Genomic DNA, 144,179 nt, shown 5'->3' with positions numbered 1-144,179 from the left:
ATACGTTTTGTAGTAAATATTCTCAGTTAATTCCAAGTGAAGCCAAAGCATGATAATTAGATAGCAGTAAAACACATACTGAGATATTGCAAGGAAAAATCCACCACTTCCTAAAATATGATAGGAGGAATGATGTCCACTTGATTGGATATACATATTCTGACTGGGGAGGAAATGAGCACGTGTTTCACAACATTTTGTCATTGTCCATGTACTCCCTGTTCCTTAATCCTAGAGGACCTCTACCGTGAACCCCACATGCTTTGTCTTCATGAAGAAACTCCCATTGTGTCCCTCTTCATGAGCAGATCAGTTCCCTTTTGCACCATTTCCCCTGAAACTTCTGTTTTTCCCAGTTTACAAGACCGATGCTAATGACCTTTGTCTCCCCCACATCGATGTGCAGAGATTAGCACTGTCCCTTGCACCAACCGGAGCGACTGAGTTGCATTCTAGTCACACCGGTCCTGTTATGGAAAGTTTTTTAAATTAGGAGCCGAAGCTTCCAGCTCTAGAAGCTTCGTAATAGAAGGCAGGTAAACGGTTTGGCCGAATGGGGTCGAGGATGTCAGTTTGGGCTCCTTTCCCCTATAATGATGGAACTACCTTAAGGGATAAGCCCTTCTCCCATGAGAAGAGGATCCATCTCCCATCCATTCATCCTATATAAACCTCTGTTTTTCCCAAACACAAGCTAGTGTTAGTGTTGGAGTGTTGATGTTAGTGTGCTTATGCTATTTTGGTTTGGAGTAGACAACAAGCTATTACTAGTTGTAGCTATCTAGTTGTGTGAGGGAGAAGTGTGATTTGGTTTGGAGTGAAGCCTAAAGGGAAGAGCCTTAAAACTATTGTTGCTTGAGGCCATCATGGAATGCTAGCAGAAGTGTGTGGGAACTTGGTCTTGTCAAAGGAGGACTGCAACGTCAAGACAAATGGTTGTAATCTCTCTTTGATATTAATATATGCAACTATCGATTGATTTCCTACATGTTTTGTTATATTATACATTCATGGCTTAATGTTTCTTGACTTGTTAAGTAGGTTGAATTGCAATTTTTCTATTGTCACGTTTTTTGTTTGCTGTTGTTTACTTGTTTCAGGTGCTTGAAGAAGGAAGCGAGAGATAGTTGGAGCGAGCAAGCAAGGACATCATCAAATAGGACAAGAAGACTAAGAGGTAGGCCCTCTTATTTGGTTCTAACCTAAGGAAATCTTCCATAGAATGTATCTATTATGGCTAGACCCATCATCGGGCTAGAGTAATTCATTCGTGTCTGCACTGATAATTTTACTTCACCACAAATTGGTGACTCCGCTGGGGAGATCCCATCCTTTTGTTTGTCATGGATTTCATGATTTCGTGAGAACTTTTCTAGTTCCACGTTTTCCCTTTGGTTCTATTTCTTTTCTCCTGCTTACTGGTCTGAGTCTAAAATTCATAGTAGCAGATCTAATCCCTGTTTCAATTTTATTTTTATGTTTCCTTTGCTCCCTCTATGAGCACGCTTAATTCGCTAACAGTTGCAGCAACCAGCGCGAGTTGCTGAGAAACAGTCGTGCCGACCAGTCTCTGGCACTTGTTGTCAGTTAGGCAGTTGCGTCGATGCCTGTAAGTGGAGATTAGGGCTTGACCCCAATCTTGGCCAGTGTGTTATGCTCTTATAGTTTGGACCCTGTAAGCCTTTTGGACAATTTTCTCCCTGATTAGAAAGCTACTTTTCATTTGGTTTTGTTTGCTTGTTGGCTTGTCATCTTTCTGCTTGATTGATTAAGTCATTGAGTGGCCAGCAACACTAGGGCATCTAGTTAGTCATCCATTCAACAGTTTGCGAACTCAGTAAGTCGGGTTGTAGGAGTACTTACTCTTTGCATTTCGTTTTTTGGTCCTTTTACGACTTTGACCTCTTTTACACAAGTTTGAAAATTTTCGTTTGCTTGCCTAAAAGTTTCTTTTCCACCATGGATTACATTGTTTGCCTTGTGATTGTTAAAGTTGATGTTTCATTAGTCTGAGTGAGCTTCTCTTTTCACGTGTTTATTTGCTTGAAGAGCTTATTGTCTCGAGAACTTTTTCACTGAAAGATTGTATGCAAAAAGTTTGTTTCGTCGTTTCATGAAAAAGTATGAAATTCGAGCTTGTTACAACATTATGTTACGATAACTTGCATCATTAAAAGACTAGAATTGCATTGGCATTTGAAAAAGGAAGAGAACTTATTTGCTTTTGAAAGGACTAATAGACGAGTTGTTATCAGGAAATTAGGAATTGGAATGCATTTTTCATTGGTTTATTTTTTGAAAAAGTAAGGTAGTGAAAGATCATTTCATTTTCAATTGTTTGATTTTTTGCATTTGATTGAGTAGTTTCTACCCTCTCTAGTGTAGGCATTTCATCGAATTGAAAGGGTCTTGTATCATTTAGTTTCATCTAAGGTTTTTCGAGTAGCATCGCTAAGACCTGAAAACTGAAACATAACTCAAGATCAACTTTAAAATGAATTCAATTAACATAAGGTGCATTTGACATTAACGATCATATCTAGAAGGTCTAGGCTAGAGATGTGTTCCGACGTATTTAAACCTAGCAGTTGTCGTTAGCTTCGACATTAGATAGCGCTAGTATAGATTTGTGCTCCCCGTACTGTCGAGTATATAACGGGAGACCCCACTAGGCTACAATCATTTTATCCTTAGGAAGCCGAGTCTGCCGCCTTGCAAACGTGATACATCGAACACAGCATTCGGGGAGATTTCCTGCTCATACTTCTTGGTTCGCCAGGAGGTATTATGCAGTTCACAGTTGCCTAGTAATCTTGTTTACCTAGATCATCCAGAGCAGTGATTTGATCTTTTTGACTAATTAAACTTAAAAGATCATTCGAGCACTTGTCCTTTCGAGCTCGTTTTCAATCGAAAGCAATAGAGTCATCTTTGTTTCTTTCTCGACTCTTAGAAATGAAAGAGCACCAGTCTTTTATACGTCTTAATAATTGATTGCCCATGATCCAAAACACCCCGTTAGTCTTTTTCTGAGACCAAATCATGAGTTTCCTTAAAAGAACATTTTAAATCCTTGAATTTATTTGTTTCGTTGACTAAGATAAGGTCATCATGGTTGAACCATCTGGTTCACCCAATTCCTCTTCCTCTCCTCCGTCTGAAATATTGTCTGAGGAGTCATTTCCTGAGTTACCAGAGTCACTTGAGGACCAAGATGTTGAACTCATGATTGTTTTGAGTATTCAACCATTTTCATCTCATCCTCTGCCTACTTTTGATACTGGGTCATCTGCTGATCTTGGCCCGGAATCTCCGAACAACCCCGTTCAAACTCCAGAGAACTCGCCGACCACTGATGATCATCTTGGACTGGTTATCTACCCTTCGAACCCTCTGTCTAACCCTGTTGTGATATCACAACAACATCCTTACAGTTTGTACAACGAGCCGGGTGTTCCTTTAGAACTATCCCTTCGTACTCGTTCGGTCATTCTTCGTCGTTTGTTTTCAGACATGGAAACTGAAGACAATGCTCCAGTCACATCTCCGGATGAGTCTAAAGTTTCTACTCCACACACTGTTGAGGGGGAAGAATTGCAATTGCAGTTTCCTCTCGAGGGTTTCCCTTTTTCAGAAGGTATTCCCACCAGTTTGCCACCCAACTATGTGTCTTTGGCGCAGTTGGTTTCAGGTACACCTAGTGCCTCATCACTTTACCATAATCCTGTATGGGCATCAGGCGCCAAGCCTACTTCAGGTCCGTTCATTACGAACACGACTTCCCAACAGGCTGTTACTTTAGTCCCGGTGCAACCCACTATTCTGAATACCCTTGTATCATCAATCCCAGTTACCTGTCAGGCACAACCAGCAATTTCAAAGATTGTCTTTGTCAGTTCCTCCGTCCCACTAGTCAGTGGCCAGGTTGTGCCACCGCCTTAGGGGAAGAACTTGAATGTTTCTGTGGTGTCAAGTGCCACTAATGTGAGCAGCTCGCAAGCTCACATGCTTGGTATAAACCATCCTTCTTTTGGTATTATTTATAACCTTGTTGATCCTACTGGATCAACCAATATCCAGTACCAACAGGTTCAGAATCCCGTTGGTCCATCTGGATCGAGCAATGTTCATTGTCAAAAGCCCTATGGGGCTCAGGTCCAATACCAAAATCCTTACGTTCTATATGGTTCTCAAGGAATGGTTAATCAACCTTACACCCTCCAATCTGGGCATTACATCCAGCCTAGCTATGGCCAGATTCAGTTCGGCAATTTCCCGAGCACTGTTCAAGTACCCTTGCAACAACAAGGACAACCTCTACAACAACAAGGGAAACCTTTGTTACCGCTAGGGCAACCTTTGTTACCGCAAGGGAAACCTTTGTTGCAGTAAGGGCTCTCCACGCAACAGCAAGGAAAAATTATCCCACAGCAAGGTCAACTGCAACAACCACAAGGTCAATCCTTGAAACAGTTGCAGCAAGCCACGCAACAGCATATGTAATATGCTCTGCACACCTCTCAACCCATGTCCTTGCAGGGCCAACCTTTGCAGCCCCAGGGACAAGTTTTGCACCCGCAAGGTCAACCCTTGCAACACCAAAACCAACCAGGGCAACAACAACCCTTGTACATATATCAACAAGGTCAACCCTTGTAGGGGCAAGGTCAAGGTCAAGTCCTGCAGCAGCAGGCTCAAAATCCTCATGTCTTAGGTCAACAGGTTTAGAATCCTGCCAGCGAAGGGCATCAGGTACAAAATCCCTATGTCTAAGGGCGACAAGTGTATCAACCTTATGCCCAAGGACTGTAGGTCCAAAACCCTCTTGTTCAGGGACAACAAGTTCATTAGTCATATGTTCAAGGACAACAGGTCCCATATCCATATGTCCAAGGTCAACAGACTCAACAGCCTTTTAACCCATACGTTTCTTATCATCAACCTATGCCTGGACAGTTCCAAGGTATTTAGGGTCAAAATCCTCCCTATGGTCAAGGTAACCCACTTGGGGGCAGCCTTAGATGCCATATGGCCAAAATCCTTACCAGCAGGGATGGGCTCCTTCCTATGGGCCCGCTTATCAATTTAACACCCAATTACCCTTCTTGGCTACACTTGAGTTGCCAGATGTATCTTTCCTTACGAATGATCCGATCCTTCATTCGTCGTACTGGCCTCTGGTGCCATCCAAGATACCAAGTGATTGCCCAAAGTTTGATGGGAAAGCTAAAGAAGATCCTCAGGCCCATGTGATGACATATCACCTCTGGTGCTCGTCGAACTCGTACGTGGACGATTCCATTCGTCTCTGTCTTTTCCAATGAACCCTCATGGGAGCTGCAACAAAATGGTACATCAAGCTACCTTGAGGTACTCACCATGACTTTAACTCCTTAGACATGTCTTTCCTCACGCATTTTCAGTTGCCTGTTCGCTATGAAACTAGCACCTATTTGCTCACATCGCTTAAGCAATATGCTGCAACACACATCTCTGATCCCATCCATGAATGGAGACGTAGACGTCGCCTGAGAAAATTCGAGATTGTTGATCAGTTGCTCACTGAATGGTTTACCAAATCATTCGTAGCCCCAATTGCTCGTGATATAGCTATGGGTGGACACGTCACTGAAGAGCAGGCCATCGCTCGTGCCTAGTACTTGAATATAGTTTACTCGTAGTTTGGCACTTTGTATGAGTTATTACCTAATGCTCTGTGGCCATCATCCGATCCCGCAGCATCAAAGTCACCAGTTGTTCCTCCCGTCAATGGAGTTATTGGTTTAGTATCCCATACCCCTGCTAAAACTTCTTCTAAACAGAAGTCAGTCTTAAATACTGTTCCTAATAGTTCATCTCAGAATCCACCTGGCCCTGGTAAAACCTTAGAGGTCCACACTGTCCAGTCTACCACAACGGAAAAATCCTTGAAAGTAAAGAAGAAAGGCAAAGGCAAAGCTAAAACCGATGCCCCAAAACAGGGTCCTCCCAAATCATCTGTTGGTGAATCTTCGCAACGGAAACCTAAGTACCCTTGCCTCATTTGCGAGGAATATCACTACACTCAGGATTGTTCCCGATGATTTGAAGTTAGTTGCCTGCTCAAAGGGACCGTTGCGGTCCTCAAAGAGTCGTTTTCGTCTCAACAGGCCCAAATGGTAGACCAACCCCAACCTGCTTCCTCTGGATCTCAAGTGTTCATGATGAGTACGCCTATTAATGTGGCTACTAGATCGAAAGACTATCAAACTCTTGCTTCGGTAGCTGGGAAAGAGAAAGAAGTTGCACCTTTTTCTTCTACCCCGAGTTCTGACCCTCTGCATATTGAGTGCCTTAACCCTGATTCCACCATGCGGCCACCCTCTCGCGATGTACTGCGGAAATCCTCGTATAATCCCAATGCCTGAGCTGCTCAGCACTATTATATTGTTGAGGATCTGGCTCAGGCACCGTTAGCCATGTCAGCTCTTGAGGTACTCCAAAGCTGCAGTGGAAATCTTTGCTTTCAGGTATCAGGGGCATGGATCCCACCGATTCCAATTTGATATGTTTTGATCTAGAGAACCATGTTCCACGACTCTCTCATTAAATTGTCTTTCTTATTCAGGTAATCATCAACGAGAAGACCATCCACCGAACTGTCATCGATGAAGGTGCTTCCACGTGCATCATGTCAACCGCATGTTGGAAGGCTATTGGATCCCCTGCACTGAACCAATCTTTGAACACTTTGGAAGTTTTCAATGGGCATGATTCACAACGCTTCGGTGTCATACCTAATCTTGCCATCACCCTGGAAGGCAAGACAGTGCAAGTCGAAGTAGAAATTGTTGACGCCAATCTCAATTATAATCTTCTACTCGGCCGAAGTTGGACTCATTCCATGCATGTCGTGGCCTCCTATTTATTTTGCGTGATTTGTTTTTCCATCAAGAAAAGATTATCACCGTTAACCAGCTGTCTTTCTTTGCCTCTTCCTCCTCGGATGGAAATGTTTCATACGTCAAGCACACTGGTGCTCCCTATGAGAGTGTGGGGGCAAGTCTCTTCAAAGATTCTGCCTTAATGGGAATTTTTCCACTCCCACCTCCTCATGTTGCCTCTGTCAACATGATCTTGGTCAAATCTGATCCTTGGGTCATACCTGCACCAGATCTTGTTGATACTTGGGGCGAGGTTATGCCGCTTAGTCCCGCCAAAATCAATTATGTGGAAATTGTTTCGGCTTCGAGTTCTGCATCCTCTGATTCTTTTATTTCGAAGACCTCTCTCGATACATACTCTCAATCCCCGTGGCTTGGCACTTTGGAATCGCCTGATCCCTTAGCCGAGACCTTCCTTGCTGATGAAGGTATCATGGAAATCATGTCTCTCGAGGAACCACCTTGGATCGATACTCATCATCGCTCCTCGTTCTTGCCTCATTCGACGGTCATGTCTATGTGTCTTGAGAAGTTTTCTTCTCAGCTGCTTATTGACGTGTCAGTTTATCCTGACATGGTCAAGATCTTTCAACTAAGGGCTCCTTTATCCCTTCATGGATTCAGGATTTTTCACCCTCCCCGAGTTTTCACCGATTGTCCTCTGACTCGTAACCCTCCCTCGCCCAGGGGGCATGGGGGCAAAGCCTTATATGAGTTCTACTCTATTATTTGGCTAAGTCGATGCTTACTCGTCATGTCAATGGTAAAACTCTAGTGTTCATCCGTGTTGATTGAATACCCGAGTCCCAGCATGGACTCTCTCAAGAAGTACTATGCTTAGGTCATCTTGCATGGTTACTTATGTACATTAGTGTGTGATTCATTCTTGTACATCATGGTTTTGTGTGATAGTTTTCAAACAACTTTCTTGTTTACTATGCTTTTCTTGCTTTGCAGATGTTTGTGATTCCCCAAGTTGGTTTTGCTGATGGTGCTTATCGTAATATCGGAGCCTATCATCCATGGCATGGGCTCTTTATGACCCTAATGGTGAGTTGATTGACCTTCAAGGTATCTGTCTAGGTCGCACAACCAACAACATTGTTGAATACAATGTGGTCATCGAACTATTGTAAGAAGCCATCGTTCTAGGCATCAGAGAATTGGTTGTCAACCTGGATTCACAGCTTGTCGTCCTTCAACTCAACGAGCAATATTCTGTCAGGAACCCTCAAATATCAAGAATGTATCTCCATATCCGTCTATTGGAAAGGCATTTTGATTATATTACATATCATCATATTCCTAGACGCAATACATTGACAGATGCATTAGATAATTACGTGTTGGATAGACATTTATGAAACATGTAAAAGATAAAACAAACCATTTGTACCATAATAGACCGGAAAATAAAACATATATATATATGGTGAGAATGTTTGATACATCAAAACCCCAAAAACTAATATGTGTGTCTAACATAACATCGGCAGCTTGCAGGCCTCATACATCTCTGGCACGCAGGCCTAAAAAAATATGTAAGTGCTCGACCTAGGAACTAATCAACATGGTGATCATGATAGCACCATACGGCTCGTGCAACACGAGTCAGCAATCAACGGATCCAATCTAAGACTTTCACAGTGTGTGTCTCTAGTACTGACGGGGAATGTCTCCTACCCGAGCATACTCCGGGATACCACGAGTTAACCCCTCAAGGTTCCTCGCGATCTCCTCCTAGTTGTCACTCCCTTCCTAATAAGGGGCAACAACATCGATAGGGCAGGGAACGTGCCTGGCTATCGAGGACATCCCAACTGGCCGCTCTGGTTCAACGTCTGCATTAACAAGAGAAATATTATAAGCACATATATATCAAAAACAATTAAAAAAAATCTCAAATTTTTTTATTTTTTACGTTCATCATCGAAGTCCTTTCCATCTCGTAAGGGCATGTTTGGATCTCCATGAAAATCAGTGCCGTTGTATGGCCAGTCATCCACAACGATCTTTTGTCGTCGTAGCCATGAAAAGAATGCAGGTCAGTATGACATATGTTGACCCCTAGTGATCCCAGGCATCAAACGGCTCCAGCGGGCCATCTGCGGATCGCGTGGCATAGGAGGATCTACCTCAGTCAGTTGATACTGGAATAGCGGTACTCGTTCCAGGAAGGTCACAAGTATAGATCCGAAGCAAAATTGCTTCAAATTCCCTGCCTTGGCTTTGGACAACTAGCGCTTGATGTTCATCTTCATGGCCTCTGCCCAATTGAAGATCGTAGGAGTTGTGCAGTCAATAGCATAAAGGAACTTCGACTTGTTAGTCTCATGTTCCGCTTGGGACCCCACCACTCTATTGATAGTCAATAGAAGCACCCTCAGTGTCAAATCCCGCACACTGGAAATATCTATCTTCCCACTCTTGGATTTCAAGGCCTCAGGGCAGTGTTCGGCAAGCAAGGAAGATATGCTTGCCCCAATCGGACGTGACCCATACAAGTTCACCAGCTCCCCTTTGCGAGACAATCCAGTGATGAAGTATATATCTGAAGTTTCCAACTCCAACTCCTGGTCGCTAATGACAAAAATCTCTCGATTAATGTCCCAAAGACTAATCAGGTACCAAAGTAACTCGGGCTGGGCCCGCATCCCTGGCGTAAGAAAGAATTTGAGGAGCCCGCAAGCCCTCAAAGCCTCCAGGCAATTTGGGTCATTCATTGCCTAGGTGTCAACATCTTCATGTTCCCGTTCTTTCCAGTCCACCATTTTCAGCAATTCTCTCCTGCAAAAGCCATTAATTTGAGTCAATAATCATCCTTGGCACATAAAATTCAAATTTAAACAGTCAATTTTTGAGAAAATAGGGTTTTTCCCTATCCACGGCATCGGCACGCCTGTTTTAAAAATAGTTACACGGATCAGCACAGATGACTTTGTTAATCACCCTTGGTCAGCACGGTTCTATGCCCGGAAATCGCGCTGACCGAGGGCGAAAAAGATTTTCAAAAACCTCCTCAAAAATCTAAAACATTGGCTAAAAGCATAAATGAAGAACATAAAAATGGAGCTCAGGGCTTCAGCTATTACCGAGAACTAGTGCCTCGTCGATTGACCTCTCGGATCTCCCGCAATCTGCTCCGAAACAATTAGGGCAAAAGTGAGTAAAAAGTCTTCACAGCAAAGGTAAAATGGTAAATGGTGAAAATATATTTACTTTCCCCCCTTTTTATTGATTTTTTAATGAAAATATCAGGTTTTTGTAAATATTTTAACCTATTTTGCCTCAAGGAATTGATAATACACTTTGTTTTACTTATGCAGTGACAGGTGACGGATGTTCGACGATGATGATGAGTCACGTTTCAACTATTTTCTTGACTCGTTAAAATCATATGAAAATATTGCCAAGTATTTTTTTCCCTTTTTGACTCATTAAAGAGAATAAAAACAGGGGGTCCGCTTTCAGCTCTTTTCTGACCCTTCAAAAGCGAAAAGATGGTCGAGTCCTTGTTGTTTCGAACTCGTTAACAAATGCGAAGCGTGTTAGGCCCCTATAATACTAGTGATTCCCCCATTACTATTGTCATTGTATCCCTTATTGTTATTTTTGTGCCCTTATGTTATTATTGTTATGTCGACTTGATTATATTGTGACCCCTTAGACACCTATATATAGAAGGGAGGTTTAGTCATTTGTATCATCCAAGAATTGTTCATTTGTGTAATGTAAAGGAGGTTACCCCGTCGAAGAGGTTGAATTCTAAGGTGCTAATCTATCTTTTCTATCTTTTTGTGAGCTGGTTTCCTAACATTTGGTATTAGAGCTTTGGATTCTATGGTTTCGCTGCAACAGGTCACCGTAGCATTTTCGCTATAACATTTTTTCTGCGACATTTCAGAAGCTACAAAAACAAACCCATTTGAGCCGAAATCATTCTAAAATTTGGGTTCGAATTTTAGAGCTTGTCTCACTATATTTGTGGAGATATGATGTGAGGAAATTAGGGTTTTTACATACTCCCGAATTACATTCCAAACAGGGGACCTATGGAAAATCGTCATAACTTTTGTTTTGGGCATCAGATTGAAATTTCGTAAGTAGTTTCAGAAAGTGGATGGACTTTGGTATTTTGTGTATCAGTTTCATGTACTAAGGTCGAAACAGTGACACATGGCACTTCGTACAAGTTCGCTCTACTGAACTAGCCTATAATCAGGTCACCATGGGAGATATGGCATAACTCTTCCTTGGAGAATCCAATCTTGATCAGACTTGCGAGGTTAGAAAGAGGACCCAAAGGGCTACCGCAAGATGAGATTTCAGATATTTGAGATCCGCAGTTACATAGAGACAACAGATTCAATATTGAGCTCTTACAAAGTTCAAAAAGGTGTGTAGTTTTTTTTTAATTTTGCATAAGATTGGTTTGAAAAATTAGTTTGAAGGAATTCAAAGGGAATAGTGAAGAATTATTAGCATTAACAAATGCCCCGAAGAACGAAAATGGAAACACCTAGTAAGCAACCTAAAAACTCTAGCATGACTCGTGAAGAAGAGGAAGAAATGCAACATGATGTATCAAAATTACAAGACCAAGTACAACAAATTTCACTCTCACTAAAGGTAAATGAAGCCAAGATGAATGGCATGGAAGCTAATATGAATGACATGCAAGTTAAGATGGATGGCGTGGAAGCTAAGATGGATGGCGTGGAAGCTAAGATGAATGGCATGGACGATAAGATGGAATAATTGAAGATAAATTTGAATAAGTAGCTACAAGAAATGGTCACTAATGGTGAAAGGGTAGCAAAGGAAACTCATGATGAGAACAAAATAAATGTTAATCATGATTTCATAGACTCTAATGTTGGATTGAAGACCCACCATGTTCCAAAAATCGATATGAGGAAGTTTGATGGCAAGGACCCCGGAACATGGATACTACAGATGGAGCAATTTTTCTATCTCCATAATGTGCAAAACACACAAAAGGTACGTATTGCAACTTTATATTTGGAACCAAATCAGTTTGTATGGTATCGATGGCTTTGCTCTTATAAACAAATTGTCACTTGGGCAATTTTTATGGAAGAAATGATAGCACATTATGAGGATACAAAAAGCAACACCTTTTTTAGCCAATTGATAAATCTCAAACAAAAGGGTTCAATGATGAAGCACATTGAGGGCTTCCAAAAATTGAACATAAGGGTAAAATATATTCTAGAGGAGCATAGGATTGATGTGTTCATAGGGACTTTAAAGGATAATATCCAACATGAGGTTCACCTTTGGGAACCTGATTCATTGGAGAAGGCATTCAAGTTAGCAAGAAAAATGGAAAGCAAAATTATGGCAACTAGGAAGCCTACCACTCACAACTATAAAGATGGAAGTGTTGTTGCCCCTAGCCTTCCACAACCTACAAGGTTGACACCACAACAATTGGAAGAAAAAATAACAAAAGGACTTTGTTACAGTTGTGATAGCAAATATAATAAAGGTCATAAGTGTGTTGAGAAGAAATTGTTCTACATAAATTGTGAAGAGGAGGAAGAAAATGAACAAGAAATGTCAAAAGAAGAGGATATACTCCAGGAAAAAACCCTAGATAAAGAAGAAATGAATCCGACCATATCTTGTAATACATTGGCTGGAATTAGCACTCCTCAAACTATCAAGATAGAAGGACATATCAAGAAGAAAAAGGTAATAGTGTTGATTGATTTGGGAAGTACCCATAATTTTATTCATTGTAAGATAGAAAAGGAATTGAATTACTTCCTATATCCAGCACTGGAGTGTCAAGTGATGGTTGCAAGTGGAGGAACCATAAATTGCTCTGGAAAGTGCCATAATATCAAGCTATCCATGGGAGGATATGTATTGAATAGCCAAATGCTTTCCATTCCAGTGGGTGGTGCTGATGTTGTACTAGGAGTCCAATGGATACAATCCTTGGGCACAATAGTTTTTAATTTTCAAGAACTTTTCATGAAAATTTGTGTGGAAGGAAAGGATGTGGAATTAAGGGCTATTATAGGGAATTGGGGAAAGATAATCAGCTCTAATGGTATGAAAAAGTTTTGAAAGAAGGAACAACGAGGTGTAATTGCACAATTATGTTCGCTAGAGGTTCCCACATTGAAATCATCTATTTCTCCATATCTCCAAAAAGCCCTGGACAATCATTCCAAGGTATTTGAGACTCCCAAAGGTCTCCCACCTATTCGTGATCATGATCATCCTATTCATTTGATTCCAGAAAGTGTTCCTCCAAACATCAGGCCATACAAATATCCCTATGCCCAAAAGAGTGAAATTGAACGTATGGTCGCAAAAATGCCAGAGGTTGGTATAATTCAACCTAGTCAAAGTTCTTTCTCTACTCCAGTAGTATTGGTGCACAAGAAGGATGGATCATGGTGCATGTGTCTAGATTATAAGGAGCTCAACAAGCTCACTATTAAAGATAAATTTCCCATTCCTGTCATTAATGAATTATTGGATGAATTGCATGGATCAATTTACTTCACCAAGTTGGATCTTTGTTCAGGATATCATCAAATCAGAATGAAGACTAAAAACATTCCGAAAACAACATTTAGAACTCATGAGGGTCATTATGAATTTTTGGTCATGTCTTTTGGCCTTACCAATGCACCTTCTACATTTCAAGGTTTGATGAATTCCATTTTCAAACTCTTAGAAAATTTGTGTTAGTATTTTTTGATGATATGCTAATATATAGCGAGTCTTGGAAGGATCATGTTGAACATGTTGACAAGGTGCTCAAACTATTGGAGGAGAAACAATTATATGCAAAAAGCTCCAAATGTTTCTTTGGAGTGCAAGAGGTGGAATATTTGGGTCATATTATATCTCATGTAGGTGTTAAGGTAGACCCTAGCAAAATTAAAGCCATTAAGGAATGGAAAATCCCCACATCCATAAAGCATCTGCAAGGATTTCTCGGGTTGACACGGTATTATTGCAAGTTTGTTAAGAATTATGGGAGAATAGCAGCACCTCTAACAACATTATAGAAGAAAGATGCATTTTCATGGTCTCCAGAAGCAACAAAGGCCTTCGAACATCTTAAAGAGGAAATGTGCCAAGCACCGGTCTTAGCTACGCTGAACTTCACAAAAAACTTTATTGTGGAATGTGATGCTTCAGGAAATGGAATTGGTGTTGTTTTAATGCAAGATGAAAGACCCGTTGCTTTCGAAAGTCGTCCAATCAAGGGAAAGTATTTACAAAAAGCTATTTATGAGAAGAAAATGTTGGCAATACTACATGCACTTAAGAAATGGTGACCCTACCTAGTGGGAAGACACTTCAAGGTAAAAACGGATCATGATAGTCTTAAATACTTTTTAGAACAAAGATTATCCTCTGAAGAGAAACAAAAATGGGTCACAAAGATTTTGGGTTATGACTTTGAAACCATATACAAAAAAACGGAAGCAAAATGTTGTGGTAGATGCACTCTCAAGAAAGGATGAGGATGTGGAACCCTTGTTGTGTGCCATTTCTATTATCCAACCAGATTAGATAAATGAAGCAAGGGAGGAATGGAAGAATGATGAAGAAGTGTGGGAACTCATTCGAAAGTTACAACAAGATCCCAGTACATCTGATACATTTAGCTGGAAAAATGATTCGTTATGGTACAAAGATCGCTTATACCCATGTAAGAATTCCCAACTCAAACAAAATATTCTTATGGAATTTCACACTTCTCCCTTAGGAGGGCACTCAGGATTTTTAAAAACTTACCACAGGGTTAAGAAGGAATTTTTTTGGGATGGCCTTAAATAAGATATTCAAAAGTTTGTGACGGAATGTTTGGTTTGCCAACAAAATAAAGTTGAAACAATTAAGACCCCGGGTCTATTACAACCTTTATCCATTCTAAGCCAACGTTGGGAGGAGGTTTCAATGGATTTTATCATAGATTTACCCAAGTCCGAAGGAAAGAGTGTCATCATGGTGGTAGTTGACAAACTTACCAAGTATGCACACTTTTGTGCATTATCACATCCATTTAAAGCGATTACAGTTTATACTACATTTATGGAAACAATTCAAAAGCTACATGGAAACCCAAAGATTATTGTAAGCGATAGAGATCCCATTTTCACTGGAAATTTTTGGACAAAATTATTTTCTTGTCTCGGTACTAAGTTAGCGCATAACTCATCTTATCATCCTCAATTTGATGGGAAAACTGATATAGTAAACAAATATTTGGAAGGATACCTTAGTTGCTTTGTATCTGATAAACAGACGCAATGGGTTCATTGGTTGCCTCTAGCTGAATGGTGGTATAACACTTCCTTCCATACTACTTCAAAAATGACCCCATTTATGGCACTATATGGATATCATCCACCATCCATCACATCATATTTAAGAGAAAATTCTAAGTTTCAAGCAGTGGAACATCTCATCGAGCATCAACAACAAGTTCTCCAACTCTTAAAGGATAACCTCACGTTGGTACAGAATAGAATGAAACAACAGGCAGATCAACATCGCAACGAAACAAGTTTTAATGTAGGTGATTGGGTATTCCTACAGCTACAACCATATAAACGAATGTCCCTCAAGCAAGCTAAGAAGGATAATAAATTATCACCAAAGTATTATGGTCCGTACAAGGTGTTGCAAAAGATTGGTACTATGGCATACAAATTGGAGCTTCCTGCAGCGTCCCGAGTGCACCCAGTTTTCCATGTTTCATGTTTAAAGAAGGTTATAGGTGACGAGCTCCCAGTTTAAACAATATTGGCAGAACTTGACGAGGAAGGAAAAATCATATTGGAACTAGAAGCAGTCAAATAAACAAGAACTCGACAGCTACGAAATCGATCAATTTCAGAGTATCTCATCAAGTGGAAGAACTTATCCACTAAAGATTCCACATGGGAGGATGAGAATTTTATACAAAAGTATCCAGAACTACTCAAGCATTGAGGACAACGCTTTTCGGAAGGAGAGGGGCATGTTAGGCCCCTATAATACTAGTGATTCCCCCATTACTATTGTCATTGTATCCCTTATTGTTATTATTGTGCCCCTATTGTCCCCATATTGTTATTAGTATGCCCCATAGAAACCAACTATTGTTATTTTTGTGCGCTTATGTTATTACTGATATGTCGGCTTGATTATATTGTGACCCCTTAGACTCCTATATATAGAAGGGAGGTTTAGTCATTTGTATCATCCAATAAATGTTCATTTGTGTAATGTAAAGGAGGTTTCCCCCTCGAAGAGGCTGAATTCTAAGGCGTTGATCTATCTTTTCTATCTTTTTGTGAGTTGGTTTCCTAACAAAGCGTTGTGTGCCCAGTATAAGTTTACCCCTTTTCCGGGCTGGGAGGCACTATTTACAAAAAAGGTACTCCTTGAATAAAATGGTCAAGCGATTCTCTCAAGTATTGTTTTCTACCTTTTAAGGCTCAAGAGACACAAATGTATGAAAAGGGACCATGTGGAGTTTTCATTTCCGTGTCTTTTTCAAACTCTCTAAACATGAAAAAGATACCGAGTTACTCGTTAAACTATTAAACGACATCGGATTCGTCACCATGACGAACATGAGCTTCTCCTTCCTAGGGCTCATTAAACTTACTAGGTCGGATCCATCTGAAAGATGAACTTACAGTGCAAGCATATGCTATCCCCTTCAATCTTGCGATTAAAAATAATTGGGGTACCTGCCAGAAATGGTGGGGGAAAATTTGGAAATCTATCAGTTGTGTTGGCAACTCACTCTTGAACATGACACTCCTTGCTTCGTGTTGGGTTCGGATATCCTCCTTTGTTTCGTTAACCTCCCTGGGTTTGGGCCGTTCATTTTTGCCTTCCATTTGATCTCTGCCATGTCATCATGACCACCGATCCCATGGATCCAAAAGTTGCCAAACTTCCAATTGTGTTGCTGATATGTTCAAGAGTTGTCCTTCTACAGTTACAGTTACCTCTAATTCTCTGTATCATCCAAAATCATTTTGCATCCTCTCGGCTCGCATCGATGATGTGGGATTCATTATGGCCCTCCTTCGACACAGTTGCTTTCCGTCGACTTCAACTCATTATCTGGGAAGTTGACCGAGAGACTCCTTTCCAGTACCTTAGAGCTTGCATGCCCTAATGGAAAGTTCTTTGCACTTGACGACAAGCTCACATCATTGGCTTTCGATCAAGTTATTTCACGGGTGTTCGACTTCAGTTCCTCTATCCACATTTCGTGGATTGTGCTGATTATACCTTGAGGACCATTGTCATTATTGGTGGTTCCTCTCACGCTTTTTAACAGTTTACATCATTGATTGGTAATCAAGCGACTTTCTAGCATGTTCGATGTCGACGCATCTATTCACATGTTAGAATTTGTACTTTGATCGAGTCATGTTGGAGCATAAGACCCTAGACTCAGATCACAAAAGTCTAGTTTGCGAAATGGTGTGACATGGTTATGGTGATATGCATGTCTCTTTCAGATGGCTGGTTGTGACCAGACCATGAGTTATCATATGTGATCCTTCTCATTATCGAATGGCTACAACCATACATTGGTTTCATTATGATCCTCTTTGATGGATGGTTGTGCCCATACCTGGATCCATTTACATGACCATTCTCTGGATGGCTGCATCCATGCCACGATTCATGCATCATTTGACAAAGATCCCAGTTTATGTATATGTATTTGTACTTTCTTGTAGGTTTTCCGACGGCATACCAATTCCCTACACTAATTTATAAAGCATTTGATCCCTCACTGCAACTCGGCCTTCACGCTTTAGGGGGCATCTGTTACACAAAATTTTGTCACTGTCCCTGTACTCCCCATTCCTTGATCCTGGAGGACCTCTATCGTGAACCCCACATGCTTTGCCTTCATGAAGAAACTCCCATTGTGTCCTTCTTCATGAGAAGATCAATACCCTTTTGCACAATTTCCCCTGAAACTTCTATTTTGCCCAGTTTACAAGACCAACGCTAATGACCTTTGTCTCCCCCGCACCAATGTGCAGAGATTAGCACTATCCCTCGCGCCAACCAGAGCGACTGAGCTATGTTCCAGTCGTGCCGGTCCTGTTATGGATTTTTTTTTAAATTAGGAGCCGAAGCTTCCAGCTCTAGAAGCTTCGTAACAGAAGTCTGGTAAATGGTTTGGCTGGATGGGGTCGAGGATGTCAGTTTGGGCTCCTTTCCCCTATAATGATGGAACTACCTCAAGGGATAAGCCCTTCTCCCATGAGAAGAGGATCCATCTCCCATCCATTCATCCTATATAAACCTCCATTTTTCCCAGACACAAGCTAGTGTTAGAGTTAGAGTGTTGATGTTAGTGTGCTTATGCTATTTTGGTTTGGAGTAGACAACAAGATATTACTAGTTGTAACTATCTAGTTGTGTGAGGGAGAAGTGTGATTTGTTTTGGAGTGAAGCCTAAAGGGAAGATCCTTAAAACTATTGTTGCTTGAGGCCATCATGGAATGCTAGCAGAAGTGTGTGGGAACCTGGTCTTGTCAGAGGAGGACTGCAATGTCAAGATAAATGGTTGTAATCTCTCTTTGATATTAATATATGAAACTATCGATTGATTTCCTACATGTTTTGTTATATTATAAATTCATGGTTTAATGTTTCTTGACTTGTTAAGTAGGTTGAATTGCAATTTGTCTATTGTCACGTTTGTTGTTTGTTGTTGTTTACTTGTTTCAGGTGCTTGAAGAAGGAAGTGAGAGATAGCTGGAGCGAGCAAGCAAGGAAATCATCAAATAGGACAAGCAGACTAAGAGGTAGGCCCTCTTATTTGGTTCTAACATAAGGAAATCTTCCATAGAATGTATCTGTTGTGGCTAGACCCATCATCAGGCTAGAGGAATTCGTTCGTGCCCGCACTTATAATTTTACTTCACCATAGTAGGATGGAAGAAGCATTATAGGAGTATGTTTTAGTTTTAGATCCTTGATGATCTCATGGATGAGCAAAAAGAGGGATACAGTTGCTTTGAGTAGTGTTGAGGCTGAGTACATTACATCCTATGAAGTAAGAAGAGAAGTTGTCTGGTAAAGGAAGTTGTTATTAGACATGTTTGAAGGACCAATGGACCCTACAATGCTACTTTGTGATAATACCAATTATATACGATTTTATGTCCCAGTATTTCATTGAAAGACAAAGCATATCAACAACAAGTATCACTACATTCAGAAGTAAGTACAAGATGATGTGTTGCAGCTACAATATATCTTCACCGATGAGTAGGTAGCTGACATATTGAAAAAATATCTTCCTAATAAGAAGCTTGTATATTTGAGAGACAAGCTTGGTTTGGTTGATGTATTCTCCCTATTTGAGAGGGAGAGATAGGCACATCATTCTTATCTTCACTTGGGAAGACAAAATGGAGGATTGGGTAAACATCTGGCATTCGATGCTCTTTGAGGATGTGGTAGGGCATCCAAGATAAGAGTAGTCGTGGATCGATATTCTTTGAGGAATAGTTGTCCAAGATAAGAATATTCCAAAGAAGGTCATACTCCGTGAACACCCGGCTCAGGTATGTACCTTGAGAGACAATGATAATGGTGTTTATAAATCATTGGTCTTTCCAACGTTGTGCTATGATCTTGTGGAGAGATAAAGTTGTTAGTTAAGGCCTTGCTATAAAACAATGTTGGTTGTTATGATTCTAAACATATGGGTTACCAATCTGACTCTTCTTATGAGATCTCTTCATATTGAGAATGTCCACGTACCATTTATGAATACCTCCCTAGTTAAGAGGGAGTGTTGAAAAATGTGTAACTAGGTTCAATCTTCATAAATATGAAATGTAATTTTAATTCTTGTAAATTTTAAAATGAAATAAAAATATTATTATAATTTTTGGAGCATGGGTTTCATGCTCAAGGTCTTTTATTTTATAGGTCAAGCACCCATTGAGTGCTTATAGGGTTGGTCCTAGGTCAAGAAGTGAAAAGAGTCATTGTCCTAAGTTGAAGACCCCATTGGGCACATTATAACTTGTAAAGAAAATTATTTTTGTCCCTAAAAGTGTCAAAATACCATTCAAGGCAAAGTCGGCCTGATAGCTGGCAAGTTAGCCTAATTTGAGGAGCCACACCCACCCTGAGAAGACTATATAAAGGAGGAAACTCAAACTCCTTAAAGCACATTCATCTCTCACTCATCCAAGCGAAGGAGGAACAAGAAGAAGGAAACGATGAAGGAAGAGGACAAAGGAGACTTGTTTTTGGGTTATTTCTCTCTCACAAGTGCGAAGGAAGGCTATGGTTTCTGCAGCAGATCTAGGGTTTTCTTCTACTAGTTCTATCTTGAAGAAGAGAAGGAAAGAAGGACAAAGAAAGGTCACAAGAAGCCATCCTCAAGCTCCAGAAGGAAGAGAAATCCAAGAGAAGGTATGAGGAAGCCTTAGAAGGATAAACGAAGCTCACATGTGTGGTAATAGCAATTGCAGGAGGGCCGAAAACTTTAGGTCTGCAATGGAGGCTGAAATTTTGCAACTGGGGGTTAAAGTTATGTTATTGGAAGAGATTTGACTAGGTTTGACTTGTTCAAGGAAAGAACATCATCCAAAAAGGTTGGACTTGGTATTATAGGGTAGTGGTCTTGGTTTAGAGGTCTTTGAATTCATCAATTGAAGAATCTATAAGGAAGATAAGAGATTTGCGAGTTTTCCTCTCAATTGGAGAGGTTTTGGCCCTAGCTTGCAACCTATATTCTATGTTTTTGTTCTTCTTGTTTTGGTAGTTGTTTGATGATATACAAACATAATAATAAGTAAAGAAGTTAATAAGTAAGAAAAAATTAAAAATACATCACAAGCAGTTATTAAAGAAAGAGAAATCACTCTAATCAGTGCCCTATAGATTTCTCAACACTAGTTCAAGACTTTGCCATGGTACATTTCATAATGATAACATATTGGCTTACCTTCTTGTATTGAGATTTCTTGTACAACATATCCATTTGCATCTATCTCTGCTTCAAAGGGATTTTATATACTAGGCAATGTGAGAATGGATGCTTGACCAATCTTTAGTTTAAACTTATTCATTCTTCCCCACTAAATTCTTTTCCACTGATTGGCATGGAAGAGTGCAATAATATCTAAACATTATGCTATAAAAATTTGAAGGTATTGTTTTTCTACCACAAAACTCCTAACTTAGTGACATTAGTAGGAGTTGGCCACAAAGTGATGACCTCCATATTCATAAGATAAATCTCGAGTTGCCCTCCAAAAATCACATACCCTGAGTACACCAAGGACTTCTAGGCATGTTCACAATTCTTAAGGTTTGCTAGTAGTTGATAATTTTTTAGGGTCTCTAATCCTTGCATAAGATGTGAGATATGGTCTTCCTGGGTAGAGTTACAAATCAATATAACATATAAGTACACTATTATAAATGAATCCATAAAGGGATGCAATACATCATTCCCGAAACACGTAGATGTAAGTGATGGATTTGCATAAACCAAAAGGCATATTGAACAATACATATAAATCTTGCCTCGTCTTAAAAGTGGTCTTCTAAGTGTCTTGTTCTTATAATTTTACCTTGTAGTATCTTGATTTGAGGTCCAACTTCATGAAGTACTTAGCATGTTGTAGCTAATCTAACAAGTCATTGATCTTAGGCATAAGGTATTGATTATTGATGGTGATATTATCTAGAGCTTTGTGGTAGATACAAGACCTCCAACTCCCATCCTTCTTAGACACCATGATGATAGGTGATCCATGAGGTGAGGTACTTGCTTGAATTACTCCATGCTCAAATAATTGTTGCAACTATTTCTTCACTTTATTCACTTTTGGTATGAATTGTTTATATAATCATATGTTTGACAATGAGGGATTAGGTGATAACTATATTGGATGTTCCACTTCCCTCTTAGGTGGAAACCCTTTAGAATCTTGGACTACTTCTCTATACACCTACAAAAGTGCCTAGAATTAGCGTTTATGCTCTTTAGTACATCCCTCGAAAGTTGCCTTTAATGATTCTTCTCCTTGCTGGTTTCATCTAAAGAAGAGAAATACAACCATGCTACTTGAGCTAATTAGTTTCTTAGCTTGGTTAGTACTAACCAAAGATGAAGGACATACCATCCTTGATCAAACAATATTGGTTTTATCTCCTTATGAAGATCCCATTTTGTGTACATGTAGGGGCTTCCAAATACTACACCACATGCATCAAGTGGTACTACATCTACCTCCATTTCATCAAGATAATTTTTACTTGTAGACAATTTGATCTTATACTATTTAGTGACCTTCAACTTTGTAACCTTATTTACTAATCCCAATGAGCATGGGTGAGGATGGTCATGAACTTCTAATCTAAACTTACTTACTGGAACATATGATACACGGTTGGCATATAAACCAGAACCAAATAAAGAATCAACCTTTTCCTTCTTGACCTAGATCTTGATATGGAAGAATTCAATGACCTCCTTCTCTTCCTTGAGATGTGGGTTACTCATGTTCAACTCTCCTTGCAATAATTTTTTTCATCCAAATCTAAGATGCTTTCTACATGGTTTGCTAAATCCACAACTAACATGTTTTGTCTTTACCTCCTTCTTTTGGTATAATGATTTCAACTTTGGATGTAGTTTCCAACGACAATACTTGCCATGACCATCACTACTATACTGGATATGGTGGTTACGTCGATCCTTGTAGTAATATTTAGTTATTGGTATCTTCTTGTCCTTTCTTGTTCACTTCTTCTTTCCCTTCTTGGAAGTGCCTTGGTGGTATTTTCGTTTGGAACTATTTAGTTATCTTTTTTCTCGCACATCTCTAAATAGTATGCTGACACACATGCCTTGTCAATGATCCTAGGATTCAAGAGCATCACTTTCCTCCTTAAATGATCGTGAATACCACCCAGATACTTGAGCAGTACATACGTGTTCTTGGAAGATATTCCCAACATAATTTATTGTTTTTGGAACTTAACATTGTACTCTAGTATGCTTTTGCCAAAAGTAATGCAAACAAGCCCATAAGTCCTCTCCATATCTAATAGAATATAACTATAATTTAATGAGGGTCTTGAACACCTCTCACTTAGTTACCAAGGGACCCCCTCTGGCCTAGGCAACTCTATGTGGCTGTCCCACTAAGTTAGGGCATGACCCTCTAATTTCAATGGGAACAATTGTATATTTTTCTCTTCTAAAATGTTGCGAGTATTGGAATAGGTTGTCAATTGTTGCAACCATTGATTCAACTTAACAACATCAATCTCGCCTTTGTATGGTCTACACCCAATTTTACTTCCACTTTGACTAGAGATTCAAATGTTGTGTTGTTGGTACTTGGCCTCTACTTTGGATTCTTTTAAGGTTCCTTCATGTCTCCATATTTTTTGCTTGAACCAACATTTGACTTAGAGCCACCGAACTACCCCACAAGGTCCAACTTACTCTTTAAAGTTGCAACTAGGACAACTATGTTGTGAGAGATGTTTGGGACTCGTGCTTCCATCTATGAAAATGTCTCCTTCAAGTCACTCGTTGGATTGTTACTAACTCATCTAATATAGCTTTGTTTTGATCATTTTTCTTTAAGATAATTTTTTGGATCCCATAGTTTCCCACAAAAACCACAAAGAAAATTGCTTTGGTGTCAATATGATTTATAAATTGTCATGGATGTCCCACCATAATAATTGGCCAGAAAAAAATTCTTACAAGTTATGGAAACTCTTTCTTATGTAAAGTTTTACTTACGATTAATATTTAACATTAGTAGCTTCGTGTACAACATACTAAAATAAGTTGAGAATGAAATAAAAAGAAAGCTAAAACAAATACCATACCATCCACACAATAAACACAAAATGTACCTTAGGAAATGCAATATGAATAACCAAACCAAAAGGCAAGGACTGCGCCTTTCTCTTTTCTTCTCAAATATGAAATGCAAATACAAAGAAAGATGAACTCATCATGGAACTATCATTAACATTATGGTATATATGGTTACTACATGGCCTTCTACATCCTTCTTTCTTGTCTAATTCCCAATCCCTTGCTATACTCAACAATGGAATTATAAATCAAGATAATAAGAATAGAACCCCTTCCTGTTATAGTGGCACAATATTTAACATTTCTTGTGCCTCTCATCAATGTTAGGGTGGGATTTTCACATACCTTAACTCTTGTTTAGGGTAGGGTTTTGGAATCTATAGAATCTTCATGAAAACCCATACAAGTATGGATCTAGACTTGGAGTAATGGAAGTTAATGTGGTATCTACTCAATGCCATGGTGGTCGAGAGCATAGGTTAACTTGAAAGAGGATAAATTCCCGATACAAACTTTGATTGTAGTAATTTTTGTATCATTGGAAAGCTCTTGATTTGTAGAACAACATCGAGGGGTCTCCAATGTATGCATAGTTTTGACTCCAAAAATAACCATTTAGTGCACAAAATAAGTTTAATTTTTTTTAGGACCCCAAATCACCAAAATAGTACCACCCTTAAAATAGGCCCCACGATTCAATAACTCTAATTTTTCCACTCACAAAGTACTAAAATAGATAAGAAATTATACAATGATCCATTATGAATCATTCTCCATACATCTCCTCTTCTAAAAGGGAGCTTTAAGTCCTTGCCTAGTATAACAATATGGCATCCTCTTCTCTTAAGATTCCCAGGTTAAAGAAATTTTGCAGAAGCCCTTTTTGTCCTTACAACGACCACACAAATTTATGATAGAAAATGACTTCTTTAATATCTTCGACCTCAATTCTGCTAGCAACCCTGCAATAAGAATAGAAGGATGTGTGAGATTAAAGGATGTGTTCCACCTTGTTAATAACCCTTTAGATCTCCCATTTGAATCTAAAGTGAAAAATATACAATCTTTAAGAAAAGAGGAGAAGGTTTATTTTGCTTTACCCCCTTCACATATGGCCCCTTGGATCAACATAACCTTTTTTTTTTTTGTATTAAAGAATAAATCTCTTATGAGTTTTTTATTTTTATTTTTTTGGGAGACCCTCACCCACTTCACACTAAAGGATAAAATTGTCATTATATAATCCTCATCGAGGCACCCCTTGCTCTATGGCCTCCCTTTAAAGCATTTTGTATTCCTTCTAAGATGTCCTTCTTTGTTTTTATCTTTGTAGTGATGAAATGATTTTCTACCCATGGTGCTAGGATGTCCCATGTATAAGGCCAAACACCCTTCAACTCTACAACTATCTAGGAGAGGATCACATTTTCCATGTCTCAATTATTCTCTAAAAGGTTTACTCCCCCGTTCATTTATAGAGGTTAAAAGAGGAGAATTGGAAGTATTGTTTCTTAGTTCATTTTCCTCTAATTCCCTTGACACTTCTACTGATTGAAGGGTCATTGGAATACTCAGGCAAGGGTTTCATTAGAGGGGTTGAGAGTTTCCTAAAGCTTGGTACTTTTTTGCAACTTAGGGATTTTCAATGCTTTAACCTTAGCAATTAATTGGTGTAATTAAGCTTCTTCTAAACCATGTTTTGAGCTATTATTAATAACATGAAGAGTTTAAGGTCAAGGGTGAAAAATTGACATACCTTTAACCCATGCTTTTGAGGCTTTATGTAGATCCTCTTTAACAATTTCCTAGTTTTGATTCTATTCATTATCCCATGCATCATATAACTCTTTAACCATCCCCTAGTGCTCCTTTAATCTCTCCCTCCCACCTTTTGGACTATCCCCTCAAAACTGTGTAAATATTCCTCCAATATCTCTGAGCTCCCACCTATTTCATTCGTAAGACCCTTATCTCCAAATTACCCAAGGTCACTCGAGGGCTTTCATTGAACACTTTTTTTTCCCTTAACTAACTATTTTGTCTTGAATTTGTAATTTTTTCAAGGCTTTCCTCCATTTCCATTTCCTTTTTAATTATAAGTAGTCCTCCATTAGATGCTCATGGACATGGCCTATCATACAATTAAACAAAATTCTCAAATAATTCAAAAGTTGACAATCTTTTAGCCACCCCATTTCAATCCTCATGGCCTTTATCTATCTCCACTAGTATCTTAGCACTATTATATTAATTTGGCAAAGGATCTTATACTATTGCCAATTGCCTTCAAAATCCCTTTGTTCCATAATCACAAGGGAAGAGTTATAACTTTAACCAAATTAGTTGTATGGATTTTTGTTCTAGTCATGGATCAAAACATGATGATCATCTCCTTAGGGATAGGATGGTAGATCTCAAGTACCATTTCCATTCTAGAATCTTCTATGTGTATGCCCCAATCTTATATTTTAAAGGCCAACCGACCCTTTGTTAAGACATGAAAAAAAGGCACATACCCTGAAAAAACTCTCCCTACCTTATTTATCCAAAATGATAAAGATTTCTTCCAAGGCTTCCACAAAACATACTTGTTAAGCCTTTTTTCCTTAACAAAAAAGCTATGTTCATTGCTACATCCTCTCTTATAATCGACTTCACCTTTTACTCATGCACTCACACATAATATTTTATTTTTATTTTAATCACCCTTGTCAGTATTTTCTCCACAAAATCCTGAATCAACTTATCTAGGCTTAGGTCTCCAATACCTCACCCTTCACTATTTTTAAACCTCCATTCACATCCTTCCTCTCCTTACTTAGCAATCAATATTGGATCCAATGAAGTTGCATTCCTTTGCAAACATAAACCCAATGTTTGAGAAAGTGTCACATTTCCAGAGGAGCCAAATGTGGATGAAAATGTAGCATAACTCCCTTTGAAACACCAATTGATGATGGTAGACACATAACCCCTCTGAAATTAATCCCCTAATATAGATTGGTTCGATTGACCTCAAGTTGGATACCTTGCCCAATAGAAATCTTCCTTTGTACTATGGTACTTGCTACTTCACAAAACCTCACTTTGACATCTCTTCTTGATTCCTTTGTCAATATATTTTCCCTTTCACTGGAAGTTTATGTGCATTGTTAACCTCCCACAACTCCTCGCCACACATATGGAACTCTTATCGAGACAAGACTTGTGGGAGGAACATATGACGAAGATTTTTTTTTCTTTATTAACACCTTGATCATAACCAAGACTTGGAACCCCAATAGACTTTCATTGTTCTAGAAGCTCATTCCTAGATCTGAACATTGATTTTAGAACTTCATAAAAATTAGAAACTAATCATATTACATTATATAAATAAACTTATTACAATTATTTTATTCAATATCTCATTAGTTTTAATCAGTTGTATTCATATTAGGAATTAATAATTAAATATTTATTTGACATAAAATTAAAATTAAAATAATTAAAACTAAAATAATTAAAATTAAATAATTCATATATGTAGGTTACTCTTTGAACTGGTCGACTTCTACTAAAAATTTATCATTATTTAGGTTTATATATACTTTGGTCGAAAGATTCTTCTATCAATAATATCATTCATAGTCTATCATTTTTGGTCCTGATGATGGACCCCCTTTGGGGTTCGAAACATCGACATAATGAACATAATACTATGGATAATCTAGATCATACTACTCTAATCTAAGAGTTCCTCCTCCATTTCTTCGATTCACCCCTTTTATAACCATTGAGAATGTGGTATATATATTTATATTTCTTTTGTTAGGTAACATATCTCGAGGAAAACCCCTAGGCACTTCTCCTCATGCCAAGGTAAACCCTAGATTCTTCAAGGCACGAGGCCAAGTCAACAATCAAACTTGAAGATGTTACATCAATATATTCAATATGAGCTCAACATGTCACTTACATGAATAGAAGCTATGTAGGGAGGATAACACTCCATCCCACAACCAACCAACAAACTTGATCTTGATATATATATATATATATATATATATATATATATATATATATATATATATATATATATATACCATTTATTACATGTGTAAAAACTGTAAATTGCAATATCCATATGAAGAGAAAATGATGAATAGTTTGTTATCTAACTTATAAATTTACAAATTCAATAATTTGCTTAACATCAGTGTTTATGGCCTCCTCTCCAAAATTACCCTTTTTTTGTAATCTTAATAGGACCTTTTCATTCATCATCTTCAAAAAACAGGTTACAACCAAAATTCAAGGAGTTCGGTGGCCTCAACCTACCTAGAGGGAAACCAAGTCTGTTGGCCACCAAACAACATTGTATGCCATCCAAAAAACTTAAAAGTTTGAGTATGTCTAACAATGCCTTATATGTCTGAATCTCTTGAAAACTTCTAATATCTAAGTAATTGAAACACAATAACCTATCCTGTAGCTTTATCATATAGAGTTAAAACAAAATTTGAAATCAAACAAAGCCAAGCATACTGCTATTCGCCAGAGGAACCCATTGAAGTTGGATCTTTCGCACTTGAACCCGGTAGTTCAGACTGGGGAAGATACGACATGTGTTTCTCGATGGGGCTGAGGCGGACATTCTGCTGCTGAATTTGGAACTGAATAAGTTGAAATTCCTTCTAGATTTCCTGAAGACCAAGGTCAGATTTAGAGGAGCTAGCTGGAGGGTTCATGATGCCCTTGGCCACAATGTTATTCATTAACCAATACAGGCGAGCAATTTGCTTATATTGAGAAGTGCAACCTTTGGAGTGGTCAGGGGGTCAGGGACCAGGTCTCTCTAATCTTCCAATTGAATCTTTGCTTTTGCTTATTGGTTAAGTTCTGTCTCCCAATTTGAAATAAGCTATCAGACCTGATATGGGGTGCATGTCTGGTAAGATTGGGTTGCATCTTGGATTAGCTGCGATGTTGACTTATGGCCCCTACCCCTCGATTGGCAGGTATGATATTCACTGTTGACGCTGTGACTTCCAACATTCCTTCCTCGACCTCGACTACCTTTCGCCGAAGAACCAAAACCAGAGGAGGGACGAACCATGATGCCTCTAGACAGAGCTGTGATGGAATAGACAACCTTGAAACAAACAACCCAAACCTCGAGCATGAAGCAACCAGGCAACTTCAAGTCCCGACAGTTACACTAATAATGAATACCTGGTAAATTGACACAACATAAAGACATTGAACACTGAACGTTAGGCCTAAACCCAACAATTGCCATGAAAATGAGATGTGTCTGTCGCCCAAGGTAGGGAACAACATACCTAGGCTCCCCGAGCCCACTTAAGACCAGAAACAAAGGTAAAATAAGAGAAACCAGACGCAGGAGATCCTGAATCTTCCACGCTTTCAAAGACATCGAATGGAGCAAACAACAATCTCCAAAATTACCCTTTAAAAATATTCAAAATACACAAAAAAATACCCAATTTAAAACATAAAATTTTAACTCAAAATAATCCTTTAACATAATGGTTAATAACCAGATGAATATACATACATACTCAAAAATATATATATATATATATTTTTTTAAATGTTTTATATATATTTTTAAATATTAATAAAACATTATATTAATTATTTAATATATTTTTTTCATTTTTTTTTTTCACATTATTGATGGCAACTTCTTATTTTTTAATTTTCAAGAAAACCAGCTAATTTAAGGTGGGGTTTTGATATCATATTTTGATTATTTGAAAACATTTTGCGGAAAAATATTAAGCTTACTCAAAAGCTCAACACAAATGACGTGGCTTAAGTTAAAATTTAGATGTTTTTTAAGTTAAAAAAATCAAGATGTTGCACTCAAGGATATCTTGTATGAGCATATCATGGAAAATAAAAGGAAAAAGAAACATATACCTTACCCATGCAGTTTACACTTTTTTTTACCACAAGAGCCGAACAGATAATAATGACCTAATAAATTTATTATAGCGTGCCAATTTTTACCAGGCATATTATTTACTTAATGGAGAATACATTTTCCATTATATATTCTCACAATCTGGCAATCTTTTTTGTTTAAAACTTCATCATCTCCGATTTTCCTTCATTTCGGCTCTCAATTGAGAGCGTTGTTGGGCTTATGCGAGGCACGCGGGCGAATCAATCTTCTATCCCGAAGGTTAGTTTCTATCACTTGTATGCCTATGCTATGCTAGGGTTTTAACATTTCTCTTCTGCTGTGCTTCTACTGTTCATTTAAGAATGGAATCCACTACTGCGTTATGTTGTATAGTTATTCCTGAATTATTGAAGTGGGCTGCACTTAGCAGATATTTTCGATTGACATTGCTAATCTTATCCGATTAGGTTTTTGAGGGGTCACTTTGTTGGTCAGCGGTTTTGGGTTTTTGTTTCATTTGGCACTGAATTAGGGGTCACTGCTCCTTTTAAGATGTAGGCGAAGTAGATTTGCAGAGCTGTTTATGCATCAAATGTTCAATGCCACATTCATACAGATTTTTTTTTTTGACATTAAAAGTCAACCAGATTAATATACGTAATAATATGGTATTTCTTTGAGTCGACATTGCAATCCCATTGGGTTTTGGTTGAAGTCGGGGTTTCTGTTTGTCATGTTTTAAAGACGAAAAATAGTTGAAGTTTATAGAATATGTGGTTGATTAAGCTAAACTGAATGTACATGAATGGATGGTTTTCTGGGCAGGGCCGGTGCTCCTGTTCGCATGTCTTGTGAAGTAACAATCGGCGTAAGAATGAAAGCGAGATCCTTACAATGACAGAAGACATTTACTTGTGCATGAAGCTCAAAATATTTTTGCTGGGATTGCCTTTAACTCGGTTTTGCATTGGGCTTTTTGGCAATAGAAAGAGTTCAGACTAATTTTATAAGCCTTGACAATCGATAGGTTTCGGGCATCTACTTGTTAAAACGGGGGAACTTTGAAATTTTCTGCAGAAACTTCAATTTATTGACACTCCGTTGTACCGTGGAAAAAGTAAAATTAGAATGTATAGACCAGGAGGATATGCTCCGCAATACAGGCACGGTCCTCCAGGGGTTTCCATTCAGCAGTACCCTGCACCCGAGCCTAGACCTGTCTACCCTCCCATGATGCAAGGAGGAGGTCCTCAAACCATGCCACCTGCTTTTCCAGGTGGACAACAACAGAATTTCGGCTATGGGCCTCCTCCCGCAATGCTTCCACAGGTATCTCCTATGTCACCTGGTTTTCCTCCAGTTTCAATGCAATCTGTACCGAATCATGGAACTCAATCGTCTGCACCTCCATTTGGAATGCTTCCCTCTAGGCCACCTTTTGAACAACACCATTTCCAGGGGCCACCGCCTGGACCACCACTACCAGGCCCACCTCCTCAGCTTCCTATTCCTCGTGCTGCCAATTTTATTGGTACTCTTCCTCATGGTCCTCCTCCACCCCAACCTCCTTCATTTTCTCCATTATTTCCACCACAGCCTTCTCCAGGATTCGACTTTTCTCAACCAGCCCCTCCTTCATATTCATTACCTCAGCAATTGCCAATGCCACCTCCTCCTGCAGCGGAGGTTTCTCAATCAAGTTTATCTTCACAAACATTACATCAGAACCTGCCACCACCTCCACCGCCCCCTCCCGCACTGGATGCTAGTCAACTACCTCCACCCACACATTCACAGCCTCGTTATCCCCAACAGTATTTGCCACAACCTCCTGCACTGGAATTTGCTCAACCACCTCCACCTTCAACAGATGCCGTGGATCAACCTCCATCTTCACACACAACCACTTTACCTCCACCTCCACAGGTGCCAAATGATGAAGAAATGGTTCAGAATATTGAAATTCTTTCTGAATTTGTTGTTAAGAATGGGCCTGAATTTGAAAATATGGCTCGGGCTAAGCAAGCAGGTAATCCAAAGTTTTCATTTTTATTTGATGGAGCACCCAGCAGTGATGCGGCAGTTGGATATCAGTATTTTCAGTGGATGAAAAAAAAGTGGGAACTGCAAATAACTACAAGTGAGCAGGTGGAAAATCAGGGTCAATCTATTGAACCATCAGAGACACCTATGTATAGCCAACAATCAATAGATCCAAAGCTTTCAGTGGAACAGGTACCAACATCTCCTGCAGTGTCAGATATGGATATGGATGGTCAGTATTCCAGCCTTTTTTTTCTTTTAAACAAAACTTTGACTCTCGGTAGAAAAATCTGATCTATATCATATAATGTTCTTAGTTTTTAAATTATCATTAATAACTTTTACAATATTGATATAATGTTCTAGAATTTGGTGTATATCCATGTTATCACAGAAGATATGTTTTGCGTATAACCAAGCTTACCAATTGAAATAAGGATTACCTGAAGGATTGTGCATTTTGAATGGCATGCAAGCACCATATTCATGGGGTCATTTGTTTGTAAACATCATATAGATATGTGACTTATATAGTTTGGCGAACTTGTGAGTCATAGTCGGTGGTGGATACTTGGGCCAAAATTGATGAATTTGGGAAGCAGGTTGGGATTTTGGGGCTGTAACATTATGTTCTCATCAAGCATAATCAGGAAATGTTTTAAACCTTTGGCGAGCTTGGACATTCCCAAAAGAGGAATAGGAAACAAGTTGACTACCTCGATATTTATCTGAAATAGACTAAGAGTGGAAGATATTTGGAGGTGGACTTCGAAGCGACATGGTATGGTTGGATGGTTTAATCAAATTTCGATTAATGAAATTGTTGTGTAATAGGTGTATATGCCATCTATTTTCTTTGACAAGATTCTCAACTCGTTTGGAGCTTTCCGCTTCATTCTAATTGTTTAGAAGTATTCAGACTCCAGTTGCATCCGAGGGAAGTTGAAGGCTGGCAACATGTGTCCACTCAAGGTGGAGCTTCACATTTGGCTAAAGCCTAAGTTGCACAGATATGCATACGGGAACAAATATGGATATGACATATTTTTAGAAAATAGGATACAGCAAGTATATTTATATATATTATGTTACGTAGATATGCATAAGGGAATAGATATGGATATGCAGGTTTTTGGAAAACAGGATATGGTATGGCTAGGATATGATATTGAGTCGACATTTAAATGTTTACACTCTTTTACAGACACTACAACATCTACCCCATACGGGCTGTAAAGTGCCTCTCAGCACAATTATATACCAAAAAAACCGTGAGACAATATTTTTTCATAATAGTATTCATGAATTTCAAATTTGTAAATAAAGACAAAAAGAGAGCTATAATTGAGAGGAGGTCCAAGTCTTCTATATTAACTTGATTTGTAAGAAATTAGGGTTACCATTTTTTTTCACTTTTACTTTAGTTTTCTATGGATTGAAATGTTGGCAGAAGTGATGGATATACACTTGGCTTAGAGTCCAAAATGGTGGCTGAAATGGCCGATACAACATTTCAAAATCGAGAAACACTTCTGAAACATTTCAGTCTTGTTTAATACAAGGATCCTTTTCCAAAACGTAGAAACACATTTTTGGCACCTGGAGGGCAGTGTTTCTGGTGTCTTAGGTCAAAAGCACTGATTGGATGATGAACCAGGCTATATTAATTATGTATTGATTCTTTTGAGGTGGTGATTTTAGCATATTTACAGTTTTAAATATGATTTTGTACTTATATCTTAATAGTTTGGGACTATTTAAAAGCTTTATTTCTGATTCTTATCTTAAACTGAAATCTGGGTCTTTGGCCAATCCTATGCAAACTGGGGCTATCCTTGGAATTTTCCTGCAGCTACTTACTTTGGATTGGGTGGTCTTCTCATGCTGAAGTTTTGATGTTTAGCCAAATGTCTGCAACTGGGCTATGCTTGATTCTCTCCTGCATTTGTTCACTTTGTTTTGGCTCTCTATCTCTTATGTTTTTCCATTAGTACGTTATCTGTTTGTATAGTAATGCTATTTTCTCATCACCTTGTTGTTCATTTGCAAGCACTGCCAAGGTCTGCGGCATCATTTCTACAATTCAATCTTTAGCTGAAATAACTGCTCATTATATAGTTTGAGTGTGTTTGGGCTAGCTTGAGGTGATTGTATCATTCATTGAGCATTTTTTCAATCGATGAACTAGTTGTGGCTAGACTTAAGATTCTTTTTTGTTGGAGGACATAGATGACCTGGCCTAAGATTGGGAATCATTTAAAAGAGGTGGATGGATGGGTGGGAAGGAATCAAGCTAGGCAGTGTGAGGAAACTACAATGTGATTGCTACTGCTTGTCTTTTTCCCAATTTTCGCAAACTTATTTTAGTTTTGAATATTTGTAGACTTTTACCCTTCCGAACTTTTCCTTGCATGTTTTAAAAGTTATGATCATAATTTTGAGGAAAGATACATGTTATGATTAACATAAGCTATTACCAGTCACAGCTTTAAACCTTAAACATTTGCTATTACTGGTTGTCATCTTGAGGGCCTGCTTTCTCTCTGATTGTCAACATTTTGAACTAGTGACATATAAGTTGTGGGGATATGCAAAATTTCCATCCCACAGTAAGTTTTCTTTGACTCCCAATGTTAATTTCTAAGCACCAGTTTCAGATTTTTGTTTCTTTGCTTGTACTCTATCCACAGAAAGTATTTTACCCATCAAATTATTTTTCTGTAGTAAATAAATTCTGAAAACTACAAAACAGAAATACTCTGGTACTTTTAACTCAATAATCTTGCAGCAGAAATATTCAGAAATATACTCAGAAAAGTCAGACACAATCAGCAAAGATTTTATCATTTTGTCCTCCAAAATTTCCTTGATTAAATTATTCTCAGAAAAATTAAGGGCTCCTGTACTAGAGAAAACCTCCCTCTGAAATACACAGAAAAACAGTGAACAAAACCTGAAATTATTGTCAAAATTTCTGCACATATTTTTGGCCTCTGCTCCACATGTGCAGCCGTCAGAAGACACCTCTGCCCCCACACGTGCTGCTGGAAAAGGGCCCTCTTGGCTGTTCACATGTGCGGCCTGATTTGTATGACCATCACACATGCAGCAGATCTGGCTGCAGATAAACTCGGCTCAGCCTCCTGAATGCTCTCAGCCTCTCCCATGTGTAGTCACCTTCTCTTTGTGTGCTCAGAAAATTTCCCTTGTTGACTTTCTGATTCTTCAGCCTCTTCATAAATTTGCAAATTGCAATTAGCACATGCAAATCTGCCAGAATCTCTCCAAAATAAATTGTGGCTCCATCCTTGCCCTTAGGCCCATTTTCTAAGTCACATGACATGATGACATGAGACACGGAGGACAAAAAAATACAAGTGTCTGACATGAGGCATGGGGACCCCAAATCAGGACATGGAGGAGGATGTTACACACACACAAATTTGTTATATATATAAGAAATTAGTACATCACAAAAATGAAATATAGACAAAGATTCATTATTTTTTATAATTTAGAAACTAAAAACATTTAGAATTTATCATGATACAAATTCAATCATACAACTTTTTCTCTTTATCTTTTTGTCTTGCTAAAACCATAATATTCAGAACTGGTTGGGTGGAGTCGCTAACTGGTCAAATTGGCTAGTTCTTTATGCTCGGGGGTCATCTTGGCAAATTTCCCTTTAAATTTCATTCTCATCCCATGAAATGACTCAAGATGTTTGAGAGTCGTTTCGACTTCATTGGATTTCATATGGAGAAACTAAAATTTGAAATTTCACTCAAAATCTAGCATACTCAATGGTTTTTGCAATTTCAAGATTTGGGGGATTGCAATGTTTCCATTTGATTATGCCCTACGTGAGGGTATGAGATCGGCATTTGATCAAGAGCATGAAGCCCTTTAAGTACCTTGATGTTGGTGGCATTGATTGTTGCACTTTGTCGATGTTGGTGGTATTGATTGTTGAACTCCTCTACCTTTACCTTAACAAAAATGTACCCTTTACTCAAAGGAAAATAATTGGTTAGCCATGCTAAGCCTTTTCAACTACATTATAAGGTTGAAGAAATGAACCCTTCACTCAAACCAAAATCATTTGTTAGACATGTTAAACTTTTTCAAATGTTACAAACATTGGCATTAGGATAAAATTGTGTTAAATTTGGCAACTATGGCCAAACATCACTTTGGACAGCTCTTATGAGGCAACTGCTATTTTTCTTGGATTCCTCTTTCCGAGAGGTGTAGGATTGATCTAAAGATCATCCCATTTTGAAATGTACAAATGAAGTTATGAATTTAGTTTGATTATGGACAAATTGTCAAGGTCGGCCAGCCGTCAAATTAGCCTCCTCTAGCCTTCAACGTTTCATATAAATACAAGGTGCCTCCTCATTTTGGTATCACTCTCATTCATCTTTCTCTCTCTCATCTTGATTGGGTACAGATTTCTGGGCTTGTCTTTCTCTCCACACGTGCAAATGATTTTCTAGCTGCTGTGTTGACCAGATTTGATCGAAATTTCAGGAGGCTGAATTTGAACAATGTTGACCAATGTTGACTGCCCTAGTTCTGGTTGATGCGTTGATTTTAGTTGACCAGGTTTGACTGGTTAATTTCAGATTGTTTTGGGCCGCATTATCTTGCTGTTGGAGGCCGAGTTGACCAAGGTTGAGCTGTTTTGGAGGTCAATTTCAACCCTCTTGACCAACATTGACTTTCTGGTTAGGGCTTTTTGGTTCCGCTGTTTTGATTGATCAGTTTGGGCAAGTGGATATTGTAAATTGTACTCCCTCTCTCTGTTGAACTTGAAGAATTATAAGAAGAATTGAACAAGGGTTTCTCCACATTGGTGTTTGTCCCTAGCTGGTGCCATATCTTGTGTCCTCTTGTGTTGGCTTGTCTTCTACTGTTATTGTTTATGTTTATTTGCATTTTACTGTCATGTTGATGTGATTGCTAAATTGGATATGATATTGGGCTAATAAAGAGTTTGAAGTAAAATTGCTCTAAGCATAAAACATACCATTGTTATCCTAAAATTAACATGGTATCAGATCCGAGGTGAAGACAAAGCCCAAGCAAGAGTGAGAAGAGCAATCACCAAGAGGAGCAATCACTGATCAAAGACAAGATTCAATGGCTTCCACATCCTACTTCAACTCCGATGAAAAGCTTTATGATAAGTCTGATTATTATGTATGGAAGATGTCTCTTGATTTGACATTAGAAGAACAAGATGTGATGGATTATGTGCAGGGAAAGATTTGAGAACCTCCTTCTAATGCACCTGCTATTGCCAAAACCAAATACAAGGAGGGTGAAGTCAAAGTCAAGAAGATCATCAAGGATTCTATTCATAAGCATTTAGTTGCTTACATTTCCGATTCGAACACATCAAAGGAGATATATGATAGGTTGGTTGGTATGTTCAAATCTATCAATGCAAATCAAATTCTTTTCCTCAAGAACAAGCTGAAGGATATAAAGAAATGAAGAACTGAAGATATTCAATCCTACTTCATGAGGATTAAAAGATAAAAATGATCTTCTTTCGATTGGAGAAGCTATTGCTGGTAGGGAGCTTACCCTCATTGCCCTTGGAGGACTCCTTGTGAATGGCACTTGTTCAACACTACTATTCTTAATAACAACATGATTCCAGGTTTTGAAGAATTGTTGACTAGATGCTCTTAAGAAGAAACAAGGATGATGGAACTAGATACGCCTTCAAATAAGAATGATCCTATTGCATTCTCCGCTCATGCTAAAAAGAAGCAATGTCAAGGAAGGTCTGGTTTCAAAAATGGAAGGAAGGGAAGATGTTTCATTTGCAACAAGTTTGGTCACTATGCTAGGGAGTATCCAAATAGAAGGGACACATCTCATGATGATGATCACAATCATTCCAGGGGCAACAGCAACAATCAAAGGAATGGCAGGTTCAACAACAAAGAGAAAATGAATGCTTTCACTACTCAACTTGGAAATGATCGAGCTTCTAAAAGAACAAGAAACTCTAGGTATGATGAGTCTAATGTTGTAAATTCTAAGCAAAAGGAATTTTATCTTATATCCGCCCTCTCTACTGCCTCTCCTCTAGATACTTTGGGAAATTGGTTGACTGATAGTGGTGCCTCAAGGCACTTCACTGGGTATAAGGAAGCTCTTTCAAATATGATTGAAAGGGATACAAATTTAGAAATTATCCTTGGAGACAATGCCACCTATCCCGTAAAGGGAGTTGGGAATGTTACTCTTCAATTGAATCAGGGTAACACCATTCATCTACAAGAAGTACTATATGTACTTGATCTAAAGAAGAACCTGGTATCTATCTCGGCGATGGAGGACAAAGGATTCAAGGTGGCATTCATCGATGGAAAGGTACGTGTGTGGAATAAAAATTTCAAAGATGCATTTACACTTGGCTTCAGGGTTGATAGCCTATATCAAGTTGGAGGAAGCCCATTGGGAGCTATGTCTTGCGACACATCACTTCAATCTGAATTATGGCACTAGAGGGTTTCTTATCTACATTATAAGGCTCTACCCGATGTGAGGAAGATGGTGACAAGTATGCCTGAATTTAAAGTAGAACATGAAGGTGTTTGTCAGGGGTGTGCCGAAGGAAAGCATAAGGGGACCATTCCCCTCAAGTGATAGCAAAACTACTGACGTATTGCAGTTGATTCATTCTGATCTATCTGGTGCAATGTTCGTGAACTCATTGGGAGGATACTTATATTATGCAACCTTTATAGAAAATTTCTCTTGCAAGACTTGGATATATTTCTTGAAGAAGGACGAAGTATTCTCATGGTTCCATTCTTTCAAAGCTTTAGTTGAAAATCAAGCCGGGAAGAAGATCAAAATATTGAGGACCGATAATGGAACCGAATACGAATCAAATGAGTTCAAAGATTATTGTGGATAAGCTGGCATTAAGAGGAAGACTACTACTGCATATACTCCTGAGCAAAATGGTGTTGTTGAAAGGAAGAATCATTCCATTATAGAAGCCACTTGTGCCATGCTTCATGATCAAGGACTTCCAAAGTTCCTATGGGGAGAGGCTGCCAACATTGCTGTGTACGTTAAAAATTGATGCCCTCATCAAGCATTGGACTCCCAAACTCGTGAAGAAGTTTTCACCGGTAAGAAACTTGATGTTTCTCATTTTAGAATTTTTGGTGGTCCCATATACTTTCATGTGCCGAAAGAAAAGAGAAGTAAATTGGAGGCATCTAGGAAGAAGGAACTTTTGTGGGCTACAATGAAACTTCTAAGGGATATAGAATCTATGTTTCTGGTCAAAGAGAAGTAGAGTTGAGTAACGATGTCACATTCGACGAGGATGCTGCCCTAAGGAAGATTAGCAACCTTCCTCTTCCAAAGAAGGCCAAAGAAGTAGATTCCAGAAAGCAGGGAGAATCACAAGATGAGCAAATGTCCGATGCTGAAGGACCAATGGATCCCATTGATCCATCCCTCATGAGCCCTCCTTGAAAAGGAGACCCTCATGGCTTAGGGAGATTCTCGAAGATGTCGAAAGACATGTTGCACCTTGGGGGGACATTTCGTGAAAGCAAGAAGCTGAATAGGTGCCAAGGGTACTTAACTGCTATGAGCGCCATTGTTCAATCTGAGCCTTGCACATTCGAAGAAGCTGGCAAACACCAAGTTTGGAAGGATGCAATGAACGAAGAATATGAGTTGATTATGAAGAATGATGTCTGGGATGTGGTCCTTAGACCCAAGGACAAATCCGTTGTCACCTCAAAATGGCTCTACAAAATCAAGCATGGAGCTGATACAAGTGCTGAAAAGTTCAAGGCCAGATTCGTTGCCCGACGCTTCTCTCAAAAGGAAGGCGTAGATTATGATGAGATATTTGCACTGGTTACCCGCTACACCACCATCTGTTTGATTATAGCCCTTGCTACCTCGCAAGGATGGAATCTTCATCAGATGGATGTTAAGACTGCCTTCTTACATGGTTCACTTAAGGAGGAAGTCTATGTAGAACAACCTGAGGGGTTTGCAGTTCAAGATCGTTAGTCACATGTACGCAGGTTGAAGAAAGCCCTCTATGGGTTGAAGCAAGCACCCCAGGCTTGGTATGAGAGGATTGATAACTATCTAATGAAGTTGGGATTTACGAGAAGTGACGTTGATCCGACTCTTTATTTTAAGGTTGAGAATGATAAACCTCTCATCTTGTTACTCTATGTGGACGATCTCTTTCTGACAGGTGCAAACCCTTCTTCCGAATTCGAGATGAAGGACCGAGGACTGATGCATTACTTCCTAGGGTTGGAGGCCTGGCAAAAGCCAGGCAAGATTTTCCTTTCTCAAGGAAAATATATTGTGAAGATTCTTGAAAGATTTGAGATGGTGGACTATAAGTTCGTGACTACTCCGATGGAACTTAACTTCAAGAAGTTATGTGGAAGTGCTGGAGGGCCCGATTTGGGAAATCATTCAGAGTATCGTCAACTCGTGGGGGCCTTGATGTTCTTGGTGAACTCCTGTCCGGACATATGTTTTGCAGTGAATACATTGAGCCAGTTTATGATTGAGCCTCATCACATACATTGGATTACTACTAAGAATCTCTTGAGATATCTTCGAGGCACAATCACTTATGGACTGAGATACACTGTCGGGGATGTGAGGCTGCATGGTTACTTTGATGCAGACTGGGCTAGCAGTATGGTGGATCATAAAATCACATTTGGATGTTGCTTCTCTCTAGGTTTTGCTTCAATATCATGGATGAGCAAGAAGTAGAAGTCGGTTGCTTTAAGCACCGCTGAGGCTGAATACATTGTTGCTAGTTTGGCCTCTTGTGAAGTTGTCTGTTGAGGAAGCTCTTTAGTGAGCTGTTTGGACATGTGCTGGATACCACCGTGATCTTCTGCGACAATCAGAGTGGGATTTGTCTTTCGTACAATCCCGTGTTACATGACCGCTCCAAGCATATTAATATCAGGTACCACTTTATCAGGGATATGGCACAACGACGAGCAATAAGACTCCAACACATTGGGACTGATGATCAGGTCGTCGATATTCTTACGAAGCCCCTGGGAAAGGTCAAATTCTTGACCTTCCGTGAACGACTTGGAGTTGTAGAGACCCTCTTATGAGGGTCTCATATAAGATGGATGTTGAGATCTGGGAGCTTTGGGGGGCTTGGGGTACTTTTTGGAGCGATGAGCGACCATAGGGTGACCCACCCTCCCCTGGTGGTGCGCTATGTACAGGGTGAATGGTCCACCTTTCCTTGTGATACCCCATGGTGGCATATGCATACGCTGAGTGGCTCACCCTCACCTATGGCATATGAGCAGGATGAGTGGTTCACCTTCTCCTGTTAGTGCATCCTACCCATGCAATCCGTGACTCATGTGGAGTACCTCTCATTTGGCTAATGAGTAGGGAAATGAGGATAGGGACCATAGTACTACTGAAGGACGCATCGTGTAGTACCGTATACTCCCTATGCTAGGATGTTGATATTGACTTGGGATTAATGGAAACTGACTATGGGTCAATTAAGAGTGGTATGACATACTCTCTATTATTGGAGACTGACTTCGGGTTAGTGGAGAATGGTATGATACATTCTCAATCATTTCTTCTTTCTTCATGGTTCAGCGGAGCAGAGCAGTGACAGGGATGGTACAAATTGTCAGACAGTTTGGCAGGTGATGTTCTCCCTAGTTGAGATGGGACTGTTAAATTTGGCAACTAGGGCCAAACATCACTTTGGACAACTCTGATGAGGCAATTGATATTTTTATTGGATTCCTCTTTCTGAGAGGTGAGGATTGATCTAAAGATCATCCGATTCTGACATGTACAAATGTAGTTATGAATTTGTTTTGATTATGGACAAATTATCAAGGTCGGCCAACCATCAAATTAGCCTCCTCTAGCCTTCAATGTTGCATATAAATACAATGTGCCTCCTCATTTTGGTATCACTCTTATTCATCTTTCTCTCTTTCATCTTGATTGGGTACAAATTTCTGGGCTTCTCTCTCTCTCCACATGTGTGAAGGAAGGTCTGGTTTTCTAGTTGTCGTGTTGACCATATTTGATCGAAATTTCAGGAGGTTGACTTTGGTTTTGTGAGGGAGATTTCTGTTTGGGCATGCTGCAGTTTTGGGCACAAAAATAGAGGCAATTTGACCCATGCGTTGACCAATATTGACTGCCCTAGTTATGGTTGCTATGTTGACTTTATTTGACCAAGTTTGACTAGTTAATCTAAAACTGTTTTGGGCTGCATTATCTTGCTATTGGAGGTCGAGTTGACCAAGCTATTTTGGAGGTCAATTTCAACCCTCTTGACCAGCGTTGACTTTCTGGTTAGGGCTTTTTGTTTTTGTTGTTTTGACTGACCAATTTGGGCAAGTGAATATTGTAAATTGTACTCTCTCTCTCTCTGCTGAACTTGAAGAATTATAAGAAGAATTGATCAAGGGTTTCCCCACATTGGGGTTTGTCCCTGGCTGGTGCCATATCTTGTGTCCTCTTGTGTTGGCTTGTCTTTTACTGTTATTGTTTATGTTCTATTTGCATTTTACTATCATGTTGATGTGATTGCTAAACTGGATATGATATTGGGCTAATAAAGAATTTGAAGTAAAATTGCTCTAAGCATAGAACATACCATTGTTATCCTAAAATTAACAAATCGGCAAGGGTCCAAAAAACCAAAATATCATAAAAATTAGGAAAATATCGGTAACAATTGGCAAACATCGACAAAATTAATATACCACCAAAATATCGGTAAAATTGGCAAACATCGGCTAGACAAATTTCCCATGTGTAGTAGCGATGATGAGTTTGATCATGATGAGGAGTGATCATGTTGATAACTGATATGTAGACTTGTAGTAGGCTAGTGGCCCCATAGCTTGTAGCATTATTTTTGGACTCTAGGGGCCATTTAGAGCCTCATTGATTTTGTATTTTGTTGCTGATATGTATTGCACTTGGTGCCATTTTGATATATTCACCTTTGCATTGTACATAAATGAGCAAACTATGCATATTTTGTCTCTATTGGTTTGGAATCATGGTTTTAAATCTTAAGAAAAGTTTTTTCATTAAAAATTAATTATTTCATGCATTTTTTTAAAGACCGGCCCATTGAGATCTAACTAGTCTGACTTTTTTGGTTCTAGTTCAAAAATCAGTTTGATAGGTGGATTGGGTCGGTCATTGGTTCTGGTTTTATATACTATGGCTAAAACAATGGTTTTCAACATTCCAAGCTACTATTGCAACCCCACTTCGAATAGATGGAGCACTAGTAGACTTTGAAGAAAATGGGGAGGGGGGGACAACATTTTTGGGGGAAGTTCTCCCCTTCTTTGATTTTTTCTAGTTGGCCTTGATTATTGAACCACGATTTGTATGAAATGAGGAAGGCAATGGACTAGGAAAAAACTTGAAGATTGGTGGACAAATCCACTTGCGTGACTCTTGGAATCCCTTCTAACACGACACATTAACCCTCGACTGCTCTCTAAAACGTCTGTCACCTTCAACCGGTTGAGTGAAATGAGCTCAGATGAAAGGGAAAACATGTTTTTATGGGGTGCAAGCCTCTTTTATGGCGGACAAGGTGAGGACATGTGCTTGGCAGGTGTCTGTTGAGATTTTGAAACAATTACTTATTTCAAAAACCTCTTTCTGCTGCAATATTAGTTTAAGCAATTGTAGATAGAACATAAACCAAATGCACAATAGAAGACAACCAAGAATAAAATGAGACACTGAGAATTTAAGCCCAATGACCAGGTCAAAACCCACAAGGGGGAAAACCCAACCAAATACTTCTTTTATTAGATATCAATTGTTCAGTAGAAATACAAAGTACAATGAGAGATCAAGAGAATGAGTAAGTTCACCCAAATTTGAACAAGCTATAGCATGAAGATCACTAGTAGCAGTGGGAGATGCAAACACTGAATTAACCTTCCCTTCAACTAAATCAATATTGAAACACTGAATCAACCTTGACTCACCAAGTTTTGCTCTTACTCCTCCAAGTCCATCTCTCTCACAATATTCTTCAAGTCTCTCCAACTCTCTCTTTCAAGTTCAAATTCTTCATTCGCAATGCACAAGTAGTAGTGGTTAGGTGAGAAGACATGAGACATATACAGGAGGAGCAACGAATTCTTGTCATAAAGGAGGAGCAATACTCATGCCTTGAGGAAGAGTAACTGTTAATTTTAGGCAACAATGGTATGTTCTATGCTTTAGAGCAATTTTACTTCAATTTCTTTATGAGCCCAATATCAATTTCAGTTTAGCAATCACATAAACAAGTAAAACGTTGATAGAACATAAACATAAACAGTAGAAGAAAAGCCAAGACAAGAGGACACAAGATGTGGCACCAGCCAGGGACAAACCCCAATGTGGGGAAACCCTTGATCAAATCTTCTTTTAGTCTTCAATAGTTAAGTAGAGAGAGATAGTACAATTTACATAATTTATAATAGTAGCAAAAGAGCCCTAATCGGAAAAGTCAACATTGGTCAACATGGCAGATTTGACCTCCAAAACAGCTTGGTCAAATCCAGTCAACTTGGCCTCCATCAGTCCTTTGAATTAGCGCAAAACAGTGTTGAAAATCACAGTCAAACTTGGTCAACACAAAAGTCAAACCTACGGTCAATTCTCTGCAGTAAATGTCGGTCAAACAGTACGGAATGCCTCGATTTTTGTGCCCAGAAATGTGGCCTGATCAAACAGCAATTCCCTCACAAAAAATAGTCAAATAGGTCAACACTGGTCAAAACTCTTCATGAAATTTGGTTAACGCTGGTCAACGCCCAAAATAGAAAATGACTATCTTCTTCCTTGCACGTGTGGAGAGGGTGCCCAGAAATTTTTACCCAATCATGTGAGGAGAGAGAGATGTGTGAGGAGTGAAGTGTGTTCAAATGAGGAGGAGGCATCATGTATTTATAGGCAAACGTTGAGGATGAATAGACCTTGATAATTTGCCCATAATAAAAATAAATTCATAACTTCATTAGTACATGTCAGAATGGGATGATTTTTAGATCAATCCTACACCTCTCGGAGAGAGGAATCCAAGAAAAATATCAACTGTCATAAATCAGATGACCCATGTGGAGTTTGGCCCTAGTTGCCAATTTTAACACTCCCTCTCAACTAGGGAGAACTCCACCTGCTAATCCATCTGCCAATCTGTACCATCTCTGCCATCCATGCATTGCTTTGTTGAACTATGAAGAAGAAGAAGTGATCAAGAATGTATCATACCATTATCTACTGACCCGAAGTCAGTCCCAATCAAAAGAGAGTGTCTCATACCACTCTTACTGACCCAAAGTCAATTCCCATTGATCCTAGATCAATATCGAACATCCTAGCATAACGAGTACGATAATATACGATGCGTCCATCGGTAGTACTATGGTCACTATCCTCATTTCCCTACTCATTGGCCAAATGAGAGGTACTTCTTGTGAGTCCCAGACTGAATGCGTAGGATGTCTTGGCAAGAGAAGGATGAACCACTCGTCTTGCTCACATGTCGCGCAGGGGTATCACAGGGGAAGGATGAATTACGCACCCTGTACACAACAAATCACTAGGGGAAGGCTGAACCACTCACCCTATGGTTGCGCACCGCTTCAGGAAGTACCCCAAGCCCCTCGGAGCTCCCAGAGCTTGATGTCCATCTCATACAGGACCCTCATAAGAGGGTCTCTCCACGACTCCAAGTCGTTCTCGGAAGGCCAAGAATTTGACCTTCCTTAGGGGCTTTGTCAGAATATTGACGACTTGCTCATTAGTCCCAATGTGATGGAGTCTTATTGCTCCTCGTTGTACCATATCCGGGATAAAGTGGTACTTGATATCTATATGCTTGGATCAATCATGAAACACAAGATTCTTTGATAATCGGATCCCACTCTGGTTGTCATAGAAGATCACGGTGGTATCCAACACATCTCCAAACAACTCACTGAAGAGCTTCCTCAACCAGACAACTTTACAGGAGGCCATACTAGCAGCTATGTATTCGGCCTCAGTGGTGCTCAAGGCAACCAAGTTTTGCTTCCTGCTCATCCAGGATATTGAAGCAGAACCCAAAGAAAAACAACATCCAGAAGTGCTCTTGCGATCCACCACACTGCTAGCTCAATCAACATCAGAATAACCATGCAGCCTCACATTTCCGGCAGTGTATCTCAGTCCACGAGTGATTGTGCCTCGAAGATATCTTAGAAGATTCTTGGCGGCAATCCAATGTATATGATGAGGCTCAACCGCGTATTGGCTCAATGTGTTAATTGCAAAACATATGTCTGGACGGGAGTTCACCAAGAACATCAATGCTCCTATGAGTTGATGATACTTAGAAGCATTTCCCAATTCAGGTCCAACAACACTACCACATAACTTCTTAAAGTTAAGTTCCATCAGAGTAGTCACAGGGTTGCAGTCCACCATCCCAAATCTTTCCAATATCTTTAGAACATATTTTCCTTGAGAGAGGAAAATTTCACTTGGCTTTTGCTAGACCTCCAACCCTAGGAAATAGTGCATCGGTCCTAGGTCCTTCATCTCAAATTCAAAAGCCAACTCCCTCTTACATTTGTGAATGAGAGGGTTTGCACTTGTCAGAAAGAGGTCAACCACATAAAGTACCAGAATGAGAGGTTTATCATTTTCAACCTTAAAGTAAAGGTTCGGATCGACTTCACTTCTAGTGAATCCCAGCTTCATCAGATATCTATCAATCTTCTCATACCAAGCACGGGGTGCTTGCTTCAATCCATAGAGAGCTTTCTTCTACTTGCATACATGATATTCCCGATCATGAACTTCAAACCCCTCTGGTTGTTCCACATAGACTTTCTCTTTGATTGAACCATGCAAGAAGGCAGTCGTGACATCCATCTGATGTAGGTTCCATCCTTGCGAGGCAGCAAGGGCTATGATCGAGTAGATGGTGGTGTATCGGGCAACAAGTGCAAATATCTCATCGTAATCTACACGTTCCTTTTGAGAGAAGCCTCGAGCAAGAAAGCGAGCCTTGAAATTTTCTGCACTTCCATGAACTCCATGCTTGATTTTGTAGAGCCACTTAGAAGTGAAAACTGATTTGTCCTGGGGTCTAGGGACCACATCCCAGACATCATTCTTCATAATTGACTCGTATTCTTCATACATAGCATCCTTCCATACATGTTGCTTCACGACTTCTTCGAATGATGAAGGCTCATTTTGAATGATAGTGCTCATGGCGGTCAAATATCCTTGGTACCTGTTTGACTTCTTGCTTTCATGGAAAGTCCCCCTTGGTGCAATGTGCCTCTTAGCATTCTTATCAGTGAACATTTCTTCGGGAGTCTTGGAGTCCAATGCTTGATGAGGGCGTCGGTTTTGAACATACACGGTGGTATTTGCAGCTTCAACCCATAGAAACTTTGGAAGGCCTTGATCATGAAGCATGGCACAGACAACTTCTACAATAGAGCGATTCTTCCTTTCAGCCACACCATTCTGCTCGAGTGTGTATGGTGTTGTAGTCTCCCTCTTAATGCCAGCGTCTTTGCAATAATCTTGGAATTTATAGGATTCATACTCGGTCCCATTATCAGTCCTCAATATCTTGATTTTCTTCCTAGATTGGTTTTCCTTCAAGGCTTTGAAATGTCAGAATCAGGTGAACACTTCATCCTTCTTCTTCAAGAAGTAGATTCGGGTCTTGCGAGAATAATCATTCACAAATGTGAGATAATATAAGTATCCACCCAAGGAGTTTACGGACATCATACCAGATATGTCGAAGTGGATCAATTTGAATATGTTTGTGGTCTTTCTATTACTTTAGGGGAATAGTTCCCTTGTAAGTTTTCCTTCGGCACATCCCAGACATACACCTTCATGCTCTACTTTGAACTCGGGCATACCTGTCACCATCTGTCTCACATTGGGTAGGGCCTTATAATGAAGATGGGCAAATCTCCGGTGCCATAGTTCAGAGTGTAGAGATGTGTGGCAAGACATGGTTCCCAATGGACTTCCTCCAACTTGATACAAACTGTCAACCCTGAACCCAAGAGTAAAAGCATCCTTGAAATTTCTTTTCCAAACACGCACCTTTCCATTTATAAAAGCCACCTTGAATCCTTTATCTTCCATTGCTGAAATGGACACCAGGTTCTTCTTGAGATCGGGTACATATAGTACTTCTTGCAAATGAATAGTGTTACCTTGATTCAATTGAAGGGTAACATTCCCTACTCCCTTCACGAGATAGGTGGCATCGCCTCGGAGGATGATCTCCATGTTTGTCTCCTTTTCTATCAAATTAGAGAGCACTTCCTTGTATCCGGTGAAGTGCCTTGAGGCACCACTATTAATCAATCAATTTCCCAAAGTGTCCGGAGGAGTGGTAGTGGAGAGGGGCGATATAAGATAATACTCTTTTTGCTTATTGTTAACAACATTGGATTCATAATAACTGGAGTTCCTTGATTTCTTGGAGGGTCGACCATTTCCTTGATGTCTTGCTTTCCTTTTTCCTTTGCCTTTGGACCTTCCATTCCTTTGATCGTTGTTGTTGTTGAAGTTGCCCCTAGAGTTGTTATGATAGTCATCATCTCGAGGTGTATCCTTTTTATTAGGACACTCCCTTGCATAGTGGCCATACTTATTGCAAACAAAGCACCTGCCCTTCCTTCCTCCCTTAGATCTAGGCTTTCCATGGAAATGACCTTTAGACCCTGCATTATTCCTCCTTTTGGCATGAGTAGAGAATGCAATGGGGTTGCTTCTATTAGAAGGCATTTCTTGCTCCACCATTCTTGTTTCTTCTTGAATGCATCTCGACATCAATTCTTCAAACCCTGGAATTCAATCATTGTTGAGTATAGTGGTTCTAAATACATACCACTCAGGTGGGAGTCCTCCAAGGGTGGTGAGAGTAAGTTCCCTGTTAGGAATGACTTCTCCAATCGAGAGTAGATCATTCTTGATCTCAGTAATCCTCAAGAAATAAGATTGAATGTCCTTGTCCTTGCCCTTCTTAATATCCTTCAACTTATTCTTGAGAAAGAGAATTTGATTAGCATTACTAACCTTGAACATGCCGACCAACCTGTCATATATCTCCTTGGAGGTCTTCAATTTGGAGATATAGGCCACCAGATGCTTGTCAATGGAGTCCCTGATAATCGTCTTCGCTTTGACTTCAACCTTATTGTACTTAGTCTTCTCAGTGGCCGGTGCATTTGAAGGAGGCTCAGGGATTTTACCTTGCACATAATCCATCACTTCCTTCTCTTCCAAGGTCAAATCAAGAGACATCTTCCATCCATGATAGTTAGATTTATCATGGAGCTTGTCTTCAGCCGGGAAGTAGGATGAGGAACCCATTGAGTCTTTGGTCCTTGTCCAACTGTCTTTGGTGATTACTCTTTCACTCTTGCTTGGGCTTTGTCTTCACCTCAGCTCTGATACCATGTTAATTTTAGGCAACAATGGTATGTTCTATGCTTTAGAGCAATTTTACTTTTATTTCTTTATGAGCCCAATATCAATTTCAGTTTAACAATCACATAAACATGTAAGTAAAATGCTGATAGAACATAAACAATAGAAGACAAGCCAAGACAAGAGGACACAATATGTGTCACCAGCCAGGGACAAACCCCAATGTGTGGTAACCCTTGATCAAATCTTCTTTTAGTCTTCAATAGTTCAGTAGTGAGAGATAGTACAACTTACAAATTTTGATAATTTATAACAACAACAAAAGAGCTTTAACCAAAAAAGTCAATGTTGGTCAACAGGGCAGATTTGACCTCCAAAACAACTTGGTCAAACCCAGTGAACTCAGCCTCCAACAATGCTCTGAATTAGCCTAAAACAATCCTAAAAATCACAGTCAAACTTGGTCAATGCATAAGTCAAACCTACGGTCAATTCTCTACAGTCAACATTGGTCAAATAGTACAGAATGCCTCAATTTATGTGCCCAAAAATGCGGCCTGCTCAAACAAATTTTCCCTCACAAAAACGCAGTCAAACAGGTCAACGCCCAAAACAGAAAATGACTATTTTATTCTTCGCATGTGTGGAGAGGTTGCCCAAAAATTCGTACCCAGTCATGTGAGGAGAGAGAGATGTGTGAGAAGTGAAGTGTGTCCAAATGAGGAGGCATCATGTATTTATAGGCAAACGTTGAGGATGAATAGACATGACTGTTGGGCTTTGTCTTCACCTCAGCTCTGGTACCATGTTAATTTTAGGCAACAATGGTATGTTCTATGCTTTAGAGCAATTTTATTTTTATTTCTTTATGAGCCCAATGCCAATTTCAGTTTAGCAATCACATAAACATGTAAGTAAAACGCTGATAAAACATAAACATAAACAGTAGAAAACAAGTCAAGACAAGAGGACACAAGATGTGGCACCAACCAGGGACAATCCCCAATGTGGGGTAACCCTTGATCAAATCTTCTTTTAGTCTTCAATAGTTCAGTAGAGAGAGGTAGACCGTAGTACAATTTACAAATTCTAATAATTTATAACAACAGCAAAAGAGCCTTAACCAGAGAAGTCAATAGGGTAGATTTGACCTCCAAAACAGCTCGGTCAAACCCAGTCAACTCGGCCTCCAATAATCCTCTGAATCAACCTAAAACAGTGCCGAAAATCACAGTGAAACTTGGTTAACACAGTCAATTCTTTGCAGTCAACGATGGTCAAACAGTACGGAATGCATCGATTTTTGTGTCCAAAAATGCCGCTTGCTCAAATGAAAATTTCCCTCACAAAAACATAGTGAAACAGGTCAATACTGGTCAAAACCCTTCCTGAAATCCGGTCAACGCTGGTCAACGCCCAAAACAGAAAATGACTATCTTCTTCTTCGCACGTGTGGAGAGGTTGCCCAGAAATTTGTACCCAATCATGTGAGGAGAGAGAGATGTGCGAGAAGTGAAGTGTGTCCAAATGAGGAGGCATCATGTATTTATAGGCAAATGTTGAGGATGAATAGACGTGATTGTTGGGCTTCTGAGCCTACATGAGTTTGCTGGCCGACCTTGACAATTTGTCCATAATCAAAATAAATTCATAACTTCATTTGTACATGTCAGAATGAGATGATCTTTAGATCAATCCTACATCTCTCGGAGAGAGGAATCCAAGAAAAATATCAGCTGTCATAAATAAGATGACCCATGTGGAGTTTGGCCCTAGTTGCCAATTTTAATAGTAACATATGCCATTTAGGGGGTGCAACTCATGCTATTAAGGAGAGGTACACATGCCTTAGTAACTTATGCCATTAAGAGAGGTACGCATGCCTTAGTTAAGGAGAGTGTAACATATGCATTAAATAGAGTGTAAGAGGAATTTTTTATGACATGCCTTTAATGAGTGTAAGAGGAGTATGCCATGTCTTTAATGAGTGCACAAGAGAGTGTAACATATCATTAAGAGAGAGAGAGGGTTACGTAGTTCCATGTGAGTCCAAACTTGATGGTAGAGGGGATTACCACTTGTCAACACATACAAGGATTGCACACAACCTACAGTCAAGAGTTCCCTCAACCCGAAGAGCTCTCTTGGCTCCATTCCTAACTCGTGAGCTCAAACAACAGAGAAGAGCATAACTCAGTGTTCTTGATCATCCGTGACTGCGCCATCAGGAAGGGTCACATCCATCAGTCCAAGCTACTCTTTGGATACTAAGAACTTCCCTTTCGACAAAGGCTTGGTAAGTATGTCAACTATCTGATGATTAGTTGCAATATGATGGAGTCTCATTGCTCCTCTCTGCACTATATCTCGGATATATTTATATTTAATCTCAATGTGCTTGGATTTGTCATGGAACACGAGATTTTTTGCAAGTGGAATCCCACTCTTATTGTCATAGAAAATTACTGTTGTATTTAGTACATGCTCAAATAACTCTCCAACGAGCTTCCTTAGTCATACTGCCTCACCACTGGCCATGCTAGCAATAATGTACTCGGATTCAGTCGTGCTAAGGGCTACAGAGTTTTGTTTTTTGCTCATCCAAGATATCATGATAGATCCCAAGCTAAAACAACATTCAAATGTGCTCTTTTTGTTAGTAGAGTTAATAACCCAAACAACATCAGAGTACCCATGTAGTCTCACATCATTGGCAGTATATTTCAATCCAAGATTGATGGTCCCATGCAAGTATCTCAGCATATGCTTTGCAACAATCCAATGTGCATTGATGACTTTATCATATATTGGCTCAAAATATTGACCGCAAAAATATGTCCAGTGCAGTGTTCACTAAGAACATCAGTGCCCAATCTATTGTCGATACTTAGAAGGATTTGTCAAATAAGGACCTGCAGCTTGACCACATAACTTTTTGAAATATATTTCCATTGGTGTATTCATGGACTTACATTTTGTCATACCAAATCTTTCCAGTAGTTTGACAACATATTTTTGTTGAGAAAGGAAAATCTCACTAGGTCTTTGCCATACATCTAGTCCCAGAAAGTAGTGCATCAGATGATGATCTTTCATTTCAAACTCAGAAGCTAACTTCCTCTTACACTGGAGGATAAGAGGTTGTCCACCTGTCAAGAATAAGTCATCAACATATAATACCGAAATCAAAGGCATGTCTTGAACCATTTTGAATTAGAGATTTTGATCAACATTGCTTCTGGTAAAACCAAAGCTTCATCATGAGGCTATCAATGCGGGCATACCAAGCTCTTTGGGCTTACTTCAATCCACAGAGAGCTTTCTTTAGTCTACACACATGAGGTTTTTGGTCATGTACTTTAAATCCTTGTGGTTTCTCCACAAATATTGCTTCCTTGAGGAAGCCATGTAGGAAAGCAGTTTTCACATCCATTTGGTGTATAGTCCATCCTCGGCTAGCAGCTAGAGCCACAATAGATCGGATGGTAGTATTGGGCAACAGGTGCAAACATCTCATCATAGTTTATTCCCTCTTTCTGAGAGGAACCTCTAGCCACAAATCTAGCTTTATATTTTTCAATAATGCCATCCACACCATGTCTAATTTTATACTACCATTTAGAAGTCACAACAAACTTACTATGGTTAAGCCCAAATAATGTTGCTCATGGCTACAACATATCCCTGGAACCAACATGGTTTCTTGCTTTCTCTGAAGGTTACTCTAGGGGCAACATGTTTATCAACATCTTGTAGAGTGCCATGAAGCCATAATGGTCTCTTTCTAGCAGGAGGATCACATGGAGGAGGATCCAAGGGGTCCATGGGATCTATGGGTTCATCAACAAGATTAGGTTCAGACCCACGATCTTCTTGAATTTCAAAGGCATCATCTTGTTTATCAACATTAATAGGAGGAAGAGAAGTGTCTCTTGCCTTTCCAAGAGTTGCATCTTCATCAAATGTTACATCCCTGCTAAACTCTATATTTCTTTGACTAGGTACGTATATTCTATAAGCTTTAGAATTTTCACAATAACCAACAAAACATACCTTTCTTACTTAAAGCTTCCATCTTGTTCCTCTTTTCCTTTGGCACATAAAAATAGACAGGGTAGCCAAAAATCCTCAAGTGCCCAACCTCGGGCTTTTCACTAGTGAAGACTTCTTCAAGAGCCTTGTTTAAGGCTCTATATGGAGATCTATTTTGGACATAGACAATAATGTTACTAGCTTCTCCCCGTAGAAACTTTGGTAGTTCTGATCATGCAACATAGCTTTGACTGCTTCCATGGTAGTTTTGTTATTTCTTTCAGCCACACCATTTTGTTCTGGTTTATATGGTACGATAGTCTCTTTCTTGATTCCAACTTCTTTGCAGAAGTCAATGAAATCATTTGAAGTGAACTCTCCTCTATTGCCAGATCTAAAGATTTTGATCCACTTTCTAGTTTGTTTTTCTACTAGAGCTTTGAAGTCTTTGAACATGTTAAATGCTTGACTTTTGTTTTTTGAAAAGAAAATCCATGTTTTGCGAGAAAAATCATCCATAAAGATTGTATAATACAAGTAGCCACCAATAGAACTTACAGGCATAGGTCCACATAAATCAGAATGTATAAAAGGAGTAGGACCATTCCCTTTTGCTTGAAGGGAATGGTCCTACTCTTTTTACATGCTTTCCACTCGCACACTCTTGGCAAACCCCATCATGATACACTCTGATCTCAGGCATTCCAGAAACCATCTTTCTCACATGAGGCAATGCTTTATAGTGCAGATGAGCGAACCTTCAGTGCCAAAGTTCATATTGATGATTTCTATCATGAATTAACACATGGATTGGTCTTCCATTAACTTTATAAAGACCTTCAAATCTCGATCCCTAAGTGAAGGCATCTCTCATGCTAGATCTCCTTGGCCAAGTGAGAACTTTTCCATTTATGAAAGCAACTTTCAAGGCAGATATAGATACAAGATTAATTTTCAAATCAGGTACATACAAAACTTATTGAAGAGATATAATTTTACCTTGATCCAGATGAAAAGAAACAAAACCAGAACCTTTTATAGGATATCTAGAGTTATCTCCAAGAATGGTTTTCAGATCCATCTCCCTTTCAACCAGATCTGAGAGAACTTCTTTATAACCAGTAAAGTGTCTTGAAGCACCACTATCAACCAACCAGCGGTCACAAAAATCTGTAGGAGAGGAACTAGAAAGAGTAGAAACGAGAAAGTGTTGTGATTGTGTTTTAGCTGCATTATTATCATACATTGGGTTCCTTGAATCCTTTGAAGAATGGTAGCTTTCTTTACTACAATTGTTGTAGTTGGATCTTGGTGCTCTTCTATTTTCTAGAAAGTCACGAGCATAGTGGCCATGCTTATGGAAATTATAGCATTGAACTTTTGATAAGTTCCTGTTCCATTTATAGGAATTGCTGGATCTAGGAGCAGGTTTTCTTTAAAAGTGATGACCTATTTTTCCTTTCTGCTTCTTGCCTTGGACAACAAAGGCAATAGATTCTCCCTCTTCATGCTTGGGAGTTCTTCCTCTGGAAATCATTCTGGCATCTTCTTAACTGCACTTTCCCAGGAGCTCATCAAATGTGGGAAACTTATCATTGTTTCTAATGGTAGTAATAAAAGTTTCCCAAGTTGGAGAAAGACCTCCAAGCGTAATGAACACCAGTGCTTTATTTGATACAATTTCACCAACAATTGACAACTGATCCTTGATTTTTGATATCCTCATGAAGTATGCTTGAATGGTCTCTCCTCTGTTCATATTAATGTCCCTGCATTGATTCTTCAAAGCAAATATTTGACTCAAGTTGTTTACTTGATACATTCCAATCAACTTGTCATACATTTCCTTAGATTTATTCATCTTCGGGACATAGGTGATGAGATGGTTTCCAAGAGAATCAAAGATAATCTTCTTAGCCTTGACTTCTGTCTTCTTGAATCTGGTCTTGATAGCAGCGTTTGGATTTTCTAGTGGTTTTGCCTTCCACATATTCCAATACATCATGTTCTTTAAGAGTAATATCCAATCTTGCCTTCCATGGACCAAAATTCAAAGCATCATTTAATTTCTCTTCATTCCCGAAGTAAGATGAAGACATCTTGATCAAGTTAAACAAATTTCAATGGCAAGTAAGATCTCTTTGAAGTAAAATTTCTGCAAAAAAGAGTGATAGCTCTTATCTTTTTGGGCAAGAAATTTCAACAACAAGATCTCTTTGGAGTAAAATTTTTGCAAAAGGAGTGATAACTCTCATCTTTTTGGGCAACAAACTTCAGCGACAAGTAAGATCTCTTTGAATTAATTTTTTTTCAAAGCAGTGATCGCTGTTATCTTCTTGGGCTTGTTTTCACCAATGCTTTGATAACATGTTGAAATTCTGTTGTTCTACGCTGAAACAATCACTTATTTCAAAAACTTCTTTTTGTTGTAATATTAGTTAAACAATAATAGATAGAACATAAACCAAATGCACAATAGAAAATGTTAAATTTGGCAACTAGGGCCAAACTCCACCTTGGACAACTCATATGATGGAGATATTTTTGTTGGATTCCTCTTTCTGAGAGCTGTAGGATTGATCTAAATATCATCTCATTCTGACATGTATAAATGAAATTATGAATTTATTTCTTCTATGGACAAATTGTCAAGGTCGACCAACAATCTAATGTAGGCTCAAGAAGCCCAAAAGTCATGTCTCTTCACCCTCAACGTTGCATATAAATAGAAGGAGCATCTACCTCATTTGGACATTCATCATCTCACACATATCTCTCTCTCTCCTCATCTGATTGGGTCGTACGAATTTCAGGGCAACCTTCTTCTCCTCCACACGTGCGAAGGGTTGACTGCGTTTTCTATTTTCCTGCGTTGACCAAGTTGCAACAAGTTTGATCAACGTTGACCAGGCACCATTTGACCTTGTTTGACTGCGTTTTTTTGGAAGAATTTTTGTTTGCGCAGACTACATTCTTTGGCACAAATTTCGAGAATTTTTGGGCAGGTTGACCAGTGTTGACCACAGGATTGTTTTGGGCTGATTTGGACTGTTTTTGGAGGTTGAATTGATTGGGTTTGGTCGAGCTAATTTGGAGGAGTAATTCTGTTGATTTAACTAGCGTTTACTTTCTGGTTAGGGCATCTTGTTGATTGTAGTTTGACTGGACATATTTGACTATGTTTGGGCAAGTAATTTTGTATATTGTACTCTCTCTCTACTGAACTTTTGAAGAATAATAAGAAGATTTGGTCAAAGGGTTTTCCCCACATTGAGGTTTTTCCATGACATTCGCCAAATATTGTGTCCTCTTGTCTTGGTTTGTCTTCTGGTTATTGTTTATGTTCTATCTGCGCTTACTATTGATGTTAATGTGATTTCTAAATTGGAAATTGATATTGGGCTAATAAGAAAAATTGAAGTAAATTGATCTTAAGCACATAGGACGCACCATTGTTATCTAAAATTAACATACTATTGATGTTAATGTGATTTCTAAATTGGAAATTGATATTGGGCTAATAAGAAAAATTGAAGTAAATTGATCTTAAGCACATAGGACACACCATTGTTATCTAAAATTAACATGGCATTGGCGCTGAGGTGAAGACAAAGCCTAAGCAAGAGTGAGAAGAACAATCACTGAGATAAGCAAGAGTGAGAAGAGAAATCACTGAGATTTGTTGGACAAGGACAAGATTCAATGGCCTCCTCAACTTCAAATCTAATGACAAACTCAATGATAAATCTGATTATCATACATGGAAGATGTCTCTTGACTTGACTTTGGAAGAGCAAGATGCTATGGACTATGTGGAGGGAAAGATTACTAAACCTCCTTCAAATGCACCTGCTGCTGCTAAGACAAAGTACAAGAAAGGTGAAGTCAAAGTTAAGAAGATCATCAGGGATTCTATTAATAAGCATTTGGTTGCATACATCTCTGATTTGAACACATCTAAGGAGATGTATGACAGGTTGGTTGGCATGTTCAAAGTTAGCAATGCAAACCAAGTCCTCTTTCTCAAAAACAAGTTGAAGGACATACATAAGGGAAGAGGTGAAGATATCTAATCCTACTTCATGAGGATTACCGAGATAAAAAATGATCTTCTTTCAATTGGAGAAGTTATTGCTGATAGGGAGCTCACTCTCATTGCCTTTGGAGGTCTCCCTTGTGAATGGCATGTGTTCAACACTACTATCCTTAACAATGACAGGATTCCAGGTTTTGATGAATTGCTGACTAGATGTACTCAAGAAGAGACAAGGATGATGGAGAGAGACATGCCTTCAAATAGGAATGATCCTACTGCATTCTCCGCTCATGCTAAAAGAAAGAACAATGCAAGTTCAAAGAAGCAATGTCAAGGAAGACCGAGATTCAAAGATGGAAGGAAGGGAAGATGCTTCATTTGTAACAGGTTTGGCCACTATGCTAAGGAATGTCCTAATAGAAGGGATATATGACAAGTACCACAACAATTTCGGGGGCAACAACAATCAAAGGAATGGTAGGTTCAACAAAGGAAAATGGAATGCTCTTGCTACTCAACATGGAAATAGTCGACCTCCCAAAAGATCAAGAAAATCTAGGTATGATGAATCTAATGTCGTAGATAACAAGCAAAAAGAATTTTATCTTATATCTGCCCTCTCTACTGCCTCCCCTCCTTATACCTTGGGAATTTGGTTGATTGATAGTGGTGCCTCAAAGCACTTCACTAGGTATAAGGAAGCCCTTTCAAATCTGATAGAAAAGGATACAAATTTGGAAATCATTCTTGGAGACAATGCCACCTATCCCGTGAAGGGAGTTGGGAATGTTACTCTTCAATTGAATCAAGGTAACACCATTCAGCTACAAGAAGTATTATATGTACCCAAATCTAAAGAAGAACCTGGTATCTATTTTGGCAATGGAAGATAAAGGTTTCAAGGTGGCATTCACTGATGGAAAGGTACGTGTTTGGAAAAGAAATTTCAAAGAAGCATTTACTTTTGGATTTAGGATTGATAGCTTATATCAAGTTGGAGGAAGTCCATTGGGAGCTATGCCTTGGGACACATTTCTTCAATCCGAAATATGGCACTGGAGGTTTGCTTATCTGCATTATAAGGCTTTACACGATGCAAGGAAGATGGTGACAGGTATGCTCAAATTTAAAATAGAACATGAAGGTGTTTGTCAGGGATGTGCCAAAGGAAAACATACTAGGGGAACATTCCCCTCAAGTGATAGCAAGACTACCGACATTTTGCAGTTGGTTCATTCTGATCTATCTAGTATGTTGCACGCGACATCTTTGGGAGGATTCTTATATTATGCTATATTTGTGGATGACTTCTCTCGCAAAACTTGGATCTATTTGTTGAAGAAGAAGGACAAAGTGTTCCCATGGTTCCGGTCTTTCAAAGCCTTGGTTGAAAATCAAACAGGGAAGAAGATCAAAATATTGAGGATTGATAATGGAACCGAGTATGAATCAAATGAATTCAATGACTATTGCAGAGAAGCTGGCATTAAGAGGGAGACTACTACTGCATATACTCCTGAGCAAAATGGTGTTGCCGAAAGAAAGAATCGTTCCATTATAGAAGCCACTCATGCCATGCTACATGATCAAAGCCTTCCAAAATTGCTATGGAGAGAAGCTGCCAACACTGCTTTTTATGTTCAAAATAGATGCCCTCATCAAGCATTGGACTCCAAAACCCTTGAAGAAGTTTTCACTGGTAAGAAACCTGATGTTTCTCCCTTTAGAATTTTTGGTAGCCCCGTATATTTTCATGTGCCACAAGAAAAGAGAAGTAAATTTGATGCATCTAGGAAGAAAGGATCAATTGTGGGCTACAATGAAACTTCTAAGGCATATAGAATCTATGTGACTGGTCAAAGAGAAGTGGATATAAGTCATGATGTCACCTTCGATGAAGATGTTGCCCTTGGGAAGATTAGGAACCTTAGTATTCCATGGAAGGACAAAGAAGCAGATACAAGAATCCAGGGAGAACCGCAGGATGAGCCGATGCCCGATGTTGAAGGATTAATGGATTCCATTGGTCCACCTCCTCATGAGCCCTCCTAAAAAAGGAGACCCTCATGGCTTGGGGAAACTCTCGAAGATGTCGAGAGACATATTGCACCAAAGGGGGCATTTCGTGAAACTAAGAAGTCGAATAGGTACCAAGGGTACTTAACTGCCATGAGCACCATCATTCAAACCGAGCCTTGCACATTTGAAGAAGCTGTGAAGCACCAAGTATGGAAGGATGCTATGAATGAAGAGTATGAGTCGATTATGAAGAATGATGTCTGGGATGTGGTACCTAAATCAAGGAGAACCGCAGGATGAGCAGATGCCTGATGTTGAAAGACCAATGGATTCCATTGATCCACCTCCTCATGAGCCCTCCTCAAAAAGGAGGCCCTCATGGCTTGGGGAAACTCTCGAAGATGCCGAGAGATATATTGCACCAAGGGGGGCATTTCGTGAAAGTAAGAAGCCGAATAGGTACCAAGGGTACTTAACTGCCATGAGCACCACCATTCAAACCGAGCCTTGCACATTCGAAGAAGCTGTGAAGCACCAAGTATGGAAGGATGCTATGAACAAAGAGTATGAGTCGATTATGAAGAATGATGTCTGGGATGTGGTCCCTAAACCCAAGGAAAAATCTATTGTCACCTCTAAATGGCTCTACAAGATCAAGCATGGAGCTGATGGAAGTGCTGAAAAGTTCAAGGCTAGGTTTGTTGCTAGAGGCTTCTCTCAAAAGGAAGGTGTGGACTACGATGAGATATTTGCACTAGTTGCTTGATATACCAATATCTGTTTGATTATAGCCCTTGCTGCCTCGCAAGGCTTGAACCTACACTAGATGGATGCCAAAACCACCTTCTTGCATGGTTCACTTAAAAGAGGAAGTCTATGTAGAACAACTCGAGGGGTTCGAAGTCCAAGATAGAAAGACACATGTATATAGGTTGAAGAATACCCTCTATGGGTTGAAGCAAGCACCTTAGGCTTGGTATGAAAGGATCGACAACTATCTGATGAAGTTGGGTTTTACAATAAGTGAAGCTGATCCGAACCTTTAGTTCAAGGTTGAAAATGATAGACCTCTCATCTTGGTACTTTATGAGGACGATCTCTTTCTGATAGGTGCAAACCCTCTCATTCATCAATGCAAGAGGGAGTTGGCTTCTGAATTCGAGATGGAGGACCTAGAACTGATGCATTATTTCCTAGGGTTGGAGGTCTGGCAAAAGCCAGGTGAGATGTTCCTTTCTCAAGGAAAATACATTGTGAAGCTACTTGAAAGATTTGGGATGGTGGATTGTAAGTTCGTGACTACTCTGATGGAACTTAACTTCAAGAAGTTATGCGAAAGTGCTGCTGGGCTCGATTTGGGAAATCCTTATGAGTATCGTCAACTCGTGGGGGCCCTGATGTTCTTGGTGAACTCTCGTTCGGACATATGCTTTGCAATGAATACATTGAGTCAATTTATGGTCGAGCCTCATCACATGCATTGGATTGCTGCCAAGAATCTCTTGAGATATCTTCAGGGCACAATCACCTATGGACTGAGATACACTGCCGGGAATGTGAGGCTCCATGGTTATTCAGATGCTGAACGGGATGGCAGTGTGGTGGATCGTAAGAGCACATCTGGATGTTGCTTCTCTCTAGGTTATGCTTTGATATCCTAGATGAGCAAGAAGCAGGAATCGGTTGCCTTGAGCACTGCTGAGGCTGAATATATTGCTGCTAGTATGGCCTCCTGTGAATTTGTTTGGTTGATGAAGCTCTTTAGTGAGTTGTTTGGACATGTGTTGGATACCACCGTGATCTTCTGCGACAACCAAAGTGGGATTCGTCTTTCTAAGAATCCCGTGTTTCATGACCGCTCCAAGCATATTGATATCAGGTACCACTTTATCCGGGATATGGTACAACGAGGAGCAATAAAGCTCCATCACATTAGGATTGGTGATCAGGTCGCAGATATTCTTATGAAGCTCCTGGGGAAGGTCAAATTCTTAACCTTTCGTGAACGACTTGGGGTCGTGGAGAGACCGTCTTATGAGGGTCACATATGAGTTGGATAATGAGCTTTGGGAGCTTCGGGGGGCTTGGGGTAGTTCTTGGAGCGATGAGCAACCATAGGGTGAGTGGTTCACCTTCCCCTAGTGGTTTATTGTGTACAGGGCGAGTGGTTCATCTTCCTTTGTGATACCCCATGATGGTTGATATATGCATAGGATGAGCGGTTCACCTTCTCCTATGGCATATGAGCAGGATGAGTGGTTCACCTTCTCCTGTCGATACATTTTACCCATGCAGTCCGGGACTCATGGGAAGTACCTCTCATTTGGCCAATGAGTAGGGAAAGGAGGATAGGGACCATAGTACTATCGATAAACACATCGTGTTTTACTATACTCCCTATGCTAGGATGTTTGATATTGATATGGGATCAATGGAGACTGACTTTGGGGCAATGGAGAGTGGTATGATACACTCTCGATCATTTCTTCTTCATTATTTCTTCATGGTTCAGCAGAGTAGAGCAGGTATGACAGGGATGATACAGATTGTCAGATGTTTTGGCAGGTGGAGTTCTCCCTAGTTGAGAGGGAGTGTTAAATTTGGAAACTAGGGCCAAACTCCACTTTGGACAATTCATATGATGGAGATGATATTTTTGTTGAATTCCTCTTTCTGAGAGGTGTAGGATTGATCTAAAGATCATCTCATTCTAACATGTATAAATGGAATTATGAATTTATTTCTTCTATGGATAAATTTTCAAGGTCGGCCAACAATCTAATGTAGGCTCAAGAAGCCCAAAAGTCATGTCTCTTCACCGTCAACGTTGCATATAAATAGAAGGAGCATCTACCTCATTTGGACATGCATCATCTCACACATATCTCTCTCTCTCCTCATTTGATTGGGTCGTACAAATTTCAGGGCAACCTTCTTCTCCTCCACACGTGCGAAGTGTTGATTGCATTTTCTGTTTTCCTGCATCAACCAAGTTGCAGCAAGTTTGACCAACATTGATCGGGCAACATTTGACCTTGTTTGACTGCGTTTTTCTTGGGAGAATTTATGTTGACCGAGCTAATTTGGAGGAGTAATTCTGGTGATTTGACAAACGTTGACTTTTTGATTGGGGCATCTTGTTGACTATAGTTTGTCTGGACATATTTCATTGTGTTTGGGCAAGTAATTTTGTATATTGTACTCTCTCTCTGTTGAACTTTTGAAGAATAATAAGAAGATTTGATCAAAGGGTTTTCCCCACATTGGGGTTTTTCCCTGGCATCCGCCAAATATTGTGTCCTCTTGTCTTGGCTTGTCTTCTGGTTATTGTTTATTTTCTATCTGCATTTACTATTGATGTTAATGTGATTACTAAATTGAAAATTGATATTGGGCTAATAAGAAAAATTGATTGCTGTTAAGCATAGAACAGACCATTGTTATCTAAAATTAATAGAAAACAACCAAGAACAAATTGAGACACTGAGAATTTAGGTCTAATGACCAAGGCAAAACCCATAAGGGGAAAACCCAACCAAATTCTGCTTCTATTAGATATAAATTGTTCAACAGAGATACAAAGTACAATGAGAGATCAAGAGAATGAGTAAGTTCACCTAAATCTGAACAAGTTGTAGCATGAAGATCATTGGTAGCAGTAGCAGATGCAAACACTAAATCAAGCTTTCCTTCAACTAAAGTAACACTGAAACATTGAAGCACTGAATCAACCTTGTCTCACCAAGTTATACTCTTACTCTCTAAGTCTCTCTCTCTCACAACCGTCTTCAAGTCTCTCCAATTCTCTCTCTCTCAAGTTCGAATCCTTCATTCGCAATGCACATGACATGAGACACATATATAGGAGGAGCAACGAATTCTTGTCATAAAGGAGGAGCAATATGCATGCCTTGAGGAAGAGTAACATATGCCATTTAGGGGAGTGTTACTCGTACCATTAAGCAGAGAAATACATGTTAGTAACTTATGCCATTAAGGAGAGGAACACATGCCTTAGTAAGTCATTCCATTAAGAGAGGTATGCATGCCTTAGTTAAGGTGAGTAACATATGCATTAAAGAGAGCGTAAGAGAAATATTTTATGACATGCTTTTAATGAGTGTAAGAAGAATATGCCATGTCTTTAATGAGTGTGTGAGGGAGATTGTAACTATCGTTAAGAGAGAGAGAGAGTTACGTAGTGCCATGTGAGTCATCAAGGAGAGAGGTGCAAAAATATTGAGGTGATGAATGTAAGGTGATTAGAAATTCCTTTTAATAATAATATCATAGTATCATAAAGGATAATAATAATAATATTAATAATATTGATGATTAAGTCGAGATTGAACTATCATGTTCGATTAATGATAAGTGATTTTCCTTCAACTATACTTGATTACCAATTGATGCAAGGTGATTTACTATTTTTGGAAGGTCATACTTGGGATGCTAGACATGACTTTCTATTTTTGGAAAATTACTCCAAAATTGTCAGAAATGAGATTTTATTTAAGGAAATTCATCCCTAAGCTGCCAATTTTCAACAGTTTATGCAAGGCACCCTAATTCACATCATAAGATCATAAAATTTGTTGCAAGCATCCATTCAACGAAATATTTTTAAATAAAACATCATCTTTCTTTTATCATGATGTTGCTAAAGGGTACACAATGAATATTTCCCTTCAATTAGAAAACACTAGTAATTGAGGTCTCCCTTTAAGGGTTTTTGGTTTTCTGGATTTTTGGGGGATGCCACTTGATGGTTTTTTAGACATTGGATCTTCCCCTATCCAAGTCAACATGTAAAACAATACAAATATTATTTAGGTGACTAGAAATTCCTTTTAATAATAATATCATAGTATCATAAAGGATAACAATAATAATATTAATAATATTGATGATTAATTCGAGATTGAACTATCATGTTTGATTAATGATAAGTTAAGTGATTTTCCTTCAACTATACTTGATTACCAATTGATGCAAAGTCATTTACTATTTTTGGAAAGTCATACTTGAGATGCTAGACACGACTTTTTGTTTTTAGAAAATCACTCCAAAATTGTCAGAAATGAGATTTTATTTAAGGAAATTCATCCCTAAGCTGCCAATTTTCAACAGTTTATGCAAGGCACCCTAATTCACATCACAAGATTATAAAATTTGTTCCAAGCATCCGTTCAACCAAATATTATTAAATAAAACATCATCTTTCATTTATCAAGATGTTGCTAAAGGATACACAATGAATATTTCCCTTCAATTAGAGAACACAAGTAGTTGAGGTCTCCCTTCAAGGGTTTTTGGTTTTCTGGATGTTTGGGGGATGCCACTTGATGGTTTTTGAGACATTGGATCTTCCCCTATCCAAGTCAACATGTAAAACAATACAAATATTATTTAGGCAATTGTTTGTAGGTATAGTAGGTAGCACGCTTCCTAATTGGGGGATAATCAAAGCAATACTCTATGTTTGGTAGATTCTTGTATCTTATATCTGCACTTTTTTGGGCTTTAACACCCTTGTAGACAAGGATTGCATTAATTATTTTAAGAGTTGCTATTGTTGATCTAGCTTAGGACGTCTTGAGATTTGTAAGCTAGTGTGACTTGGATTGTGCTAAGGCAAAGGACCAAGTTTGTGATGGAATTGTTGTGATTCAACCATCGCTAATAACTGATTTTAGCAGTCTATAAATGGAAGTAGGATATCAATACAAAAGTGTGTAAGCTTAATAATTTAGTCAAGGAGTATCCTTATCAATTGCAAAAATTGAATAATGAAACATCTAATGCATAATTATATGTGAAATTAAACAATTAAACATGTAACCTATGAACACGTCTTTGTGTGAACAATAAATTGAAAGATTTAACATTCACCATAATAATGCATTACAAAAACATAATAGATTGCTAATTCTACAATCTGTTGCTGCTATAAAAAAGGCTTCAAAATTGAGCAAAGATTGGAAACATGGATAAGCGTGATGGCTTTAGTTGTATATAGAATATCATTATGAAACTAGATCTTTGAAACGATATAAAACCACTCTATGAATTGTTTATAACCATATTTGACATGTGAATGTGAATACCATTTTTTTACATCTCATCCCTCTCTCAAGCACTTAAGTGAGAGTATGATTGCGATACCTTGCCAACCCCAATTGGCCCATAGGGGGCAATCATGTCACAAGTGGGATTTGAATTATGGCGCCGAGGATAATGGCTTCTCCTCTTAACCACACAATCTATACCTACAAATGATACATATTTAACAAGATTGGATAATCATCAATGGAGGCAATCACAAATGATTAAGCTTGTGAATAATCAAGTAGGGCGATCAATGTGTTGTTGCATGAAATGAAGTTGGCTTGGGTTTTTTTCGATGAATTGATCACTGGAATGCTTTTTAGATTGACCAAGTCAACTTTGATAAACCAATTGGTTCGTTGCCCCAAGCCTCTAAGTTGTGATGTAATGAACAAAGTTCGTATACGCAACAGACTACTTCAGAAGATCTGAAATATATAAACATCCATGATAGGACAATAATATATAAGAATATTTGAATACAAGTGAGATGATGATTTGATTACAACTGAGGGTGCCATATATATAGCTAGGTAGGTACCCTTTCACGAACGGTCATGTCCATAGAGACATGCCTTTGTACTACTAATTATTAGTTAATTAATCATTATTCATTATTATTACTATTTTTATATATATTTTAGTCATAACATTGCCTTCCTCCTCAAAAAGCTTTGCCCTCAAAGCTTACCAATGAAAAGACTTGATCTCTTTTTCTATTTCGAATGTCTTCTTGTCTTGGAACTGTTATTATCGTTGATACAAGACGATATTATCCTCTGAGTGATAAACAAAGTTGGCAAATTGAGAATGGATTTGACCATCCTAGATTAATATTTTGTGGAATCTTGCGGTTGCTGGAAACTTGTGATGAATTTTTATAACAGGACTGCACTGGATTCTTGGGAACATAATTTTGTTGTTTATGTTCTATGCTGTACAAATTCGTACATTGGTTGAGATGTTTGTTCTTGTGATTCAAATGTAGATATTGAATTTCTTTTGGTTTGTTTTTCCCTTATCATGTGTGGCAATATTTTGATTTATTTTAGTTACCGAGTTTGTTGAGTTCGTTACAAAATCTTCATTTGGAATTTCCATCCTCTGAAATGCAACATCTGAGTGTGTTTTTTTTCTTCAATTGGCATGTCTTCTTCTTGAGTTGGGACATTCACTGGATCAATATTCCTTCCATTTTCTTCAACTTGAATTTCTTTATTTGAAGATTTCGATGCTTCATTCTCAATAAGCTGTTGTACCTTATTTTCCAATGACCTTTTGTCCTTCTTAAGCTTCTTAATTTGTGTTAGTAATTTTTCACTATGGTCCTAAAGCTGAGAAACTTCTTCATTTTGATCATTAGTGATTTTCTCAAATTTCTTTTTGCATATTTTGTAATACTTTTTTTACCTTCTTTGAAAATTTACTTTTGAAATATCTTGTATGTCTCCTGGTGTTACTGAATTTGGCTTCAGTGTAACATTCTGTAATGTTATTTTTTCCTTTTTATGAAAATGTCAAAAACTTATTTTTCGTATTTAGGATGAAAGACCCTGGAGTTTCCATCTAGGGTGAACCCAAAATAATGTCACCTTGATCGTTCCATAGGGTTTGAACGAAGAATTGCGATGTAAATGTATAATCCCCAATGTTTAATTGTAAATTGGTCATGTCATATTGTTTTTTGTTAAGCGAGTCTAATCTTTCAATTATATTTGACTCAGGAATCACTAATTGGTTTGTGATTTTAGGGTTTATATAATTTCTTTCTTCGGTTGGTGAAATAGAAATAGTGACATTTTTCCTTGCAAGAGTCCACTTAATTTTAAATAGCATTGGGGCACAACTAAATAAAGTTTCTAAAAATCTTCCTTTTGTTATTTCTAAATTAGGCTCCATTGCTTTCTTTTAGTGATATAATAATATCTCCCTTTTTTTTAACTTTTATAAAAGTAATAGTACTTTTCTTTTAATCACTTAAACCTTAAAGAATATACCTTTAATACCTTTTCACCCCTTTTTTTTAACTTAATATTCCTTTAACAAATTTTTGAAGGAAATTTTGAAGATCATCAACCTTAGATTAGATTTCTTTTTATAATAATCCTCTTTATCAAATTTGAATGCCTATTTACCTATTTATGTCAAATAATTATACAATAAGGTATTTGTCTCCTACGATAACCTTCTTTAAACACTTTTTTAAACTTAAGTTTGTGCCTTCTCTCAATGGTGCCTCCGTGGTTTTCTCTTACGAATTTTATGTGATCTTGTATTCACTTACTAACACTTATTAAGTACTTCGATATTTTATTCAAAACTTTAACAATTTATCAAAATATAATTTCCTTTTCTCTTTTACCATACGTCAAACCGATTCTTTAATAAAATTAGATTTCAACCCAAGCAACATCTTTGCCAAGCACCGTATCGTTCCGCTTTCGCTTGCCTTGATAGACCTTTATTTCCATTTTTTTTCTTCTCAAGAGCACAAATTGGACAACTCTACCTCAACGTAAATGGTGATGGACACTTGAAAATTTTTCATAGGGTTTCTTCATGACTCACGGGTGCATTAGTTGATGGTGCGGTAGATAGACTGTATTGAACAAAAATCGGTAGCGACAGAGAGAAGAGCGCAACAATGGCACTATACAGAGGTAATAGTTAGCAACAAGGTTGTGGTTTTTTTTGTTTTGTTTTTTTCGGATCGGTCTAGAATGCAGGCGGGTGCACACAATAGGCAGGGCTGTGACAACTAGGTAAGCCATTGGGTAGTGGTTTCGGTCGTCGGCCGGTCAGACTATTCAGCGGTGATGGTGCTTGCTATGGCATCTCGTCGGGCAACACACACACACACACACATATTTTTATATAATTTTTTTTTCCTATATAGTTTTTTTTCTTCGTAATTTTAAATGTTTTTTTTTAATATAACTTTTATTTTGAGTTTTTTTTTGTTATTTCCCCCTTTTACTATTTATAATTTTATATTTTTTTAAATATAATTTTTTTTAGTTCTTTTTTTTGAACTTTTTACTTTATATTTTTTGTTGGACACCTAATCCTAAATGGGTTAGTGTGGACGCCGAATAGACCAAAGCAGTCCAAGAGACCTTGGGATCTGAAACCCAAGAGTCACATATTGTACTATAAATGTATATCTCATGTTAATAAAAATGTATTGCATGTTTTATCTTTCATATCTTTCTTGCTGTCCATGTGTGTTTAACATGGTATCAGAGCCATGATGTGTGGCCTGTGTAGTTTTCTTCCTCAGGGTTTATCCTTTAGTTAAACAAATGAGATGTTGTTATTCCCTGAGCAACCGATCTGAGCTCCCTTGAATAGCGCTGGCCTAGTCTTCATTACCTGTAACGCTCCATTAATTCTGCCTGCCTGTTCTTCTGAATACAATAATCGCTCTCTGACTGTCATATACGTTTAAAAAAAAGAGCGTCATTACACCTGCGCCTCTACTGCCTGACAATTCACCTGATTATTCTCACCTGCGTTACTGAATGTGTTTGAATAGCCATTAAACTTGACTGCCTCTGTCCTGCGTCTCTGCCAAGCCTGTGCTGCCTCTGTCAAGTTAGCTCTTTTTCTTACCGACGGTTACTGAAACAATAACAGCCTCTCAAATTAACTCCTCTGCAGAAGAAAAGTAAAAAAAAAAACACACCGCATACCACAACGCCTCAAATTCTCAAAACCTCAACGCTTCCCGCGGAATTAGGGCGATTCCGTGCTCCTTTCTCGCTCGAATTCACTCTAAAACCCTGAACGGTGACAGCGTTAGGTGAGAGAACGTTAGGTGAGAGACTCCATGCGCAGCGAAAACGCCATCGACAAGATTGTTGAACGCTGCCTGATCCAGGGTTTTCATCCTCTTACCAGTTGGGAAGGTTTTTGAGACGTGAATCCAGATTTTGGTGCCATTCCCGTGATGCAAATCTCCATTGTGGAGGACGCAGCTGGACTGTTGAACGCTGCTTGATAAAGAGTGTGGTAACGGTGTTTGTATATGCATTGTTTATGTTTTGAACATGCTGTTTGTATATGCCTTGGACGCTGTCGGTTCAGCTATTGGATATATAATGTATACAACGCTGCTTGTATTGAATTTATAATGTATACAACGCTGTTTGTCTTTGCCTTGGACGGTGTTTGTGTCTGCCACCCGTCGCCATGAAAAATTTAATCCATTCTGCTGAGAATTGTTGCGGATTTCTAGTCTCCGGTTGGAACCGTCCGTGGCAAGAAGATCTCTCACTTGCTCATTATATATCTCTATCATTTGAACTCCAACGTGATACGTGAATACATCCGTCCATGGTCTCATTCATGCATTCATGATTTAAGATCTAGCCCACAAGGTATCCGGGCTTTTCATTTCCCGCACGGGTATTGCAGCAAAGAAAACAAAAGTGGGTTCCCATAGAAGAGATCAATCTCATCTGCTCCTCTGATAACTTGTTCAAAAACCACTCTTTTCATTTGGTGTCAATTCATCAATTTTGAATTCCTGTGGTGTTTTTTATAAATGGTTGGATGCAACAACAGAAACAAGGAAGGATCGAGTCCCCGCCAAAATGCGATGTTACAAGATATTTCTTAGGGCAAGAGAAAGGGTTTATACCAGAATATCTCCAAGTGGGTAGTGAGCAATTCTGAAGGGTTTCAATATTGATAGAAACCATGTGGCAAATCACGCATCTGGCATTGTTTTTTCTATTTATCACTGTAGCTGTTGGATCGAAATGAGAATTTTCTGGTAACATAGATAAAAGATCCTTTCACTCACAAGCCGCAACTATAATTTGAGCTGGGATGTATGTATTTTACAGTGATGCTTTTGATAAAGCTCTTCTCAGGAGAAGTTGACAGAGCCATTTAAGACCGGTAGAGGTCTAACATATGTGATCAAATTAAACCATAATTGTGCATCACGTTTTTCCATATGACAGTTAGTTGTAGAGTTCTAATGTAGATGATGAAATTGAACCCTGAATTATGTATCATTTTTACCCATATGTCAGCTGCTTGTAGCGGTCCAACGTAGATGGTGAAGTTAACACATGAATTGTGCATTATGTAAGTGAGCTGAACTCATTCTTCACTAGCGTGCTGGTTCTACCTTCAGGAGTGCTCGAACTGTTTGTACTTCAACTGCAGATTGTGGAAGACATTCATTTTTTCTTGCAAAGGAGTGTTGTTTATGCATGAAAGAAATCAACCAGAAATGTGGCTTCATCCGTAATCTGCTCAACAACGAATAATACCATTTTTATGGGTATTCTCGGCTATATATTTATATAGAGGCTGGTGTATATTTGTTGTTTGCACTAAAAATATGGTCCGTCAAATGTCTGCTGAAAATTTATTCAATGCCCCGAGCGTTCGTTGGAAAGGTCCTTTCTTTTTGTGATGATTATTGCTCTTAATATGTGCACTGTATGTGCTGGACATTAAGTCTCTATTGCAGAGAAAGAAATCAGTTTTGTATACCGCTCATTGATTTATTTGTGTGCTGACCTGGAGCTGTATTGAATGCATCGAAAACTGTGATTAAAGCTGCCTGAATACGTTATGATGTTGCTTGAAATACGTTGAAGCCGCTGTTTTAAATAAGTTCGTATGAGGCTTGAATGGTATACGATCTAATGGTATGATGATTGGTTTCAAATACACTTTGAATAGTTCGAATTCCATTTGCAACCGAGATTCTGTGCTTCTGTCCCTATAGTTGGATCCGATTTGATTGCTGGTGCCATTCATATGTTTAAATGCTTTGCCGAGGTTGACCGCTGTAAATTACGGTTCAAAGAATGCCCATGACATGGTGTTATAATTATTGAAGTTTTGATAACCATCATTTCTGAAGGAGTACTTGAAGGATCCAAACAAGTTTGCAGTTGCTGCTGCCCCAGTGTGGCTTTGTATTTAAATTTCATTATAGTGCATTAATTCCTTGCTTCAACTGCTGCATAAAGAGTTTGGTGGGCTGATTGTAATCTTTTATGGAGAAAAGTTTTTTTTGTCAGAACATAACGCTGGTCATGAGTAAACTCTTATTTTCATGTAATGGATTGTAATCGGTGCTCGCTGGTTGAACTCTGATCATTTGCTGCACATGTATAAAGGATATTACTGTGTACTGTGAGTAGTTATTACTTTTCTAAGTAGTAGTTGTAAGGTGTAAATCTGACATTGAAAAAAAAAACACAATGGCTAGAATCAGTGGAGTATTAGAGTTCCTCAAAACTCTAATGTCGTCTACTACTCATGATACATTAAAAGTTAGCAAAGTTTCTCTCACAGATATTCATGTCTGTCTACAAAATGCACAGGAAAAGATTGATTTTTTGCAGATTGAATCACAGCTACAGCAAGAAGAGCTACATCAAAATAGACATGTTTTTGTTCAGAACATTGAGACTGCAACCCATCAACGGCAAGTCAATAATGTTACTGTTCATTCAAATAAAGCAGCAGTTGTATATGCAGATGCAGAAACTCAGTCTGCACTTCCTAAGCCCATCATCAGACCTTGGGAACAACTTGTCCACAACAAGCACAGAACTGGTCTTGGATATGACAAGGACTTGTCCTTTCATATTCCAGACTACACCAAGCCCATTCAGTTTCAGAGTGCTGGATTCATTCATGACAGTTCACCTGCTCTTCATGACAGTTCAGCTTCAGCTGTTCCAGACTCTGCCCCTCTTCCACAGCAACAACAACAACAACAACAACAGATCGTTAAATGCCAACACTGTGACCGAGTTGGCCATCTGAAAGATCACTGTTTTGATCTTCATCCATGTAAGCACTGTCATAAAACCAGTCATTCTTCACACAGATGCTTCAGAAACAAACGTCCTGCAAGAACAAAGATTCATCTTGGATGGATCGCTTCTTGGCAATGGGCATCAACAGCCAAGAAGATATTCCAAACACATGTCAGAACTTGTTCCAGAATATTGAACAGTCTTGCAGTTGAGTTTTCTCCATCATCTCACCTTGTATCTGACAGGGGGGAAATGATGGTCATCTACAAGCTTCAAAGCCAAATCAAGCGAGCCTGAGCCACAACCTGCCACACCAGTTTCAGAGTTGTAGCCACAGACAAAGATGCCTGAACATGCCTTCAGTTGGCAATCTGGGACACTTCCTCTAGCAGAAGACTTCAGCTTCTTGCCAGTTTTGGAAGAATTCCAGGAACACAATTAAGAACACTTCCTCTAGCAGAAGACTCCAGCTTCTTGCCAGTTTTGGAAGAGTTCCAGGAATTGCATTAAGCATTCCAGAGTTGTTGGTCATCCTTAAACCATCACAGGTTGAGACTTCCCTTTTCAGGTTGAAGTTTTACCTTTTATGCGGGGTGAGACCTCCCTTTTATGGTTGAAGGTTTCCCTCTTTAAAATAATAGGATCACTTCCTCTAGCAGAAAACTTCAGTTTCTTGCCAGTTTTGGAAGAGTTCCGGGAACTGCACTAAGCGTTCTAGTGTTGGTGGTCATCCTTAAACCACCGCCCTTTATACCAACATTTCATAGAGCACATTCAGCTTAGTGCTGCCATGCATATTTGCACATTTTGTATTACAACTCTCTTCTTGGACTCATACATAACCCTTCGGATTAAGGGGGGGAATGTTGGACACCTAATCCTAAATGGGTTAGTGTGGAAGCCGAATAGACCAAAGCAGTCCAAGAGACCTTGGGATCTGAAACCCAAGAGTCACATATTGTACTATAAATGTATATCTCATGTTAATAAAAATGTATTGCATGTTTTATCTTTCATATCTTTCTTGCTGTCTATGTGTGTTTAACATTTTTTTTCTCTTTTTTAAATGATACTTTTATATCTTTATTTTTTTTACATCTCTTCTTTTTTCTTTATATAACTTTCTCTTTCCTTTTTTCTTTTTCTTTTTATTTTTTTTATATTGACCTTTTTTTAAATCTTTTATTTTTTTAATTTAATTTCTAATGCCCAAAGGCTTGAATGATGAAATTGTCGAAATGGAGAAACTCTAACTATGTAGTGAAACGCTTGAATTGTGATGGGAACAAGTTTGACGAAAATTGATGGCCAAAGGCGGGATCAGACTAGTTCTTTGTAGTGGTTGAGCGGCCAAAGGATCGAATAGCTCTGATACCAATGTAACGAACAAAGTTCGTATACGCAGCAGAATACTTGAGAAGATCTGAAATATATAAACAACCATGATAGGACAATAATATATTATATTAGAATATTTGAATACAAGTGAGATGATGATTTGATTATAATTGAGGGTCCCGTATATATAGCTAGGTAGATAACCTTTCACGAACAGTCATGTCCATAGAGATATGCCTCTTCACTACTAATTATTAGTTAATCAATTATTATTCATTATTATACAACTTGAGTGTAGGGAAAATTTTAAGGATGAAAATTTACCTTAAAGTTTAGAAACGTTGGCGAATCTCATTAGTCTTTAATATGCAATCTATACAATGTTTGGCAATATTTTTGTAGAAATATCAAAATTTCTAATAATTTCATATAGTCTCTATATAAAATTTTGGCGAATTACTTTAGAAAAAAGATTCAAAATTAACGAATATTTTTTTGGAAAATGCATAGAAAATTAGCCCACCTGCGAATATTAGCCCCCAAAATATTCCATGCTTGAGTGGGCCTAATGGTTAAGAGCATGTGTTCCCTCCTAAGAGGTCACAGGTTCAAAACCAGAGGGGGTAGAGTATGTATGCCTTCGTAGACTTAGCAGTGAAATCACTGCGCGGAGGTGGGTTCCTTGTCCCACAAACAAGGGGGTCTCATACATCAATGTGGTGTCTGGCTTGGCCATGACCTTAAAATTGGATAATAATAATAATTATTATTATTATTTACATTATTTTTACTATATATATATATTTTATTCATAACATTTCTAACCATATTTGACATGTGAGTTTGAATACCATTTTTTTAACATCTCATCCCTCTATCAAGCACTTAAGTGAGAGTATGATGGTGGTACCTTGTCAACCCCAATTGGCCCATAGCGGGCAATCATGTCACAAGTGGGCTTTGAATTGTGGTGTGGAGGATAACGACTTCTCTTAACCACCCAATCTATATGTAATTGACAAAGTTAAGAACATTTACACATACAAATGATACATATTTAACAAGATTGGATGATCATCAAAGGAGGCAATTACAAATGATTAACCTTGTGAATAGTCAAGGAGGGCAATCAATGTGTTGTTGCCTGGAATGAAGTTGGCCTATCACAGGCTGATGGGAATGACACTATTGTGCCTATCCTCAAGAGCTCTTGTGTCCAATATACTAATGAGAGAGCACTGTCTCCATGCAATGCCCTGTTTGGTGGCTTGCTGTTGCCACCTCCTCCTACCATCACCTGGCAAAGTATGCTACTCACCCTGTGATTCCCTGCACAACCAATATGCCCAAACAACTCACGGAATCTGCCTACTCCCTTGTCAATCCAACCCGTCACTAATGCTGATGGAGATCCGAGAGTGTGTGGTTTCTCTGTCATCAAAGCCGTCTCATTGCCAATACCCTCACTAGCCAAATCCATGATGTGGTGAGGAATCCCACTTGGATCCCAACATCTGTCATCTTGTGTCTCGAGTATATGGTAGGAGGCCCCACCTGGATACCAATGCTAACTTGGGCCTTCAGTTTCACCAATATCTATGAGCTCCTGCTGAGTTTCACTCCTGACACCGACCATCTCCATAAGTCCAACCCACTCCACTGGGTACCAAATGAGAATCTCTTGCCATCCAATCCTAAGAGAGGTAATGGATGCATGAATTCACGTACACAGAACAAGCCCTTCATCCTACAAATGCTCCACCGTGCACATCTCACTGGTATGGTTGGAAGATAAAATCTGTCGAGGCGACTCTGCCTCTTTCTCTCCATCGTGCAGAGGCAACCCACTAGTGCTACAAGTCCCAACTATGTATGTCTGAAGAGGGTTGCTCTAGCACTCCAACGTACACCCCTCAAGCTGCATCATTAGGGACGTCAATCGTTCCCCAATGCGAGTCAGCTTGGCCACTGACTCGGCACAAACCGCTCTCATGCCCTCCAGCTCCTCATTCTGCTACAGAATGGTCTCTCAGACTGTCATGACCTTTTTCAATGTTAGAAGGTCAGCCTGGAGCCGTTGAAACTGCGGTTGGCGGTTATCATCTGTAAGCTCGGTCACAACTCTGGATGCCTCTGTGTCTCTAGGCACCTCATCAACAGTGGATACCTCTGTGTCTCTTGGCACTTCATCAACTTGCTGTGGGCGGCCATCGTTTGGAAACTCGCTCACAACTCTGGGTACTTCATCAATGGATACCTCCTTAATGGATGGCCCTACGGGTGTATGCTCCACTGTATCCACCAATGTGTCACCTGGAGCTATCAAAGGAATCTCCAATTAGCCCAACTCCTGCGTCAGTCGGGGTATATCTACGTGCTCCTCTTGTGTGCCATCAACGTCATGCTCAACCCCTCCTTAGGCTCTTGATATTTAAAGCCAGGTGTACACCAACAAGAGTGATTCCTGGTTTCACCCTCTTATTGTCCCTGTCTTGTCCACTCTCTTTCAGGAGCTCTGGTGCCTTGATTTCGTCAACTATGGTGTAAATGGCTTCATCCCTGTGGCATGCTTAATTCTAGGGTCTCGACTCTCGATCATAACGGTGAGGATGGCTTTAACTAGGCCGATAATTCTTTTAGTTTCTCATCGTTTTCTTTTAGTATCTCATTGTTTCCGTTGATCTCCTCCATGATCCTTTGTGTACTCCATCTTCTTTGCACCACTGGAATGTCCACAGTTTCACCCAATGATGCATGCCTACACCTCCATGATCTTGCTAGCTTCCCCACAGCTGGGCAAGATCATGCTCTGATACCACTGTAATGTTCCATCTTGGGAAAAAAAATCCCAAATGGGCACTATATTTTTCAGAGTTATAAAGTTTTCCAGTGAAGTCTTTGGTCAAACAATGGAAGGTAATGTTGTAGGTGTGATCCCTTTTTTTGGTGTGATACTGTAGGTGTCATCTGTTAAACAGTTTGTCTTCTATTGGCTGTAGTTGTTTTCTGTTGTTATAGCACATAAAAATGAGATAGCACAAGATCAAATAGATGCTGATATAAACATCTCAACTCAGACAGAAATTACATAGTACCCCTAATGGTATTTATTATTAAAATGTGCGTGCAACAACCATTGAAATGTTATCTCTTCTTCAAAATAAACTCACAAATACCTGCCAACAAAATTACATTTAATTCATAATGTGTTGGACAAATTTACAATGCACAAAAAGCAAGCAACCTAATATGTATGGCTGCCAATACAAAGCTGATAGGAAACTGAAGACTGATCATTTGAGATGGCTGATACGCCCTTGGAACTATAGGTCTGCTACGACAATAAGCCAGCGGCCAATGTGACATCAAATCTCATATAAATCTGATATCAGATCTGATATAAATCTCCACTGAAACTCTGATATAAATCTAGCCTTCAAATCTGATATAAATTTGGCCTTCAAATCTGATATAAATCTCCACTGAAAATCTGATATAAATCTGGCCCTCAAATCTGATATAAATCTCGATCTTGTGGCTGCTAAACAACTCGGATCTATGGCCTTGGTGGATGATTTGATCTGGACAATGAGTGGAGAATTTTCCCCAATTTTGTATCCTCGGTCTTGGCAAATTCCCTTAAAATATTGACCTTTAAAAGATTGGTATTTGACCCTCTTGGAAGAGATGAAAATGACCTTCTTGGAGATGGTATGGCCCTGCAAACAATTGATTCAATTGATGTAGATTCCCTGCAATAAGCACAATGGAAGATCGGAAATAATCTGCCCAACAAGCTAACTGGGGTGGCATTTGAAGTCCACTGAAATTAACGAATGAGTTTTGCTTGAAACTCTTGAAACGCTCTTGAGCTTCTTCACAAAGTCAAATAGAAATGATAGAATAGAATGCCTTCCAATTGAGCCCAATCTTCTATTTATAATTCTCCATTGAGCATCCTAGCTTCTAGATTCTCCCTTTTTCCCTATAATTTTATTGGTGGGGGCCATTTTCCACTAGGAGACTTTTTGCTGCCATTTTAATTAAAATAGTAATTTCCCTTCTTTCTCAATAAAATACTATTTTGCTGTCATTCAGCAATAAAATAATAATTTTCCTTCACTCTAAAATATTAGTTTGCCACCATTTTCCATTAAAATAATATTTTGCCTTCCTCCTCCAATAAAATACTATTTTGCCGCCATCATTTCTCCTCTCTCACAAAATAATATTTCTCCTTTTTAATATTTCCAAAATTTTGCAAAAACTCCATAGTGATTTTTGCATGCACAAAAGTTGGGAACATGACATAAGGAAACTCCTGTGGCAGCTGCTCTGGTGTGAATTACTTGGCATGTGTCAAAAAAAACCTGCTTTAATAATTTTGAAGAGATCAGTAATCTTGGTACAAGTTTGTTGTTGTTATGCCCTTGACTTGATTAGAAGGTGTTGATGTGTTGAACTTTGGGTTGGTGTTGAGTGGATACCTAAGTTATGCGCTGGTTTGCTCAAGGATTGGAGGATTGTTAGGTTGTAGCTACTTCACAATTGAAAATTGGATGCATCCCAATGTATGATAGCAGAGCAATGATGACATTGTCACTCCATTATTTGATGGTAGATCGATTGTATTGAGTAGTCAAAGATTATAATATGGTCTTTGACTCTCAACATATTCACAAAAACAACCAATTTATTTTTCTACGTTTACAAGTGATGATTTCTTCATCCTTTCTAGTGTTGTCGTTGCTGTTGCCCTTGTCTATCACTGGCCTTTTTTACCCTTTCACCATAACTTTGAGAAAATAAAACTTGTGCTCAGTTATGGGAGAACACTTGAAAACAAAGACTAAACCGCTTTAGGTACAAGACAACCTACTTGTCTCAAAAATCATATCTACTAAGCATAAAACATTGAAATTGTTTCACTGTTCTGTTTCACAACGCTCTTACTTTTCTTCTCCTCTCCACTTTTTGCTTTCCCCTTGTCAAGTCTTACTTCTAGTGCTCTTTTTTTCTCCATTTCTTACATTTAGTCCACTTTTTTGTTCCTTTTGGCTGAGCTCGTCACTCTTGCATCTAATTTTCTACATTTTACCTTGTTTTTGGCTTTCTGTATATTGTATTGTGATCATTCATTCCTTCATTGCCCATTGGCTTTCACTTGTATTGTCTTTCAAATAACACATCATTCTGCCTTCCAAGATGATTTCATCTGTGTTACTTTCTCCTCCTATATCATGACATTCTAGCAAAAAGCCCCTTTTGACCTTTGTTTCTATTTAACCACTGACAATTGTTGCTACCATGATAAGAGCATCATATCAATTGAAAAAACATTACCCCAAGAGGTTTGAACTGCTCTATAAGTTTGTCTGCCCCTTCCAGAAAACCGGGTTCTGGAATCAAGCTCATAGCCTCCATTGTAATAGGACTTTTGGATTTTTTGTCATCCAAGCCAGCCAAAAAATAACTTTTCATAATGCAACCTTCTTGTCAACATCATCATTCATTCCTTCATTGCCCATTGGCTTTCACTTGTATTGTCTTTCAAATAACACATCATTCTGCCTTCCAAGATGATTTCATCTGTGTTACTTTCTCCTCCTATATCATGACATTCTAGCAAAAAGCCCCTTTTGACCTTTGTTTCTATTTAACCACTGACAATTGTTGCTACCATGATAAGAGCATCATATCAATTGAAAAAACATTACCCCAAGAGGTTTGAACTGCTCTATAAGTTTGTCTGCCCCTTCCAGAAAACCGGGTTCTGGAATCAAGCTCATAGCCTCCATTGTAATAGGACTTTTGGATTTTTTGTCATCCAAGCCAGCCAAAAAATAACTTTTCATAATGCAACCTTCTTGTCAACATCCACGAGGAAATTGATTGTAAAAAATGTAACATTAAGGTTAATGAAATCACTTGAATCAAGAATATTATAGTTGCATGGCTTGATTTTCTAGCTTGCTTGTCTTCATGATCTATTTTACTTTGTGTTGCACTACTTGGTTTCTGTTGTACAAAACTTTTTCAACTTGTGTTTCACTGCATGACATGCTTTTTGTTGTATGGTAACCTACCTTTGTTGTATTGTGTGCTTGTTATTGTGCAACTTGCTTTTAAGCCTTATGGGGTGGTTACAGTATCATATTGTCTATTTTACTGATTCCTCTACCCAGGGGAATGGATCTGCGGAGCACCGAATCGGATCTGGATACCCCTATATCCATCTAGGATCCACTTGAAAAACAGATTGTTAAAAATGAAACATATTAAGAACGTCAATTGACAAAAACTTGGGAATTTCCTCTGCAAGTTCTTCCGTTGAGGATCATGTAGTAATACAACTTGACCTGTCAATCATCCAGTGAACCTCCCTCATAGGCATAAATTTGCTCAACTCTAACATTCGTACGCAGCTTGAAGTTGTTGGCAATTGGTTGTGGGGATTGAGGGGTGACAATGCGAATTGGAAGTGATCACAGTCGGCCTTAATGGGGGAGATCACAGACTGCGTGAATTGGGGACGTGGATGGGGATCTGGGGATCTATTACACTTGAATCGAGAATATTATAGTTGCATGGCTTGATTTTCTAGCTTGCTTGTCTTCATGATCTATTTTACTTTGTGTTGCACTACTTGGTTTCTGTTGTGCAAAACTTTTTCAACTTGTGTTTCACTGCATGACATGCTTTTTGTTGTATGGTAACCTACCTTTGTTGTATTGCGTGCTTGTTATTGTGCAACTTGCTTTTAAGCCTTATGGGGTGGTTACAGTATCATATTGTCTATTTTACTGATTCCTCTACCCAGGGGAATAGATCTGCGGAGCCCCGAATCGGATCTGGATACCCCTATATCCATCTAAGATCCACTTGAAAAACAGATTGTTAAAAATGAAACATATTAAGAACGTCAATTGACAAAAACTTGGGAATTTCCTCTGCAAGTTCTTCCATTGAGGATCATGTAGTAATACAACTTGACCTGTCAATCATCCAGTGAACCTCCTTCGTAGGCATAAATTTGCTCAACCCTAACATTTGTACGCAGCTTGAAGTTGTTGGCAATTGGTTGTGGGGATTGAGGGGTGACAATGCGAATCGGAAGTGATCACAGTCGGCCTTAATGGGGGAGATCACAGACTGCGTGAATTGGGGACGTGGATGGGGATCTGGGGATATATTGCAGTTTCAAATTTTGTTTTGTTTTTTTAATATACGTTAACTCAGATGGCTAAATATATAAAAGTTTAAATATAAATTAAAATTAAATTTAAAATTAAATTTTATACATTGTAAATTACTTTTAACCTATATTAAATTTTATTTATATATAAACATTCTGGCAATGTATAAACTTTAAAATTAACTTTATTTTTTTAATATATAAGTTCCAAGTTTTATATATTATAAGTTTATAATAAAACTATATAAAAATTTAAAATAATTAATAGCTTAGATTAATTATTACTTAAAACTATCACAGATAAATTACAAATGTTAGATTTTTTTTTTCCAAGTAAGAAAAGCACATTTTTTATAGTCAAAATAAAAATACATTATGTGTATATGGCATATGCCAAGACATTCAAATGGCCCTAGGCCCAGAGTTCTGTGCTGCTTGTTTTTGTATCATCACATGTCTTCAAGACAACACAAATTTTATCCATGAGCTTTCTTTGCAAATTTTTATGTTTGTTTTGATGTGCTTGCCACTTTTCCAGTCCATAAATGTCCCTGTAAAAACTATTGATGTAGCTCATAACAGTCAAATTGTACAGTTCTGCTATAATCTGTGCTCATCAACGTGTGAGAAGAAACAAAAAAAAAGTAAAAAAGAGCTTCTTTGACCATCATTTCTGCGCCAAATTTGTATGAATTAAAAAAGGGCTCTTTGCTACTGATAATATAGCTGTAGTTGCATGTAGACAGCATAATATATGTATAAAAGTAGAGCATAGATATCAATCAGTCCCATGTGCTGTGAAGATGTTCGATGACATGGCCTTCTTGGTCTTCTTTGACTTTCTCCACTCCTTTGTCCATTTCCAATCCTGTTTTTGAAACTGTGTCTGCTTCTTTGTTTTGTGACCTGTTGATGTGGGTGATAGTAGTGTGAGTGAACCTTTTCTTTCTTTGAATAACATTCTGATAAATAGGGAGAAGAGTGTGATTTCTCATTCTAGCAGAGCCATGCATCCAATGAATCACTAGCTTGGAGTCTCCATAAATACACAGAGAGGGGATGTGTAAAATTTCAGCAAGTTGTAGGATGAGTTTTAAAGCAAATATCTCAGCATAATTATTTGTAAAACGGCCAATATTACATGTAAAGGAGAAGCGGTGCACATCTGACAGAAAGAGAATACCCTCAGTATCCCCGATAGCTGGATTATGTTGGCCTGCTCCATCAAAAAACGCCTAGGGGAGATTGTTTTGAATGACCACCTCGGATGTGTTCTGTGTATGCTGAGGTTTTGTGCGAAGTGGGATGGATTCCTGAAGAGCGAGACTGTGGGATGGCTTCTCGGATGTATGATTGTCCTTGATTGTCAAAAATAGCCTGATTTCTTTCCAGCCGTATTCCCCAATTTACTATCAAGGGAAGTGCTTTTAGGGGTGCTTTTGGTTTTGCTGCAAGCCATGATTTGAGGCAGCCTTCAATAGATTCCCCTTGCCAAATTTGTTTATTTCCTCTTTCCTTTTCTTTCCAAACAGCTTTCGGGAAGGGCCATTTAATGAAAACATTTGGTATAGTTTCAGATTTCTCAAGGTAAAGCGAACATTTTGCTAGGGCCACAAAGGTTTGTTTTGGAGCATGTCCTAGGTGGGGGCTTTGTTCATTAGCAGCAACCGCATGAAAGGTTGTCTTAGGGGGGCAATGGAATTTCCAAATCCCTTTGCTCCACCATGGAGGATGTTGGTCATTCGGCGAAAGTGCGAAAGAGAGGTAACCAAACTTTTCAGTGTATTCTCTAGAGGAGCTCTTCGACCAAACAATCAGGCCTTCAGAGGTAGATAGCGTGACAAGGATTGTTATAGAGATCTAATGTAGGACAACCATTCTGCAGTGATGTCTTCTTCCAAATTTAGAACCTCTAGGGAGCTCCAATTTTGTGGGTCGACAAGCCCAAATTTGTTGGAGACTTGATGGAGATAAAAAACACCTTGTTCATTTAGTTTTTGAATCAGTGGGGCCAAGAGAAGATGTGCATTTTGGCTGTCAATCTAGGGATCCTTTCAATGAGAATCGTAGTAGCATTCCCAATTTTCCATCTGATGCCATTCCTAACGATGTTGAAAGAGTTGATTATAGCTTTCCAAATGATGGATCCATTTTGTGCAGATTTTTTTGGGGATCGGATCCAATCAATAGTAGTGGAAGGAGATATATATTTTTACACCATAACATGTGACCAAAGGCTTAATCCTTTTATCAATTCCAAACACCTTTTGCCGCTAAGGCTTTGGAAAACTAGGGAAGGTTCTTTCTAGGCCCCATCCCCGTAGGGCTTTTGAAATAGCAATAATGGACTAGGCAGGCAAAGCAAAAGGCCTTTTCTCTTGTTTCCTTGCCCATAGAAAATGCAATGAAAGTTGCTTTATCATATGAAGTATGCCTAGAGGAATCCAGGATAAGGAGGCCCAGTAAACACGAATGTTCTTGATAACCACCTTACATAGAACCAATCTTCGAGTCCTTGAAAGCCACCGGTTTCACCAAGCTCTAATTATGAGTTCAATTTTTGTGAGTAGCTATGTACATCCTTTTTTCTGTAGTTACTTGGTTTTAAAAGGTAACCCAAATATTTTAGTGGGCTACCTAGGGGCAAGGGATCTTTTGAGATGATTCTAGATATATTCCCCGAATCTAGCTCTTACCAGGCAGTCCCATTTAGAGATGACTTCTCTTGGTTTATCTACATACCTGTAGCCACAGAGAAAAGGTCTAGAATGGCATTTATGCTCCGAAGACCCAATAGATCTGTGATAAGGAAAATGATGATATCATCAACAAAAAACAGATGTGTGAGTGAGCAATCCGAGGTGATCTTTATTCCCAATATTTGATTCCTTCTTTTTTCGTTAAGGACGGATCTACTAAGGCCTTTGATGACCAATAAGAAAAGAAGCGGGGAAAGGGGAAAACCTTGTCTAAGCCCCTTTTTGTGGATTGAAGAAAGCAGAGGTTGAACCATTTCTCGGAAGGGCCATAGAAGAGGTACTAATGTAGCTGTAGATCCAACTCATAAACATTGGACAGAAACCTAAGTGTAGGAGTCTAAGATAAAGCTAATCGACCTTGTCAAAATGTGAATGGAGTGCAATCCTTCTTGTGTCAGTACTATGGCTTCATGGATTTGATGATCTTCCAAGCAACCAAATTATTCAAAAGATATGCGATTCGAGAGAATGGGCTTTAGGCGAAGGGCAATGATTTTTGATATTTTTTGTCAATATTGTTACATAAGGAGATGGGTCTAAATTGATCAAGTGCAGTGAGTGGGCTTGTTCGATTTTGGGTGTGATGAAGGTTGAGTTAAAAGGGGCCAATATTTGACTGCTTATCCTAGAATATTTAACCACTCTTAGTAAATCCTCTCCTATGAAATCATGACATTCAAGGTAGAACTCTATAGGTAAGCTAGGACTAGGACTCTTATCTTTTTGAAAGTTGTGTAAGATTGATTGAAGTTTTGCCTTAGATACTTTTGCGAGCAGTACCTCATTTCCTTCCTCATCAATGAATCTTGGAATAATGTTTGCAATTTGAAGAATTGTCAATGCTTGCTTTGGAATCCTTTTTGAAGAGGGATTTGAAATAGTGACAACCTTCCTCAACAAGTTCTTTGAAGGTAGTGGCGATGGACCCATTGAACTTGGAGTTTCCCAAATAGTGTTAATGGCTTTGTTATGGTTGGTAATTTTGTGGAAATATTTCGAATTTTTATCCCCAGCTTGGAGCCATAGTGCCCTAATTTTTAGACACCATTCCATTTCCTTTTCCAGAAGTAGGGAGCCTTTTTTTCCCTCTAATGTTTTGAGAGGCAACTTTTGTTCCTTTGAGAAAGAAGAGTGATCAATGGAGCACAAAAGGGATTCCCAAGAATTTAAAGACTTGGCCAGGCAGGATCCAGGTTGATTCTTGACGCTTCAGCCACTCAGGCACCTCACCTTGGCTAAGAGTCAAGCGAAGTCATTTTTACCACGTTATTCCTCATTTTGTTGGATGCTTGAAATGAATGCTAGGTATGGAATGCTCCTTCTGTTAGAAGGGCATGAATTGCTAATTTCCTCAAGGCTATACTTGTAGTAGTTGTGAAGATGTTGGGATAGTTATCTTTGTACCACTTGAATCTAAAACACAGGGAAGTGACTATAGTTCCTAGACAAAAACGTTTCCAGGATATATTGCTAACAGCTGATAAGTATTCTGAGTCCTACTCCTGTCAGAGGTTTGCCTGTCCAGAGTAATTGTGTATGCACTAGATAAGTTCTTTTTTGTTTCTATCAATTTATCACGAGAGAATGATTTAACAATTCTTTTTAAGTTAATTGCTGTAATGCCTATTATTGGTTTTTTTTCTATATTTTGTTTTCCTGGTTTCTGTGAACTTTCTCTATCTGACATAGATTACCATGATAAATACTTCTTGGAATTGAATTGCTGAACTATGGATTGATGGGTATAATGATCTTTGCAGATGATTTTGTTCTAACTACCACATCAAATAAGGATCACAGGGATCTGCACTATAGTCATGCAACTGGAGTATGCAAAACTTCTGATGAACAAGAAAGTGGGAATTTATTTCACAACTCAACCAAAGAAGCTGCTAATGGTGGTGAGAAGAATGAGTTAATACCTACAAATATATCTTGGATGGATACTTGGCATTCAGATCATCCGGGTAAAAGCCTTATTACCTATCTTACTGTTTGGTCGTTTTGTTCATCTCAAAGTGTTTGATATCCAATTTTTTCGTATTCTTAAAATTGTGATGTTCTTAAATAAAGTTCTCCACTTACATTTAAAAACCAAGTAGAGAAGTGTAATTAATTCAAGTCTTGATTTCTGATTCCTCTTATTTCCTTTAGAAAAAGTCGGTAACATTTATTAATTAAATAAGAGTTACATCTAATACTTCTTCCATGAGCAAAAACAAAAATTATACAGAAATTTACATTATTGCCATTGTCCTGATAGTCTGCTAGTATATAAACATATATTCCTATTCCATAATTTATTCAAAGTTTGCATGAGATAGTAATCTTGATAATGTTCATCCACTTTACAATAAGTCAAAAAACATGGGCTGGCTAGAGATTCTGTTATCAGTCAATGTGACAGGAAGTTCTGGGGCCTGCCTCTCCAACTCTCAAATCCCAAGTGAGAAGTTGCCTTTCTGGTAGTAATGTGGCTTCTTTTGCCATATTGTCCCCTTATTATTTCCTTTATAAGTGTGTTGGAAAGAGATCCATTTGAATTACATTGTCTAATTTTCTACTCTGTTTACCAGAGCCATGAGGGTTATATTTCTCACCTGAACTTCCCCAGATAACCACTGACAGACAAGCTTTGAATCTCCATAGATGTGTAACCTTTGGATGTTCCTGCTCAAGGCTATTGACATCAGATTGAAAACTGCTCGTTCTTCTGCCCAATTGTTGGTTCAGATCCGCATGCCCGTTCTTCTGAAAAGTGTATTGCCCTCCAGCCCTGCCAGTGTCTGGAACCCCCTGTGGTGGTTTTGTCAAGGAACCCTTTTATCTTCAAGGAATCAATTGCAAGCTTATTAATCTTTCTGAAAGATATTTTTTAGGCTTTGGCAGTTATCGGAGGTATTGTTTGAGTTGCAGAAAACAACAGTGGGTAACCTATTCTCTTCCAAACAGTTTTTCATTACTTTGAATCCAAATAGACAAAAGAAATAGAATGGTAGGGAGAGGGTGAGATATTCTAGGGTTATTTTTTCCCTTCATTTTTCTAAAGCTGGCTAGGGTTACTGCCCTTTCAATGCAATAAAAGTAAACACACATTCATACAGCAGATATTGATTCATAACAGTTATTCTCTATGCATGCCTTAAACAAGGTTTTCATAGTAATGTAATACTTCAATCAGATCACATTTCTCTAGGGCTGTCTGACCAACAATCAATGAGTATATCCAATCTTCAATCCTGTGTTGATTTATAAGGCCAGCAAATCCATAACCAGTACAGTTTAAAGTCATGCTATAGTTTTCCTAAGTCTGCCACAGCTATCTACTATTATTATGCTATTGAAATCTTACTACTAAGGTTCCTAGTGATCCTGATGTTGTCCACAGATCTGGTACTGAGGTGGCTGATCCTTGTAATTCCTTGCGTGCTGGTTAGAATATCAAATGTAGAGAAGAACAACTTCAGAGATGACCTTGCTGCTGGATTGGAAACATACCCCAAACCACTTTAATCAACCTCAGACCAAATTCCTGTGCCAGAACAATTCTTTCCTTTTCATATGCTGTCCTCAGGGTGGATCTTGGTATCGCAGGATGGACCCCTGCTCGGTGACCAGTTCATGGAAAAGCACAGAGATGTGCCTTACTGTCATAGAATGTGTCACTGTACCCACTTCAAATAGCTGTCTCAGAAACCCATTAAATTCACCAGCAAATTACCTCAGAGATGCCAGTGAAAGTGTGAATTGCTTCAGATCCGTGTCAGAAATTTCGGCCTTGTAGCTGCAGATTTTGCTTCCTAAAAAATTGCCAATTCGTCCACAACCAGTATCACCTTCAGCCGAGTATGTCACCAGAATTTGCTTAATCGGCTAAGAGCCAGATTCCACAGATTTGCCAGAGAGAAGATACCGATTTTTTACTGAACCAGACAGAACCAGATCCACGATTTGTTTCAATGACCTGTGCCAGAACAAGGAGGGGCAACTAGGTAGGCTGGGATCACCTCCACCGTAACTAGTCAAGGAAGGGAATGGGTCTTAAGACCCACAAAGCCTCAGTCTCAAAGATAAACAAAGACAATTTAATCCAATGTGTTGATGCTCAAAATGATTCTACTCTCTTGTATTTTTATGTTTTCTTGTGGGGGTTTTCCCTCCTTAATTAATTGAGAGGGGTTCATGGCAACCTCAACATTGGGCTTTTTTGCCCCAGCTGCCCCAAAACTTATCTCATGCTGCCCAAACATTGGGTAATTGGGGTTTTCCCCTTTATCAAAGACTAGAGCCTACGGGGATTGATAGGCTACTTTGTTTGTCCTCAAGCAATTGTATGTCTGGGTGCAGCATAATTTTCACCTCAACCTTCAAGAATGAAGAATTGCCTTCAAACTTCACAGCCACCATTCCGAACATAACAGCACTGCGAGATGCCAATTTGTCCATTAGCGGTTGCATTCTGTTGCCGCCTTAATCCACACTTGGGATTATCGTGGAGAAAATATTTAACTCCACTTGGTGTGGCCTTGGGGGCAAGTCTTGAGTTGAGACTATCACTAAATTCTCAAATCCTCTGTTTAGGCATACTTCTAGTGAAGCCAAGGGGGGTGGACCCTGAAAGGTATCTAAGGCTAAACTAAAGAAGTTGAGTTCTAGGAGTTCGTAAAGATGATCAAGATACAATTCACTATATAGCATAAAAGCACATTTATGAACATACACATCGCAAGAATCAATATTGTAAGATAATCAAAGTAAGACCAGTGCCAAGATACAAGTACTTGCTAAACATATATTCCAAGTAGAGACAATGATTCTGAAAAAGGATGCTTGGAAAGAAAATATGTCACAAGAGATAACTGTCTTCAAAGTATAAGTTAGCAAATGATAAGTTAGCGCGTACAACAACTTGGATGATGCGTGAGAATGAAATAAATTCTCAATATGATTCTTGAAATAAATAAGAATTGCTTCAAAATAAATAATGCTTGCCAACTAAGAGCATATGAAGTATAGACATCAAATATCAAACTTGCTTTGTAGTGTAGTGAAATTATCTTGTTAAATTTTAACTTTAGCTAATCCTAGGATTTAAAACAAGTTTTAAAATAACTCCCTACGCTAGACATTACTCTCGCTCGGGCCCAGATCTCAGATTAAGGAGGCAATAGGGGATAGAGGGTTCCTAACGTCTACTCCAACCAACTTAAGTTGGAGGTAAATTATTAGTGCACAAATTGTCAAGTTGCTAATGAAATGTTACTTGCAAAATGAAAATGCTTGAAAGAAAAGGGCCAAAGCAACTCTATTAGTGCACAAATTGTCAAGTTGCTAATGAAATGTTACTTGCGAAATGAAAATGCTTGAAAGAGAAGGGCCAAAGCAACCCAATTAGAGATGAGCTAAATTAATGAAGTTAAAAGACATGCACATGTGTTGCAAGAACAAGTAAATCTATTAGTTGCAAGAAATAGAAAATTGCATAAAGAGATGAAAACAAAATGCGATGAACAAGCTAAACTAATTGTTAAAAATGGCAACTAGGGCCAAACTCCACATGGGTCATCTTATTTATGACAACTGATATTTTTCTTGGATTCCTTTCTCCGAGAGGTGTAGGATTGATTTAAAGATCATTTGATTCCGACATGTAAAAATGAAGATATGAATTTATTTGTATTATGGACAAATTGTCAAGGTCGACCAGCAAACAAAACAGGGATTCAAACCCCCAGCGCATCCTCAACGTTGCATATAAAGGGAGGAGACCTCAAGTCATTTTATCGTCATCTCATCTTCCCACATCTCTCTCTCCTCACTTGATTGGGTACGCTAATCTCGGCAGCTGTCTCTCGCACATGCGAAGGAAGGAGGACGTTTTTCTGTTTGACTGTTTGATTGCTTTGACCAGTGTTGTACGAATTTCAGAGGCTGTATCTTGGGATGTGTTGACTAGTGTTGACCTCCTTTTCACTGCGGATTGGGTGAGGTATCTTCTCCTTAGCAGGCCACAGATCTGGGCACTGAAATCGAGGTGATCTGACCTCTCATTTGACCAGCGTTGATTGCCCTAGGGCTGGCTGCAGTATGACTTTTGTTGATCAGTTTTTGACTGAACTTTTTTGAACTGTTTTGGGCTGATTGGGTTTATTGTTGGAGGCCGAAGTTGACTGGGTTTGACCAAGCTGTTTAGAGGAAGAATTTTGCCCTGTTTGACCAGCGTTGGCTTTTCTCGTTAGGGCTTCTTGCTGCTGTCCTAAATTATCAGATTTGTAATTTGTACTCTCTCTCTCTGTGCTGAACTATTGAAGAATATAAGAAGAATTGATCAAGGGTTTCCCCACATTGGGGTTTGTCCCTGGCTGGTGCCACGTCTTGTGTCCTCTTGTCTTGGCTTGTCTTCTACTGTTTATGTTTATGTTCTATCTACATTTTACTATCATGTTCATGTGATTGCTTAATTGGATATTGATATTGGGCTAATAAAGAAATTGAAATAAATTGATCTTAAGCATAGAACATACCATTGTTACCTAAAATTAACACTAATCAATGAAATCATTCAACACAGTAGACTAAAATGCATGTGAAAGGAAATTGGAAAGTTAGAGAGACTAGAAATAAAGTTGCATGACTAAAGAAATTGCATATCAAGTAAAATAAATTGGATGCATGGAAAGTAACTTAAGAGAGGTTAGATGTGTTACCTTATGGATCTATTCTATGCTAGTTGAACAAATCAAAACCAAAATGGAACCTCTCAAACCACTCAAGCAATCTCAGGAGTCTTCCCCAAATGGGGAAGGGGATCCCTAGGGGGGAACAACCCCCTATCACCCACAAAAAATGTTCTTTCATTAAATTAGGTCCCTCTTATGAAAATGAGGGATGAGGAGGCCTTTGGAAAGAGTTTACAAGTGAATACCTCAAAGGGGAAACGACACTCTTTCCAAAATGTTACATGTGATTCAATCTTCACTTGAAGGTCACAAAAATAAGTTAAACAAGTGTTTGTAGTTTTACGGCTTGGTTTCTCTCACAAATGAGATCAAAACCAAAGACCAAAAGGCTCCCTTATAACCAAATGGGATCTATTACAAAGTGTTACAAGAGGGGAAATTCCTTGAAGGTTCTCCCAATTAATGAGGAAATTTCAAGAGGGTTTCCCTCATTATAGCTACCCTTGTACCATGCCATGCGGTTGGGAGCCATCCTTGCGACCCCACTCCATTCCAACATTATGTCACATCACACTTGCCAATTGACGAATGTACCATGGACCTATCACTCCCTTAGAGGTTGAAACCACCTAATAGGCTCCTTTATTAACCTCCCTCATGAACTTGGGGACACTTGTACATTCTAAATCCCACTTGGAAGGGCATGCCACTATGATGTGTCCACTTGTGCCCTTGATTTGCACTCTTATTTACTCAATTGCTCTAATGAATTGTTGTACTTGAAGGTGAGGGGATGCATTGGATCTTATACAAGATTGCAGGGGGATCTTTAGCTTGGGCTTGGTCTCTCTATACAGGATCCAAGCCTTCCAGAGGTTCATGATGGCAATTGTAGGGTGAGCATTGAGAGCCATGCACCTCCTCCATAACAAAGCATTGATTGCCATGCCATCGTCTTCTTCAGCACCACATATTTCTTGTTCGTGCCCTAGTCATACGAAGATGATGATGCACTTGAGCCACATTGTGCGACCGACCACATACTTGCACCAGACACTTGGCAGTTGATCTAGGGCTTAGATGGGGATTTGTCTCACTCGGGGAGACATGGGAGGGCTTGTATCATCATTCTAATCCTTATTGATGGAGCATTGTTGTGTTTGATCCAGTTGGAGACCCATGAGATCATTCACTGTGCCCCATAACCACTTGGGAGCACCATAGATGTTTTGCTTGGAAACTAAGGGGCCACCCCCTTAGTCATTATTATGAAAGTCCTCCTCTTCATCTTGGCACATGGAGGACTTATCTAGGCTTTCCAATGACCCTTTTGCACCATTTTTCTATCATTTCGACCTCATTAGGAAGGCTTGCTGAGTACTCCTTGTTACTTATATAAATAGATGATGAGGCTCATTTGTATCTCATCATCATTTGGATTGGGATTTTCTCTTGTAAAAAGAATTCAGATCTGCAATTGATGGACAATATTGGAAGTTATTGACAGATTTTGATGTTTGGATTTTCAATATTCTTGTCTTGGAGCTTCTAATTGCAAAAAATGATGGATGGATATATTCGCTTTCTCTTGTAAGTGCTATTTTGATGCTATTTCTTTACTTTGTTACATGATTAATGTCTCGAATGTCTGTCACAATCTTAATGTGACCTAATTAAAAAGCGAATTCATGAAAACACTGGGATATTGAAGTATTGCGTGCATTACATGTTCCTAGAGGCTTGTTTTGTCTTGCAAACCTTGAAACTCCATCATCTCTTGCTAAAGCGAAGTATAAATTCCTTTGTTGCTGGGTCGCTGCCTCATTAGGGTTAGCGAAAAGCTGCATAGGACTCCTTGATAGAGCGAAGTTCCTTCATCAAAGAAAATCTTGAGTCCGTTTATCCCATTTGTCAAGGCTTTGGGTCCTAATCCTAGTTGATCAACCTTAAACCATTCCTTCTTAAATTTTCCCATTTTTTGCCCTAAACCTAAAAGGCCAACTAGGGCCTAGTGCAAAATGCATTAGGATGAGAGCGAGTTGGCATGCTATTCCGCTGGGGTCTCCTAAGTGTCCTTAAAATTTGAAGCAGATGTCGTGGCTAGATTTAAAGAAACCTCAAGCCTTAACTCCAACATCACTTTTGCCCTTAAGCTTTCTTGGTGATCGACATTGCTAGGGTCATTTGCTCTTAAAAAATTGTTGGAACCCCCTATCATCCTTGCTTCACCTAGGTAACTCATTGTCCTTGATTTAGCAAACCCTTGGCCTTGCTTGTCCTAGGTCTCTCTCATGTGGTCCCAATCTTTGTATGATCATTATGTCACAAAACCCTAATAGAGGTCCTTTGTTCCCTTGGGAGGCCTTGATCTGGGTATATCCCTTGTATTGAGTACCCCTTTTCTCCTAGGTCCAGGGCTTCTCATAAGCCTTTCTTGGAGAGCCATTATCTTGCTTTTAAAGCAACCAAGCCATTATCTGAGTCTCTCCTTTGAATGGGCTTTAGAAATCACATCGTACATGGTCATTGATCCTAATATTCTAGTGATTTTTCATACCGGGACTCCTTCCATCAGTGAAAGTTCGTAAAGAGTAGGGGACACTGACTGAGGTGACAATGGGTCTTTGTCCCATTGTTGCATTTGGCCTAGTAGTTGTCCCTTTTAGACACCTCCCCTAGGATCCCTGCTAGATTGTGTGGCAACATGCCACTAACATTAGAAAAAGTGGGTTTTGAGGGGTTAAGTCTACACAAGTGAGACAATTGAAGTCTCAGAGTGGGTAAGATGGTAATAAACGATCACTCAAACCGCTATAATGTTGTTAAGTGACCAAGGCATGTTCAAAATTCGATGAAACCTACTAGATTGTGTGGCAACAGGCCACTAACATTAGAAGAAGTGGGTTTTGAGGGGTTAAGTCTACACAAGTGAGACAATTGAAGTCTCGGAGTGGGTAAGATGGTAATAAACGATCACTCAAACCGCTATAATGTTGTTAAGTGACCAAGGCATGTTCAAAATTCGATGAAACCTCCGCTTGCTGCATTCCTAAAAATAATTCATCCAACAAATCAATGTTAAGAGCTCTCATCTAAACTCGGAGTACTGGCTCAAACCCGTGGAAGCAACTCACTAGGGAGAAATGGCGATTTGACAATATGTGACGAACTTGTTTAGGATAGGGTCTTAGCTGAAGGAACCAGTAAGTAATACATTACTAAACAAATCAATAAAATACTTTTGCTATTTTTGTTGAAGGTTATCTTGAATTCCTCATTTAAGAAATGAAATATGGTTGCAAAAGGTTGTTTGTAGTAAACCCTAGCTGTTTTCATCTTCAAATTGGGAGCAATTCTAAGTTCAGGTAATTCATTTTTAAAGGTGAGCAAGTCGAAGCAACATAGCAGAGGGAAAATGATAGTTGGTTTCATTCGAAGAGAGTCCACAAAGCATACCAGGCTCCATAGTAGCCCTAAAGTTGTAGCTTCTTTTCAAGGGGTAGGATGGTTATCATTTTTCAATAAGTTAGATGGATTTGAGGATACAATTACACTCGAATTTGACCATAATTCTGAGCATATTTAGGTTAAGGACAATCAAACCCATGAATTCCACACAAATGCTAGAGGACTAGATATTTTGGTGAATGAAGATTTAATAAGTGAAGTCGTAAAATTTCCTAGGGGCCAGCCTTGGGGTAAAGATGACATGGCACTCAACGATAGAGCCAAATCGAACTTCTTTTGGTCATATGAAAAGTATGAAGAAAATAGGAATCGAGTGAAAAGAGAATCTCTCCCAGAGGAGTGGGGAGAAGTGGCTTACCATATTATGAAATATCTTACTTGTGAGGGGAGATTAAGCATTGTTTATGCTTCTCATTTAAGAATGTTGCTTTAGATTAGGAATCTAAGCTATCAAAAGCCTTAATAGAGAATCAACATCCCCCATTTCTTGCTTCACTCCTTGAAAGAAATGTGCATAATGGTAAAAAAGGTAAAGCTGGATGTAGTAGCACATCAGTGAGCATGAATTTCAAGTACCCACATGCCATCAACATATCTTAGATCGACTTCTTTACAATTTTACATAGAAAATCAATTAAAATCCCATCTTGCTGTAAATTTTAATTAATTAAAAAATCCTATAAAAACCTAATCAATTTCTGTGACACTCAGGATATGACTAACATGGTAATATACATTAGTCCACCCTAGGCATTAAGACTAACCCAAGGCCCAGTTATCAAGCCACACTCCATATTTGGGGGTATGTGAGTGAAAAAAGTCAATTAGTTATTCATCGAAAAACACTCTAGAGTGGACTCACTTGATAACCAGGTCCCAAGTCGCCTATGCGTATTACAAAAATTCATCATGCTACCGACATTTAATACAATTCCCCTGCAGGGGTGCGAAATTTGAGAGAAAAAAATGTAGAGATAGGAGAGAGAAAGGGGGCATAGGTGCCCTGTTGACTTCTGAACTTATTTGATGAGTGCCTCGTACATTGGGCCATAGGGTCTTCAAATCTTGCTAGGTACAAATTAGCAGGTAACAATTGGCTCCACATGGGGAGGTGTACTAGATCTTCAAGATAGTTTATGAGAATCTGAAATCTGCAATCTAGACATCTTGCAATAGGACACATCGATAGTACATACATAAGGTATATCAAAATCACGAAAATCAGCTGAGCATAAGAGGAAATACTAAAAGGCAGTGCTTAAGTAAAACGCTGGAAACGAAATAACAAGAAATGAAATGCGAGCAAGGTTAGAGATACATTACAAAAATGCCCCCTGGGCATCAAGTGTCTCTTGTAAAGAACAATGTGAGCATTTGCCCATTTGTAGGGAAATTAGGTGGTTCTTCGTCAAGTGTACTGAGGTGAAACAAATTATGACTAGAAATATCCTTGATGATTTATGGCCCAAGCCATAAACTGTCTAACTTTCCATGCTTCACATGCTTTTCCTTTCTTTTGTCCCTAAGCAACACCATGTCACCTTTCTGGAGTGACCTTTGCCTAGAAAACTTATCAAAATTCCTCATCATTTTTTCCTAATTCCTACAACTCTGATCAAATGCCTTCCTCTTGCTTTCATCTAGCTCGACTATTTGATCCATCTTGTGTTGGACCACATCCTTATTTGAAGTGAAATTTTGAAGGAGATGATATACTGGAAATCTAAAATGTACTTATAGGGTAACATTAAGGCCATATACAAGCTCAAAGGGGCTTCTTCTTGTAGAACTCTTCTTCGTGATCCTGTGATCTATCTGCCCACAATGCATATTTGATTTTGCTATCCCATGCTTTCTTGTATCCCCCACGATCTTCTTGATGATGGTCATCAAATTCTTGTTGCCAGAGATCGTTCCCTTGGGGGTAATAGTTGGATGAATGAGATAGGATAATGCCATGCTTGAAACAAAAAGATGAAAACTCAGCGAAACTTAAAGCCTTGGCTTTATCATTTGTGAACTTCGTAGGTACTCCAAATCTGGTGATAATTTTATCTTCTATATTATCCATCACAACTTTCTTGGGGGCAAACTTTGTTGGGATGGCTTCTACCCATTTTGTGAAATAATCTGTCGCGACCAATATCCATTAGTAGCCATTACTTGAATTATCTTAAAATTGTTCTATAAAGTTGAGGCTCCAATGCTGAAAGGGAGCCTCAACCACAACCAGTTGCAAAGGTAGAGCGACCAACTTCTATTTCCTTATGAACATCTAGCAAGCTTGATATCCCCTCGCAAATTTGTGCACATCTGAAAACAAAGTGGGCCAGTAATATCTGGCTCTAAGGATTTTGTGGGCCATAGTTTTAGCTACATAGTGGCCCCCACAAAATCCTGCAGGGAATTCAGAAAAAAGTCTGTTGAATTCATCTTCATCAACACATCGAAGCACTTGTCCCTCTAGATTTCTCCATCATAGCCCATCCTCGATGATGCAATACTTTGAAGCGTAAACATTAAAGCCCTTCTCGTATGACCAAGTGATTTGGCAAAGTAAGGTTCTGCAAATGATAGATGATGTCCCTATACCAGTGTAATTGTTCTAATTTCTGAAGCTCTGTTGAAACTGCTAGTCCCCTTGAAGTGTTCTGGAAAACCATTCCTAAGGCTTTCTTGTTTCCTTTTGTGAGCATTTGGGCCAAACCTTGACCCTTGATTAATTTGGCGAGCCTAATATCCAAGTCAATACTCTTGTACCTTTTTGCGCCACCTAACCTTGGCACCCAAGCAATCTGTTTGTGTTCAAATATGCTTCATTGCCAAATGTGGGCCAAAAGCTATGACCTTTGAATACCCCACATGCACCCTGAAATGCATAAGTGATTTGAACAATGCAAAAGCTTGCTTTTCCATTATGTGATACTTTAGTTCTGAACCCAGCAATGCTTCGCTCATGAATGCAATGAGTTGCTCTTGTTCTTTGTCATTCTTTTGGAGCCACAACCCTGTAAAGTGTATTCAGATGTAAAAGAAAAGACCATGAAATCCTTAGAATAATTTGGACTTACAAGTACAAGAACCTTAAATGCCTTCTTCCCTTGATCACCCCATTCAAATTTTGCATTTTTCTTTAAGAGTGCTTGAATGGGCTTTGCTAGTTCAACAAAGTTTGGAATAAATCTTCTAAGGAAGTTAATTTTTCCAAGGAAAGCTTGGAGGGACTTAATGTTATGGAATAAAGGGACCTTTTCAATTATTTCTACTCTTTCTAGATCGATCCTTATCCCATCTTTTGAAATTACACGGCCAACAACTTGCGCTTAGTCACGCCAAATGTGGATTTTTGCTGGGTTTAGGGAGATACCATATTCTCTGCACCTCTCAAAGATTTTCCTAATAAGACTAATGTGTGCTGATCCATTCTTTGAAAAAACAGTTAAGTCAGCTTAGTAGATTTCAATGATTTTGCCAATTAGACCCTTGAAAGCATAGTCCATAACTCTTTGAAATGTAGCTTCAACATTTGATAAACTGAAAGGCATCCCCAAGTACTTAAAAGTTCCCCATGGAGTAGTGACGCAGGTAAAATAACATCGGGTCATCACACAAAGTCAAATAATTAATAAACAAAATAATTACAGGAGAACTGGCACAATGATTGGCCTCGTCATTCCTCACACTCACTCACACAATACATACATCTTACATGCCTCTTGGGCACCTCAATTTATAAAAATGGATTAGAACCCAAGGTAGATTCTAGATCCCTAAACTAACTCCCAAAATATCTCTTTTAATCCCTAAAATCTCTCATCCAATCCCTTATCCCTATATAAGAGCTAATTAATCCATAATCCTCTCAAACCTTCCACAATACTCTCGAATCTTCTCCTATTTACAATAATCATCATTCTCTCTTAAAACTATAGGAAAAATACATTAATTAATTAAATCCTAACTTTACAAACTAACTCCTCTAATAAACAATTGACCTAGGTTAGATGCACCTGCATCAGACTCCCCAGGTAAAAGAAAATCATGGTCTCCCGACCATCAGTCTTCATAAGATGATAAAAATCCTCCTGGATCCCAAACTTTAGTTTGTCGCTGATCATGTACTTTGTTATGTTGTTGATGTTCTGTGGCTGTCCTTTCTTGTCTTCCAGGCTTCCAAACTTTATGTTGCAATTCTCCCTTCTCCTTGCTGATATATGCTTGTTCTGTTGTCATCAACAAGATTTTGCCATCTTCTTTCCTTCCTGCAATATGTCTCTTTTGGGACACTTTCACCATCAATCTTCTAATCTCTTCAATTGTCATGTCCAACTTGTCTTCTTGCTGGTAAAAATGACTCTTGTCCTCCATGAATTCACTAGGATACCACTCATCTTCTATCATTCTCTGCCTCTTCTCTTGGAAGTCGTCCTCATTGTTGCCACTTTGCTGTTGCATTTTCTTCATTGAAACCTCGTCCTCATCCTCTATGAAATTGTTGCAGTCCATCATCATTTCATTTGCTTCACAATTGTTCTTTGGATTGTCCAACCAATCCTCTAAAAAATCCATTTTTGCAGCAACAAACTCCATATCTATGCCTTTGTAGACTTGCATAGGTTCCTCCAATGGTTCTTGAGCTTTCTTAATTTCCAGCTTACTCTCAGTTTCTTTCGATTCTCCACTACCTGCAAACATAAAATAAGTATTAGTTTCAAAATCATGAGACCTGGAGGTCTCTCTTATGATTTCCTGTATTTGTTCCTTATGTAGCATACAATCCTTCAAGCTATCCACTGACTCTTCCTCATCTTCTTCAATTTACTTATTAGTGCCCATATCCGTATATTCATCATCCTCAGGGTGTTCTAGTCTCTTTTCAATCTGCGCAATAGTCTTCAATGACTTTTCTTCAGAATAATTTATGGCGCCATTTGTGGAAATCGAACCCACGTTCATTTCATCATCGTTGTCACCAAGCAATGGTCCTTGCTCTGGTTCACAAATTATATATTTGTCCGGAGTTTCTCTACTTCTAAAACTTTCGGTTTACGCTTCTATCTTCTTTCCATCAATTGTTGGATTGGCCATTTAATTGTTCGCTTTATTACCCACCCGTGTCTCTCTCTCTTTGTAACAACTCCATTAGCATGTCAAGTTGTGCCTTTAATTCAACAGTCTCTTCCTCTTCATCACCAATGCTAACTGCTATAGCATCATCGCGACCTTTTTCTGGAATCTTCATCTTCATATTCTTCTCCTTTATGTGCCACCTGCAATCCTGTATATCTCCATTTCTTTAGAAATTTCTTCACGTTCTACTGGAGATGACACCATCTTTTGAACACAAGTGAAGAAATTAAGAATCCATCCATAACCTCAGCATCAAATAAGAAACCACAAGAGTAAGTAAATGCGGGGTTCAAGTAGATCCCTGCAGCATGAATGGGACGATGTGGTGTATTGTTTTGTCTATCATCAATCACTGCACATATCAATTGTTGTTTCTCAAACCCCTCGTCTCCCTTATCATCGTAATAGTTGCAAATGGATTCTTTGGCCCTATCCATGGCCCTCATACAAGTAGCCCATTGCGTGCTTGTGTCCACCAACTAATCGAAGAACCTTTACCAAAGGTTTAGTGACGCTACACACCTCCTGCACTCCCTCCCATAAGCTCTCTTGGTATGAAACTAGCCTGCATATGGCCTCTCCCTCTGGTTTGCGGCTAAATGACAAAGCATGACACTTATCTGAAAGAAACATTCTCTTCACATCTCACATAGAATTCAAGAGGGATTGGAGAGATATGAAGCAAGTGGCAAATCGTGTAATAGCAGGGTGCGCCAGCTACTTGTTGTTGGTGAATGTTCTCAACAAATGAAGCACAAATGCATGATTATATATAAATTTTGTGATGCTTTTTGATGATTCAACAATATTCTTGACAAAAGCAATTTTTCCTATGTTCTCCAACACCAAGTCAATGCAGTGTGCAACACAAGGTGTCCAAAATATGTTAGGATGCCTCTCCATAAGCATCTTCCCAGCAACAACATAATTTGCAACATTGTTTGTCATGGCGTGGACAACATGTTGTGGACCCACCTCATGAATGAACACGTCTAACAAGGCACTTAATAACCGTGCATCTTTGATATGTGCAGATGCATCAAGTTAATAAGCTTTCTACCCTTTTGATTAGTTCAACCATCTGACATCACAGTGCATCCTGCCTGTGCCCATGATGCCCTGAACTCCACTAATCTTGAAGTGCATTCAACCTTTACATTCTGAAGAATACACCCTATAAATTCATCATAAGGAGTGGCTTTGTACGGATGATTTTTGAAGTTGTGTTTGTGCAATGCCCTACTTCATGTCTAGGAATTTGTGCAAAGTGGAATTTCCATCGGTATACATATGTTGCCCACATAATTTGCAAGTCAAATATGATCTGTCAAGCCCTCCATCAAGTTTACCAAGTTCCCACATAGGGTCCAATTTCCTTGGCATGTTTGTAACTTTGTTGAACTCTCGAGTTTTAATGTAAGATTGAAGTTTTAACCTAAGGCACACAGAATTTCAAGTTAAACAAATGAAATTAAAATTTAACATACAACATTTTGAATTTTTGACAAAAATCCTCAACTCAATGCAATAATAATGGCAAAAAAAACACATTCAAACCCAAGCAAAAATCATGATAAAAAACTAGGGCACAAGAAGAATTTAAACAAATAAAACTAACAATCAAGATTTTGAATTTTTGACCAAAAAAAAACCCTCCACTAAATGCAACAAAAATGTAAAAAACACCACACTCAAATCCAAGTAAAAATCATGGAAAATATATGGGTGATTGAAACCCAGGGAAAAACAATGAGAAAACAAAAAAAAATAGGGCCAAATTTGATGCCCATATCTGAAAACCACTCATTGATGAAGAAACTTGGTCCAAACTTGATTTTTTTTGCTTGGGATGCTAAATTACTTCACTTTTCTCTTCTCTCACCCTTGTAGATGAGTTATCCTCCTCCTTAGCTCTCACCCTTGCCCTCTGTTTGCAAAATGAGAAAAAAACCCGAAATTGCCTTTTAAAACTCGCTATTTCCGTGGTTGGTGATTTTTATTGATCGGATCGCGATTTTTTTCAAATTGAAAAAAACTGCCAATTGGGCGATTAAATTAGCACTGTGAAAAATTTGTGATTTTTGCAACATTGATCTAGGTATCGATTGAGGATGTATATCAAATATTGAGATCGGGGTGATATCGATTCAGTGGGTCACCACATTGACTCCAATATGGATCGCTTGATATTGGAGTCATTAATTGACGAGGATTTGTCTGTGTATTGGAGTCGTTAATTGATGGGTGCAATAGTATTAGATATTGGGGTTTTTAATAAAAAGCAACTGCAAGAAAAGTCGTTACGATGATATTTGATATGCGATATTTCTGCTAGGGAGCTCCCTTCGAAAATGGACCTTTGCATCAATTGGATAGATCCTGTAAAAAACCTTGAGTGGGATATCATTCTTAAAACCATGATGGGTTCTCCTGTAGCTTGAACACTTCTGCAATTGAACACACAAAAAGTCGATTTGCTTTGGCACTCACATACCGCAATTGTTACACAATATTGAACACAGAGGAATTCAACCCAGATAAATTAAAGAAGAGGGATGATTACAAAATATGCAGTAGTGGATGCACAATCATCCTCTTGGTCTTCTCAGACATCTTCACCTTGTCTTTCCCGCACTCACAATTTTGCTTCAACTATCCTTTTTCTCAATTACATAAGAAAATACTTCATATCAATCCTAACAGCTCAATCCCAACAATTTCCTAAATTTACAAATTTTCCCTTTTACTTAGCAACCAAATGACACTCATCACAACCTCCTAACTACATAGATACGTTCTAGATATTACAACTTAGGAAAAAAAGCATTAAATATTACAAATTAAATGAAAATTTAGAAAACCAACTTCCTCTAGTAAATATGGACCTAAGAAGGTCAAACATGGATTTGACTGGTAGATGCTCCTGCATCAATTAATCACTAGGGTCAGGTCTGTTGCTTTCGCTTTTCTCTCTTTTTTTTTTTAATTAAATTTGACTTTTATCACTGGTCCCTAGCTGTGGTTGTACAAAATCAATTTTGTTTATTTTTGGTGGTATTTTTAATAATTTAAATTTTACTTTTAGTAGTCCTTTGTTATAGTGATGTTGTATGGAACTTGCAAGTTCAACTATTTAGTGTCGATTTTGTATTGATCCAATGGGTTCCATATGAGGAACTGACTAGTTTTGTTATGGAATTGGCCATTTTTGGTCTGGAATTTCAATCGGATTGTTACAATCTTGGAACCAGACAAACTAGTCAGTTTTGATAACATTTGTTGGTAGTGCAACTATATGCTTTCTAGCCCACATGCAACTTGACCCTTTTGTGGAGAGGAAACCGTAACTGACTAAAACCAATGTATACATTTGTGTATAGAGAGAGGACGCACATTTTTTTTTATTATTAACCGTAATAAGAATTCCTGGAGGATTGATAACTTCAGAATATCGGCTGCCACTATTACACCAGAGACAACTATGTCATAAATGCCACAAATGAGCTAGTTACAACATGTCTTCAGAGACTTTAACCCACATAGTTGGGGAAACAAATTGTTCACGGAACCACTCAAGCAAAGATCCTTTGACGACACATTTTGTTTTTCTCATGAGGAATAACTCGTCTTATTATGTCAGTGATTGTATTGTGCCTTGGTCCTAAAATTTAAGTATCTTGTCCTAAAATTACACTAATTTATCGACATCCTTACAACATAACCCTAATGACCCTTGATGATGCGGGGCCTAGAAAATAAATATTTCATTGTCTAATATGAAATTCATTTGGAACCAATCATCAAGACTTGAAAAGAATTAGTAGACATTGATTTCACTTAAATCAACCAACAACCAATCTCACAAGTTATTCAAATTTCAATCTTGAACTTGATAACAGATAATGTTATTAATGGCTCTCTAATATGAGAAACACACTCGAGAAGTTAGTTGCGTTGCCATCTCTATTTTCCATGAGGTCATCATGTGTCCTAAGCTTCGTATTTATGTTGTTTTTGTATGGCATAAAGACTTGGAAACCTATAGAAATTTTTTCCTCCTGAAACACTAGGTGATGAGTCATAAGCCAAATGTATTATCCTAATCTTTAGTTTATACCTTTGCAAGTATTAGGAGGAAAGTTGTGCTATAATGCTATCTCCAAAATAATGAAAGAACTATGCATTCTTCTTTTCTTTGCAAATAATTAACTAATTGCTTAGAAATCTGTGCAATATTTTCTATCATTCTACTCATACATAACTGAACACATTTGGATCACAAATGAGGTGCAGCATCTCATCTAGGAGGTTCAAGGCACAATATATTTTTTCGTTTTTCACTAAAGTCTTTAATTGAAGTGTTGTAGATGACAACATCATGTTGGAATTTTTCTGAACATCATTTCATCAATTAGCTTAGTGACATCATGTCAAGTTGCTTGTTTGGTCTCTTGATATCTATATTCTTACAAAGGTTGTTAATTAGAATGCTATAACAAATGAATTCGGTTCACAATTCTTATCTTTCATTTCATTCCACAACTGAATTGTTTCTTGACCCTTGCTCCCCTGTATGTTCCATTCATTAATGTAGGATACGTAAATACATTTGGATTGTAGCCTTTCTTAGAGTTTAGACAAAATTCTTGTTGCATCATCTGTCTTGCTACTTTTGCAGGGATAATTTTAAAGTGCATGAACTTAACAACTTTACAAACATTGTTCTATGTTTCATTTATTAGTAAAATCACCACATCAGTCATATTTTGCTTGCATATTTATGACATATTCAACTTTATCTAGAGCCTGAAAAAGAGTAACATTTCTGGTTTCCTTACACTCATATGTCATCATTTGACAACTTCAACAATCTTTAATGAATCCACCTTCATGAAATGTATATCCCATGAATTAGGATTGACTTAGTGGACACTAACTCTTGCAAAGTTGAAGTGGAATGCTCGACTTGTGTTGAAACTTTGTTGGTTAAAATCTAGAGAGTAAAACAGTGTACAAACTAACCAGTTTTGGTCATTGGGTTCTAAAATACTTAAATAAACTCGAATAACTTCGTATAAATAATAAGTTCTTAGTTCCCAATGACTTTCATGGTTTTGCTTCATATCAATCTGAGTATTGATAGTCAGCCAACTTCGATAAGTGCTTAGACTTGAACACAATACTAAAATCAACAACATACTTCTTCATATATGTTGTTCCTTTGCTCCTTCATGAAGAGCAATACATCCATTGAATTGGGTTGTGATGGTGTCTTTATGGCATGTTCATGGCCATCATTGTGTCCATGCCTATGGTTTTCCAAAATGGTAATTGCACAGTGTGACATTCCAACTTTTGATAATGAAATAATTGCCATGCATTGGCATCCTAATCCAATGTGGAAATAACATTTTCAATTCAATGCCAGAATGGACTCTATAAAGTTGCTTCCAATTGCACCATGGGTGACACCTATAAAGGATCGACCGTGTTTTTGTTTGTTATGTTTAACCTACAATTCATAACCTTGTTGTCTATAAGGCTATATCCCATTGCTATTCAGCGAAAATTTATGTTGCTGTTATTGTATTAGTTTTGAAGGATTTCTCTTGCCAAAGATTGAACAAAAAGCCAAACATACACCACCATGGAAACCATCAATCATTTATCAAATAAATCCTCATGTGATTGTCACATGGAAAAAACTTTTGACATGCTTATTATCATCTTTCGTGTCATTAGGATCCTCTTATTAGAATGCAGTGGTTTACATAGACCAACTCTACCAATGGATAACACTCTGCTCATTATTGGAGTGCTTCATTGATACTGATTATATGGTTACATTTATTGACGATACAAGCCTTATCCATTGGAATAGCATTGATATTAGTACCACTTAATAGGAATTCACATGCGAATAAAAACTTCCACTTAGTATAGCTTGAGTGGGCCTAATGATTAATAACACATGTTTCCTCTTTGGATGTTACAGGGTTGAATTCAAAGTGGGGTAGGGTGTGTACACCTTTGCAGACTATTTGGTGAAATTGCTGCATGAGGGGTTCCCTTGTCCCACAAACAATGGGTCTATTATGTCAATTTGGCATTTGTTTAGGTTGTAGCCTCAAAAAATAGATTATTATTTATTATTATAATAATATAATACTAGTCTTCATTGAGCAATGTGATTCTTATTGTTAAACAATGTATGTTTGTAATTCATTAGCCACCATGAAGTTAGATCTTGTAAGTTTAGAAGGAAAAACAAAACTTCTAATGATAATTTTGAAAGCTAGGTCACATGAAATTGGGTCACATATGTTCGAGGTGGAACATGTAAACACCCAAAAACAAGACATAGGGGAGGCACACATACATATAACTAAAAAAATATTAAAATTATAGAAATAGGATAGACATAAAGATATAAACTTTTTTGAAAATTTAGAAAATAGAACAATATTAAACACAAGATTGGAAATGCAAGGATCAAGTGTTGGAGATATGTGGACATATGCTCTTAACATGATGAGTGGCACTATGTCCTACATGTCTTTTATAAGTGGACTTGTGGCTAGTGTGTTTGCATGTTTTACATGAGGACATATGACACATAAACTTAGGAGGACTTGCTTGTGACTTAGGCTGAAAAGAATTCAAGAAGAATTGAAGGAATGTAAGAGTAACATGGAAAGGCACAATTGAGAGCCAACTTATTCATGACAAGCTGCTTGAAAACTTTTCAAATTGGAAATAACATCTAGTTGAGAATAAAACCAATCAACGCTTTGTGTTAGGAAGATGCAATCTTTCCAAAGATATTGCGAACCTTTTATCATTTTGAAATAATGTATGAAATATGTTTGACACCACAACATACTACATCTAGTTCTTGATTTTAGCTTTTGAAGGAAAACTCTAGATTACCATGTGCCTTTTTGGAAGAAATAAAGCCAAAAATCCATTCTTGGATATGAATCTTGAGCCTAAGTACAAGGATATTGTAGGATATTTAAATGAATGTGTTCTCACCAAAATTATCCAACAAACCAATCGAATAAGTTTCTTGCAAATCCTAATCCCTTATGTTGTAAAAGACTTGGGAAATGTTGTGAGTTGCAACCTTACACAACGACATATGTTTATTTGAGATGTTAAAGGTGAACATGTTTTAGGATAAGAAAGTTGAGATTTTCATTAGAAAAAATGATAAACAAAGAATAATAATGGAGAACAATTGAGCTCCTTTACCACCCCTAGTCCCCTCATTTGTGACTACACATAACTTATTGGTAGTCAACTTGCCAAAACTAATTTTGGTAGATAGAATCAATATGTTGTTATTTTATCATAAACATTTGTGCACATGGATTGTTCTAAATTGAGGTGATGATTGTCCTCTCTCCCATCAATACAGTGCTTGTCTCCTTGATTGATGTGTGAATCATTTTTATAATTGGAACAATTTTAGTCGAAGTGTCATATATACATTCTCTTATGTGATTTGGACTTTCCTTGTTATAGATTGATCTTGTTATCAACCCACTACTAAAGCTTTGTACACATTTATATACTTATAAAAGTAAATGTTTAGCATATACTACACCATAAGTAGACTTATGGGTTAATTATTGATGTAACCTTCGTACTACTTGCCCATTTGGAGTGAACAATACATCTCAAGCCTTTGATTGATGGGATACACGACCAACACAATTCCATGTTTATTACACTATACCATCTAACCAAAATACTTGTAATCTTGGCACAAGAATATATGGTTCCCTTCCCATAGCATATTGATCATCACTCTTGAAAGTATTCAAAAATACTAACACTGTTATGGCTAGGACAAGCTTCTAATTACCAATCCCATCGCTGCATCTTCGACTCATAATAATGCTCTTTGGAAATTATTCATGTTATTAAGGAGATTTTTTTGTTTTGTTTTTTGTAATAAGAAAAACCTTTATAAGTTTTGAAAAAAAGTATACATGTGACTATCCTTTCAGAACTTGCCTAGACTTCAAAAAATAAGTATGCGAGCAATAAAAAACTCTCTCTCAGTCTTGAGGGAAAAAAGAAAAACTATAACCGTGGCTTACACCAATTTGTTCCTTCTTGTACACGGGCTTGGACGAAACAAATCTAAACTTTCTATAAACTAAAAAACAATCTCCATCCATTACTAAACAATTGATTCAAGCATAAAAGGACAAAAATAAATTAAAAGTGGAATTCCAAAGCTTCCACTTGTTGGCCATCATTGCATTCATAGACACCGGAAGACCTCGCAGGTAGAAGTGCCTCTTTTAACAGGTTTTCCACTTTTTGATTGCATTCTCAGAAAATATGAGTGAAAGAAAGCCACCAGAATGATTGGATCTAGATGAGAATGTCTTGTAATAGGAAATTCAGACTTATGTTTTCCACCACAATTGTTTTCCTAGCCTAGTGAATAACCAAATTTGTGTCACACATAATCTGAACTTTTTGAAGGTCTATTTATTTTGTGAAATGTAAAAGAGCCTAGAGACTAGAAAACATAACTTTTGTATTTGAGCATTTACCTAGAGGGTGTCTAATATGAAATAAATGGCTATAGTTAATATAAAACACCACCTTGCACCACATTTTTGTGGGTTTCTGTGGTCGGATTTGTTAGAAAATCCCCAAAGAATAGAGCGATTTTGTTCTCCACTGAAACTTCTTTATCCTAAAATATACTCATGTTATGCAACCACCATAGACTATGATCCATTATCCTTGGGAAGGAGCCAAATCCCTTTGTCCAACCTTCCTACATCCATTCCAAAACGCAGCCTTGCGAACTTGCTTCGGCCCTTGATGCTTTTGGTGAGAAGGAACTGACTGCTCTTGCCCAAACCTAAACTACATAAGAACAAGAAATAAAAAGATGAGAAATTGTTTCAACTTCAAATTTAAAAAGAGGACAAAGATGGTGACCACACCATCCCCTTTTGAGCCCATTGTCCCATGTTAAGAGTTTGTTGTTTAAGGCGAACCACAAAATAATCTTTTATTTGATTGGACCATGAGTTTTCTAAATCTCGTCCCACCTCCTTTGTTTTGTGATTCCACCTGAGCATTATACCCCAATTTAGCAATGAAATCCCCAATCTTCAAAATTTTGGACCTTAGAGAGTCCTCTTCATTTTCCCTTAGCTCGCTAAAACTAGAGCATAACAGAGCTATATTATTATGCCATTATTTCAAAATTGCTACGAAGCCTAACTTGTTCTTCATCCTTCATGACCCAAAACTCAGTATGATTGTGCTTTAGCATTGGCTTGTGTGCAAATGCTAAGAGTGACATCTTCAACATCTTACACCACCCAAATCAATACAAGCATAAATACATTCCTCACACCATTCATCATTCCATAAAATTGCAATTGTGCAAGAAGATTCAATTTCAGAAGGAGCATATCTTTCAATAGAGAGTCAAAGATGTATTATGCTTGCATTAGTCTATAGAATTTTTCATTAGAAACTAACCATGTATTATATGACATAATTCAAACTTGATATAATAACAATAATATTGTTCAATGTTTCAAGATTAAAAACCTAGTGATTTTCAAGTTTCCGTTAACATGGGAAAGTGCACACCAAAGTGGACAGGAGTCATTTCATGATATGTATATGTGAGGTTTAATAGACCATTGTTCATCATACTAATCAAATAGTCCCCTTTGACCATAGAGTCCATGACATAGTATTGGTCACCATATAATATATATTGTGCTTAATGTGGGCATACTATAAGTGAATACTAACAACATTTTTCTATTAAAGTCAACCTACTTTTCTCATCAACAAGTATCCTATTTTTCCATCATTTTGGATTCTTAGTCCATACATCAAATATGTGCAAGTCTATTTTTTGTGTCTATTGGAATCCTCTTACTCAAGCCTACAATTGTCAATAATGAACTCCCCACAAAACCCTTGTACCCAATTACACAATTCCATTGCAATGCTATTGTGCATTAGCTATCCCTTTCAAGATTATAAATTTGTTTCTTCTTAATTTATAAATTCTTGACATTGTAAATTTTGTCCCACACAAAGATCTATGCATAACATGGACAAGATTCATTTTTTGTTCCTTTATTGCATGAAATATCTTGTTACATACAATAGAGGTAAGTTTTCAATCTTTATATTTGTCAAATAAAATAATTATACATGATTACATTTATAGTTCTCCTTAGTATACTGTATTTCAATGTGGGTGAACAAGTTGCTATCAAGAGGAGGGCATTTGATATTGGTGAAGTCAATCTTGGAGACTATTTCAATTTTTTAGATATCAATTGCAATAGTCCAAACAATAATTTTGTCTAAAATTAGGAAGGTCAACTTCCATTTCCTATGGTCAGAATGTAGACATCAAACAATAACTTGTTATCCAAATGGTCAAACATCACGAAGCCTAAGAAATGGGGAGGATGGGGGCTTAAAAATGTTTTCCTCTCTTCCCAGTGTTTGATAGCTTGTAGCTTGTGGCGTTTCATACACAACATCGCCTCATGGGATTTCTGACAAGCTTCTAATTTATAACATTTTCTTTATGTCACCTTGGTGGAAGTGTGCTTGATAATGTTAGTACCCTTGTTGATGTACTTTTCCTAAGTCAGAGCTATATGGGGTTACTACATACATCTTTGGTGATCAAGCCTTTTCTTAAGGTTTGATGAGGTATTGTCTTGCCATAGACCTTTGGTGGTGTGCCCTAGGTTTAAACTTATGTTGAGCTTGGATTTTACCATTATGTTGCTATTATTATGAGATTATTGCTAGGGAGAACAACTTTTTTGCAAGGTACAACACTTTTTGGGGTGGATCGCCCTTATTGGCACACATGTTCATGTTGATTTAATTAGCTGGTGACTATTGGGAAGGTTTGGACCATAATTTGTTTAAGCATTAACCTTTATGCACATATGTTGAGGTTGATTTAACCATTCAATGATTAATTTGATCCATTTTATGTAGATTGAGGTTAATTGGTTGAACACCCTACTTAACTTGGGAATGATTTACACTTCAAGGGGTTTATTTGGAGGTGATTTAGGTTTATTATAGAGGTTTCCCCTCTTTGTTACAATTGTCAAGGTTTTAATGCATTATTTGATCTTTATTGGAAAGGTTGGTAGACTTTCTAGGGTGCACCTTTGGTTGGTTGGACATCTTTAATGCATGGCATATAAAGGAGTATATTAATATTTTATTGATGAGGAGTATAACCACCTTGGCACACTTCTTTAGGTCATCTTCAACTTGTGCACATGTTATTAGGAAGTCAGTTGATGGTATTGGAAATCAACACATGGTTTGACACATATTTTAACGGAGGCTAAGCACATTGGCACTTTTTCTTAGGGTGCACTCCATATGGAGATAATTTTTTTGATGGTGGGTGTTTGAGGTAGTTACATGGCACAATTTTCTATCATGTACCTATCTCAGGTGCTCTCTTGTCATTATTACATGGATACTTAAGCTACACTTGGCATCTTTTAACCTCAACTGAAGACCATCCTGACCTCTTTGACTTGGAACATATATTATTTTATTGGAGGTGGTTATTGAGTAATTTTATTGAATGGCATGTGGATCTGAGATGGCCACACATGTGGATTTTGCATGCTATTTTGGGGTTTGAGCAGTGGTTATCTAATGGATTGTTCCATCTCGTTGGCACTCTGCAAAGTCATTCATGGAGTTGGTTGCCTTGGGTCACACACATGTGGATTGATTACATGCATCTTGTGAATTACTTCCTAGTTTTGGATCGTTATTATGGAGCATTTTGGTAGGAAGTTTATTTTATTGTTTTATCTCTCATGTATATTGGAGGGTGCACTCAATGAGTTCTTTTGGATGGAGCTTGAAGCATATGCTCATAACTTGAACTTATTTTATTATATATTTGCATACATGTCTTGGAGGGCACATTCTATGTTGACCTTTAGTATTGACTTGGTTATCATGTCCATTTTTAGATGTATGCCCTCTCTTGGAGACTTTTGATGTAGTTTCCTTTTGGTGGTTGGATGAGGGCAAGCTCTCTTGGAGAGGCTATTGTCCACATATTTTGACATGGCCAACCATGGATTGAGCAGGGACTTCCTATTTTTGGATGAGGGCAAGCTCTCATGGAGAGGCTAGTGTCCACATATTCTAGCCTGGTCAACCATGGATCAATGAGGGACCTAACTGCTATGATTTTATGTTATTATTTTAACTTCTCATGGAGTTAGCGAAGACTCCCCTATAAAGAGGAGTTTTCTATTTGTTGTAATGGTGGTTGATACCAGTGTTGCAAACATCACCATTTTATCGCGAAAAAACCACAAATCACAATTTTTTGGCCTAGTCAACGTTTGCCAATTTTTACCGATATTCTAGTGGTATCTAAATTTTGCCAATGTTTGTTGAGCGAGCGAGGTTTTTTGTGTTTTGTTTGTAGGCAGGAACATCTCTAGTTTGTTGGATTTTGCGTTTGGATTTGGTGTTCATGTTCGATGATCCTAAATGAACTTGATTTTTTTTTGAGGTTCACTAAATTTCGAACCCCAAGATTCAAATTCGTCGAACCTTGTGACATAGTGTGAGGGTTATATTTTGCATGCTTTTAATGTTATTTGGTAATTGTATGAATTTCCTGCAAAGAATGGGTTGTTATGAATGCCTTGTAATGGAACATTTGCCTTTTGGATATGGGTAATGTGAGGAGTTGTCTATCTTATTTACTTTTGCTGTTATATTTTTGCATATATTAATTCTTCACCTATCATATAAGTTGTAAGTAATAGGGAAACATTTTCATAAACTTGTTCAAGAGTAGCACTAATAGTCTCTCCAAGACTCATTTTCTTTTTTCAATGGAACGGGTAAGGGTAATTAATAATTATATTAATAAAAGTGGAATTGGGCCCAATATGCTTACATCTTGAGCGAGATACAAAAGGTAGGTCTTCAAATGAGTAAACAAACTATTTACTATCTACTTGAGTGATTATACTCTTGAGACAGAAGAGATGGTCACCATAAACTCTACAAAAGGAACCCATCAATTTTTTTTTTTGCAAGCCATATGAAGGAAGAATAAACTATAGAACAAAAAATTGCCTCTTCAAAGGAGAGGAGAATTCACCACGGACCACGACCATTATCTTCCATATCTTTGACACGGCAAGATTTCCTTCGACTAGCACGATCTTTGATGACATTTCCCTCCTTAGTAGCTCTTCTCGCTTTGACAGTTGAAATCTCCAGAACCACCACCCTTGCACTAATCTCCTAGACTAATCTCCTAGAGGCTTCAACAAATAGTTGAAATGAACGCTGTTGACACTCGATCATGTTTTTCATATTGCTAATTGAGGCAACCCAGACGTGCGTGGAGTCTAATGGCTTACCTATTAGCTTCAATGCATTGATAGAACCTTGAAGGTCATGTTGATTTTCTAGTGCAATTAGGGTTATCACAATGTTTCTGAAATTCTGAGACTTAATTTTGATGTAGATCTTCTTTTTAATTTATTACATATATCATTCAACGATTATAATTATGAAATTCAACAATGAGAACATTAGAATAATAGAGATCACGATGCACGAAAGAGAGACAAGATTTACCCTAGGAAAACCCACTACGGGGAAAAAACCAACAACCATTTTCAATAGAAAAAATCTTCTTGTTCAATGAGAGACACACCTAGACATATGGTCAAACCTGGTCTTCTCCTCCAAGTCAAGTCACTCAAACTGATCCTGCAGAATTTCAACCCTCTTGAAATAACCAGTTGCTCACAGTTTTGGCCCTGCAGCAGTACCTAGAAAATTTCAAATCCCTGCAACAATTGCTCTAGAAACTGTGAATCACAGAGAGAGAGAGATTCCTTCACACGTGCAAGTTGCTAGAGAAATAAAGGAGAGAGAAAATTCGGCCTTCTTCTTTGCCCTTCTTTATCCTTGCCCTTCGTTCACTTTGCTAGAAACTGTCTTGAGAGAGGAATGCGAATTGCCCAAATGAGGAGCTTGAGCTAGCTTTATATACTGGTCTGTCTAGGGTGAATGGACGTGTCTCTTGGCCAAGGCCGACTTGACTTGGAGGGAAGCTGACTTGTCACTTTTGGAGCCAAAAATTTCATTTCAAAAATTCAAATTTACATCTTTTAAAAGTTGCAGTGGGACTTTGACTCAAAATAATTTTTTTTTTGACTCAAGCATTTATAAATATGCTTTACAATGATAAATATGGTTGCATCAAGTGACCAAAATTACATTATGAAGACCGACCATAGTTACAAATTCAACACTCCCTCTTAACTAGGGAGGTGTTCATAATCACTGTCATAGATTTTCTCAAATTGAATAAATTTCTCTAAAGAAAAGGTTATACATTATTATCAGCATCATCATCTATGGTTAGCATATGCTAGTTGCATATTCGGGATTGTACCAAGCCCATGGCAATGTTATTAGCATATCAGGACTCACTCATCTAGAGTGATCTGTCCTCAGATCCCATGGCCACTACTTAGGCCAAAATGCGGAGACCCTCAACTAGCAAGGACTCACTCACCCTTCCTAGTGAGCACTCTGGGCCATGACCTCACTCAACACCTGCGTGGTTGATGATTCTGTCTAGATGCTGAACAAGACCTCACTCCACCCTATTTGGTGTGTGATTAAGGCGCAGGACCTCACTCCACCCTTCTGTTGTGTGATCAGGGTCTAGAACCTCACCTCACCCTTATCGCGTGTGATCAGGCTCCAGATGCTAAAGGGCCTCACTCCACCACGCCTCGTGTGTGATTAGGGTCTAGGACCTCACTCCACCATTTCTGGTGTGTGATCAGGGCCCTCCTCCAAGAGTCACTCGCTCAACATTGCTTGTTGAGCCCTCTAGGTCTCTTGGACCCATTCTCCCTTTCGGGAGAATGTCCATCGATGCTGTAGAAAAATCAACTTTCCCTCTCAACGAGAGGGGTGATCTCTGCGAGCCCTAACTTTTTTCTGAAGTACATGAACTTGTCCCTTGGCAACGATTTCTTCAGAACATTCGCTGTTTGCTCATCAGTGGATATGTACTCAGATGTACTCAAACCTTATTTCTCTCCTCTGCATCATGTCATAGATGTAGTGGTACTTGAGTTCAATATGCTTCTACCTGTCATGGAACACGGGGTTCTCTGAAAGCTTTACACAACTTTGATTATTGTAGTGTATCACCATCGATTCTAACTCTTGGCCGAACAATCCTGCAAACAACTTTCAGAGCCATACCGCTTCAGTACAAGCTTCATTGGCTACGATTTACTCTGCTTTAGCAGTGCTGAACATAGGTTGAAAGATATAAGAGTCAAGAGCATCATTTTGGATGTTGTGAAGGATCACATTATCCCTCACATAATGAAGAAAGATTCAACCTATTAGAGGTGGTGACTAAGTTGTACCAAAGTGACAACAAGAACGAAAAGATGGTGCTAACGGAGACGCTGAATAACATCAAGATGAGTAGAGATGAGGCTGTGGCCTCATATTTCACGTGGATTCAACAAGTTTGTGATGAGCTTTCAGTTGTTGGACAAGAGGTGGCTGAGATGAATCTTACCAGAGTAGCATTGAAAGGTTGTACCAAGCAGTGGGCTACATTTGTGACATGTATCCTAGCAAGTGATAAACTTCTTGATTGGGTCAGATTGTGAGACGATTTCACCCAAAAGGGGATTTGGAAGGAATTTATGATTGGTGGATAGTGCAAAGGTGGAGATGAGGAGAACCTTGCTCTTGCCGGGCAAGCAAAAAGGGACAAGGGTAAAGCCAACCAAAACCAGGGTGGACGAGTATCTTCACAAGGGAAGAAAGACATGAGCAAAGTCAAGTGCTTTGCATGTCACAAGTTCGATTGTTATGCCTAATGATGTCCAAACAAGAAGAAAGGCAAGGGGAAGACAACAATAGCTGCATTTGCATAGATGGATGCGCTGGCTCACAACTTCAAGAAGGAATTTACTTTTAGTATCTTGCCTTTCTAGCACCATTACAAGAGGGGTGTGGTTTGTGGACAGTGGAGCATCTCGTCACGTCAGGGGATCTTGTGATATCTTCACCAGTGTGGCCAAGGAGAACAAAAATCTACATGTGGAGCATTGATAGCATACAGTTCCAACTAGACTCAAGGAGTCTTATGGAGGTGAAGAAGGTGATGTATGTACCTGGGTTGGAGAAGAATTTACTCTCAGTTTTAGCCATGGAGGACAAAAAAACTTTAGGTCAGTTTCATTGGAGGTGAGCTAGCTGTTAGGCTAAAAGGGGCTGACCCTACTGTGAGTGGAGTCATAGGCAGCAGAGAGAATAACTTGTATTTGTTGAGAGGACAACTAGTGAAAGCCCTAGTACATAGAAGTGATTACTGGAGTGAGATGTGGCATAGGAGGATGGGACATCTACACTATAGCTCTCTACCACAATTACGGGATATGGTCACTATTTTTTCGGAATGAGTAGAGCATGATGGTGTGTGTAAGGAATGTCCGTTTGGTAAGCAGGTGAAGGCAACATTTCCTAGTATTGAGACTAGGTACAAAGGTGTGTTGGATTTGGTGCACTTTGATATCAGTGGTCCTATGTTAGTGGAGCCGATCTTGGGGAGCAATTATTTTGTGACATTCATAGATGACTATTTTAGGATGACATGGATTTAGTTCTCGAAGACCAAGTATGAGGTATTTAGTCGGGTCAAGAGTTCAAAGCTCTTGTGGAGAACTAGACCGTGAATAAGATCAAGGTCCTGAGAGTCGAGATAACGGGGGCCTGTATGCCTCCAACAACTTTAAGGATTTTTGCAGGGAAGCATGAATCAAGAAAGCGCTGACAATTCCCTACAATCTGCAACATAATGGAGTGGAAAAGAGGAAGAATAAGAGTATAGTTGGAGTAGCCAAGGCCATGATCCTTGATCAGGATTTGCCTATGTTCTTGTGGGTAGAAGCTTGTAACACATCAATGTACCGACGAAACAAGAGTCTTCACAGGGCAGTGGGAACATGACTTCTGATGAGGCTTTTATAGAGGGAAATTAGAGGTGAGTCATTTGCGCATCTTCAGTAATCTAGTTTATGGCCATATTCCTTTAGAGAAGAGTATTAAATTGGAGTCCTCATCAAAAAGGGGCATTTTTTTTGGATATAGTGAGACTTCAAAGGCCTATGGGCTCTACATTTCAGGATAGAGGAGGATAGTGGTAAAAAAGGATGTCATATTTGAGGAGGGTGGGACCTTTAGGAGGTCACATGCGACAGGTCCAACAATGGTAGAGGATTGGGAGCGAGGGGCTCTGAAGGTTGAGCACGAATGAGCAACAAGATCACAACCTTATGATTATGAGTAGTCAGTTTTTCCTTCAACCTCTACAAGGAGAAGTCTTAGATCGAGTAGACCTTGAGGGATGTAGAGGAGCATATGGAGGCTCCTAGCAAGACCTTTAGGGAGAGTAGACCCCCAACCATATTTTATAGTTATTTGGCCTTGATGAACAATGCTTGTGAGTCTGAGCCTTCTACTTTTGAGGAGGCGGTAGATCAACAAGTTTGGAGGGATGCCATGGTGGAAGAGTATAGTTCCATCATTAGGAACGATTTTTGGGACATGGTATCGATGCTTGAAGGGACATTAATGGTCACTTCTCAATGGATCTATAAGATCAAACATGCAACCGATGGCAATGTTGAGAAGTATAGGGTGAGGTTTATGGCGAGAGGGTTCTCCTAGAAGGAGGGAGTGGAATACGAGTAGACATTTACACTTGTTGCTAGATATACATCTATCAGAGAAGTCATATTTATTACTTCAGAGATGGAGTGTGTTGAAAAATGTGTAACTAGGTTCAGTCTTCATAAATATGAAATGTACTTTTGATTCTTGTATATCATAATATGAAATAAAATTATTATTGTTATTTTGAGCATGGGTTTCAAGCTCAAGGTCTTTTATTTTAGAGGGCAAGCACCCATTGAGTGCTTCTAGGGTTTGTCCTAGGGTCAAGAAGTCAAAAGAGTCATTGTCATATGTAGAAGACCCCATCGGGCACATTGTAACTTGTAAATGGATATTTTTTTTGTATTTTAAAGTGTCAAGATACCCTCCTAGACCAAGTTGGTCTGGCAGCTAAGAAGTTGGCCTAAACTAGGGCATTTCATCCACCTTGGAAGCCTATATATAGGAGGGAACTCGACCTCCTTGGGACATCATTCATCCTCTCATCATTCAAGCGAAGGAGAAGAAGAAGAAGGGCAAGGAAGAAGGACGAAGACAAGTGTTTGGGTTATTTTCTCTCTTTTCAGATGTGCGAAAGAAAGGAGGCTAGGGTTTTGCTGCTGCAAGATCGAACTTGGAGAAATTGCTAAAAGAAGGTCGAAGGAAGGTCCATTAGGTCATCCTCAAATCCTAAAAGGAAGAGAAATTCAAGCAAAGGTCAACGAAAGCCTTGGAAGCCCTAAATTTGCTCATACATGTGGAGGCAACAGTTGTTGCAGGGGCCAAAAATTTCAGACCTGCATTAGTGGCTGAAATTCTGTAGCTGGGTGTCGAAGTTGTGCTACTGGAAGAGATTTGACTGGGTTTGAGTTGGACAAAGGAAGCACATCATCAAGAAGGTTGGACTTAATCTTGGATGGGTATTGGTCTTGGTCTAGAGGTCTTGAAATTAGTCAATAGAAGAATCTATAAGAAGAGAAGAGATTTGTGGGCTTTCCTCTCAAGTGGAGAGGTTTTGGCCCTTGCTTGTAGCCTATATCTTGTGTTCTTGTGTAATGTTGATCTTCTTGCTTTGGTAGCTGTTTGATGATAAGGATAACATAATAATAAGAGAAGAAGCTAATAAATAAGAAAAAGTAAAAAGGCATCACAAGCAGATATCAAGTTTAAGATAAATCATACTAACTATAGCGCTTTAGATTTCTCAATAGGGTGGAGGATACATTAGATGGATGTGAAGACTACCTTCCTCAATGGGGTGACTGAGGAAGAGGTGTATATTGATCTGTCGCCTTAGGGATTTGAGTTGCATGGGAGGGAGGCCCATGTATGCAAATTGAAAAAGGCCTTGTGCAAACAGAAGTAGACACCTTGCACATGGTACTCTAGGATTGATGGGTACCTTCTTGGATTGGGCTTCACCAAGAGTGAGACAAACTCAAACTTGTACTATGTACTTGTTGAGGGTGAGTCGCTCATCTTGGTACTCTGTTGATGATCTCTTTTTGACAGGATCTGAGAAGCTCATAAGGATGTGGAAGGGGGGGGGGGACCTTGCTTTGAGGTTCAAGATGAAGGATATTGGGCTCATGCACTACTTCATGGGATTGGAGGTGTGGTAGCAACTAAGAGAGATTCTTCTAGGGCAGGGCAAGTATGTAGTTGAGATTCTGAAGAGATTGAGGATGGAGGATTGCAGGCTGATGTCTACACCTATGATCACCAACTTGAGGAAGCTAAGTGCTTATGAAGGTAAGTTGACATATCCCACCTTTTACAGGCAATTCATCGGATCCTTGATGTATCTGGTCAACACTAGGCCAAATATTGTTTTGTTGTGAAAGCAATCAACTAGTTCATGAAGGACCTGAGTGTTCATTGTGCGGCAACAAAGCATGTGCCTAGGAATCTTCGTGGTACAATGGAGTATGGTTTGAGGTATGTCAGAGCTGGTGTAGTGGATTTGTAGGGCTACACAGATTCAGAGTGGGCAGGGAGTGTAGTGGACAAGAAATCTACTTCTGGATGTTGTTTCAACTTGGGATTAACTATGATCTTGTGGTATAGTAGGAAGCAACACTTAGTGGCACTTTTCTCAGCAGAGGCATAGGTTATGGCGACGAGTTTGGCGTGTTTTGAGGCCATATGGCTTTTCAAGATACTCATAAGATTATTTGGTTTTGACACGGGGCACACTGTGATTCATTGTGACAACCAGAGTTGCATTAAGTTCTTTAAGAATCTAGTGTTTCATGATAGGTCCAAGCACATAGAAATCAGATACCACTTCATCATAGACAAGGTCCAGAGAGGTGTTGAGAGATTGTAGTATCTCCATAGATGAGCATGTAGCATATATTCTCACTAAGCCTCTAGTGTTGGAGAACTTTGTGTTTTAGAAAGACAAGTTAGGAGTGGCGGAGAATCCCTTCCTTGCTAGGAGGGAGTGTTGAAGTTTTTGTAGCTTCGGAAAGTCTTTTGCATAGGCTTGGTGCCTTAGCATGTATAATATATTTGATTGCTTCTATAGGTGCTTGCTTGGTGGAGTAAGTGATATTATGATTTCTTTCCTAAGGTTAACTTAGGAAATGTAGACTAATTAATCTAATTAATTATTGTGGACTATTAGGCCAAAATTCCAAGGATAATAATAATTTTTTAAGTGACTTAGATATAATTTCAACTATTGATCTCAAATGAGGCTCAGGATTTATTCCTAGCCATTGATCACTTAGGAGATTAGGGTAAGGGATATTGGCTTAAAAAGCTATAAAATAATACTAAGGGAGAGGTGAAGACACACACACACACAAGTGGAGGAAGTAATTTTCTTTAGAGCGTGAGGCTTAACTAGAGTGAAGAGAAGTGAGGAGAAGTGTAGGATGGAATTTTAGGAGAAACTCAAGGAGGTTGAGTTAAGGAAAGATGTAGGCTGAGTCGCTGAAGAAGAGGGCCAAATTATCCAAGGAAGCTGATTTCTGTAGTGCGCCGAGGCTGCACGAGATAGGGAGAAAGCAAGGCCAATTTGCTAGTAAGATAAGTTAATTCTCCAAGGACGATTTGCTTAAGTTGGTTTGATTTCCTGAGGCCAAATTCTTTGAGGCTGATTTTCCTAGTGGGGCTGAGTTTTCCAGATGCCCAACTATAGTATTTTTTCTAGGTATTCTTTGTGGCTCTAACCCATAATTTTCTTGACAAATTTGATGCAGGGACATTGTGTTGGGTGTAAATTTGCTATTTTGGTGCGATTGATCTCTTCATTTTATTTTTGCTGCATTTTTAAGTTAATACACCAGTGTATTCATATTTCAACAAATTCACAAATATTTGAGATAAATATTTTAGGGGGTTTTATTAAGTTGTTGAACTAAAATAAGTTATATCTAGAATGCGTAAATTAACACTCAGCACGATCATCATCATCATCAATAAGAACATCCTCCTAATGCTCCAAACCCAACTCTTGGGAGGGTGCTCGTGGCGAAATTTGTCTTACTATTTTCACTATTTCCTTTGTTGTTACTTCTTGGAGTTTTATGAGGGAAAAATTAAAAAAAAGTTAGGTGACAACAACCTATGAAAGTAGATATATTTCAAAGGTACCTTCATTTTCAAGGAAAATTTGTATGGTCCATGGGGAAAGTAGACATATTTGAATTGCAATGCTTTCTATTTTATTTTTATTATTATTTTGAAAGTAGGAACTGGGAAATATATATTAGAAAACAACTACAAAAAATGCACACAATAAATATGCAAGGAATGTTTGCTTCAAAAGTATAGAACAGAGATGGTTGACAAAACAAAAACAATCCTCCCCCCTTCAAAATAAAAAAAAGGAGGGCATCCAACTTTTTTATCTTCCAAAACTTAATTTTACTGCTCTTATTTACAAGAGTAGATTCTGACAAATTGCTTATACAAAATGATACAAAAACAAAGCATAATCAAGGATTGATCAAAATGCATCTTGGACTAAAACCAAGGGCATCTAGAGTTTGTTGAGAATTGAAGTTTCTTTCTTTATGGTCTTTTCTACCTCTTGTTTGCGGAGGAGAGGAACACAAATGTTTCTTTAACATATTTGGAAAGGAAGGAGAGGAGGGGGCATTGTTGCCATCCTTGTCTATCCCCTTTTTTGTGGGTGAATCTATGATTTCTAAAACCAGGACCTGATCTTGCGAAGCGTCTGAAGAACCCAATATAGGAATTGCGCCTGCTTTTGGAGGATCTGCGCTTTCTAATTACATGTGAGCTGATGGCGGCCTACCACTATTGGGATCTTGAAACTTCGCTACTTTCTCCTAAGATTGCAAAGCTTCATATTTGTTTTTGGAGCGAGATTCGAGTTTGGAGGGAGGTTGAGGCTTGATGACAGATTGAGAGTCCCTTGGTGCTTGATTCTTTCTCTATCTTGAAACTTGCTAGAAACCTTGCTCATCATTGTTCTAAGGAGTTGGATTTGGCTTAGAAAATGATGAAGAGTCTTTGACATTTGGACAACATTTTGTAAAGTGTCCATATTCATGGCCGATATTACAGTTGAAAGGAACATACTAATAATCAAGAGATTGAAGGTGACTCTAGCTCTCTAATTCAAGCTAAATCGCCTCAGGCAATCCCTTGTAAAATTCTATTCCCGCACATACTCTAGCACATGTGGGACTGTTGTCTTTAGACTTTGCATAGGTTATATAACAAAGGTATCTTCACACCAAATGAAAATGGGGAGGTATGGTAGTCTTACTATTACCTAGATTGGGGTAGAAGATATTTCCACGTCCCCATTGAATTCAAGGGTCTATTGGGATAGGAACATTCCCTTGGAACCCATAAAGTAAGGGACATATTTGAAGATTAGTTTCCTAGCTTCTTTGTTTTCAAAAATGAAAGTGAAGAAACCCTTACCGCCACAATAAAGATTGCAACGAGGTCTTAATCATCCCATTTCATAAATTTCCATTTAAAGAGATAGTTAGGATTGGGCTAACGCCTTATAAACATACTTATTAATCCTCTCCCCTTCAAGACACTAATATTTTGAAGAGCCATGTAAGTTGCTAAATCTAGTTTGGGAATGGACTCTGCCCATTTTGTGCATTTGGATCCTTTAGAGTCAATTTTGTCCCCATATGAAGATCCTAAGGAGGCATTTGCAGTAGATTTGTAATGTCCCCATTTTTATTTTTCTCCATAATACAGCCAGGGTGGATTTCTAGGTCAAGGGATGGCCAGGTCAGTGGAGCAGGTTTATGTCATCTGGGGTCTTGATGGAGTTTTGAGGAGTTTTTATGGGGTTCGATGGCATTCACTTTTCATATTCATCATCATGAGCAGTGCCACACATCTTGTTTTTGGTTCTGTGACTTTCTGATAATTCCTGTAAAACAGGGTTATTATTAGGTATAACTTAATTAATTACGCTCAAGATGGCATTCCGAGGGGAATATTTGACAGAACACCTTAGTGTAGTAGCTCGTTGGAACCAAAATGAAAATATCTATAGGATGGGATGCTGAGAAGTGATTTCTGGTGGCCAAAGAGAGTATGGTGGGCGATTTACCATTTTCCTTGATTAAAAATGACTTTAATTAGTCATTTAATTAAGGAAAAATAATTAATTGGAGGAAATGGGCCAAAAGTGACTTAAGTGAAATAAAATAAAATTAAAAGGTCACTTAAGATAAAGTCAATGGAGGAGCTTCTAGAATAATAATAAAATAAGAAGCTTCTAGAATAATAAGAATAATAATCTTATATAATAATAATAATAAGAATAATAATAAAATAATAAAATAAGATGCTTGGAGATCTATCCATTAGATCAATAAAAGAGGAGGAGGTCATTTTGAGACATCTTGGATTTGATATTTCTTCTTGTATGAGAGGTTGGGAACCCAGTTCTCTATTTCATTGGTAGCCCTAGGACAAAAACCCTCGGGTGATTTAGTGAGATTGGGCGAGTGCCCATCTCCCTTTGGTGAGTTGATCCATAATTCACAGGAGAGCTTAGCAGTGGCAGTGGCAGTTTAGTTTTGGTGGAGGGCCCTTGCAACATGGAGCAGATCCTTGAGGCCAGTTTATCTCAGTTATCTCAACTATTTCTTTTGTTATTCCAGCATGTAAAACCCCAGTTTATACATTATAACAAAAGCTGAGATTATTTCTACTCATTGTATGATTGAATTGCATGCATTCTCTTGTTCTATTTTATACGACAATCTTTTGTTTTTGAATGGAAAATTTATCTGAGTATTTCTGAGTTAAAATTTTGAGAAAACCCCAAATTGTTCCATTTGGGACATTACAGGATCTGAGATGAATGCCGATTGTGAAGCTAGCAAGTGACTCATGTGCACAAAGACCCCTTGCAACACAAACACATGAGCCTAAAATCTCGGATTTAGTTTGATGAAAGGCTAAGAAATTGCGATTTGTAAATACTCGACTTCTTTTGAGATAAAGCGACGTTGGAAATATCACGTTGAAAGATTGTGATCCACAATTGGTTTCTGGTGAGGCAAGGCAACGATGGCTAGGTAAGTCTAGCCACAACAAGAGCCCAACCATCAAATCCATTTATCCGTTTGTAATCTTTACCACTAAATCACAATGCTAGTATGCCCTCCTTTGCATATATTGAGTAAATTTGCTTCCTAGTTGATTTTGACGACATAATTCAACTACTCACCATTTTTCCTTTTCACATAGATTGAACATCATTGAAAATGCTGCGAGTTTGGCTATAATATGCATGTGGATGCTTTGTCTGAGGTTTTCAGAACTCTGGAAGAAAATAATAGTGAAAGGCAGGGAATAATGACCCTTTTATTTGCAAGTTGGCTTTTATTCGTTGTCTGTCAAGTCTATTCATTTAACTTGGTCTTGTTACCACACAAGATAGTAGGGCCTTGGGAGGGGAACCTATGGGATAACTGCTGGCCAAGTGATAACAATGGGACAATGACCCACTGTCACCTCAATCAATATCTCCTGGTCTTTACGGACTTTCACCGATGGGAGGAGTCTTGCTAGGAGAGGAATTACTTGAAAAGGAAAGATCAATGGTTTATGTGTGAAGTGATCCCACTAAGCCCATTCAAGGAGAGGCACAATAATGGTTCAATGCTTCATGAAAGCTAAAGGCTCTCCTAGAAAGACCTCGGATGGAGATCAAGACTTAGGGCTTGACATTTGCAATGATATAGGTATGCCTAAGATCAAGACTCCAAATGTGAGGTAGGACTTCTCAAGAAGCTTTATAAGATGATTTGACACTTCAAATAGGCTCTTTGCTCTTCTTGAGAGACTTACTAAGGACTTACGCTAGACCTAGGGTTTTTAGGGATAATTGTGGGAAGAAATTCCTCCAAGTATTCACTAGGTCAAGGTAAGAGAAAGGAAAGGGTCTCTTATGATTTATTCTATCGAATGCAACAAGCTAGGTTACCCTTCTAGGGAACACTTGAGGCATAAAGATTTATGGAGAATTAACCATGAGAATTCCACCAAAATTTGATATCATCAAGAGGAAACACTAAGGAAGAGTTTTATATGAACAAAATCCCAAAATTCCTTCCCTAAGATAATTCACTTGGCGCCCTAGCTAGCTATCCTAAGAAAGAGGGGTCAAAATTTTCAAGAGGAGAGAAGGAGAAAAGAGAGGTTGATCACCAAATTTCTCGGATCAGTGCCAATCCCTTGGGCTGTGGAGTCTAAGATGATTCAAAATTGATCAAAATTGTCTTTAAACCTTTAACATTTGCCGACTCAAGATTTTCATGGAAGAAAAACAAGATCTCATCCACTAGGAACATTCATTTATCGTCATGCAATGAGTAACATATGCAATTGCCAACCAAATAACCATTTACAATGGTGCTCAACAATTCAGGGCGCAAGAGCATTAACTATTTGCAACAATTCCATACGTTAGACATTATTTCAAGAAAAATTTTCAACAAGAAGAACTTACAAGATGACACTAAGATATATCCAACCATAAACCATGAAGTACCTCCAAAGAAGATCGAAATTCTAGCTCCAAATATCAAAATGCATCAAAGAATCTCCAATAGCGTACCAAGAGAAAAGTGAATTTGTTTACAAGAGAAAGAGCCAAGTGATGATGATGCTCTCTCATAATGAGAGCGAGTTCTATTTATATGAGAGCTTAGAGGTCTAATTTTCTATCCTGATGCCCCTAATATTATAATAATGTGGAAAAATAAGGCCTTGGTCATAAGATGACCAAGTAGCTACAATAAATTATGAATCAATCATCTAATAACTAGTTGAAATGATGTTGTAGGGCCATTGGAAGGCCACGTTGAGTCCTCTAGGTGCCAAGATGAGAGAGAGGGCTCCATGAATGATGGACAAGGGGATGGCCCCTTAATCTCCATGCAAGTCATCATGTGGTGCTCCAAAGTGGTTTTGGGGCACAAACACTGGTTTCATGGGTATCCTAATGAAAGAAAAGCCTGCACAATACTCCAAATGAAGGCTCTGACGATGGTGCTTGCCCTCCCATGTCTCAAGGGTGAGACAAACCTCCTTTGGGCTTCAGATCAACTACCATGATCATGCTAAGCCAGTAGGGGTACACTGTCCAAGTGCATCATCTCACGAATAATGTGGGGCAATGAACAAAATGGTGAAGGAGCTGAGGGTGCCCATGGCATGAAATGATGCTCAAACGCATGATGGAGTCGCATGGCTCTCAACACATCCCCAACAAGTATTAATATGATGCTCTGGTGGCCATGGGCCCCATTTAAGTTACCCAACTCATGATGAAACCACCTGCCAGCCCCATTTAAGTTACCCAACTCATGATGAAACCACCTGCCAGTTACATATAAGATCCCATGCACGTCCTCACTATCAGGTACAATAATTCATTAATGCATCTAAGTGAACCAAGCTTGTTAATCAAGGGCACAAATGAGACTTTATAATGGGTTTCCAAATTTTGGGGCTCTGAGCATGTAATAGTGTTACCTCCCTAGGTAGGAGTGGCTAATAAACAACCCTATTAGGTGTTCCCAACCTCTAAGGGGAAAGACAAGTCCAAGGTACATCCTTTAAGTGATAGGGGTCATCTGAATGGCGATGGAATGGATAGGGACACATTGACACAGGGGTCTCAAGGCCAAATGCCATGGCTCAAGGATGGTAATGAAGAGGGATATCCACATATTTAGGTTTATAGATGTGGGAGGCAACAATCATGGTACATGAGTTACCTTGCCCTTTGTTTTCCACCCTTCATTTGTTTTTTTCTTTTCTTGATTTTTCTTTTTTATTACTGGTTGGGGCTCTAGGAGACGAGAGCATGCTGTGTATGATATAAGCAATTATTACCCCCTTAAGGTGGGGCAATTCATCGCTCACTAGGGGATGGGATGTACATGGGTTCATTTATCCTAAATGATGTGGGGGCACTCTTGAGGCCCTAGGAACTAGTGTGATGGCCATAATAAACGGGTAGATCTCATGTTTGGCTTTTCTCCATGCGTTAATATAATGTCCCGACCATATTTTGCATTTTTTAATATTCTTTTCTTTTGTTTCCTGCTTGTGGCCATGATATGGATTTAACAATTTTTTAACCTCATCAACCTCCAAGGCAACATTTCCAGGCCCGACCCAAACATGTGGACAAGGGAGGGGGTGCACCAGAGCCACAAGGGAGGGGGTGCACCAGAGCCTTGTGGACCTAGTGGTCATGTGGACCCAAAGAGTGAAGATGATGAAATAGGGTTTGTACTGTGTGGAGTTGAGTGAAAAATGTGAAATAGGAAAATGAGACTGGGCTACTAAAATCAAGGTTTCCCAAGTAGAGCCTTTCCTAAGCTATAAGCCAATAAGGGAGATCCCACGGGACTAGGATTGAGGATTAACCCCCCATTTAAGGTGAGGGAACAAAACTATAGTCAAATCCTTCTTCCTTCCAAGTCACCCAATAATCCATGCCCAATGTGCTCAAGGAAAAGAAATCATAAGCACCGGTTTGCAAAATGAAAACGTACCTTTAGGATTGGATGGGCCACCTTCAAACATATGCTCTTAGCAGATGGGCTAGGGGACATATCACTGGCTCAGGGACCTAAGATCAAGTGGCACAACAATTTGGCTACATTGGTGGCTATCAGGGGCTGTTGGCTACCAGCTAAAGATAAATCTAGGAGAAAATTCTCCTATGGGGTCACCCACTTTTGGTGGGGGGTAACATCTGGCTCCAACTGTGACATGAACTCTTTGTAGAGTGCATGAACCATGTACTCGAATGGTAGGTCATGAGAACACCAACAAATACTTTGGGACCGTAGACTTGTATTCTGCACATCACAGACAACGTTGGAAGCATCTATCCTGGGCATACTTTTATTGCCTATCTTTTCATCAAATAATAATAGCCATACATAAAATAAAATCTATTCTGTTATGCAAGTCTAATCTAAATGCATCTATTCTAACATGAGAACATGATATGATGATAGTAGCTATGCAAACATCAATATGCAATGCATTCTGCTTTAGCATTCATATAGTACAATGTCAAGTGTCCAGGAAAGGGGTGATATGACTAGCCTTGATGGGATTAGGCCAAACCTCGTCATCGAGTCTTGCTATGTAATAGTATCCCTCACCAACCTTACCATGGATCTTGATAGGCACTAGGTTTTGTCTACCAACACTACCTCCCCAACCTTGAATTCTTTCAGAGGTTTCCGCACCCACTTCTTGTTCGGTTTATTTTCTATAGTGTTAGGTCTTTTAAGGATATGGACTTGAGGGGGATGAGTGTCCACTGTCAAGGGCGTTAGACTCCTCAAGTTTAGGAAGCTTATCAGTATATGGAAGAAGACCAAGGTCTTCAACATGAGTTGGAAATTGGAGCTCCCTATAAAGACTGAATGGAGTCCTATCAAGCAGTGGGATGGTGGCGTAGGATAAGTCCATTTGAAGTGGACCACCCACTGTGGTGCCACATTTTCTAAACAACAACATTCCCCATACATTAGGTATATTGATAATCCATGAGCACATATATTTCTTCATTCATAGCTAATGCTACTTGGAGGCCTTTGATAAGGCCCTCAATGGGAATGGATCTAGAATCAAAGGCACATACATTCTTATAGTGCTAGGTGATACTTAACTTCAGTTGCTTCATGACTTTAAGTGGCATAATATTTGCGGAGGCCCCCAAATCCAACATGCAATTGTGGAGAAGAAGGTTATTTATGTTTAAGGTCAATAGGAATGGTTCATGGCTAGGATTGGTTTTAGTGAAGTGGATATTTTGAAACATGATAGGCGAGTCCTCTTCATCAAGCCCCAAAGCTTCATTCACTTGCCTTCTTTGGGGGGCTGGGATCTTTACGCTTTCCTTTATGGGAACCTGCAATACTCATTTTACTCACAGCAACACCGACATCAATGTTTAATTCCACTTGTTTACCTTTGGTCTTGTGCTTCGACTCCCCTTTGGGAGGATCATTTTTGGTGTTATCGTTTTTAGGGGGATCCTTCTTCGGGGGTTCCTTAGGAGGAAGATCCTTCCCCTTTGATGTTTTAGAGCTAGAGGAAGATTCTTTGTCATTCTTTCTAAAATATTGCAAGTCTTTAAACCTTCCACTATCCTCTGTATTCAGTATAGTTTCATCTTGTCTTTCCTTAAGTTAAAAGGAAGGATAAGTATATGTGCCACCTAATATAATGTTAAAAGCTTGGGATTCATTGACTACGTTCATTTGCTCACCACCTTCCTCATCTTCACTTCCTTCACTGGAACTATCACTTTGATATTCATCGGAAGATGAGTCCTCTTGTCCCTCTGTATTAGTCGGGGCTAGAGTATTAGGGACATTTCGTTGAGCCTGCTTACCTTCCTCATTATGTTTCTTGACAAAGGGTTTGTTCTTTGAAAGGAAGTGGATCTTTGCCCCTTTTCTAGAGCGGTGAACTTGTTCATATACATATTATCCCTAGCATTCATTTCATCAGATAGTTTATCAATTTTCTTGCACATGGTGACCAATGTTTCTTCAATTTGGTCCTTGACCTTGCTCTTTTTAGTTTCAACCTTGGCCCTAGGGAAATTGAACATTTTAATATGAGTAACATTTAGATTTGTTTCTTATCCCTAACTTGATACATCAGGTGACCTTGGACTGCCTTTAGTACATCAGAGGAGTTGCGAGTGCAGCTCCTATAAAAGCATATCTATCCTATGGGGTCAAAGATTTAGAATCTAAATTTTTTTGTCTAAGAAATCAAATATGTGCCCATAATCTAGACCAAGATTTATCATAGATAATTACTTGTTAACTTGAATGAGCATGCATTTCATTACTTTGTCTATTCTAAACAGATGATCAGAAGCATGGAATTATTTGAGATGTTTAGTGTTGACCTTCTGGAACTATATTTAAAGTTTAGACTACCATTTTTAAGGGTTTTAATCTGGGCCATGGCTATTACGTTTTATTGCTTAAATGGATATGTGACCTTGGTTTGGGTTCTGCTAGCTCTGGCATGCCATTTTGACGGTCACATAAAATTCCATGTTTAGAAGTAATTTTATTTGTGGATTCACTTTCAGACATTGTGGCATTTTAGTGACCATGTCTGCATAATCTGATCCCGGTCGGATCTTTGCCAGGAGAAATTCGACAAACAGCAAAGTTTGATGACCAGCCTGTTGACAACAAGATTGTCAAGAATTCTTCTTTCAATGGTGTGCCAGAAGCTGGATCTAATGCAATGCTAGAAGAGAATGATCTGTACAGAACTAACCAGGACATGATGGCTGCAAATCTTGCACGTAATCATATAGGGCCAATATATGAAAACAGTAAAATGCTGCAGATTAGTGGATTTGCTCGAAAGAGTCAAGATAACATGGCAGATGATAATATTGGATACAATGAATACAATGAAATGCAAGCTCCCAATAGGAATGTATTGCGAGAAACTAGTAACTATTTCAAGGATTGGGGTCAGCCTTTCTCATGGGATACTGATGTTACAAAAGATCCTGGTCATGAAATCATTGATGGAAAACTGCCTGCAAAGGAAGGAGAGGAAAGGATTAAAAACTATGTAAAAGAGGGGGCAAGTGACAGTGAATCAGATGAGGTACTTTACAGTGCAAATGAATTAAGAAAAGGTCGCAGAAGCAGCAAAAGCCAGTCACCAGCAGGCTCTAGATTGAGATCTCGCAGGTTTGATGCAAAACCTGTTTGCCCATAGTTTAGTGCTGAGGTACCATGGCAGGCATCGTTAGTGTCATTCATAATTTTTTTCTTATTATCTGTACAATATGAACAGATCTTTTTGTTTAAATTTATGTTCAATATGGGAGTATGAGATTATTGGATATGACATGGTGTGATTTAATTATCTTGGAAGATCATTAATCACATAGTTTCATTCTAATATTTTTTTCCAAATTTTCACGTGTTCACATGCATGTTTCAGCCGCTCTCCAAGGCATGGCGGGAGCTTGAACAAGTCACCGAGGATAGGAGATAGCAGGAATAGTGATGAAAAAACCAAAGCAATATGTTTGCATTTTGCCAGAGGTGTGTGCCACAAAGGGTCTTCTTGTGAGTTTGTTCATCAAAAGGCCATTGTTAACAATATTGTAGATTATTCTGATGAGGAAAGTGAAAAGAGCAAACAGGAAAAAGAGATGGAACAAGATTTACCGGGGTCTCTTGGTGGTTTTGAACGCTCAATTGTAGTAGATGGCAAGCTCAAGAGTACTTCTCCTGGTGGGCATTCAGGTGGGCATGAGCACCCTGGTGAAAGAGAGGAAAACAACCAGGGGGAAACCAAAAGTGATGATTCTTCTGGGAAAGACAAGAAATCACCAGAATGGGATCTTGATCTCTTTTCAGAGTCGTATTCTGCACATTTAGATAGAGAGATCTTTCAACATTCTCTGCAGAAGAGAGAAAAGTCAGGGGCACAGCCCTTGCCAAGGGATGACTTCAGGCCACTTCCCTTGCGAAAGGAAGACTTTGAACCACAGGCCCTGTCACGAGAAGACACAGAACCATTGCAAAGAGAAGACTCACAAGCACAATATTTACAGTTACGTGGCGAGGATTCACGTGCTCATGGTTTGCCAAGAGAGGAGGTGCACCGTTTATCTTTGGTTCAGGAAGAGATGCAAAGGCTACGTCCACAGCCTTTGCATCTGGAAGCTGTACGGTCACAAGGTTTTCTCCGAGAAGATTTACCGGCACAGCATTTAATTCATGAAGATGTACGTACAAAAGCTTTACATCGGGAAGGTCTATCTACAGAACCTTTTTCCAGAGAAAATCTACATGCACCTTCTTTGCTTCGAGAAGATTTACGTGCACATCCTTTACTTCGTGAAGATTTACGTGCACATACTTTACTTCGTGAAGATTTGCGTAGTCAGCCTTTGTTTAGAGGAGGTGCCTATGGTCGGTCCTTGATTAGGGATGATTTACGAGTACCACCTTCACTTAGGGATGATTACCGACGTGTGAATCTGCTGAGGAAGGATATTCTTCTAGAGCCACTGCTGAGAGGTGATTCACGAGTTCGAGATGAAGACTTGCGATCTTTTCCAATGCTTCGGGATGACTTGCATTTTCAGCATTTACTAAGACAAAATTCTCGAGTTCGTAGTGAAGGTTTATTGCCAAGAGAAGACATGCATCCAAATCCCTTTTCTAGAGAAGATTTGCCTGCTCATCGGCTGAATGCTTCAATGGGAAGATATGAATCAATTCTCTCTAGAAATCCTTCCATCCATCATAGCAGTTCCTTGCCTGTGAACTCATCTTTGTCATCACATGCGAGTTTGAGGAGTAGTTCTGATCCTCTTCGTCTGGGACACTTAACAAGCTCTTCTTTATTTGACAAGCCTTCACAGCATTCTGTTCTGGCAGAACGTCGTGCACCAAACCCAGAGAGTTCTTTCAGTATGAATCCAAACCGCATTGGTCATCCTGAATTACTATTTGCAATGCGAGAGCCACATCCTAGGTCGCCTCTTTCGCCACCAACAGTTTATAGGACTGGATCGCAACCCCAGCCAACACCCTCTGGTTCAAGGCCACTTGGCATATCTGAAGAGTTGCAGGCATACCACTATTCACATGGAGGATTATCTGTACCTGTTCAATCAACTCTCCATACATCTTCCTCTACACCAGGAAGCCAATATGATCCTTTGTATGACAGTATTGAGCCTCCTTTTGGATCTAAGTTATTTGGCTCTAGTGGAGGAGAACATGGTAATGTTACAGGAGCTATGACAGAGTTGGATACTAATCCTCGATTGCAGAATGCTGGCCCTGAACATGATGGTGGTAGGATCAAAACTGGTTTGCTCCGTCAGCCTGATCATAAGTTTGAAGCTGATGGACTTGAAGCAGCTACAGATGCTGAAGTAGGTACAGTTGATAATGAAAACCCCCACCGTGAAGGTGCAAAGGGCTGGAGCCATGGTCATCCATTGGAAGTAGCAACTGCAGGTGCTGGAGAGATTGATGTGGATCAGACACATGCAAATGAGAAAAGCAAAAATATTAAGGAAATGAAGGCATTGAAAGCTTTTAGAACAGCACTGGCAGAGTTTGCAAAAGAAATACTGAAGCCAACATGGCGGGAAGGCCACATGAGCAAGGAGGAATTCAAAACAGTTGTTAAAAAAGCTGTTGATAAGGTTGCAGGGTCACTGCAAAGTCATCAAATACCAAATACTCAAGAGAGAATTGAGCAGTATCTGGAGTCGTCCCGTGTTAAGTTTACAAAACTTGTTGAGGTGCGTTTTCCAAAGTGAAATTTTAGACTACTTGAGCAGTTGTATTGACATCAATATGAGTTCTGATATGTCTAAACAATTTCTCATGCAGGGGTATGTTGAAAAGTATGTCAAAGGTTGAAGTACTCGTATAACCAAATACAAATCATTTATTCCCTGGAGTTTTTTTCTACAACTACATGCCCCGCAGTTGGGTTGGTTGAAGCATTTATGATTTAGAGGTAAGTCAATGCCTCACACTTTCGATTTCAATAGACATTTGGTCTTAAGTGTTAAAACTTAAGATGCATGGGCAAGTTTGTCATAAACAATGTTATGGTGATATTTTCTGAGGAAAAGAAGGGCACAATTGTACAGAACTTTGTGAGAGGTGATGCCCTAAATATCTTAAGAGATTTATGAAAGAGGTGAGTTAAATATATATGTCATCTTTTGAATAGCATCTTTCAGTTTTGACATGAAAGTTGCATAATAGACTCGGTCAAACCTTTGATCTGTATGGGGTCTTATACTTGAAGCTGTTTGGAATGGATTCATGATAATAATTACTCAGAAACAAAACAATGGTGTTATATAGCACACAGTCTTTGATGATTTATTTATGTCATTTGAATTTTAAAGAGATTACACAAACCATTTGTCAGGATACATACAATGCTGAACTGTGTCCTTAGCTTCTGAGGGTGCCCTCATAAGTTTATTATTTAGTTCCTTAGGCATTTGGAACTTTTTTTATTGTCGTTGATGCTATTTAAGACTTTCCCATTTGTCCTATCTGGTTTGATTAATTTTGTAGATATTGTGCTCTATCACTATGTAATATTGGATGTACTTGCAAAGCTTTTGCTTTTGATGTTCTATCTGGCATCAGCATGGCTATCGTAGATTTTTAGGCCTATCTTAAAACGTTTCTTCAAATTTTTAATAATTTCTATGATTTGTTACTTTTGTAACTTAGAAATTTGTGGTCCACATATATTCTTCATCTGAACCATTTGAACATATATGACCATTGAGCTTGTTTTACAGTTTACTGTCTTTGAAACCTTGGCCTGCTTTGGTGAAAGACAATAGCAAATATAAAATAGCTGTTGTTTGTAGGGATCTTGCTCACTTTGTCATAGACATACTGATTGGAAAAATAAGTTCATTGAACTTCCATTGACTATAGTGGGCTGATGGACTACGGCCAAGTCTGCTCAATTGTTAAATTGGAATTACAACCAATCTCTAATAGATATCTTCGTGACTTTGTAAAGAAGGTGGCGAGTTGTAGGATTGGAGTTGTTAGACTGAGATGGTGGCAATTGTAGTTTCTTTGACAGTACTCTCTGTTTAGATTTATCATATGGTTTTCATCTTTGTGATAGCCATGTATATTCTTGATAAGTTATTGTTTATCTTGTCATTAGTCCTGACTCATTGTTGTCCCTTGCTTTTTTGTACAACATAGTGTGGGATATCTCCTTAACTCTCACATCAGATGCATGTTTTCATTGAATGGACTCCATGTCCCTCTTTTTACATTTCTTGAACTTGCATGCATTGTTCACAAATTTCCTTTTGAAAGAAGGCTGCATTCTTTGGAAGGTTGCAATTTGCCCCATCTCTACCATGTCTTGGAAGTCTCCTTTCAAACAGTTTTTTTATTTTGAGCATCACTTTAAGTCAATTGTAAAAACTTTCTAATTTCGGATGTCATAAAAGAGATGATCCAGCCGATATGTACGAGCTACACTAGTTTTCATTTGAGAAAGCTCTGGTACTTTTGATTACCATTCACCTACTATTGTGGTCATTTGTTGAACATTAATAAAATTATGTTATCTTATCGTTATATATTCCTTGGCTTCAAAGTCTTTGATTAAGATGAATTCATTTTTGTTCAAGTCCTTGAGTCAGGCTTTGGCAGGCTGCGAATTTTCATAGGTGTGAAATTTTATGTTGCTTTCAGCTTATGTGGGAAAGGAGTTGGAAAGATACTACTGGAGGAGTGCAGGATTGATACGCTTGTTCAATATGTTGCGCTAACAAGCTTTCTACGACAAGAAATGTCATATCCTTTATGTTTTCTACATGCTGATCTAGAAATCTACTCATCTCCCCATCCCTAAAAAATTTCCTTATCTAATCAGCATTACTTTTCTGGGGTGTCAGTTCTGGATGAATGGGATGGATATGCATGAACATAAATTCTCTCATATAAAAAATGCTGCTTCACGAGCATGTTAACACAGGAAACAACGGTTGGATTGATGACAATGGAAATGATAATCAAACGATCTTCAGATGACTGTCAATGAATACTTTCTGAAGAAACAGTCTTTGAAGGGGATATTTGTACACTGGAAACTGTGTTGGTAGTTGCAATTTGGCAAATTGATGTTTTAACACAACTTTTTGTCATTATTAAATTAATCTATCTATGTATATTTTGATGTATCTATTGCTCTCTCTTATTGTGAAAAAAGTGATAATTCCTTGCCACTAGGATATTCAAACTGGTCATGGCCCTTCGTGCTTCTCCTTTGTCTCTTTGGAGTATTCTTATCCCTAAGAAATCATTGTTTCCACCCTACATTGACCGCCACTCTTGGTTCTTCCATGCCACTTCATTATATGGCTTACCAAACCAGCCCCCCAGCCATATAACTTCTCCTCCCACTTATTGTTACCCTTTCCCTCATGGAGACATTGCAAGAGTTGCGCGGATCATGAAAACTAGTAATGCAAGAAATGAGGGATTTCATGCAGAATTTATCAAGCGTGGTATTGAACCTCTTGCTTTCCATATTGTTGACCTTTTGAATCATGCGATATGTTTCGTCTTTCCTCCTTGGTCTCAAAGCATCATCCATCTCATTTTCAAATCAGGGAACAATTTGGACTCAAATAACTATAGACTTATGATTGGGCACACTTTTACCAAACTTTATGCTATAGTAAACATGAGGATTGGAGAGGCTCAAAGTTCAAGGGTGATTACTAAACCACTTATTACATATCCACACTCAAAGATATTAAGGAAGCTAGCAATTCTCTTCTACAGTCTTTTGTTGTCTCTTGGACCATAGGAAGGCTTTCAATTATGTACAGAGGGACTCCTTGTTTTAAAGTCCTTGTGATACTGGCATCCATGTTTCTCCCATCTCAACTATAATTAATATTTATGACACTGTTATTGGCAAGTTTAATATTCATGACCTGTCTGATTTCGTCGTTAAAAGGGCATCTGGGTGAAGGAAGGTTGCCTCTCATTGACCTTATTTAGTGCTTATATTGATGAACCAACGGTCTTCTTCCAGGATAAACCAAACATTGATGATGGTCACTGCCTAAACTAGGCTTTGATTACTCCTCTTATCTATTGACATTGTCCTCTTGGCCTCTTCTCCCGAGGCTTTGTAGTGGGGACCATATACCCTTGCTGATTTTTGTGATCGTAGGTAGTTGATGGTGAATCTTAGCAAGACTAGGGTCATAATCTTCAATGCATCTAAAAGTGCCATGTCAAATTTTAGTTTCTTTTTCTGTGTATATGAAATCAAGATTGCCGCAGATTACACCTATTTGGGAGCTAATCTCATGGAGTCTAGGGTCAATTTGAGGCTTGTTTCTCCACCCAAACTTAGTAATGGATATGGGTCTCTTCCAATTCTTAAGTGCTAATGCTTCCACACATACTTCTAAGACCTCTCCACTAATATGCTATCTATTTGACATGATCATCACACTAACCATGTTCTATGGGGTAGAGGGTCAGGGGTCCACATTGAGAGAGTATAATTTTTCATGTCACAATTGATGATTTGTTGCAGGGGAACAATCTTACGTGATCTTGTGGAGGTCAAGTTTGCTTCCATCCCATGCACTTTGACAATGTGTTCGAGACTGGTTTCCTTTTTTTGTTGGGTTTCAACATGGTTGGTTTGAATTCAGGGCATGTTAGGTACACTTACCTGGCCTTCTCCTCTCAATGGAGATTCCCTTTACCCTCTTGGATGATGATGATTTCATTGTTTGATCCCCCTTTGCTACTTCAATCCATTGTCATATCCATTGAGCATCCCCCTCGGCGCCGCGCGCGCCCCCCCCCCCCCCCCCAAAGTTATTCTTTTGATGCTTTTGTCTATCTTCCTCTCCATTAAGACATTAATAGGGTTATCATTGATGACATTGATTGACAATTGATAATCGAAAATGGGTCTACATATGTACCATATGAATTTATTGATGATCTAGATGGGGGAGATTAGACTTGGGGACATTTTAGAGATGGTGTTGATTTTATCAAATTTGGGCCATCAACTTCTGGTGCATTTTTGGTGTTGTAAATTTCTATTACCATTGCATGTGTGCAAGGACTCCAATAACCATTATGGTCATTGCAACATGGTAGTCGCAAAAAAGAAAAATGTTGGAAATTACATCTAGAGTTGAATTTGAAGACCCATACGCAAGGGTAATCCAAGAAGAAGAATCTTCTAATGGAATTAGGAAGGGAGATAAAAACCAACTTATTTGTGGATGAAAAGATAACATGTACAATGGTGTTGAAGGAGGTGAACTTGAATAACCACCATCACAAGGAGGAGAAGGATATTAATGCTATTCCATCTCAAGATTTACATTTAAGTAAAATAAGGTAGATGATTTGCTCGGTTTTTGTTCGGAGCTAAGCCTCATTGCAAAAGACTTGGTAAGTAGTCTTAAATTATAATTTAGAAATGCATGATTTCCCTTATCCATACCCTTTTGGTTGGGTGATTAAGGTTGTAGAGTGAAAAGTTACCAAGCAATGTAAGCTTAAATTTACTTGTTATACACACTTTATTGTTGAATATAGTTTGGTAGGCCCTATATTTATATGTGGGATGCTATCTTTTTGAGAAGGGCTAGCCAATAATATCAAACAATGATGGTAACATTTGTCATTAATGTACACAAGGGGATGTCTAAAATCTTTTCGATTGTTTAGCTCAACCAGTAAGTATGTACTTCTTTTCTTGAGACAAAACCAAAAGGACATCAATTCCAAAGGTGTATAGGTATCTTTTGAAGGATGTACAAAAGAACATAAGTGCCTATTGCAAGAGATTTTGTATCATATGGAGAAGTTTTCCATGATCCTAATCGAATGCCATCTAAGAGCGAAGTGGAGCACGAGATATAGTTAATGCTAAAATCTCCTTAACCAAATATAAGAATGTACAAATAGTTAATATTAGGTTCATATGAAGTGAAGAATTGGTTGTAGGAATTGTAGGTGCAAGGAGGCATGAGGTGAAGTACCTCACCATGCGATTCCTTTGTTCTTTTCATATTGAAGGAGGAGGATGAGACTTGAAGAGTGTCATTGTTGTATAGGGGGCATGTGATTGGTAGCAGTGAGTTGAAAACAGTGAAATTTTTAGGGGTTTGTTACACATCATATTATATGGGGGTTCCATATACAATTTTTAGTCACATTGTTGGAGTTCACTATTAGTACAATGAAGCTTTTGATTGATTAGTGGTACAAACTCTCTTTAATTGCTTGGAAATGTTAATTCTTGGTTAAGTTAGTGTTTTGGGTTGGATAGGACTCACATCTCCTTGCTGGGTGATCATGCTTGATGGGTTATGGTTGGTGTTTCCCTCACATTTGCATGCCTGTGATTGATGGATTACCCCTTTGGTATAGATTTGATGGTTATGCTGACTCATCATGGTGTTGTTTTAGTATATGTGTGCTCATTTGGAGTGTGATACATCTTATTCATGCATGATGGTTATAATGCCCCCAGGGGGTTAGGCGTTGATGATGTGAGTTAGTTACATCACATTCTTCATGAAGCATCATAATGAGTATGTATGATGGTGATGTTGTGTTATTAATGTCACTAGAAGGTGAATGTTTGATTGAGTTGGTTGGATTTTCTTGTGTGAATAACATTGTAATATTAGACATTGCATTGGGGGGGGGGATGCTGTGCATTTGATGATGTTAATACCCTTGTTGATATGTTATTTAATAAGGTGTTTTTTTGTTCTTTTTCTTTAAATTATTTACTTAATTTGGAGGTGGGGGAGGGGTTACATGTTTTCATTGTGATCTAGCATTTTCTAAGGCTTAATGTTGTAATTTGATATAATAATCTCTTCTTTTTGGTGTGCCCTAGGTTCATGCCTACACAGATCTTGTAATTTATTGTTATCTTGGTACAATGGTGTGGGGTTTTGGTAATAGGACAACGTTATTTTTGCATGGTACAACACTTTAAGGGCTCACACTTGTTCTTTGACACAAATGTTGAGGTATATTGCATTATATTGTTATTGTTTTTAGAGCATTGTTTTACATTGGGAGGTGTGGTAGGAGGTAGTTACAAGGGTGACTTTGCCTTGGTGTTTATGTTTGGCATATGGTCAACTATCTCTTTTCTTTGTGGACTGTCCTCTTCTTTTTCATGTGTGTGAGGAAGTTGGCACAATTCTCTACGGTGCACCTATGAGCATTTAGTTGAGCATCAATTATTATATTGTTGTTGAAGCTATGAAGACCCTTTCTATTTTGAGATGTTTGACTAGATTTTATTTTGGGGCTTTCCACCCACTTGGTTCTCTAGAGCACTAATCTATGGAGTTAGTTGGAGTGCCCCAGCTTGGGATGCATATTGTGAAGTGGTTGCAAACTTGTTCATGCACATTGTGGACCACATTTGCTATTTGAGGAGGTTGTTGAGGAGCTCTCTTAGGGAGAATATTATGTTTTTATCTTCACTCACTCAACTTGGAGGGCACATTTGGTGATTTTGTGTAGGTGGATCTTGAGCACATTCTCCTATGTTAGATATATTTTATTCTGTTGTGCATGCATGCATCTTGGAGGGTGCACTTGATGTGAAAATTTTATCCTTTTAACTTAGTCAAGGGCTTATTTTTAGTTATTCACGTTCTCTCTTGGTGATATATTATATATTCTTCATATTTTTAGATGGGGTGAACTTTTTTGGAGAAGATAGAAGCCACATGATCCACTTGACATGGTCAACCGTGATGGGGATATGTGTAACTACTCCATTATTTTATTATTTCTTTAACATGTCATAGATTTACTTAGCAAATATTGTATCTTATTGAGGTAGATTAAGCTACCTTTATAAATTAGGATCTTTCTCTCTGTTACTTTGTTATTCGTGATTATGGATTTACACAAGTTGAGAAGTAATTGGCAGATTACATATTTCGAACTATCAAATTACTGAAGACTAATGAAGAAGTGAGGTATTAATCTATTTTGGTTATTTATGCTATGATATTCAATCGTTGTTAATAATTTTTAGAGGATTCTTGTTATCATACTTATGTGAATTCTTAATAATGAACTCATTCTTCATTTAGGAGCAAGCAATGGGAAGATGTTCCCCCCCTTGTTTATTTGCTGTTGTATTTCTGCAATAGTTTCCATCTTCTATGAATTCAACTTGGATATTTGGAAATTGGAGGTACATTTTAGCTATACAACAACACCTTCACATTAGGATTGATGTGTGGCACCCCTTGACCTCCAAGACTTGTTTCTAAAACACATTTCTAGCAATGACTTAAAATTCAACATATTTCGACAAACACTTGAGGTTCAATCACATCAATTAGCTCCTTTTACCTTAAGTACATACTTAGCTGATGAATGTATCAACTAGTACTTTCATGTATTAGATGGTTGATTGTGGCAATCTAGCCCTTTACACTGTATAGCTTATCAAAGTAATTGGTTGGAACAAGAGAGTTCTATCATTTTGTGCAATATTTCATTACTCAATTAACCCAATATGTTAGTAGAAACTAGTCTTATATCATCCCATTTCCTTGTTCCCCTCTTCCTCCTTTCCTCTCTTTTCCATAACCCTTTTCCTATTTGCATTTCCATTTCACATACTACCACAATATTTTGTTTTATCAAGGTTTACTCTTCATTTTCACCTTGAGCCTCCATTACATAACCTTGATAATCTTACCTTAGGGAAGTCCACCTTCTGTTTTAGAAGAGCCAACCTGAAGTGTACGGAAGAGTTATTGAGGTGATAGTGGGCATTCATCCTAAGCTTATCACTTTGACACTGTTACCCAACACGAGTGGGTGACCCCATAGGATAAATTTTCTCCTAAAATTGTCTTCAGCCGACAACCAACAACCCCTGACAACCACTAGTGCAGCCGATATTGTTCTGGATGTCTTTGCTCCCTGAGGCAGTCATATGTCCTCTAGCCCATCTGTCGAGATCGTATGTTTGAAGGTGGGCCATCCAATCCTAAATGTATGATTCTTCAATATGCAATCGAGTGCTTATGCTTGCTTTTCTTGGGCACACTTGGGTATAGATTATTAGGTGACTTGGAAGGAGGAAGGGTTTTGATTGTAGTCTTGTTCCCTTACCTTAATTGGAGGGTTAATCCTCAACCCTCGTCCCGTGGGATCCCCCATATTGGCTTATAACATAGGATGGGCACTACTTGGGAAACCTCGATTTTGGTAGTGTGGTTCCGTTTCGCCGTCCCACATTTTTCATTCCCTTCTGGACATTACATGCCCTGTTTAATCCAGTGTTTTACGACTCCGACTCCGACTCCGACTCGGCCGAGGATCGACTCCGACTCCGACTCCGACTCGGTAATGACTCGGCCGGCTCGATTTCAATGACTCGGTCGTTGTAAAAAATACATTAAATATTTATTTTTTTTATAAAAAAACATAATTTTAAAGATTTTCATTCATGTTTCCAAACACACAGCATTATAATATAGATGGAGAGCTGAGAGATTTAACTTTACCAAAAATCCATTATCATTGAGAGAAAGCTCTAAGGTTTCAGAGGCTGTCTTTGGTGAGCTTCTTCCTGTGACAGATGAATACGGTTATAATGGATTTGAGGACTTTGATAAGTACTTAAAATCTTTAATGAAAGGGCAGGATAATTCAAATAGCTCAATATCACTACCTGCTGTTGATGAAATATTTGATGCATTAGGACCTGTTTCTAGGAATGGACAAGATCATGTTATCTGGGATGATATGTTTATGCCATTGGGAGATGGAAGCAGTGCAAATTTTTCCTCTTATTCGTTTGGAGTTTCTGCTGGCACAGCAAACCCCTCTGATCCGTCCATAGATAGGAGCCTCCAGGGAGGGATTTTTTCTGAGAGGAAGTCTGAACATCTTTTAGATGCTGTAGTAGGCTAGTAGCTAACATACGTGCACCACTAAATCAGAGCACAGATGACAATATGTCAACTGAGCATACAGTCTCAAAATTAAGCAGTGCACCTTCTCTATACAGTGCCTCAGTTAAGGCTGATTCTTGTTCAACTGGACCATTGATTGGTTGCGAGCAAAAGCAATCTGAGTTTGTAGGCCATTCCCAGACTGGAGATGATGCTGATATAAAAAAATTGCAAAACTCTTTAACAGATGAATACCAGCGAGAAAGAGTTGTAAAAAGATCACTGCATGATTGTTCTTTAAAGTTTCAGCCAAGTTCCTGGGCTGAAGATTGTCATAGTGCAAAGTGCGAAAATATGGGGCTTGCTCATACAAAGAAGTCAGATGAGCCAGTCAAAGTGAATAGGAAAAGAGCCAAACCTGGTGAGACCGTGAGAGTACCAGACCAAGGCCTAAGGATAGACAGCAGATTCAAGATCGAGTTAGAGAGCTGAGAGATTTAACTTTACCAAAAATCACAAAAAAAAGTGAATTTTTTTTAACTGTTTTGCTGCCCAGCCGTCTTTCATTGACTCGGCCTGGTCAATACGGACCCGGCCTGGTTGACCGAGTCAACTATGACTCGGTCAACCGAGCCGGGTTGCTGGCCTGGTCACAAAATTTTTTTATGGCTCGGTATGACTCGGCCGTTTCCGAGTTGAGCCGGCCTGGTTGTAAAACAATGGTTTAATCATCTTCCCTCTGGGTCCACGTGGCTCTTGTACCCCCTCCCCTTGTCCACATGTCAGGATTGGGCCTGGAATGATGCCACAAAGGTTGATGCAGCCTAAAAAAAGATAAAAGTATAGTATGGCCACATACAAAAGGAAATAATACCACAAAATGCAAAAGATAGTTGGGACAATAAAATTTGGCACGTGGGCAAAAGCCAAGCATGAGCTCTACCCCTCATCATTATGGCCACCTAGGCCCCCTATGAGTGCCCCCTGCATCATTAAGGGACCCATGTATGTCCCAACCCTTGGTGGGGGATGAACTGCCTCACCTTAAGGGGGTAATAACAACTATATCATGCACATCATGCTCTCATCCCTTGGAGTTCCAAGTAGTAAAATAAAAAAAATCAATAAAAGGCATAAGGCAAATGAAGAAGGATGGAAGGACTAAGGCCGGGGTAACTCATGTACCATGATTGCTCCCTCCTACATTCATACACCCAAATATGTGGACATCCTCATCATTACCATCCTTGAGCCCATGGCATTTGACCTTGAGACCCCTGTGTCCCCATCCACCTCATCATTATCCACATGACACCTACCACTTGAAGGATGTACCTTGGACATGTCTTTCCCTTTAGGGGTTGGGAACACCTAATAGGGTTGTTTATTAGCCACTCCTACCTAGGGAGGTAACACCATTACATGCTCAAAGCCCCAAATTTGGAAGGGAAACCCATTATGAAGTCTCATTTGTGCCCTTGACTAACAAGCTTGGTTCACTTAGATGCACTAATGAATTATTGTACTTGAAGGTGAGGAGACACATTGGATCTTATGCGTAATTGGCAGGTGGTTTCATCATGGGTTGGGCGACTTAACTGGGGCCCAAGACCATGAGAGGATCATATTGGCACTTGTAGGGGTTTCATTGATAGCCGTGGGACTCCCTAATGTGATATAGCATAATCTCATCTTATGGGTACCCTCAACACCTTTAGCAACTTATTCATTGCCCCACATTATATGTAAGATGATGCACTTGGACTAGTAGTGCCCCCGACCAACTTAGCAGTATATATAGGGTTTAGCAGCTGATCCGAGGCATAGAGGAAGTTTGTCTCATCCTTGAGACATGGGAGGGAAAACACCATCTTTAGTGCCATCATTTGGAGCAGTCCACAGGCTTATCTTTCACAGGGGACCCATGAGACCAATACTTGTGCCCCAGAGCCACTTTGGAGAACCGGATGATGATTTACAAGAAATCAATTGCCAACATTTTTTCCATCATTCATGGAGCCCTCTTGCTCAAATCAATTGCCAACATTTTTTCCATCATTCATGGAGCCCTCTTGCTCATTATGGCACCTTGATTATTCAACTCGACCTCCCAACGAGCTTTCTACATCACAATTTCATCATTTCAACTCATTTATTGATGACTTTATCATCACTTAATTAGCTACTTGGTGGGCTTGTCACCAAGATTTGTTATTTGCACATTATTTTATAATTGTCGGGGCTATTAGGCTAATTTGAATTAGGAAAAGGATCATATAAATTGAGATGACTCTCATTGTGAGAGATCATCGTCATCATCACTTGGATTCTTCTCTTGTAAAAGAATTCACACTTTTTCTTTGGAAGCTATTGGAGTATCTTGAATGCACTATGATATTTGGAGGTGATTTTTTATCATGTCTTAGAGCTACTTCTTGAATATGGATGGATATTTTGCATGATTATCTTGTAATTTATTTTGTAGATGAAATCTTTCGCT

The 144,179-nt window shown here is 38.7% G+C and overlaps 1 protein-coding gene across 2 annotated transcripts; it reads left to right on the top strand.

Annotated features, from left to right (window-relative positions):
- The first annotated feature begins 29,828 nt into the window (after positions 1 to 29,828).
- Positions 29,829 to 134,905, top strand: LOC149167033 (uncharacterized). Of its 2 annotated transcripts, XR_016260903.1 has the most exons (7): positions 29,829 to 30,013; positions 30,560 to 32,009; positions 85,339 to 85,545; positions 129,329 to 129,890; positions 130,147 to 132,475; positions 132,567 to 132,696; positions 134,430 to 134,905. XR_016260903.1 is itself a non-coding variant. In XM_089432846.1 (6 exons), exons 2-6 carry the CDS (start codon positions 30,863 to 30,865, stop codon positions 132,594 to 132,596), a joined length of 4,275 nt encoding a protein of 1,424 aa, XP_089288972.1. In that variant the 5' UTR covers positions 29,829 to 30,013; positions 30,560 to 30,862; the 3' UTR covers positions 132,597 to 132,868. The 2 variants fall into 2 exon arrangements, 1 of the variants encoding a protein (XP_089288972.1); XM_089432846.1 differs by lacking the exon at positions 134,430 to 134,905 and having other exon boundaries at positions 132,567 to 132,868.
- Positions 134,906 to 144,179: the final 9,274 nt, after the last annotated feature.

This window comes from Pinus tabuliformis, chromosome 5_1, assembly GCF_031772625.1.
Source record: "Pinus tabuliformis cultivar Carrire ecotype Pingquan chromosome 5_1, CPIR1, whole genome shotgun sequence".
NCBI lineage: Eukaryota > Viridiplantae > Streptophyta > Pinopsida > Pinales > Pinaceae > Pinus > Pinus tabuliformis.
The sequence above is the reverse complement of the archived record's forward strand: the minus strand, read 5'-3'. Positions and strand labels throughout refer to the sequence as shown.

Coding starts and splice junctions, on each gene's coding strand:
- LOC149167033 (XM_089432846.1), top strand. CDS start 30,863: ATGTATAGACCAGGAGGATATGCTCCGCAATACAGGCACGGTCCTCCA. Junction 32,010..85,338: donor GTCAGATATGGATATGGATG/GTCAGTATTCCA, acceptor TGATCTTTGCAG/ATGATTTTGTTCTAACTACC. Junction 129,891..130,146: donor TCTAGATTGAGATCTCGCAG/GTTTGATGCAAA, acceptor TGCATGTTTCAG/CCGCTCTCCAAGGCATGGCG.